The 138,972-nt window shown below is 33.3% G+C and overlaps 9 protein-coding genes across 15 annotated transcripts; 5 read left to right on the top strand and 4 right to left on the bottom strand.

The window, feature by feature from the left end:
* The first annotated feature begins 15,284 nt into the window (after positions 1–15,284).
* On the top strand, positions 15,285–17,274 carry LOC124536910 (glyoxylate reductase/hydroxypyruvate reductase). Its single transcript, XM_047113576.1, has 3 exons — positions 15,285–15,824; positions 15,988–16,249; positions 16,565–17,274. Exons 1-3 carry the CDS (start codon positions 15,673–15,675, stop codon positions 17,198–17,200), a joined length of 1,050 nt encoding a protein of 349 aa, XP_046969532.1. The 5' UTR covers positions 15,285–15,672; the 3' UTR covers positions 17,201–17,274.
* Positions 17,275–17,963: 689 nt separating this feature from the next.
* On the bottom strand, positions 17,964–19,262 carry LOC124536900 (thioredoxin domain-containing protein 15). Its single transcript, XM_047113558.1, has 2 exons — positions 19,084–19,262; positions 17,964–18,844 (listed from the first exon to the last, which is right to left on the bottom strand). The coding sequence occupies exons 1-2, from the start codon at positions 19,133–19,135 to the stop codon at positions 18,021–18,023; spliced, it is 876 nt and encodes a 291-aa protein (XP_046969514.1). The 5' UTR covers positions 19,136–19,262; the 3' UTR covers positions 17,964–18,020.
* Positions 19,263–20,239: 977 nt separating this feature from the next.
* On the top strand, positions 20,240–30,701 carry LOC124536901 (sarcoplasmic calcium-binding protein). Of its 2 annotated transcripts, none has more exons than XM_047113559.1 (4): positions 20,240–20,493; positions 25,233–25,411; positions 26,315–26,548; positions 29,855–30,701. In XM_047113559.1, exons 1-4 carry the CDS (start codon positions 20,442–20,444, stop codon positions 29,975–29,977), a joined length of 588 nt encoding a protein of 195 aa, XP_046969515.1. In that variant the 5' UTR covers positions 20,240–20,441; the 3' UTR covers positions 29,978–30,701. The 2 variants fall into 2 exon arrangements, with proteins under 2 accessions (XP_046969515.1, XP_046969516.1); XM_047113560.1 differs by having other exon boundaries at positions 25,233–25,399.
* A 1,999-nt stretch (positions 30,702–32,700) lies between these two features.
* LOC124536773 (NPC intracellular cholesterol transporter 1) lies at positions 32,701–98,339 on the bottom strand. Of its 6 annotated transcripts, none has more exons than XM_047113365.1 (24): positions 98,031–98,339; positions 79,946–80,065; positions 59,160–59,376; positions 58,350–58,429; positions 57,769–57,981; positions 56,907–57,099; positions 55,552–55,614; positions 54,455–54,649; positions 53,600–53,881; positions 52,761–52,947; positions 51,859–52,024; positions 50,940–51,201; positions 50,079–50,280; positions 49,600–49,800; positions 48,012–48,180; positions 47,080–47,302; positions 46,455–46,592; positions 45,794–46,000; positions 44,960–45,234; positions 44,777–44,872; positions 43,620–43,814; positions 42,436–42,523; positions 39,475–39,554; positions 32,701–34,619 (listed from the first exon to the last, which is right to left on the bottom strand). In XM_047113365.1, the coding sequence occupies exons 1-24, from the start codon at positions 98,112–98,114 to the stop codon at positions 34,614–34,616; spliced, it is 3,942 nt and encodes a 1,313-aa protein (XP_046969321.1). In that variant the 5' UTR covers positions 98,115–98,339; the 3' UTR covers positions 32,701–34,613. The 6 variants fall into 6 exon arrangements, with proteins under 6 accessions (XP_046969321.1, XP_046969319.1, XP_046969323.1 ...); XM_047113367.1 differs by lacking the exon at positions 39,475–39,554 and adding an exon at positions 36,339–36,365 and having other exon boundaries at positions 34,559–34,619; XM_047113364.1 differs by lacking the exon at positions 32,701–34,619 and adding an exon at positions 36,717–37,118.
* Positions 98,340–98,562: 223 nt separating this feature from the next.
* Positions 98,563–99,766, top strand: LOC124536727. Its single transcript, XM_047113298.1, has 2 exons — positions 98,563–98,900; positions 98,971–99,766. Exons 1-2 carry the CDS (start codon positions 98,691–98,693, stop codon positions 99,454–99,456), a joined length of 696 nt encoding a protein of 231 aa, XP_046969254.1. The 5' UTR covers positions 98,563–98,690; the 3' UTR covers positions 99,457–99,766.
* Positions 99,767–100,129: 363 nt separating this feature from the next.
* Positions 100,130–101,244, top strand: LOC124536725 (G patch domain and ankyrin repeat-containing protein 1 homolog). Its single transcript, XM_047113296.1, has one exon. The coding sequence runs from the start codon at positions 100,291–100,293 to the stop codon at positions 101,218–101,220; it is 930 nt and encodes a 309-aa protein (XP_046969252.1). The 5' UTR covers positions 100,130–100,290; the 3' UTR covers positions 101,221–101,244.
* A 435-nt stretch (positions 101,245–101,679) lies between these two features.
* Positions 101,680–103,118, bottom strand: LOC124536726 (congested-like trachea protein). Its single transcript, XM_047113297.1, has one exon. It carries the CDS (start codon positions 102,973–102,975, stop codon positions 102,079–102,081), a length of 897 nt encoding a protein of 298 aa, XP_046969253.1. The 5' UTR covers positions 102,976–103,118; the 3' UTR covers positions 101,680–102,078.
* Positions 103,119–103,388: 270 nt separating this feature from the next.
* LOC124537004 (SWI/SNF-related matrix-associated actin-dependent regulator of chromatin subfamily A-like protein 1) lies at positions 103,389–117,417 on the top strand. The gene is made up of 14 exons (XM_047113708.1): positions 103,389–103,909; positions 104,010–104,125; positions 104,476–104,576; positions 105,291–105,425; positions 105,854–105,959; positions 106,393–106,476; positions 108,557–108,737; positions 109,168–109,318; positions 111,734–111,898; positions 112,691–112,844; positions 113,940–114,071; positions 114,957–115,082; positions 116,248–116,307; positions 116,953–117,417. The coding sequence occupies exons 1-14, from the start codon at positions 103,522–103,524 to the stop codon at positions 117,196–117,198; spliced, it is 2,145 nt and encodes a 714-aa protein (XP_046969664.1). The 5' UTR covers positions 103,389–103,521; the 3' UTR covers positions 117,199–117,417.
* Positions 117,418–118,457: 1,040 nt separating this feature from the next.
* Positions 118,458–120,503, bottom strand: LOC124536993 (serine protease inhibitor dipetalogastin-like). The gene is made up of 2 exons (XM_047113692.1): positions 120,274–120,503; positions 118,458–119,494 (listed from the first exon to the last, which is right to left on the bottom strand). Exons 1-2 carry the CDS (start codon positions 120,287–120,289, stop codon positions 118,860–118,862), a joined length of 651 nt encoding a protein of 216 aa, XP_046969648.1. The 5' UTR covers positions 120,290–120,503; the 3' UTR covers positions 118,458–118,859.
* Positions 120,504–138,972: the final 18,469 nt, after the last annotated feature.

Here is a 138,972-nt window from a genome sequence, read left to right on the forward strand (position 1 = left end):
AAACACCACTGATTCATTTGCTTAATTTGTCTTTATAATTCATCTCGTGCTCAGCGGTGAAGGAAAACATCGTGAGGAAACCTGCATATGACAAATCATAGAAATTCTGCCACATGTGTATTCCACCAACCCGCATTGGAACAGCGTGGTAGAATATGTTCCAAACCTTCTCCTCAAAGGGAGAGGAGGCCTTTAGCCCAGCAGTGGGAATTTACAGGTCTGTCTGTCTGTTTGTTCCGGTTAATCTCTGGAACGGCTGAACCGATTTTGACGGGATTTTCATTTGCAGAAAAAAAAACATTTTTTTGCTAAATTCAAACGCGTACAAGGTCGCCGGCACAGCTAGTCTCAAATAATTTCCATTATAATAGCCTTGTAACTTGGTTTCTAAGCTCGCCTTGTGATTATATCGACATAAAAAACATTGCGCTCGGCTGTGCCTTATACAAGGACGTTTTAATCCCTACCTTGAAAGTCTATCACGTCTAATATAAGCGCTACTGGTTCTTACGGAATACAAATATTTAAAATAACTTATATATTTAGAATAACTGGCATAACTTTAAAGATTATTATTATTATTATTATAACTCTGTAATTGCATTCTTCGTGTCTTTATTTAAAATAAAGTCTATGATAAATTTGATTTTACGATCGGTGACAATTTTTTTTTTTTCGTTTTTTGCAACAATCGTCTGCTATACATATTAAAAAAAATCGTTCCAAATTTGGATTGGAATAAAATCGTAACTGAATCAGTAAGGTTATAAGATAGTGGAATTTTCCCCAGAAAGGCCTACTCTGGCTGTAGTTATGTCAGGCTTAAAATATCTTGTCCTATAATCCTTAAAAGCAAAATAAATTCTGTTAATTAAAAAAAAACTAATGTCAAAAAGGGTTTACACTGTAGGTACATAGTTTTATTGTCATTTGTAATATAAGAGCTGAGATGGCCCAGTGGTTAGAACGCGTGCATCTTAACGGATGATTGCGGGTTCAAACCCAGGCAAGCACCGCTGATTCATGTGCTTAATTTGTCTTTATAATTCATCTCGTGCTCAGCGGTGAAGGAAAACATCGTGAGGAAACCTGCATGTGACAAGTTTCATAGAAATTCTGCCACATGTGTATTCCACCAACCCGCATTGGAACAGCGTGGTGGAATATGTTCCAAAACTTCTCCTCAAAGGGAGAGGAGGCCTTTAGCCCAGCAGTGGGAATTTACAGGCTGTTGTTGTTGTTGTTGTAATATAACAGGAAGATAAACGGAGTTAACTAAGTACATCTATAGATTTTAACATTCTAGTATTATTAAAATATGTTATGACAATACCAAAGAAACATAATAACTAAGCTGTTTTTTGCATGTAATTACACTCATTCGTTCATTTCATTGCTCCATTCTAACTAGAATACAGAAGTAATTAGTTAATTAAAGTCCTACTGACCCATTTTAGGATTACATTCGACATATGTACAGGATATATAATAATAATAATTAGCAACACAGGTGATAGACATTGCAATACCAAATACTCACAATATACAAGACACAATTGCCACTAAACTCAATAAATATAACGAGCTCAGAGATAAAATAGTGAGGATGTGGAGGTTGCAGAACGCAGTAATAGTTCCAATAAGTAGACTTAGTCTTATCAACAGCTTCACCAGTCCTTAAAAACTTTAGATTTGCCTAAGAATACATACATCCAGTTACAGAAAGCTAGCATGCTAAATACTTGCAGAATAGTGAGAAAATTTCTAACCTAAAATACCCCACAAATCCAATCAAATACCCCACTTCGAGACAGACGTAAGTGCACGTGCCTAGACAAAATGACAAATAATAATAAAGCTTTATTTCCCTTATTAGTTGTATATAGCAGTGTCATCGTTTATGTGTTAGAATTTTAGTATGTTGTCTTTTTTTTACTACTACTAGTTGGGTCTATAAGCCGTTATTGTATCTGGACGACAATCTGACAGGATTTAAGAGAAGATAAAAAAGAAAAATCATAATCAAAATACACTTTATTTAAAGTATACTCTTACAAACAAAATTTGAATACTTATCTTTCAAGGTTATTTTTATATTAGGAAGAACCGACACGGACCTCGATACTGTTAGTCTTTTTCAAAAAAAAAAGTAATGTGTAATAATTCTACACAATTATATTTACGTATACTATAAAGCATATCTCCAAACTCTATTTAATTATTTATTTCATTTATTTAGCCCCTGTATCGTAACATACAATTTATGTTTTTTATCATTACATAGCATAAAACAATTCCAATCACCGCCATATGACCATATGTATTCAACGGATTTTGATGCGGTTTGATCTGAGTGATTCGAAACAAAATTTTTATATGTAAGACGTGGAGTAAAAAAACACTGATAGTTTAGACATTCTTTACTTAATTTAATAAATAAATAAATGTAAGACAATATCACATACATTACTCTGATCCCAATGTAAGTAGCTAAAGCACTTATGTTGTGGAAAATCAGAAGTAACGACGGTACCACAAACACCCAGACCCAAGACAACATAGAAAACTAATGATAATCTACATCAGCCGGGAATCGAACCCAGGACCTCGGAGTGGCGTACCCAAGAAAACCGGTGTACACAACACTCGACCACGGATCATTTATTATCAGCATTGCATCGGGTCGCTAGCTTTAAATAAAAGTAAATGCAGTGTTCTGCGGATTTTTATTACGGAATCGAATAAATAACAATAAGATAATCCATACCGCAGTAAGGAAGGAATTACTTTGTGAACTCGAAAGCTTGAAGTTACGTTCATAACTCCCTGAGTTTCACATCTGACACAATCATTAACTCTAATACGGAATAAGAACAGAAGATCTTGAGTATGAAATAACTACTAATCAATCCAGAGACAACTTTATATAGTATTAAAATAATTATCATTAAATATTTATTATTATAACAAAATGTCGTCACGGCACGGCAACATCGTAAAACATCGAAATGGATTAAATTAATGGACAGTAAAGTTAAAATATTGAAAATATTGATCGAGAATAATTACGATCAAAATCAAATCAAATCATAATAAACTTTATTCAAGTGGGCTTTTATATCTTAAATACTTTGAAATCGTCATTTAAAAATTACCGTGAAGCTACCACCGGTTCGGAACGTAGATTCTACCGAGAAGAACCGGCACTACAATCATATTAGTTAATTATATATGTATGTAAAGTATCATAGATTATATTTAAACGAAACCCTACAAACGTATGAATACTACTACAATACGTACAGTATTCAAATGAAATCAAGTGTAAACTTAAAAATAAACTTTAAAATAAAGCGTTTTTAAATCGTCAATATTAAACACAACTATCATTTCCGAAAATAGCCTCTAGCGAGAAGAAACGGCAAGACGTGGAGTAAAGAAACACTGATAGTTTAGACATTCTTTACTTAATTTAATAAATAAATAAATGTAAGACAATATCACATACATTACTCTGATCCCAATGTAAGTAGCCAAAGCACTTGTGTTATGGAAAATCAGAAGTAATGACGGTACCACAAACACCTAGACCCAAGACAACATAGAAAACTAATGGTAATCTACATCGACTCGGCCGGGAATCGAACCGGGGACCCATGAAAACCGGTGTACACGCCACTCGACCACGGAGGTCGTCAAAAGTATATAACTTTTATATGAACAGAAAAGACGGTAGCTCCGATATGCAATTTATTAGTTTTTGTAGAACACGTCTAACGACGGAGATTTCTATTGGAACTGGTTCTAGAATGAAGATAAACTTTAATTAGTAAGAAAAATAACACAATATTTAGCCTATTATTTTTCTTTTTAAAGCAAAAGTGACCTACCGGCCTCCTAAGCTCATCGCGTTTGAACTATTGAACTAATAAAAAAATATATATTTATCTTAAATTATTACAAAGCTCGATCCTGCCCTCTTGGATTATCTTTACTAAATAAATAGTAACATTCCTTATATTACTTATTAATATAATTAAGCATATATATAGTAGTAATAGTAGCCTAATCTTTATATTTTAATTCATTAATCAAGTATACAACATAACAACAACTTCTGCCACAAATGAACCTAAGAACCAAAATCAAAATACAAAGATTATGTTACAATAGATTAGCTTGGTAGGTACCATTTATTACAATTTTGTTCACAAAGAACATGAAAAATAACTGAAACATTAAAAAAAAATAGTTATTATTGTTAACACACTAATCCATTTATTTTTATTACGTTCCTAATTTCAAATTTAAAAAAATTATAATAAGGCTTTCCATTCATTATCAAGTCATTACCAATTACGAGGCTTTATATTTCCTATGCTTGTTTTTACATTCACTTTCGATTGACTACAATGACACAGAACACAATACGATGTAGTTTAGAGATAAATATATTTTTTAGTCTGTGCTTCCTAACTAGGCGTTCGACTTAGTATTATGTAAAATAAATTATAATTCTATTCAGATAATAAGGTAATATTTAGTAACTAGTACTCGCCCGCGAATTCGCTTGCGTTTTACGGTGTTGGTTGTCATATTTCCGATAAAAAGGAGCCTATGTAGGTATTTTCTTGGAGTTCAAGCTTGCTTCATACCAAATTTCATCAAATTTCGTTCAGCGGTTTGAAAAAGCGACAGATAGACAGACAAACCAATCTATCGTGTCTTCTCCATAGCACGTGACATTGACAATAATCTGTGCCTTTTTTGGCACAAATAAAAACCAAACAGTTTTTTTTCATTAATGTCAATGTCATCTATCAAACTTTGACATTTTATGCTCGTGCTCTGCGTTGAGTTTTGTTTTTTTTTTCCTTACAGAATAGCTCTATGAATCTAAGATACATCCATATACATTTAACTGGTATTAGTGTTTACATGAAGCCACACATTTAGGCAATTTTTAATTGTTTTTAAAACATTGTTTAACGTTTTGTAAAACATAATATACCAAAGTAATACAAGGTAATTACAAGTACTAATGGTTTAGCACACACGCTACACAAAATCCTTGGTAAAGACCTTCCAGAGAGTGGAAGCACGCGCCGATGCATTCAGACGCACGCAATGACAAAAAAAGATTTTTTTTTAAATATCGACCTTGATAACCAACTGTAAAGTATAATTTACTTTGCAAATTTGCTCTAAAAAATAAAAACTTAATTTAGAATTATTTTTTAATGACAAGAACCCGATGAATAAGTGTTTGATTACTTATGACTTCGACTAAAATATAATAGTAATATTATTTAATACTCAAGGTATTCTTTCAAAGGATTTAACACTTAAAACGTGGGCTTCACTCAAGCTTTAAAAAGCGGTTATATCATATTAAAATGTGATCGCTAAAGATCATAACATACCTAGATACATATTTGTTTGTATTTTTTTGTAGACTTGCCTACAATATTGTGCTCTGGAAATCAGATAAATGGGAAACAATCGGTCCCATTTAACATGATACTGTTATTGCTCTATGAGGTCTTTTGCCATGTATCTCTTGCAAAAACCGTTAGGTTCTAATTTCTAAATCATTAGTATAAATAGCGCAAAACCTTTTATAAACACATACCACACGTCTTATTGCCTTCACATTCAACCATAATTACGATTCAAGAGGGAAATGTCGCTAGCATTCTTGCCACCATTCCACGCGGTCATAATACATAGGTACAGAAGCTATTGATAATTTTAATTGATTTCGATATAAAACCGGATGCACAAAACTGACATATTTTATGTGTCTATTACTTAGACACTGGAGTCCAAACTCAATTAAACAAAAAATGCTTTAAAACTAGTTTAATCTTGATATTATTGCAATATACATTATTTTGTTGTCATTAGTAGTTAGTAAGTTAATAAAAGAATACAAAAGAAGATCACAGAACATTCGATTTTTAAACATTACTTTTTCTTTTTGATTGTTTTAAAAAAAGTTTTATACATGGTAAAATTTAAATAAAATTAATTTAGATGTTTATATAATATAGATATTATTAAAATAATAATCGTAGGCGCGAACATTATGTTCTTTGTGTTTATAATTCATATCGTATTCCGCGGTAAAGGAAAAAATCGTGATGCATCGTAAGCAGTGCTTGCATAAGGCTGATGAAATTATGACACATAATGCGTGCCAAAATCTTCTCCCCAAAGGAGCAAAAAGCTATTGCCAATTAATGTGCTGTATCCCAGATTAATTATAAACGCATCAACATCGTTGTTAGCTATAATTATAATTGATGGACTTTACATTATCTAATTATATTAGATATAATTAGATCTAAGAAGTATAGAATAAAAAAACAATCCCAATTGTCATTAAAATTAACCAATTCGCTAAGATGCGGGTTACTTAAGTGCTTGTTAACTTACGGCAAAATAACAGATTCTGTTATCAGCGATGCGCATGCGCACCACGTGCACATTCTTGGCAAACGACAATTCGCTATCTAGTTCGTCCTCAACGGTTAACTACTTAACCTACGCATTGAGGTGAAACGGAACGTGAAATGGTGACGTGGGAAGCGGGAAAATGGAATGAAAGCGTTTAATTTGATAATCCACGGATAAATGGCCTGTGTAAATAATGTACCGGTGACACGTACAATGACTTTTTCGGTGTCAACGTAACAATAGTTAAATATTTAGCTGTAGTAGTCACAGTTCGCTGTTATATTATATAGCCTACAGTAAATGTAACAGTAACCTGTACATTTCCCACTGCTGGGCTAAGGCCTCCAATCCCATTAAGGAGATGGTTTGGAACAAATTCCACCAATGTTTCAATGTGGATTTATGGAATGTGTCTACATGTGTATGTAGAAGAATTTCGATGAAATTAGACACATGCATATTTCCTCACGATGTTTTTCTTCACCCCCGAGCACGACATGAATTATAAACACAAATTAAGCATATACATATATAGTATATGCTTAATTGTGATGCTTGTCTGGGTTTGAACCAGAAATCATTTCAGCGTTCTAACCACTGGGCTATCTCCACTCCCATATTGTCTTAATTTCTCTTATTTGATGAAATGGCTTGGAGATCCTTGGACATACCTATCCAATTTTGTCGTATTTCAATACCCAAAAGTTATTATAAGCAAAATAATTATAAAAATCAAGACTTATAGTCGGTGTATTATGCGTGTAGTAGTATTCCAGCCTGTTAAAATCCAGACTATTGATGGAGGAGGCTTGGGCTTTCCGGCGCGCTGTTCCACTATAGGTCGATGGATAAAATGTTACAAATTTTCATCCATTGTATGCCCGTCCTCCTCACTACATTATCTTTTATCAACACGATGACAATCACAAAACAACTATAAAAAACCAGTGATGCCAGTTTGTATTTGAACCTGCAATTCGGATTATCGATTACGACATATTAAGCTATCGACAATAATGACAATGAAATAGACATACTATATATGATCAGGCCTAAGTTATACGTAGATTTCGATTGAAGGTCGCACTTTCAAACCCGTTCAAACGTGATTGGATTTTTCTATTTCTGTTTACAATTCTCGTGATGATTATGCGAAAAAATTGTAACCAATCTTGTGAGCGATTAAGAATGATCTAAACCACAAAAAAAACTTCCTCATAGTTATTTATTTTTCATAAGAAAAATATTCATTTGTTTGATTGCAACTTTGAATTTCATGTTTTTCGAAAATGTGTTAAAACTGTAGCTCATGATACTAAACAGTGACATTTAGCGGCTTTTACTTCGTACATACACTATACACTAGAGCCGAGATCGCCAAGTGGTTCAAACCAAGTCAAGCACCACTGATTATTCATGTGCTTAATTTGTCTTTATAATTCATCTCGTGCTTGGCGGTGAAGGAAAACGTCCCGAGGATACCTGCATGTGTCAAATTTCACAGAAATTTTGCCGCATGTGTATTTATTTAATACCATTGAAGTATTCTATTTTTAAAATATTTTCCACTGCTGTTTTAAAGTATATTTATCCAATGGAGAAACGCAATAAAATATTAGGTGTGTCTGAAATATTTCATTCTATTCACAATGGCCTTAGAACCGGTTCAATGTATGGTACGGCACAAAATTGGTCGTCCATCGTACATTGGACTTTAATAGACCTATTGCAATACTTATTATAGAACTGCAGACTCAGCCAAATCACGAGACCCTGAGTCCCGAGGCAAAGATCACAATATTAAATGCCGGAACTGTCAAACCTGATGGTTAGGGATATTTATTTACATATTTTATCTCCCTATGCAGTTTTGTTGAGTTCTCACTCGTGAAATATTGACAACTAACTCACAGTCACGCCATTTTGATACGAATGTCTTATAAATTTTATTGTTAAAGTCGCTCAACACGTTTTGACATTTATGCGGCGAGTTTCGAGTTTCTTTTTATAGAATAAACCCACTGTTCCTCATTAATTATACTATACGTTAATACTTCTTGCTTTATACCGTCTTATAGGGTATGTGAGCCAGACAAAGACATAATACCTTGGATTGCATAGTTAGCGGCGCAATGACCGTGTAAGGAGAAAGATACATACTTCATCTTGGAGTGCACGTTTTATGGGCACTACCTAGTAGCCAATTTGTTCGTATGTCTTTCCATAATAATAACAGTAGCATTATATAAAAGACTTAAGTATAGTAGTGACTTGACTTGCCTTAATGGCCTATGTCCCCTAGATGGAGCACAGAGCGTCCACAGATGTCCTCTATCGCGATCGGTCTTGAGCTTCACGCTTCACCTCGCTCCACGTCATTCCAATGCTCGTCACCAACACAACGTCACCACTCGTGCCAACACGGTGAGTCGCCAGATTTGACGGGCACGGCCACACTTTCTCCTCCCCAATCCCCAAAATTCCTGTATGTCAAATCAACATTTTCGAAAGTCTCGCCTTCGGTTCGGGTTGCAATTTTAGACATGGTATGATGTAACTCAACTCGCCCACGGGATGAGCATATGTCGAGCTTGCCATGAGCAAATGCTTAAAAAAGTTTTTTTTTTTTCAAGCACATTATAGTACATACTAGTACAATACATCATAGTACATAAATTCAAAACTTGCTGTGTCATCATTATGGATATGATTCCTGTCCAAAGCTTGTTTGGGAATATGATCGGGGTCCCTTCGGAACATGTGGCAGAACATCAAGTATAGTCGTAGTATAGTATAATTAAGTATAGCGTTGTATAGAGCTACAAATGCAATGATCGATTAGCCTTATTCTTTCCTCCACGTCAGTGGTAGGCTCTGTCACACCCACATTTTTCACATATCTCCTCTAGTTTGGTCGGTCACAGGAGGCGGCCTTGCCTCCGTTACTATGTTTAGGACTTTTAAATATACTTTCAAATTTAGAACAACTACTTTTTTACCGAACTCACGAAATAACGTTCGCTATACTACTATTTATACTACTATTGGGAAATACATAAGTACACTTATAATTTTAAATCAATTGCAGTTGTTCACTAGTCTCATAATAAAGTCTACAATTTTGAACAGCGCCTCGTTCACTTTTTTTTATGTTATAGGTTGGTGGACTAGCATATGGGCCTCCTGATGGTAAGTGGTCACCATCACCCATAGACAATGACGCTGTAAGAAATATTAACTATTCCTTACATCGTCCATGTGCCTCTAACCTTGGGAACTAAGATGTTATGTCCCTTGTGCCTGTAGTTACACTGGCTCACTCACCCTTCAAACCAGAACACAACAATACTGAGTACTGTTATTTGGCGGTAGAATAACTGGTGAGTGGGTGGTACCTACCCAGACGGGCTTGCACAAATCTTGCACAAAGCACAAAGAGGACATGGATCTAATTATTACAAATAAAATTACGAAGTAACACCTCCCTGTATACATCGAGTAAAAAAAAACATAATATCAAACCCTACCACCGAGTAAATGTGTACTAAGTTTTATTATATCTATAGTAATATTATAAATGTGAAAGTAACTCTGCCTCTCTGCATATCTGTACCTCTTTTACGACCAAACCGCTGAACCGAATTTGATGAAATTTGGTATGAAGCAAACTTGAACTCTAAGAAAGGCTATAGGCTACTTATTTACCTGACACATGACAACCAACACCGTAAAACGCGAGCGGAAAAAGCTTTAGACATACAAATCATTTCATCAAAAAAAATACATTGGTATAGAGATCATATTATTCAATATAAAATTATAGCCTAAGTTTATCCTTATTACTATTATTATAAACAGATGCAATTAGTAAAAAGCGGTTGTTTTATTATTACAAACAAACACTATTTTAATTTTACATGTATAAGATTAGTTGCAGAATATATTCTTACCACAGACTATTAATTATTTCTGTCAATATAATTAACGTATCAAAATTAAAATCTGGATTAATACAATCGAACAACAAGAAATACAAAGATAGAACACAAAAGAAATGATATCTATCTATCTTTCCCACTCTCACAATTAATTTAGTAACTCTCTCGTCAGACTTATTTAATTTAAGTAACAAAACTAGCTGCAGCTAAGTGTGCAATCATTGTTCATGATACGATATTATGTTTCACGACGCGTGGTAACGTCGTTTGCATTTACCGGAGAAATGTTAATTGTTGCCATATGATATACATTTAATAGCAAATCTCATCAAGAAATTTAAATATTTTTTATTATTTGAGTAAATACTTTTTGCTGCGTAATAACATTTTTTTTTATTTGGCATACCATGACATGTCATTTGCTTTATAGAAACGAAACTTTATAATTATAATATTATTGATATTAATATCTATATTATTTTGTTAAGAACTTATTAAAAAATAATAAAACATATTAGAAATGGACATTTTCTTTTATTCAATAATTAATTATTGCTTCCCTAACTTTTATACAAAACAAACAGACAAATAAATAATAGAACAGCAAAATAAAATATGTTGTATTTTGTTTTAAGGGTGTACTATACAAGTACTAGATTTATATATACATAATATATGAGTATTCAAACGTATTATATATGCAAGAGTTAACTAGATTGATTGCGCCTGATCGCACGTACTACCAGAATTACTCGAACGAAATAATCCGATTTCTCTCGATCGCAGACGAGACGCTAAAATTCCTGCTCCGAAACGGTGTAAATTAAAAAAAAAAATTAAATGCGTTCTTTTCGCGCTTATACAAACATTAATCTTGCATTTCCCGCGTCGACTGTCGCGCTGCTAAATAACATCGCTGCACTTTCGTGTCTGAATTCACTAATTACTCGATAGAAAGTTACAATTTTTTTCACCGAACGATTCGCATCAGCGTCAACGAAATGATTTTTGTGCGTTATTTTAGTCATTATATTTATCTATGTTTAGTTTTTATACTAACAAGATGAAAGTCCGACACTACAGAATACCGTTTGCATTCCTGAGAGCGGACTGGAGTCTGAAAGTGAATAATATACTTTGCTGCAATGAAAGTACGGCGGGCGGTTTATTTTTCTAATTAATATTTTCGTAGCGAAAATAATTACACATTATCAAGTCTACGTAATATATATGACCATTAATTAGCAGCGATTCAAAGTTTTAATTTTTAGATTGTTATTTTTTTTTCATTAGCTAATAATAGAAGTTTTTTATGTAAAACAAATGAGGTTGTTGTTTTTCTAATAGCATGTAATCAAATAGAAAGATACGCTCGCCCATTTTTATTTTTATCTCGAATTAAAAATGTTAATTAATTAAATAATATGATGTTTCTAATGACTAAAAAAATATCCATAAAATCGCTTATACATAAACGAATATAATTTTTTTAGGCATATAATAGAACGCGATCGGCTAGTTAAGTATCAGTTGTTTTTATTTACAGAGTCGTGTTAGACATTCTCGAACAATACTAATGATCACTTGACTACATTTATAATATAATTTAAAGGTTAAAATTCAATTTACAAAAAAATAAAATCATTTTTGATAATGAACTAATCATAGACAATGAGATTTAGTCCTAGACAATTTAGCTACTTTTTTGTAATAAGATATGTTCTTGCAATTGCCATCCGCATTGATTCACTCATTATTTAAATGTTCAGCCACGTTTTTACTTCCCTTCTCTGGAATAGCAAATATACACTAACATAATACCTTCATACAGTTACACTCAAGTAGTAGTGTTCGTTGTCATATGTCGGGCTAAATAGTAGCCTATCCTTGGTCCTTTCTTGTAATTCGAGTTGCTTCATACCAAATTTCATAAAATTCGGTTCAGCAGTTTAGTCGCGAAAGAGCTACAGACAGACAGAGTTACTTTCACATTTATTATACATATTAGTATAGATTTATTCCCTATCCTCACCTGTAGGTTTAGTCTATTTCAATTTAGTTTATTTACTGAACTATGACATTCATTCGTTTTTGTTGGTTCTATAATGAGTTATGGTTTTTATAATATCGGATAATATTTCACCATTCACCAAGATTCATTATGCACCTAACGTCTAAGGAGGTTTTTTTTTTTAATATTTTCAGCTGTTTTATTATAATAATTGTAATGATAAATCTAGGCGTGGAAAAGTATTATTTTCAACCGACTTCCAAAAGGAGGAGGTTATCAATTCGTCTGTATTTTTTTTTTTTTTTTTTTATGTTTGTTACCTCATAACTTTTCACTGGGTGGACCGATTTTGATAATTTTTTTTTTGTTTGAAAGGTAGTGCTTCCCGTGGGGTCCCATTTTTTTTTTATTTTTTTCCGATGATGGTATCCATATGAAAACGACATAAGTCTTAAATTTGCATTATGTATATGCGCGACAAATAGGTGAATAACTGAAAATCACGTTAACCAATTTTGATAATTCTTTTTTTATTATAAAATATATACTTCAAGGGTAATTTGGTGAACGTTTGGTAAGGTTCTGAGCACAGGATCCATGACAAAGTAACGGAACGGACGGGAACGGAACAATTCTGAGGAGAACGTTAGCGATACTCAGTCTAATCTTTTATTTATAGGTTATTTGGATATTTGAGTCACCTTCCGTAATGTGGTTATGTTTATGTAATTATAATAGTCGAATATTATAATCAACTAGCTACCCACCCCGGCTTCGCACGGGTGCAATAATGATACTAAATATACTACAGAATTCGTTTATTTACGACATCACATCGCAAACTTCTAAAATTATCAGTGTTTCTTTACTATATTGTTCATGTATTATACACACAAATCTTCTCCTTGAATCACACTATCTTTTAAAAAAAAACCGCATCAAAATCCGTTGCGTAGATTTAAAGATTTAGGGACAGAGAAAGCGACTTTGTTTTATACTATGTAGTGATGGAACTCCTATACGGCTCGCAATTAGGGTGCGACATGGGGCAGAATTTCTTACTATCTTTAATCAAATTTTGTGTATGTGATGTACGAAATATAGTTGGTCTTTTTCAAAGTTTTTTTGCTGAGGTCGATTACAGCTCTTTCGAGGGATCCTTGTAGTTTACGCCACATGACGTAGTAAATCCGCATTTTCGAAAGTCTATTTTTGCTTTATTCGCAAGTTTCCTTTGAAATTGTCCTCAAAGTAGTTTCTGACTCATATAAACGAAACTCTTAATCTATCCATATTAAGAAAAAATAGTTACTCAACATCAGCTTCACTTAAAATCAAAAAATAAATAAAAATTTTAACAAAAAGAAAAACCGACTTCAAACAAAACAGCATTTTAAAACAAATGAATATGCTCTAAAAAGTAATAAAAATAATTGCGTATTGAACATATTTGTTAGAGTCCTCCTAAGAAAAATGAAATGAAAAATATTAGACTACTTAAAAGTCGATTTACGATTATATAATGTAGTTATAATTATTGCTATATTTGGAGTCGGTGTCAGCCAATCAAACCCTACAGTATATCTTACTTTAACAAATATGTTTTTTTACAAATTACCTTTTACACAATAATATACTGGATCAATCAAGGGGCTCGTATCGCTTCTTTCTTTTGATTGTTGGGGCAAGGGCACCGTGGCTGACACCGGCTCCAAATATAGCAATAACTATAACTACGTTATATAACCGTAAATCGACTTTTAAGTAGTCTTATATTTTTCATTTCATTTTTCTTAGGAGGACTCTAAAAAATATGTTCAATACGCAATTATTTTTATTACTTTTTAGAGCATATTCATTTGTTTTAAAATGCTGTTTTGTTTGAAGTCGGTTTTTCTTTTTGTTAAAATTTTTATTTATAGAATTAGATGATTCTCTTATGGCTCCGGTATTTTTTCCCTTGCACATTTCCATCTCCCTTTGACTTAACAGATTATTATTGGTAAATAAAAATATTATAAAATTTTATATTAATATATAATACTCTAAGTAAAATAATTAATTATTATTTAGAAAAGTTCTATCAGAAATTCAAAGCGCCTGTTACTTACATTTAGCAATAATACATTGGTGACAAATATTGTAAAATAATTCTATTATTACCTACTTTATTGTTTGATCATGTGCTAATTTAGTAATTGTAAGATTTGTAAGTACATACTGTTTTTGTGAATCGTGTAGAGATCCAAAAAAAAAAAATCAAAACAAGATGCAATTTTCATCAGTATTCGAAAAGTTCTGTTTAAAATATATTCCAGTTTCGTATAATATTAAGTTAACAGTTAATAGGAAGACGGTAATCATTATTGAAACATATAGCAAGGAGAAAGAAATATAATAGCAAATAATATCAATTATTTCATTCAACCTAGCGTTTATTTTCGTTCGATCAGAGTTTAATTACTTTTCTATAAATCTTAGTAAGAGTTGATGAGCACTTCCACTAAACATTAATTTAATAGATATTATTTCAAGACATCAATAGATAGTTGATGATAGTTCAGTATTTGCGCCGAAATCGCCAACGGGAACAAAAAATACTTTACACAAAACCTATGAAACGTTGCACAATGTTTTTTGACATATAATATTACTTTAAACTTAAATTGTGTAACACTATAATCAATATATTTTAAAAGCAATATTAATATCAAAGTAATATTTCTCCCTTACAATTCAATAATTTAATTTCTTGATCACCTAAAATCGTGGAATAATGTGACGTTCGTTTATTCGTTTACATTTTACGCAACACGGATTATTCTAGGAATATGTGTCATTTTTCACTTTTGAATCTGTCATATTTTTCTTTGGACAACGAATACTGATAGTGATAAGTTTAAATCAAATAAATACTTGACAAAAGAGTAGTCACTCTCGTTTACCTTAAACATACACACTGACCGCGAGTTCCGAATTTCGACTTATTTTTAATTTGTTTATGTGTACTAGGCTTAAATATTAAGTCTATACTATGTCTACCGTATCATTCATTAAATCAACAAAAGGCAAAGTAATACTTGCTACAGTAGCGGCTTTACATCTGGCAATTTACGTAGCGAAACCATCTTACTTCAAGGGCAATGATGATAAGAAAGGTTACGAAGCACCGCCTAAATATCTGCCATAGAACAGTACGACCTTGGTATACATTTGTACCCGGAAATTATTCGCACACAAAAAGCAAATACATTCAATTGATTCATGATTTATAAAACAGCCGCAGTTTCTGTAGCTAGTCTGCTTCGTAAAGGTTTGTCAAGTAACATCACGAGAAAAATGAGTTCCGGAAGATATAAAGTTTATATCACTCGCTCTGATATGCCTGAATGTGGGGTGGATTTGCTTAAAAAACAGTGAGTGCACCTGTAACTTTATAGAAACAAATATGTTATTTTTAAATTAAAACATAACCTTAAATAATTAATGTTTTATTCTGAAAACATTTCGTTTCTTAAATATTCTAAGAAATATGATTACTTCCAGTAATATCATCATTAATATTTGTTCCATTTGCAGATGTGAAGTTAAAATGTGGAGCAAACCATCACCCGTCCCATTTGATGAGTTTAAGAAGTCAATCTCTGGTGTGAATGCTATATATTGCTCTCTTACTGATAAAATAAACAAAGAGATTCTCGATGCTGCTGGATCAGAGTTAAAAGTTGTGGCAACAATATCTGTTGGTTACGACCACATTGATGTTGCTGAGTGTAAGAAACGGGGTATCAGGATTGGGTACACACCAGATGTATTAACAGACGCCACTGCAGAACTAACAGTAAGTTATCTTGTTATTAAATTATATGCTGAAATAGCAAGCAAATATACTGTATGAATAACTTTAATTTATTTAACAAACCAATAGGATGTGGTCCAATACACACAATAAGAAATTTGTGATGAAAAATACAATTGCAGCTGTTTCAAATAAAGTATTCACTAAATATTCATTTCATCAATTGACTATTACCTATGCAGTTTTATTTTACAGACAACGCATGTTACAAGTTTTATAGAATTTTAACAAAGCAAATATATTCAAATATATCTTTCTCTTTGTGTACTTACTAACCAACAAAAATGAAAATTGCAGATGGCTCTGTTATTGTCCACATCGAGACGTCTTCCAGAAGCACAACATGAAGCTAGAACTGGAGGTTGGGTTTCTTGGGCACCTACATGGATGACAGGACCTGGCCTAGCTGGATCTACTGTTGGCATAGTAGGATTGGGCAGAATAGGCCAAGCTATAGCCAAACGCATTAAGTCATTCAATCCCTCCAAGATTCTCTACTTCAACCGAAGTGAAAAGCAAGAAGCAAAGGAATTTGGTGCTATTAAAGTGAGCTTTGATGAACTTTTAGCTCAAAGTGATTTTGTCATTTGTTCCGCTGCATTAGTACCAGAGACAAAAGAGATCTTCAACAAAAGTGCATTTGAAAAAATGAAACGTACAGCCATTTTTATAAATACAAGTCGAGGTGGCACTGTTGATCAGAATGCTTTGATTGAAGCACTTAAGAACAATACAATAAGAGCAGCTGGCTTAGATGTCACCACTCCAGAACCCTTACCATTAGACAGTCCATTATTTAAACTAAAGAATTGTATTATCTTACCTCATATTGGCAGTGCTACCATAGAAGCTAGGAACACAATGAGTGAATTGAGTGCCAATAACATACTAGCTGCTTTGAATGGTGCTGACATGCCCGCTGAATTAAAGTAACAGTGCTAATTACGGGTCTTGACTAGTATAATATATTTTTTGTGATTTTACCATAATTGTTTGATAATAATATATAATTTTTAAAGTTAATATGTTGTTATTTGCTACAGATTTTAATACTTGTTTGATTGTTGCTTAAAAAATAATTGGTCTATCTATTATAATTTACAGCAAGAATAGTCAATAATATGGAAAGATATCTTGAATTTCCTGAAACATTTGCAGTTTAAAAATAAATATACATATATTTCAAAGAAATCAAATATCTTTAAGATTCCTTTCTTTGGTTGAACTTCATGAGCATATTTTTGCTAAACCAAGATTAATTATATATTAAAGGGATACAGCATTCCCTGTGCCTGTATTTACACCAGCTTACTCACCCTTTAAACTAAGTTACACAACAATATAAGTATAGCCGCTTGGCAATACAAAATATGATAAATTGGTGGGTATCCTAGACAGACTTGCAAGCCATACCAATAATTTAAGTATTCTTTATCTTATTAGGTTTTCTTAGTAGAAGAGCATACAAAAAAAAAATTCATTAGTTCACTCCATCTTAATAATAATTTGCTATGCTCTTATAGGCATGGTTAAACAGAAACAATTATTATTAAAAAAAAATTGATGTTGATCATTTTAACATTTTATCTGCATTTTATCCTATACATATATTTAAACAACATTTAAATTAAATGTACAATACCGAACAACCAATTTAAATGCTTGTAATTAGTTAAATAGTGTAAAAAAAGACAACTTAAACTTAACACCAATAATTTATTTATATATACAAATGCAAAATAAACAAAATCAGTCAGTCATTGTGTTCATGCTGCGCTTCAGACTCCCTCCAGTTATTTTGAATCATTTCAACGATCATTTTCCACCACTTTGACTCCATGAAGTAATAAATGGAACACACAATAATGAAAAACCATGATAGAATTAAAAAATAATCAGTTTCCTTTTCCACAACGCTTGATACAGGTCCCTGAAAATCTTTCGAAGTAACTAGCAAACCCTGAGGGTTTTGTCCTGTTATAGCATGAACAAACTTACTAAATAAGTGGATATTGTACTCTGTACCATTAAATTTACCGACAGGTCGACCATTGTGGAACATTTTCAGTGTTGGCACACCCACAATTCCATATTGTGCATTGATTCCATGGTATTTTAAAGCATCAAGTGCTACCATTTTTATATTTGGATATGATCTAGCTAGCGCATTAAAATGTGGTGCTGCATGAGCACTGAATGGGCAAGCTCTGGCATGAAACAATACTAAAACACAATCCGCTTCAATATCACGGCTAGTTATATCTGGTTTAGCTTGCAGTAGTTTTGCAAGAGAAGTACCATTAATTATTTCTACAGAGGGCTCCACTAACTCACTTTGGTCATACACTATCTCCTTACATTTGACTAGTTTCCGAGTTTCGTTCAATGATTGTGTTTTGTTTTCTACAGATACATTAGCCGAAGTTACGTGATTATAGAAGTTTGTTAATGTTTTATTTACATCTGATACAACATTAGACAATAGTGATTCAGATTCATCCACTGTAGAAAAGTCATCATCTTTTTGTAGGTCTGTTTCTTCATCTATATCGAATTGAGAAGTTAATATAGGATAGCCTGTAAATATAAGTGTTATTTATATATATATATCAATCCATAAAAATAAATTCGTTTAATATTATAAATATACACTCAATGCCTCATATTCGATAGTGTTCGTTTAATTGTATTATACAACTCCATCTAACCTTTATATGTTACATTTAATTAAAGGCTAATTAGCATATATATTTTATTTCAGAATTTAACAATTGTGCAGCATAATTAAAAAACATATATTCTTGTAAAACACTTACCTACTAGCAGAATCGCTACAATTAAGGCTTTGTTTGTAATAGCAAAATTCATGTTTAAATATTTTACAAATAGGTGTATCGTATTAATTCAATTCAATTCATTGTTTTGTAAAAAACATGAGCAAAAACATTCTTGATTCTACTGTTGTCCTTAAGTATTTAGTATTGACGTTAGCGGTTTGACAATGACATTTTACTTTAAAACAGGCTTTTTTTCTTAATTCTATTCAAAGGCAGTCCATTTCACAGCCTCGTCTTTACTTTCTTCATTACCATATGTTTTGTTATTTTTAATGTAATCTTAATAAAAGTCAAATTATAAAAATATAAAAATATTATGTAAATTTATAACATCGTGCAGTTTAGTTTACAGTAGATTATATTTTCGGCCTAAATATATGAGTGGACAATCACTTTGTTAATATAACGGTCATTAAATGTTTATAAAATAAAATGTTTTGAACTAAAGATCTACTAACATCTATAACGTACCCAATCAATAAATATTCGTAATTTTTGGTCAATCCTTACGTGAATGCGCTAAGCTTTAAATAAGAAAACTTTCAATTATTTTGAAATGATTATAATCAGACGACTTGGAGGAACATTTAAACCAAATAATTATTGAAGGAATATTCAAGGAATTTTCTGCAAATGCTAATAGCTTTTCTTCAGTCAAATTAAAATGATTTTTAAGTTTTCTAATGGTTACGCCATGGTTCGGGACCGTCAAAATAAAATTAATTGCAGTTGATCTCGACCTTGCAGTTCTGAGATGCGCTAGCGCAACCAATTAGCCCTGTGTCAAATCGTATCATGACCACGGTTCACTTTATTATTTTTAATTTTAATATATAATTATATTTTTGTCTCATTCTATATGGTTTTAAATTGTCAGCCACAAGCCAGCAAGTCTTTGTGGTAATATGACAAACAGAAGATGGAAGGTAGAAGAAACTGTATACGGAAAGCGGAGGATCGGCGTCATTATAGGGAGAACTGTCTCCAGAATTGGATGCTGATTGATAAGTTGCAGCAGGCAAGTAAACTCTAAAAACAATGAGTATCACCTTGGTCCTGCTATCGATAGATCTCGTTGTCACCCTGTTATCAGCGTGCCAAGCGCACAAGCAAAACCGATAGTCTGCCACTACGATATAGTAGATATATTTAGGGCGTCTATTGGATCCGCACTGTGACGTCGCCCGTCTCGCAATATTGTTTTAATTCGGATTACACGCGACGCGAGCGGCGCTGACAGTCGTGGAGCGTTCCTTGATGTGTTATTTGCATATTGCGCTAATATTCAACTGAAAATATAAACGTATTGTGCCTGATTATTAATCAAAACAGTAACTATGGCATACACCTGGGACAATAGAGTCGCTTTTGTTGTACGTTACCTATATGGTGAGTTAATCATTTCATTTTACTTTGAAAAAATAATAACGATTCTTGAAGTCGGTATAAAATGTTTCATATTTTTTGAATTGTACATCAAGTGATAAACCATATAAATTAATCTTTCATATAAAAAATACATATGTTAGGACTTTCCCACATAATACTTCTCGTTTTATGAGAATGTATAATGTTTTTGAGAATACATATTTCCTTCGCTGAGACTGTGAGACAGCTAATGATAATTTGGGTGATGATTCCTACAGGTATCGTGTAAAACACAGAAATTCTTAACCTCTTTTTTTATGACATTGAATTCTACTTTAAAGTAGACAATTAATATTAAATATTCTTAAAATACTTGGTTATAAATAAACTTACATTTGACTTATTCGGAAAATAACTCTCAATCATAGAGTAAAAATTTTGGTTGTTCAACGAATCTTGGACATCGCTTGGATAAAGCCGCCATTGATGCTGCGTTCAATAGCTCCGCTCGTTGTAGACTGTCGTCCTATTGAATTACGAATGTAAGAAATAAAAGGATTTTAAGCCTCAGACATGATAGGGATATACTTATTCCCGCTATTATAAAAAAAAAGTAATTTTGTTAATTTTTATCCAAAAATTGATCGATTTAATACGATAATAGTAAATATTAAAGAGACAAATAATTATTGTTATTATAATTTGACAGGAAGTTAATACAAATATCGGATACCATTATTTAAGAATCGACATTTCATGGACGCTTGGATTAATCGAGCAAAGTCGAATTATGCGCTTATATAAATAAACAGACACACCCACAGACTATTACAGAGGAAGATTTATTACATCTCAGAAAACCATTACTCAGTTAATTGAGCGATATTATGTTTTTGACATTGGAATAGAACCAAAAAATATTACTTTAAAGATCATTAAAAATATATCTAATTGAAATTAAATTAATAAAGCCGCTGTTTCTTTTCAATTATTAAAGCGTCAAGAATTTTACTTGCCAAGTCTGAAATATCTTAAGAATTTTATTGAGGTATACATTTTGGAAACAATCAAATATTTATTATATTATATTATCATTAAATCTCTCAAGAGAATCAAATATTTAACGCAATAAAATTAAACAATTTAAAACAAAAAAAAATTCAATCAAATATCATTTATGCCGTAGGTCATGGCTAAAATGGCTAAAAATAATGCCTGATTGTTAAATTTCGTTAATTGAAAGTTATTTCTATTGCATACAAGAATAAATTAAAAACAAAATTCATTTTATCTTTTTAATTTTAAAATTTGTTTAGCGTTAACATCATAAATGAGCCCACGTCGGAACCGTTCGTCAAAACAGTTGGCACACGGATGCTTCGAAGCACGGAGACATATCAGCTAATTATTATTTAATAAAGGTCGTATGTAATTATTAATATATAAGTTTCCTGTGGTCATAACACAAAGGAATAGGTTGGCTCAAACGTCCAGGTGGTCAGGTACCTGAAATACTAGGGCCTCACCCTCAAGAGATAGAGAGAAAGAGTTCTTTGCTGGTTTCGTGCGACCGATGACACTTTACGGGAGGCCCTTTTGCTCAGTCAGACTGTCGGTATCTGCAGCTGCGGAACTGAGTTCCAAATAGTGCAGTGGAGATTAGCCATCCGGATATTGCGAAATAACACGAAATTTTACGAGACAGTATAGTTACCTGTTTATTTTTTATTTTTTTATGGAATAGGTTTTGCGGATGAGCATATGGGCCACCTGATGGTAAGTGGTCACCATCACCAATAGACAATGACGCTGTAAGAAATATTAACTATTCCTTACATCGTCAATACCCCACCAACCTTGAACTAAGATGCTATGTCCCTCGTGCCTGTAGTTACACTGGCTTACTCACCCTTCAAACTGGAATACAATAATACTGCGTACTGTTGTTTAGCGGTAGAATATCTGATGAGTGGGTGGTACCTACCCAGATGGGCTTGCACAAAGCCCTACCACCAAGAGAATGTTAATTATTTAAAGTGTGTTTTTCGTCCCTGGATGTCCCTGAATATTAATACATTCGCGATCGCTATCGCATTTGCTTCAAAGGGTACAAATCCCATACGACTCGTTTCTTCCCCCAGTGGTCCAGTTTGACAAAAGAACAAAAATTGTGACTGTATCAGTGTATTGTCGATATCGTAGTTAGGAGCTGGCTTCAAAATAGCCTACCAAGGACCATAGTCTTCAGGGAAAGGCTTTGCAGACCCAAATGTATATAGGCCACGAAGCTTGGGACAAACTCGTATTTCTCTTCGGAAAAAACGGCAAAATTATTATTTGTAAGTTTAATTTCAAAGTAATCGGTGGACAAAATTCAAATCAATGCCACTATTTATTGTCATTATTGTTTATCTCAGATCAAGCAGCGTGTGTTGAAGGAATTTCTCCCAGATTTCTCTCCACATACCCAAATTGATTAAGATTCGAATGTTTTCTTACTATTCTGTTAATTTTCGGTAATACCTGCTACGATGAGTTTACTAAAATTATAATTTCCTTATCAGCATGGTACATAATAATTACTTTCCTATATTTGACATACGAAAATATTAGCAATGTTTATTATAATACTGAATTAATTAATTTAGTTGTATCTTCTCGTGCTTCACATTTTTCGTAACACATTCGGCGAATATCATTATCTAATAAAAATAAATGTGGAATTAATATGAAATAACGAATATAGCTTAAATAACCAGTTATGTATTTCTTACTAATTATTTATCCTAATATTGCCATAATTATAACTTTCTCGCCGTTGGTGATAAATCACTTGTCGTAAGCAATTAAATTGGACTATTGGGCTCCCGCGAAACTTCGCGTTTATTCGAAACTATTTGAGTTTGTCGATGGCATTTTTTTTTAATTTTATGTACGTTTTTTACTCTAACCTGCCCTAAAAAAAATCCATTCTAATATTAAATCTTTATTAAATCCTCTTTATACATATTTATGGGCATATAAGACCTCCAGTCTTATATGCCTATGTGGTTATAACCACTGGGACAAAAATCACCTTACGCTGTTAATATTTATATGCGTTATATATGTGCGTTTTAATTCGTACTTTCAATCTTTATATCCCCTGAAAACTATTTCTTATAAATATATTTCAATGTGCTAGAACATAAATAATATTATATATATTTCATTATTAAATGGACACTGAAGAAATATATCGATAACCCTAACCTTTATATTGAATGAACAAGACGATCTATTTCAGAAACAAATCTTCACATTGGCATTGAGTTCTTGATTGGCTAACACCAATACGCACAGATTATATTAATCACCGTCAGACTCGAAAGAACACTAACCATCATCATTGGCTCGAATATGACTAAATTTTATCCTATTGCTCTTTCTTTCTTTTCCTAAAATTCCGTAAGACATTTTAGTAGATATTTATAGTCATGATATTGACTATATTGATATGAATTTAGAAAACGTGAAAGTACTATAAAAACAAGTAAAATTATTAGCTTATTACTAAAATTTTATCTTAAATCAATAAATATTTCGCGTATTTTTAAAGTATAATTTTGATGTAAATTTATTTCTCTGGAATTTCGAAATGTTCAAATAAATGTATAAAAATAATTATTTTCGTCGTTCTATATGCAAAGTTTTTATCAATTATTAATAAATTAAATTCAGTGTAATTTATTATAACATCAGGGTTTATTAGAAATATTAAGTTATGATGCTTGTTTAACTATTATTTTAATAAGTTATGATTTTCCCAACAGAACTAACGCATAAAATAAAATACAATAAAATAAAAAAAAATCTTAACAATTCTAATAATCAAATCTCATTAGCCGCTCATTAAAATGTATGTTATAATGACTCTATATATTAAAGAAAACTGTCATACTTTAAATAGTGATATATTGATCTACGATTGTCATTCGACAATTTCAAACTCGTTAATAGTTCGTTCAGGTCCAAGCTTACGAAAGGGCTGGGTTTTGGCATAGGTCTTGAGTAATTGCTGGTTAAAATAATCGCTGCCATTGTTTACCAGAGCCGGCCAAGTCGGATTACTTCGGTTGTTGCGACATTGTGTCAGTCAGTGTTTTACAAATACAGACTTCATTGTTGTGCCAGATACGCTAAGGGCTCATGATTTTGTTAAGATCTTCATATCGACTAGCATATGATAAGATGTTTGCAATGATACTTTACTTTATAAATAGTTAACTTTTAGCGAATATGAAGCTATTATTACATAGCTATTATTACGAAGCAATCACTGATCTTATATTTTATAAATGTTTTATTCGACGACCTCCCTGGTCGAGTATTGAGTACATCGGTTTCATGGGTACGCCACTCCGAGATCCCGGGTTCGATTCCCGACCGACTCGATTTAGATTATCATTAGTTTTCTATATTGTCTTGGGGCTGGGTGTTTGTGGTGCCGTCGTTATTTCTGATTTTCCATAACACAAGTGCTTTAGCTACTTACATTGGGATCATAATAATGTATGTGATGTTGTCCAACATTAAAAAAATATACATTTATGTTCAAAACTAAATATTCGGATTCAAACATTAATAAATTATCTAGTTAAACGAATGATAATCTTATTTTCACATTGATATATTGCCAAAAGAAATCTGCCATTTCCAGTATCGAAGCGTTGCCAACATCAGAAAAAATAATAACGATTTAAATTTCGAACTTTTTTCAGACATCGATAATAACGGCTATTTGGACGCGCACGACTTCCAATGCCTCGCTCTGAGGACGTGTGTATTGGAAGGGAAAGGGGACTGCAGCTCGAGTCGCCTGCAGAAGTACCAACATATAATGCTGAGTCTGTGGGAGGAAATAGCCCAGCTCGCGGACTTCGACAAGGTGCCAGACTATGTCGGTTACACTCCACATTACACGCAACGCCTCCCGCGCTGTTGTCGTCGTTGTCTTAGCTTCTGATGGCGAATTGATAAAGCCTAACAAATAAATCTATTATGAATGTGTAGAAATTAATTGGCTTAAATAATTGGATTGCTAGATATTTAATATTAATATGATTCTATATAAAATCCTAATTAACAAATCTATGCATTATTTAATATTTTCAAATACTTAATGCTAAGAAGATAGATTTTATTGCCACTCAAAGACCTGTTGAGTGATCAGAAAAACTTTTTAATTTAATCCAAGTACATTTGTATTGTTAATGAGTTAATTATTAAAACTTATCATATAAATAATTACTCAGTTAATTGAAGATTATCTCCTAAAACATTCTTAATATTGAATATAATCTTCTCTTATCTTCTCATCTCATGTATAACATTTCTTAATAAAAGGTTTTATACGTCGGTACATTAATCAAATTCTTTATCATTTGATGGCTAATTATCGAAACGTTGCTGTAATCACACAATGTTATGGCGCGACTATTCATGCTAAATTATAGAAAAGAATATTAACGACATAACATGCAAGAAAAATATCAGCAATATGTCGATAATACAAAATGGAGACGCACAATCGCGACAGAACAGATCTTATATAGTATTAGTAGCATCTTAAACACAGTTTAATATTTCTAATATACAAATAACACAATATTTACACGATACAAATAGCCTAATTAAAATATGCATGATTAAATATGAAATATTATTAAAAATGCTGAAACAAAAACCCCAACAACTAATTCCACGCACGGAGCACGCATTGTAGCAGGGCACGCTTGCCGCATTATTATTTTTTTTTTTTCAAATATGGCGCCTTTGTCTATGGTCACTGTGTTTTTTACAGGATGGAATAGTAACTACCGATGAATTCAAACAGGCGGTACAAAATAGCTGTATTGGAAAACGTTACGAGGATTTCCCTCAAGCGATGAAAGCTTTCATTGAGACAAATTTCAGGATGATCGATATAAATTCCGACGGAATACTCGGCATCGAGGAATACCGATACGATTGCGTGCAGAGAATGGCTGTCGACGACATCAAAGCTATAGACGAGGCGTACAATTCCTTGTTAAATGTAAGTACCTTTTCATATATTCATAAACCTAGTAAACGCTTATTAGGTCCGTGAACATCAAAAGTATTGTATATATATGAAAATATAATATTTAAAAAAAATTAGTACCGCGTGAATAAGACCTTTTTATTATCTGTGAAAAAATTCTATATTAAGTTAGGTATAGTAGGTTATATTAGCAAGATTATAACATCGTTTCCTTGGTCGTCCTCTACCTCTATAACTAATATTATATATATAATATAATATTAGTTAATTATATATATATATAATATTAGTTATAGAGGTAGAGGACGATCAAGGAAACGATGGATGGATTGTGTAAAAGACGATATGGCTAGAAAAAATGTTACTTGTGAGATGACGTCTGACAGAAAAGTATGGAAGGAGAAGACATGCTGCGCCGACCCCAAATAATATTGGGATAAAGGCAAAAGGATGATGAGTAGGTTACATTAGTATAGATAGTACGCATCAATTCTTTTAATGATAGTTTATACTATTAAAAGATATACGATGATATTACATTTAGATTATTAGCCATATGGTTAAAAGACAACAGATCATGATTCCATTGGGTTCCAGCTCTAGATCATGCTAAAAAAAGGTTCTTTCGTCAAGAAATGCTCAGTAGAAAGCATAGTAGTTGGCTCTGTTAGTGCTTTACTTGAACTCTGTTCGCGCGTTGTGACATTCAATGATTAGATGGAGGCAGAAGCGGGTTTGGTACTCTGACTGCTCTAGACCAATTAAATATCTTGGTTCGTTACTCACTATAACGAAAACTTTCGGTAAATTAAACCTAAAATCTTCGACTACCCTAGACCTAGAGCATCTTTAGCTATTTACAAATCAGCTTCTGGATAGAGAGTACAGTTACCTTACCTTTATATTTGCACAAAATTTGCTTGCTCCCTTGTATCTGTCAAAATCACATTGAAATTGTACATTGAAAAACAAAGAGGGATACATTTTATGTTTATTTGAGACGTAGTGTGGCAAAGAAACGCGACAAAAGGCCCAATATCGACTACACGCGATACCATTTGTGCATTGTGCATTAAAAAGACTTTTTCAAAATGCATCTCATACGGTGTTAACGGGGTTCGAAAGTTTGTATCGAATTTCGACATTTTCGATGTTACAGCTATAGAATATCGGTATTTTACAGTTTTATGATATTATTAAATTATGACAGATGCTTGCGATAATTTTTTAATGCATCGCCTGAGAGAGCAACAGTGAATTGAAATTCGTCATTTTTAAGTCAGAATAATTAATAATTTTAAGTAAAAGTCTAACATTGCAGTGTTTTCGGGTAAGATATACCGTCGACATACGTCTACTAAAAAACAAATATTTATCTAAGAAAGTAGTCTGCTATACTTAGCACAACACTATGTATAATTTAAAACAAAGACGTGAAGAGAAACCAACAAAAGCTATATTCAACAAATCGAAAATAGAATTCATGTACCTATCGTTGTTTTTTTTTCGAAGTCACGGCCATTGCCACACTTGTAATGATCTAGTTACGTGTATCTACGTAACATTACGCGGTTCTCGGAATACCCGGTTGATATTTGGCAAAGTCCTGCGAGGGAATTTATGTCAATGACGAGCAAATGCAATCGCAGCATTACGCTGTCGCTATCGGGTATCGAACTTCATTTTGAGTTAAACAAAACACTGTCGATCTTACTTAACTCTGCCTAGTCATTTATTTAATATTTATAAACTGGTTTTCTACCTGTTATTATTGTTTTGACATTTAAAAGATGAAGTATCGTTTTAAGGAAGGTAAAGAAGGGAAGGGAAAGGAGTTCCCTGAGTGTCATTTATAGGTTTTTTTTCAAAGTATACTTTATTCAAGTGGGCTTTTACAAGCACTTTTGAATCGTCATTTAACAATTAAGTGAAGCTACCACCGGTAGCTTCACTTACACTTCACTTCACTTACTTACACAGCCGGTAAAACCGTAAATAAGGATAGAATATAAATATATACGGTTATACACAAACAGGGTTTGACATTACATATCTCATAATTAGAAAAAGCGTATTTTTTTGGTAATTGTTTTATTTTTATTTTATATGAGTTACTAATTTTGGGTACAAGGCACAGGGCACCAACTTAAGTGGTTAAGTTAATGGGTTTGGAATACGTATGTCTATCGATGAAATCGAAAATACAGTTTATGTTAAGTTAAAATATTTAAAACAAAAAAATATATGATTCCCATGAGGTGCCTTGACATTACGACTGAACCTGTCTACGTTGTATTATCTGTGGATAAATGCGTATTTCATTATTGAATAAAATATTACAAATATATCAACACAATTTTCATATAATAAAATGCAACATTTTAGTGACATCTTCACTGCATTGTATTTTAGTCATATCATATCTTGTAACATTATTTTGGCGATAGACTTTGCTTGACAATATCTCGTTGAATCGATTCTCAAGAAAGATGTTCCGTGAACTATGAGGAAAGTGTTTATGTTGGCGCTCGTCCAGCAGTAATCTCTTGTTAAACTTTTATTATCTTGTTGCATAACTACGTTTCATTTTACCATTTCAATCCGCTAGCTTGTTTACGTTTTAAAGAAAATTTAAATCAAACCCATGTCTAAAAAGATTTTCGATAATAACATACATACCCTTTTATTTTTTATTTATTAGCACTGGATTCCTATTGGGAATTATTTGACAAAAAATCCATCAGACCGTAGACCTTAGCTGCTAGGTCTTGTGAAAAGTTTGTTTGGTGGTGATACAATACTTCAGTTTATTAAGAAACAATAGGCTATTTGACTGGTTTTTAAAATCCATTTCATATTATTTATTAGAAGTTAAGGAATGCAGTAAAAGTAGATTTTTTTTATTTCTAGTACATATTTACCGAAAAATATCATATTAAAAGTTCCATATTTAAATAGCGCGCAAAAACGCTACTTGGACAATATGGCGCTGCAATGGGGCCGGTGACGTCACTTTCTTGTATTTTAATCTTTGGTACATATAGTAGAAAAGCAAGGTTAACAAGAAAGTGACTTCATCATAAGCCCGGTAAATCAGGAGCGTTTTATGTCACGTGACCAACGCTTGAAAAAATGCATTTTTATTGATGGATTTTTGAATAAATTAACCATTATTTTTAACTTTTAAACTCATAATATACACTGATTACAATAATTCATAATTTATTTTTCAATAATTAAACAAGTAAATGGAGTTTAATAGAGCTTAAAAAGTGTCTTTTTTTTAAATTGGTAATACAGGTGTATATTTATTTTCAGGACGACGATCGAAGAAAGGGTGGAATCGCACTATCGAGATACCAAGAACTCTTCGCTCTGTTCCTCAGCGATCAAGGCGACGACTGCCCAGCGAAGTACCTGTTCGGGCCCTTAGAATTATAAGCAAAACTGCGCTATAATACAATTATGAACTGATTTTCAATTTAAATTATACGTAATTTATTTTAATTAATATATAAAATTAAGAATGTAATTCTAGGCCAATATTTAAAAATATTAACAACACCAACTAACAAGTATCTAAAAGGGAAGAATGTTTCCACTTTGTCGTAAGGAGGCGTCGAAAATATTACCTCACATTATATTTCACAAGAACAAACTAAATAGAGCAGTTTACATCATTAAAATCGGGAACTATAAATCCGTTATACGAGACTATAAATGTCATTTGAAATGTTAAATACTAGACAGTTTTATTCTCATAAGACTTACTTATTAGTTAAATCGTTCTTATACAATATTCGAGACGAGTACGAATGCGAAATTCTTAACCAATAATAATCCGGAAACTATTCTATTTATAAAAAAAAACGCATCGTAGAAAGTCCCGCTAATAATACAATATTGCCGCGACGACACGTAGCGTTTAAAAATAGAACATCAATTATAGATGCGTTCTAAATTCCAACATGATAAGAGATAATATCGAATGTACCTATATTTTAATTAAATTAAAAAATACCGACATTTAAAAACGTCATAACTACATTAAGTCCATGATATAAATATATATATTTTAAGTTTAGAATCATTTTAGATCTGACGATGTGTGCAATGTTAAAAAAATCTGACCTTTGCTGTGTTATTAAATTACAAATATTTTATACAAACTTTATAAAAAAAATAATGTCTAAAAATTGTTGATTGTTTTACCTCCAGATTCCGAAATGCTGATCAAAGTCAATTTCACTTATTTAAATTTATTCTGTGATGTGATTGGTGGATTTTACCCATGACGCCATAGGCGTCCAATGAGCTTATATATAGATTATAAGTAAATCTGACTTTGCATACCGTTTCAGAAACTAGAGATTATTGTTATAAAATGGATTGTTGTATCCTAATTGCTGTTACGTTCCTGATGTATATTTTAATCACTTATTTCCAGATATTTAACGTGTAATGTATTGTGACAAATGAAGACTAACGCAGTTTATATTTGTGTTCTTGTAACAAACAACAAACTATGGCATGCTCAAACAAATATATCTAGTCGCTGACATGTTTATTTTTAATGAATCGTTTGTAAATATTTTTTTACGTTAAATATTCTCAAAACAGTTAATAAATATAAAAAAATAAATACTTAATGTTATTTCAATTATTTACCGATGTTTGATGATAGTAGACCAGCTCAATGACAATAATTAAAAATAAATTTTACTCTTTATGTATGTGACCTTATCTTACTTGCATTAAAACCTTTTAGTAATAATTACCCTCTGTTTAACACTAACTTATTAAGGTCCGTATACACTAGGGCATAAAACATGCTGCAGGACATGCTCTTCAACTTTGTGCAATCTGCTCAGGACATATGCCCCGGAACACTTTGTAAGCCACGCTCAAAAATTTGACCAGAACAGATACTTAGTGGAGCTGTAAAAGCGCAATATCATTTTCACACTACAACTAATAAATTGAGCGGTACATTTTGTATACGTCTTGGTGTCAAACGACGTGATAAGGAAGCGCTCAAATATTACAAAACGCATTTTTTGTGGTTTTTGACACCCCCTCCATGTAACGGACCGTAACATTTTCCTGTAAAGATGGATTCCCACGACCCGCTAGGCGACAGGCCTCACCAGGCGCTGCCCCACCTGTGTAGGCCTGTCACGGCCTGTACTGAGCGTTCCCACGGCAGTTGTCGGCCTGTTGACTGACATTCCAATATGAGTAGTGATACGGAACGCTTGGCTGCGTGTGCAGCCGCTGTGGTTTTATTCAGTGGTGAATATTTGATAAGCCAAGCAAAAAGAAAGCAAAAGAAACGACGCTGGTGGGTGTCCTCCTCCTAATTCCGTGATAGGGATAGCTCCATCTGATAAATTAGCTTTTATGCGTGACCACGCATCATGGATATCATTTTTATTTTTATGTTGAGGCGACGAACTATTCCAAAGCGCCGGTTCATTTTCATAAAGAGTTAAAAACTCAAATATCAGCTCGTTTGTCCATCCCATCATGTGCGTGTACTCTCAGGCACGGCCGCAGGTGAAATGAACGATTACAACCGACGCACACGCTCCCGTACAGGCACCGTTGTGCCACGCCGCGCCGCGCCTTTGAACTTACCGACTTCCGATGGATCGAACGGGTTACATCAGGCCACCGCAGGCCACATCAGATGCGACGGTTCCCATGGCCTATCGGTCTGTCCTGGCGCGGTCTGACCTGTGAGAAATCAGGCCGTGGGAAGCCAGCTTAAGTGTTTTGATTATCTACTTTTTATTTAAAAAAAGAAACTGTCACGTGTCGCGTTGCAAGAAAGACACCTCTCCCACCCCCGTAACGCGTTGTAACGTTTTACGAGACACCTCTTCCACCTGAATTGCGTTTCGTAATATTTCAACGCCCCCTAACGACACGGGACACTTACACTCGCTCTAGGAGCACGAGCAAGCAACGTGTCTTGTGTCACGTAATGTTTCGAGCTATGACACAGGACACTGCAACGTTGCGCAACCAAATGTCACGTAGATTCCTTTTTTTTTTTTAGTATTTTATTTGTGCCAAGAGGGACCTAGATTCCTATTCGTCGCTTAAAACCTTCATTCAAAATTGACATTTTGTTTATAAAATAATGTAGGAATAAGAAAATATATTTTCAGATCGTTTATTAAAAACGCTATTACACAGAAATCACGAAAAAACACACAAATGCGCTTTAACATAGCTTAGCGAGTATACAAATTATTTTAAATACAAATCGTATCAGTAAATACTAATATACTTTTATTTACATCAACTTTGGAATAGGGACTTTGATTAAAAATCTTACACTTAGGAAGTAATCGTTTATAAGTAATTGTATTTTCAATAATAAAAAAATATTGTAATAACTTTCAAATCAAATAAAAAATAATCGTGTATGAACACTATTTAACATTTCATTAAACATGTTCATTATTTCGGGGACCCAAGATAACATAAAAAAATATCGTATAATAAATAAATACACCATTCTAAATCAAGGTAAAAGGTTTTAGACAAATTTAGTAATTACATTAGATAAATATTGTAGGTACTATACATACGAAGCTTAATAGGTAAATCTTTCAAATAATTACATTGTCAGTATATATCGATATATTTTTTAGTTTAACTGTATGATATGCTGTTATAATCTATATTTTCTGTCAAATTGACATAAGAAGGCACGAGATAAAACAAAATATTTCCGTTAAATTAAAACATTATCTTTGTTTAAATTGTAAATTAAAATTAAAAATTAGCTAAAATAAATATTATTCTTTAATTCTTACATTAATCATAAATCTTGAAATATTATCGAGAAACATTATATACAGAGATTTTTCGACGATAATTTATCGAAATAAAAATGTTTATAAACATTTCATATGCACTATGTTTACATAATATGATATATAATTTACTACTGCCAATAATCATTAGAAAAAAATATCGAAAATTATCACCATGCTTCTGTTAAAAATTTTCAAAAAACTTTGTACTTGGTCCTTTTCCAAGAAGTTTCGTTTAAAAAGAAACAAATACCAATGACAAATTATAACAATATTATCCTATTGAGGATATAATTTTCATTATAATATAAAACTCAGCTAACATTTATTCTAAGCTTTCGACTTCGTCACTATTTATCACATATATAAATATGTATAACAGTGAATAATACTAATATAATTATTTCGTATATATTACGATACTAATATGAATATCATTACCCCAGATCTCAAGCCTCGACTTTCGCATAGACAAAACTAAAGAGTGCTCACAATGTCATTGCAAAAACCTCTTTAAAAAAAAAGTTTATAAAATCTACTAGAACTTGAAGCAGTTATAAAAAAAAGCATTATTTTTATGAATAATCTTAATTTAGAGTAAAAAAAACTAACTTTACATTTTGGCAAAAATAAAATTTAATATTATTTATTATGTGTTACCGCCACTCGTTTGACATTTAAAATGTCTTAAGTAACCGTTTAATGTATCCAGTGTGGCGGATACACAAGTTAATAATGGGGCAGAAAGGATAGCACTTATTTTTTTATTTTAGTTCACTGTACTTAATGTACGTAATAAATTGGAACGCCGGTTAACCTTTACATATAAAACTCCTACCACATTCTACCGTCGAATCTCTTTATCACTACCACTACATGACGTCACTCACTTTTTTTTTCAAGTCCAATCCTCCACTGAGATTTACTGATATCCATCATTTTACATCACAGTATCAAAATTTAAATAGAAAAAGCTCTCACATAATCAATGAACGGCATTAATATAATTACATTTTTATGGCAATATGTATGTATTTTTATTTCCCTGCGTTTCAACATTTCTCTTATTAACCTAAAATTGCATTTATAAGACAAACTAGGGGTCAGTAAATCCCAGATACCATTACACTACATTTCGTTGGTGAGGTTGAGGCCGCTGCCGGAGGCCTGGGGCTCCACTGGCGTAGAGTTTAGACTGCCGTAGGTGCCGGCGCCTCCCGGGACCACTCGCCAGCGTCCCCGACGGCGGGTTATGCCTATAATATGAATCTTTGTATACACGCTGTGACTGAAAATTGTGTGATACAACAAAAACGGCAACTTTAGCAGCGGACTATGTACACACTAGATAAACACTTATAGCAAGCATGTTCATTGAGATCGTGTTTAAATATTTGAGTCACATATGTTTCAGAACTAAATATTTGCAATATTTATGACCAAACACGGTTTGTTTATTGGATGTTATAAATTGTGTTGGTATTGTTTTTGAGTTTAAAAATCATAAATAACGATGTTTTCTAACTACTGCTGTGCTTAGCCTCAAAATTTAATATAATCTATACTTCTATACTAATATTGTAAATGTGAAAGTAACTTTGTCTGTCTGTATGTCGCTCTTTCACTACATAACATATGACTCGAATTTGATGAAATTTGGTATGAAGTACTTTTTTGCCTAAGATATGACAACCAACCCCTAAAAAGCGAGCGAAGCCGCGAGCCTCCACTAGTTGCGAATATAATTATTATTCTATAGGAACAAATAACAGTAATTTTTTGAGCATTTCTTCGTCTTATATATTTATGTAACAGGAAGTAACTTGTGGACAAACATTTCAACAGTGGTTAAATTGTTATTCATATTATTAGGCACCAAAATGAATATTTCAAAATATATTCCTCCTGAAGTAATGTCCATATTTTTGTCAACTCAGGTTAATAATAAAGCTGTATGACACTTTAACTCCTTCTTTCTAATCTTAAAAAACTAGTCATATAGCATGAATTATGTTTCATGATAATTATTGATAAACATTCATTTTGTGTTTTCACATATTGATTTTTGATATTCTTTGAAAAATATGATCAAATAAATAAATAAATAAATATCTTTATTATTTTAAATTAATTTGGCCAAAGCTCAATAATTAACAAATGATGAACATGAACTGTTAGGTTTGCAACTAAAAATAACTATATTAATTTGTATATTTAAATAAAATTGTCTCTACAAGACTGTTAGTCTAGACTGCTAGATCTGATTTATAGTTTCACACAACTATAACAGTGTGAAAATAATTAGTGTATTTGTCATGATTAATGTACAGATTTGTTGTGTTTATTTTTGTTTTCTCTATATTTCTGTAAAATATTTTGACCACTTGAAATTTAAGTCACTTAAATCTTAACTCACTAAAATTAACGGCCTTACTTATAAACGTTGCTGTGTGGGCGTTAAACACTGATTTATCGCTTTCTCATTCTGTTTCGACTGTTTTGATATACGAAAGAAGAAGACACAACATTGTTTAACAAATCACCCTCTACACAGCGTTTATACGTCAAGCCGTAATTAATTTTAAATTTATTAAATATGATTTTATAGTGAAATACTTACTTTTTCAATCCTCAAAATTTGCAACAGCTGGAATTAACTCTTAATTTTTTTTAAAGCGTTTTAAATTTATAGTTTTGTGTGTCCCTACGTGTAGCCTAATACTAAATATAAGCGTTCATGTACATTTCTAGTACTTTATAATCACAAATTTCTTTTAAATTTTACTACTTTATGGTCAGAAGCATTAACTATACAGAAATGTGTCTTGTTTTATAAACTGTAAGTGTTGCTAGTCTACTGAAGCTTGAACTGCACATAGTATGATTATCTAAAATACGTTATCTTTAATGTTAGGTGATGACAAATGTATGATGTTACGCTAAGTGCTTTTGCTTAAATACAATGAATTCCTTACGTTGCTTTCACTTGCCATGAGTAGATCCTTTTATAAAAAAAGAAAAAAACATTTTTTATAATTTGTACATTGGACCTTGACTTAATTTTTAAATGGTAACACTTAAAGCCGCCATCATTATTAATTTATTAATACTTGTATCACTTAATTTTTACTCCAATAAAGAGGAATGTGAAATTAGTTATACAAATATTTAATAATATTTTATTATTACAAAATGTTATTAACATCTAACAAAAACAAATAATAATTGTTTTAAAATAATGGCGGGTTTAGATGTGTTTTTTGTAAATAAGCGTTCCATGCAATGATATGGCAGCAGCGTAGTGCTCATGCCATGCAAAGGTGCTAGACTAAAAATAAAACGAAAAGAAAATAAAAAAAAAACGTAATTTATTTCTATTACATTAAGTTGTCGGTTATAACATTAAATTAAACCATAACCTTTGGACAATGAAAGCGTTTCCCTCTATTTAAGTACTAACTTTAAGTAGTAAGTAGGAGATTCAGTTCTTAAAAAACATTCGAATCTTTTTACAATTTTTTTTTTTTATATTTGCATATTAATTACGACAATTCGATAACATATTTCATTTGATATCAATACAAATCGTCTATACAATCATATAGGAACATAGAGGGCAATACTAAGAAAATCTCAGGAAATAACATCACATTTGACTAAACTAAAAGAAATCGTAAAATCACCAAAAAAGAGCTACATTACAAACGATATAAATAATTATATTTTCTTAATTTCCTTGGTCTTTAAAGGCGTACCTGCAAAAATACGCGCCTCTTTATATTTCGTTTATGAAGAAAAAAAAAAGAAAGAATTAAACCGACACCATTTTTTAAGAATTAAGTTAATACCTAGCGTTTCCCATTGTTAGTTGAGTAAATAAACACAATAAAAATTTAAAATAAATCGTATTCACGGACAGGACTTTTACAACCAGCGACGGAACTCTCACTTACCTTGTAAACAATTGACGAACAATCATTTAATGCAAATAATACTAATCCGTAATATAATAACTCTCTTTCTAATCACTATCATTGCAAACGCTCCTTTAAAAACAATTGTTCCAATTTTAAATTTTTTTTTTTTAATAATTCCAATCTATAACCTCATGGTATAAATTGCTGATCATAAAAAAGATCGATATCAAAATATAATATAATTTAAAAATATATATATTAAGCATAGACTACACGATCTTTTGCAATGATAATGGTTCAAAAATGACAGCTTATGTTTTAGTGCTGCCTTAAATTATTCAAAGACTATATAGTCACAGAATTAGCATTATTTAAAGGTAACAGAATATGTAATGTAAATTCTAGGCGGCGTATAAAATCGCATCTCACCAACTAAGCATCACTCTATCAGAGGGATCGAATAGTTTGACGTAACTATCGTCAATTTCCAATTTAGAAATTTAATTTCTCCAATCATTAGCCTTTGAGATTATAACTAATGTCTAACTACGTGGCCGATAAAAGAAATCGATATAAAATTTATTTCAAGTACAATCTTCTAAAAATATTTTTTATCTTTATTTTCACCTACAGCTGTTACATTAAATTATACCTATTTAACATTATAGAACGTCACTGGATGTAAAATGTTTTTTTCTCAACATCTATTACTATTACTGGTCACTAATTAAATATTTAAACTCTTTGTTCTGGACTGAACTAAAATTTTTAAATATAAGGAACTTATTGATTACATAAATTAAATTAAAAATAATTTAATATTATTTCAGATACTTCATAATTTAATACTTCCAGATAACTTATAATTTATGAAATACATGAAGCACAGAATATAAATATTAAAAAAAAAAAATAAAGCGTCGAAGCGCAGATAATAAAAATTATGAAAATTATATATGCGTCAACGAAATTAAAGCCTTGTGCAATATTTTATGAAGTATATTATATAACACGATTTAGCTACGTACACATATAATAATATATACTATGTATATTCGAATTGATCCGCGCGTCCCTTTAGGCGTATCGATATAAGTACATCGCGGTCTCAACGACGGGTACACGACGCTACTACGTTCAAATGCGATTGTAGAGACGTAAACGCAGATGTATCGATAAATAACATTATCAAAATAATTAAATTCGAAATATTAGGAATGACTAATGTCAATATACATCTAAACATGAAATACGAAACATGCAAATTTGAAGGAAAATTAATTATTCTACAGGTCCCTTCAACCAACCAGTGGTTAGAACCGAACCCTTTAAGGAACATTGCAATGCGACAAAATCTCTATTACTGTACATCATCTATTTATTATAATTTCAATAAAAATCAACTACATTATGCAGCCGATTGCAAATCTCCTTTACATATAAATGCTAATAATATTATTATCAAGAAAGGGAGTACCAATATCCCGTGTACAAGTTAATGCGACAAATTCAACTTTCTGACATTAAACATTACTCAGAAATACAAATGAAAGTTGCTAAATGTCGCAGAAACACAAGTGACTAAGTTCGACAGCTGTTTGAATCAATTTGCAATATTGCTGTGACACTCAACCAGTTTTGTTTACAAATAAAAAAAATATATCGATAAGTTAGTGATCGAAACGAGATTGAACATTACACGTCACTATTGTTCCATTCAATTTGAGGAAACAAAATTTTAACATTATCACGATAGCGATAGTAGCAAAGCTTATGTTAAAATCTCATTTCTTATAACTTACTCATCACTTCTGCGGTACAAAGATAAACGTGCAAGCTACCTCCCTAACCATCGCATCAATAATCAATCATAAATCAACTGCATAGAGACGATTTTAGATTGAATATCGAAGGAGTGAGCGAGACGCGAAATGAATGGACAATCGGAAACGGAGTTTTAAAACGACAGGGCATTTGACTTAATTCTTCTTTTAAAACATACAATAATACAATAATCGGCAATAGCTCAAAACGGCCGATTATCAAGTTACAATGCAACGATTGTATCGTTATATCTGTTTGTCTGATTCGTGTACAGTCAAAGTCCCCGGACGTGAAGGTCCAGTCTCGTGCGTGCAAGCGTTCACGCGAGTAGCGTGTCAAAGTTATAGTGTCGGTGTGTTGGCGCGCTTACTCGCGTGAGCGACGTCTCGGCGACCGCCTCCTTGCCGCGCAACAGCTGACGCGCCAGCTTCTGCTTGTTGACCGGCGACCCTGCAAGTACACACGTGTCACCTCACTACACGCAACCCCCGCACCCCGCGGGGACCAGCCACGGCTTTGCTTACTAGATTATAACCTCAATAGTTGAACAATGTCATTGAAATCGTCAGAAAGAGTAATTCCAGATATTCTTACCGGTTCTCCACAATAGAATTCCTAACTTTTATAGTAGATTTACATATAACTTCTATATCTTAATAAAATACCGACTCTAAAGTAGTGTATAAATAAAGGATATTTTGATAATTTCTAATAAATCAGCAGCACACCCTCACCACTTATTACGAAGTCCTCCCTATGACCTTGAAAAAAGTTTTCTAATTTTTTGTAGAAACAATAGCTGCTTTTTATAATTCTAGTTATACTTAGTAGCATAGCTATGTAGACGTTGCATTGTTGGGTTATAATCGAGTGGCAAAGGCAACATGATCATTGCCTGAAAACGGTGACCACTTAGTACAAATACAATGCAAATTCATCGGTTTAAACATCTTTTTCAAACGATTTGACAGTTAAGATCTGTTTTACCATCATGATGAAATATGAACTGTAATATAACACCGAAGAGGTTTTATATATATATAGTATTATTTAGTAATAAGTCTAACTATACAAACATCAGATCAAAATCAAAATAAATATAGTTATCTTAAAAACTAACAAAATATAAAGTGCAAAGCAACAATAGACAGAAGCTATATAACATACACATATACTAATTTGCATAAATAATAACCATACTAGGGTGTCACAAAATATATCAAGCTGTATGTAATATTGGGGTTTCACACACTTTTTTTCACAAAGGAATCTATACAACAAATATATAAGTTAAACTGTGTTAACCTACCTTTGTCGAACTTGTATTAATTCTCATAGATTTATCACAAAGTCATTTCTACATGTAGACAATTTTATTTACAGACACAGATACAAAATGTTTTCATTTACCATAGACAAACTCTTTTGTACTATTCTGTGTTATCTTTATATTAGTTTATATTCCATTCGTTTAATTTAAACAATCTGATATTATATAAAATAAAGACGTAACTATCGTTATTCTAGAATATACACGTCAACTGAAATTTATACTTCTTTGTGGCGTTATATAGTTCTATTTTCAAATTTTCAACAGTTGTTTAAAAATTGTTAAAGAAACACAGTTTAGTAGTTTTAAATGAATTTATGTTAATGTTATTTACTATTGAAACTAGATCACGTAGTTTCAATAAGTGTGACGAAACTCTTTACTTTATGAAATTAAATATGCATATAATATAGTTATATATACCTCCTACCTCATTGGTTAGTTAAGCAAACTCTTTGGTTAGATTCTAGAGACATTTAAATCACAAAAAAGACTCGTTACAAGCCACATTATTTTTTTATATAAAAGCATATCTTTACAAATTGTACATACCCTAAGATATACACATATTATCCAATGAAATAAATTTTACATTCATATCAAAATACGTACAATTTATAATTATATGGAACATATATGTTAATTTTCAACTTAATTTAAAAAAGGTCCAATATACAAAGAAGCAAAAATAAAAATGTGCATAAAATCAACTTAAAACTTAAAAAGGTCATGCTTTAACTAGGAAATTACGCAAGTCGAAAGAATACAAAAAAACATAAACAGCAGATGAGCATAATTCTCACAATTTAAAAATATAATTTGTTCACGGTAACCATGACTTTACGGTTTAAACAAAATCCATTCTAGAATAAAATAGCAATTAAATTATAGAATTAGATGACTATTAATAAACATTCTATAAAACTGTATTAATTGAAGTGGAGATGGCCTAGTGGTTAAAATGGGCGCATCTTAATTAATGATTGACGGGTTCAATCCGAGGCAAGCACCTCTGAATTTTCATGTGCTTAATTTGTGTTTATAATTCATCTTGTACTAGGCAGTGAAGGAAAACATCGTGAGGAAACCCAACTAATTTGAACCAAATTCTGCCACATGTGTATCCACTAACACACGTTGGAGCAGCATGGTGGTACATGCTCCAAACCTACTCCTCAGAGCGAGAGGAGGCCTTAGACTAACAGTGAGAAATTAACCGTCTATTTGTTTGTTGTTAAGAATTCTGCTCGCCTGCCCTACAATATTGATGAACAACGTTGCATTTTACGAAGCAATATAAAAAGTATTTTAATCTGTACATAAAGTCAAATGTGTGTACAACTATATGAAACGATAATGTAGTCATTATTCGTATTCGAAAGAGCATATAGGAGTATTTTTCTTTGCATTAATGATAATGAATAAAATATTTCGTATTCAACAGGTCACATGATCATGAATGAACGCAATGTCATGGACAGTTTCAATGAGAACCATTTTCAATTATGTTAATTAAAATTTAACATTTTAATACATTCTATATCTGCTAAAATATCAATATTTTACCGCGTTAGAAATCTTGGCCTATTTTCGAATTAATTTTGTCTAGTTCCACTGTACATTACACAAGGTTCACACAGTTCGATTTTAGTTCACCAACATTGGTTGATAAATAAACTCTGACGGTTCAGTTCAACTATAAATGAGTATTATGAAGTGAGGAATTCGTTACCTTGACAGCAAACTTATGACATTTTGCGCTCACTCGAATTGAATCGATATATCACTATTTTCAAATCGATTTTTGTTCCTTCAAATCGATTAAAAGTTATTATTTGATTTTATTTCACAGACAGTTCATTATAATTATTAACTGACTCTCATCGATCTATATGAACTTGTTATAATCGAATCGAAATTTGGAACCTCTTCTTCCAATAGGTTTTTGTTGAAGCTGTCTACAAGTTGCTATGAAACGGATTTTACATAATATTTACTTACCGATATAACTGAGCATGACGGGCAGGAATATCAGACCGTGAGCCGCGCCGAACAGCACGATGCCCAAGTACATGCGGAAGTAGAACACCTATAAGAGTAACAGCGGTTACATTATATTTTATATGAGAATGGAACAAGTATCTTAATTTTACATTGGGGACTGTGTAGTTCATTCACATTAAACATAAATATTTCAATCCAAATATACGCAACAAATAGTTGCTATAGATAGTGAGTTTTTCTGCACTAAAAACTAGCGATGTGCCGAGTACGGTTTGACTCGAGTCAGACTCGATTCCTGCTTTGGACTCGCTTACTCGAATACCAATTTATTTTGATTCGAGTACACCGGACTCGATTCCGGTACTCGAGTCAGGAAGAATCGATTCGTACTTGCTAAATCGAGTCTAGTATACGAGTTTTGTTAACTCGCTTGTACTCACAAACTGTTTACTTAAGCAATGAAGTGGCGCTGTTCTAACAATACAAACAAGTTTGAACCTGCAACTTTTTGTTTTGATTTGTTTGTTTTCTGTCAGTTAGCAGTTATTTTGTGTCTAAGTACTGACTTACTAAGTGAATTCATTTAATTGTTTTTTAATAGTAGAAGTGAAGTGATTTCTATTAGTTTTTATATAATGGCGCCGAAAAAAACTCGGTAATGAGGGTTGATTCGAGTCCAGCCGGAATTGAAATACTGATTCGAGTCCAGCCGGACTCGAATCCGTATTCGAATACCAAACATAGAATTCGAGTCGAGGGAATCGAGTCATGATTCGAATACCGTATAAACTGACTCGAGTCAACTCGATCCACCAAAACGACGACTCGGCACATCACTACTAAAAACTATTTTGTAGTAGTGTAGCATCACTCGGCCGACAAAAGTCCCGGAACAAAAACTTTGCGTATGACAGCCACACACATGGCACAATACTTTTTCGCTGTTGTACTCAAGTGTACTACATCTATTTAAATTACGATGGATGAGGTAAGCGAATGAGAATCACCTTACAATATATGGTATGTGAATGAGAATCACCTTACAATTAATATCGTAAGGATATATTCTACAAGGTGTTAGTGAGTGGGGCGCACCTGGATATATGTATTCTACAAGGTGTTAGTGAGTGAGGCGTACCTGGATATATGTATTCTACAGGGTGTTAGAGAGTGGGGGTCACCTGGAAGATCTGGCTGTTGGCGGTGCCGAGAACGATGATACCGCCGAACTTGGTGAGCGTGATGCCGGAGAGCACGGACGAGCCCATTGTGGACAGAGCGTGAGACGCGCGCGCCACTCGCCCGCCGCCGCCCGACACGCTGAACGAGTGCACCAGGTGCGAGCAGAACTCTACCGCAATACCCACTGCCATCACCTGCGAGCGACAGGGGTTGTCCATTAATCACATACATATATACATAGCTATACATATAGACATAGCTATTTTATGAGGCTGATTTAAGTACAACATATGATTACTTAAATCATTAAGTATTTCCAATCATTAAACTTGCTTTACACTTCTTAATCCTTCATGAAACTAACAGTTTGTTAAGGGGTTGTCCATTAATCACGTGACGCTTGAAAGGGGGGGAGGGGTTTGATAGAAATCACGAAAATAACACAAAAAGGGGGGGGGGGTGTATAGTAAGATATCTCGTGTAATTATTTTTTCGTCTAATGCGCGATTTTTTAAACAAATAACAAGAATAAAATAAGATTATAGTTTATACCTGTATTTAAATTAAGATAATATTCAGAAAATTTTAAGATTCGTTGTAGGTACTAAAAATACACGTGATGTTGAGAAGGGTGAGGGGGCGGTGGTCTTAAACCTCACTACGTATCACCAATGGGGGAGGGGGGGTTAAAAAATGCTAAAAAAAGATCACGCGATTAATGGACAACCCCTTATGTGTTACTCACCCACTTCAACTTACTCGCCGCTTCTGTCCGGCAGGTTTGTCAACAACAACAACAACAACAGCCTGTAAATTCCCACTGCTGGGCTAAAGGCCTCCTCTCCCTTTGAGGAGAAGGTGTGGAACATATTCCACAACGCTGTTCCAATACGGGTTGGTGATATACACATGTGGCAGAATTTCTATGAAATTTGTCACATGCAAGTTTCATCACGATTTTTTCCTTCACCGCTGAGCACGATGAATTATAAAGACAATGGTTTGTCAATAATATACGTATTTTTGGATCAGTCACGTTTGGTAATATACCAATAAAACTCAATCATATCTAAATATTTATAACTCGTCAGCGCTGTTGTCCCGGTTTCCCTCCCCTGTATCTGTCACTGGGTCCCGAATCTACCGTTCCACTTACCAAATTAACCAGCGACACGGCGTTGAGACTGATACCCCACCAGTACATGAGACCGCCGAGGTTGACTACGATCATCGTGATTGTAATGACGACCACCTGGAAACGGGAAACAAACGATTTACAAACGTTCAAGACTCCTCAACTTTAACTGGCTTCTCGCCATGCGAAGCATTGAAAACTCACCAGAGCGGAGAAGAGGTCGAAGCCCATGAGAATGAAGGTGACGATGAAGATGGAGAGCACGGAGATGCCCATTGACTTGAGCGTGTCGGGCCACATGGTGAGGTACTGCTCGTAGAAGACGTAGAAGACTGAGTATGGGAAGACGTTGACGGTTGAGTTCTTGCCGGCGTCGCGCAGGTTGCGGTTCAGCGTCTCGCTGAGGTTGGCGGCCACCGAGCGCGCCGCGCGCAGCGCCGAGTAGTAGTCCGCGCTCGTCTTCAGCACCGTGTGGTAGCCTGCGCGCAACAACCAACCAATACACCAATCAATACACGAACCGCATGCATACAGATACCCACTAAGCCGCTCATTACACGAACCTCACGCACATGTATCCCTCTGAGCCCCTCCCGTTGATCTAGTGGCTTGATATGAGACCAAAGTTCAAAAGTTATTGAGCATTCTGTGTGTTTTTCAGTACTAAGGCACTACCACCACTACACTCTCGTACCTCGGAAAGCACGTAGAACCGTTGGTCCTGAGCTTGAACTCTTCGTCCTTCGTCCCATCGGATTATTAGAGTGACAGAGTAGAGAGTGCACCTGTATTCGCTCATCACACTAATTGGTCTGTTTCCTGTTAGATTGGACGTCGTAACCGAAATTGTTCGATTCAGTTACGGCGGATCGTCCGCCGTAACCGACCACATTATTCTACTTATATAGCCTTTTAAACTGACTATGAAATCCTATCTATCAAATTTACACTACAGATAGTTTTCTGAGGATATATCGGGGTCATTCTACCACAACCATTTTCATATTTATATGACACAAAATATAAAACATGACATACCCTGGTAGTATGTGGCGCCGATGCGGGTGTGTGTGCGGTTGTTCACATAGTTGACAGCGTGCGAGTATGCCGCGTGGCCGCCCTTAGCGCACGAGAACCCTGGGTTGTCCTGCAGGAAGAAGGGCACGTAGTGCTGGAAGTCGGTCGAGCTGGGCCGCTGTTCCGGGCCCTCCAGCGGGATAGCGCACTTGCGGCACGGCGGAGACGCTACGGGAACGAAACGAAAAAATTATTATCATTTCTTCTACATAGATCAGATCTTCTTGAGTCTTTATTATTATCCACAATATGTATTGAAATTGAATATATTAGTTTGTTATGAAATTATTGTTTTTTTATTAAGAGGAAAATCAAAAAGTATCTTGTATCTATTGTGATGTCAGTGATACTATCAGCGACCTTATACCCAATTATACCCGATTTAATTTAATTTAAATTATCTCTGAAGATTGTTAAATTTAAAATTTGAATTTAAATAAATTTAATAATAATTATTTGCATCTATACTCTAACTGTAAAAAATTGTATGAATTATTTAACATAGGAAATAATTTAGGTTAAAGTAATACAAAAAGTATTAAAATTTTTATGTATTCAATAATGTATGTTTCCAAAATGAATGAATGAATGAATGAATGAATGAATAATTTTGGAGACTTACTCGAGTAATCGTTAGGACAGAAGCTGCTGTTTGAGGGGAAGTACTTGCAGCAGGCTGACGATGCAGCCCAGTCGAAGAAATCGTCCAGCCAAGAGTTCGGCGGCTGAGCGATGTACGTTAAGTTCGGCGTACGGTACGCTGAAATTGAGAATAATTGACTTATTAAAATAACATTATAATAAAAAAATTATATTACGTAACTTCTTAATAGGCTATTTGAGAATGCGAAAAATAAATTGTGAATTATTGTAATCATTGCATATTATGAGTTTAAAAATGGTTATTTACTAACGAAAGTTGAAAATAATACTTAGTTTATTCAAAAATCAATAAATAAAAATGCATATTTTCAAACGTTTGTCACGTGACACAAAACGCTCCTGATTGGCCGGGCTTGTGATGAAGTCACTTTCTTGTAAACTGTGCTTTACTGGGTTCCTTAACTTCTACTAAATAATATAAAATGGATTTTAAAAACTAGTCAAATAGCCTATTTGAAATTGATAAAAAGGATCAACTGAAAATATACATTCACAACATTTTACAATCATGTTACTTAAAGAATGTTATGAGTATATGAGAAAAGTTTTTTATATGATCAATGAAATACACATAATACACTAACCAGAATACAGTTGCATTGCAATACTGTCAGTCCTACAATATCTGGTTCCGCAGACCATGTTCTGTACGTCTCGATCTGAATAATCCAATCCATCCATCACGACGAAGTATACCGGCGGGCCAATATTCAGATACTGGTTCAAATGTTTGAAGTACTTCAGCTGGAAGCTGTCGTGCGGCATGGAGAGTTCCTGGTCGAGGCCTATGTCTATGTGAGGAGCCACCTGAAATAATACAATTATTGTTTACAGCCACACACCTACAAGTGTAATATACTCTGTTTCAAAGACAGCACTGTCAGTTATATTGTTGAGGTAGATTCGAAACGAGATAATTCATGTTATGTTTAGAAAAAAGCTGTCGGAATGAAACCAAGTATGTCAGGTGAAATTCTGCAACGTGTTATTAACAAATCTCATTATATATAGAGTTACGAAGAGAAGAGATATATACAAATGTGTATATCTTAATAAAGGCTTTTTAAAATGAATATGTTTTGTAATCTATTCTAGAAATATATTGATTTCTTAATAATGATGACATACATCGCATTGAACTTTCAGTTACATGAAGTCAGAATGCCAGTCATGTTTTACTAACTACATATATATATACAAACTTCTCCCTAAAAGAGTGGAAAGTGTCAGTGTTAACGGCGCAGATAATACATCACCAGATTATTATATTGATGTCACAGTATTGATTACTGTGATAGATAGCTTAGGAGCAAAAAGCAAATAAATTCGGAAACAGTCAATTTGCTTACTTCGAATTATCTTCAGAAAGAAGGGGAAATTATGAAATGTTAGACTTACGGCCACAGTATTGAACACTGTGATAGATAGCTTAGGAGCAAAATGCAAATAAATTCGGACATAGTCAATTTAACTTCAAATTATCTTTAGAAAGAAGGGAATAAAATGTTAGACTCACCGCGACCGAGGAGCAAAGCCAGGCGAAGAATATGATCATGACGGAGGCGCGAACTTCGCGCTTCATGAGGAAAGGCACGTACACATAGCGAAACAAGTTGAACAGTGCGCCCTCGCCCGCCGCCGCGCCGTCCGCCTTCGTGCCCGTCGCGCAGCACAGCACGTCGAACCTGCGTCGCCCAGTGTTACTCGCACGTTTTTTTTTAATTTTTTACAGTATAGGTCGGATTATGGGTGAGTAAACGTTTTATTTATTTAAGATAAAGTGTTTTATGTTTAATATAAAGGTTATGTGTCGAGATGGCCCAGTGGTTAGAACGCGTGCATCTTAACTGATGATTGCGGGTTCAAACCCAGGCAAGCACCGCTGATTCATGTGCTTAATTTGTCTTTATAATTCATCTCGTTCTCAGCGGTGAAGGAAAACATCGTGAGGAAACCTGCATGTGACAAATTTCATAGAAATTGTGCCACATGTGTATTCCACCAATCCGCATTGGAACAGCGTGGTGGAATATGTTCCAAACCTTCTCATCAAAGGGAGAGGAGGCCTTTAGCCCAGCAGTGGGAATTTACAGGCTGTTACTTTACTTTTTTATAAAGGTTATGACGTAAAACGAAACGACGTAATTCGAGACATACTAGATTGTTTTATATATTTCGTCTTGCCTTGACCTTGAGTCAAGTGATTCTCTATCTTTCCTATGCTGGAAATCGAAACAACTGACTATATGCTTGAGGATTAGTGTTTTTTTTTATGTTATACGTTGGCGGACGAGCATATGAGCCAACTGATGGTAAGTGGTCACCATCACCATTTTCACAACACTTTTAAAAGCATTCCGTTTCTAAAAAATCTAGTGTGCAATTTATTCTTGAGGAATCGCTGACTCTAATATCACAATTTATATTAGTTTTCAGAGTCAGAGGTCAAATACAAAAGATGCAAATGTAATAACCTTAGATATAGATAATAAGCATTGTGTTTAGATAACAAAATTGTGTACATTTTTTTTTCTTGGGTGTTAATAAATTATTATTATTATTACCATCGCCCATAGACAATGACGCTGTAAGAAATATTAACTATCCCTTACATCGTCAATGTACCACCAACCTTGGGAACTAAGATGTTATGTCACTTGTGTCTGTAGTTACACTGGCTCACTCACCCTTCAAACCGGAACACAAAAATACTGAATACTGTTGTTTGGCGGTAGAATAACTGATGAGTGGGTTGTACCTACCCAAACGGGCTTGCACAAAGCCCTACTACCAAGAAACGTGCGAGCGTGTGTGCGAGCGTGTGTGCGAGCGTGTGTGCGAGCGTGTGTGTGTGTGTGTGTGCGTGCGTGTGTGTGCGTGCGTGCGTGTGTGTGCGTGCGTGTGTGTGTGTGCGTGTGTGCGTGTGCGTGTGCCTGTGTGTGTGTGCGTGCGTATGTGTGTGCGTGCGTGTGTGTGTGCGTGTGTGCGTGTGCGTGTGTGTGTGTGTGCGAGCGTGTGTGCGTGTGTGTGTGTGCGTGTGCGTGTGTGTGTGTGCGTGTGCGTGTGTGTGTGTGCGTGTGCGTGTGTGTGTGTGTGTGCGTTACCTGTTGTCGTTCTGTCGTCGCGTGTCGAGCGCCAGCAGCGCAACGAAGCACGTGACCTGCAGCAGGAAGTCGACGAGGAGCGCGGCGCCGGCGTACAGCGCGAACGCGCGCACGGCCGGCATGTCGCTCAGCGCGCCCAGGAAGAAGCACACCGACTCCGACACCGACGTCAGGAACATTGACGGGCCCACCTGACCCAGCCTGCGAAACGAGCGCGTTACACCAAACGATATCGGATAGTAGTTCCCCAGAATTTTCCGGGAAATATTAATTACGTTGTCTTAGATTTTCGCGATTATTACACATTGAAATAAAACTAGTTTTAACGGATTTAAGTCGCGTGTATTAATTATTTTTATCATCCCGACGTTTCGAGCACTTTACAGCTCAGTCAGTCCAAACGGTATCGGGTGATCACGGGAGAGGCCTCCTCTCGTGATCACACGGGAGAGGCTCGGGCCGGAGCTGCAGTCACTCACGTCCTGCCGATGTGCTGAGCCACGGTCTCGTCCGGCCGGCGCGGCTCCCGCTGGCTGGTCTGCACGAGGATGAAGATGTTGTCCACGCCCACGGCGAGAACCAGGAACGGGATCACCTCCACGATGATGAGCGTCGCAGCCACGCCGCAGAACCCGAAGATACCCATGGAGCAGACCACGGACGCCAGCACTATCAGCACACCTGTAACATGATGCGTCGTTGGTAATTTTGTAGACATTTAAAAAAAATATTCATTGTATAGATATTGCCAAAATAAATGGTACACGCCAAAATTAGACATTATGTCCATATGTGTCCATATGTATATAGTATTTTTTTTTTTCAGTGGTAACTATAATTTTCTCTCGTAACAATAACAATATGGGTCATATATGAGATGATAAATGACGAGTTGGCCCAGTGGTTAGAACGCGTGCATCTTAACCGATGATTGCGAATTCAAACCCAGGCAAGCACCGCTGATTCATGTGCTTAATTTGTCTTTATAATTCATCTCGTGCTCAGCGGTGAAGGAAAACATCGTGAGGAAACCTGCATGTGACAAATTTCATAGAAATTCTGCCACATGTGCATTCCACCAACCTGCATTGGAACAGTGTGGTGGAATATGTTCCAAACCTTCTCCTCTAAGGGAGAGGAGGCCTTTAACCCAGCAGTGGGAATTTACAGGCTGTTGTTGTTGTTGGTGTATAGATATATCGTCAAAATAAACAGTACACGCCAAAATTATACATTATTTTCATATGTGTCCATATGTATATACTTTTTTTTTTACTGGTAACTATAATTTTCACTCATAGGAATAAAAATATAGGTCATATATGAAATGAACATCTTACCTCCCAGACCAAGTGTAATCTTGCTGTCAATCAGTAACCTGGAGCATGTGGTAAATCTGCCCAGCGATATGGTGATGTAAGCGAACATGATGAAGTAGGACACGAGGATGGTGGATATGTCTGACTTGGACTCTCGGTCCAGCTCGTCCTCGATCGATCTCTCTGAACTGTAAGCGATGTCCATGTACGAGGGCATTTCGTTTTCAGTGTAGTTTTTCATGAACTTGATATACTCTTCCTCCCATTCGAGAGCTGGCTTCAGCTGTAAATATGGAATATTAGTTTTAAAATTTGAACAAAATGAATAAGATACATTGTTGTTATACTGTATGTAATACTAAATGATGATTATATTATAATAATTGCATAAAGTGTAAAGTTATTTCACCTCATTCGTCTCATCTTTGATTTTAATGTAAAATTTTTATACAGTCAGTCAATCAAAAAAAATCGATAGGTTTTCGAATATAGTACGACAAAAATTAGATGTAGCATCGGAAAATGCAATGGGATGGAAATAAAACCTAAAAAATAGAAATAGCTCCATATCGCGCCATTCGACGCTATTCGTCGCTATAGATTCTCGCGTCAGAGAAAGCAAGTGCATGTAAATCGGACGCGTTAAATTGACGAATATATTAGGTCATATGATATTACAAGTTATTACGTTTGTACAAAGATCATATTCACATGAGAAATAAATATTGATAATTGGGGATAGCGCATATACTCTATTCGGATGCGATCGGTTTTAAGAATTTTGCAGATGCGACAGCTAAGTTGTGTCGTACTATAATAATCTAATTAATTTATTATATAGGTAAATTGCCAAAGGAAAATATAATTGATCTAGAAAGCTCGTTAAACAATATTTTTAGCATCCCCTCTCAATTATTTTCAAATAATAACACGTGTGTACCTTCTCCTTGTCGTGGTGGTTGTTTACGAGGAAGGTGAGGATGAGCGCGGTGGCGCGGTGGAAGCGCGAGGTCTTGGAGAGCGGCTCGGCCGGCGACAGGAAGCCGCCCAGCGCCACGCCCGGCAGCACGGGCCCGCCCCACACCGACAGGCAGCTGTACGGGTTCCTGACATACGACACGGGTCAGTTCTACTGTGTCACGCCGACGAAGCCTTACACGTGACACGCTCTACTTCATCATGGTTACTAAATTTAACATATGATCAGACAGAAGCTCTTTTGATGCTAGAACGACGCACACTCACACTCACACTCACACTCACAGACGCACGCACGCACGCACGCACGCACGCACGCACACACGCACACCGCATTTTTTGCATGTTCTTTTTTCTATTTTATTTAATTGTTATCTTATTAATTTGAATTTTTATAATTAATATTGTATGTTTATGGGAAGAGCGAGTCCTTCTGACACAGGTTTTAAACTTAAAAGAAGGTCTCTGCCTTATGATTGTAACAGAAATTTGAGAACCAATAAACAATTTATTTAAAAAAAAGTAAAGTAAAGTAACAGCCTGTAAATTCCCACTGCTGGGCTAAAGGCCTCCTCTCCCTTTAAGGAGAAGGTTTGGAACATATTCCACCACGCTGTTCCAATGCGGATTGGTGGAATACACATGTGGCAGAATTTGTATGAAATTTGTCACATGCAGGTTTCCTCACGATGTTTTCCTTCACCGCTGAGCACGAGATGAATTATAAAGACAAATTAAGCACATGAATCAGCGATGCTTGCCTGGGTTTGAACCCGAAATCATCGGTTAAGATGCACGCGTTCTAACCACTGGGCCATCTCTGCTCTTAACAATTTATTTATTATTTTATTTATTTCTACTTACTTGGAGCAAGAGAGAACCTTCTCGAGGTATTGGTTGTCCTCCAGGTAGTCGGTGACCTGGTCCGGGTCGTTCTCCCACCAACCCCATATGGATTGCACGGCGCAGTTGTCGGCCGTCACGGGCCCGCTGAAGGGTGACGACATCGGCGCGAAGCAAATGTCCTCGATGCGGCTTGTGTTGCCCAGTGCTGGAAAAATTGGAAAAGGACATTAAAGTCAGGGCTTGGGAATGAGAAGATAGGAATGGACCACTGCTACATTATACTGATGATAATGAGACAGTTTGGTCATAGATAATATAGTGAACAGGCAGTCTTCGACTTAGTAGTTTCGATTTACGTCGCACAATGTTTTTACATTGTGGTAGGGCTTTGTGCAAGCCCGTCTGGGTAGGTACCACCCACTCATCAGTTATTCTACCGCAAAATAACAGTACTCAGTATTGTTGTGTTCCGGTTTGAAGGGTGAGTGAGCCAGTGTAACTACAGGCACAAGGGACATAACATCTTAGTTCCCAAGGTTGGTGGCACATTGACGATGTAAGGTAATATATCTTACAGTGTCATTGTCTATGGGTGATGGTGACCACTTTCCATCAGATGGCCCATATGCTCGTCCGCCAACGTATAACATAAAAAAAAAACACTAATCCTCAAGCATACGTCAGTTGTTTCGATTTCCAGCATAGGAAAGATAGAGAATCACTTGACTCAAGGTCAAGGCAAAAAGAAATATATAAAGCAATCTAGTATGTCTCGAATTACGTCGTTTCGTTTTACGTCATAACCTTTATATTAAACATGAATCACTTTTTCTTAAATACATAAAACGTTTACTCACCCATAATCCTATTTTGTAAATCGAGGACCTTCAAGAGGAAAGTGGAGTTAAACACCGGACCGAACGACATGACGTTACCGTTCGGCGAGTTGTACTCTATGTCGGGCAGGCCCTTCGAGCTGATGATCAACATCTCAGTCCTATAGAAGGGCTCGAAGTGCGAGTCGAAGTACTTCTTCTCGAGACGGGAGCGAGAGTTCGGAGCGGCCCACAGTTCCACCGGATTTGTAGTCACTTGCATGTACCTTATGCCGTGCCCGAGGGCGACGATTACACATAGACCTGAAATAACAAAAAATTTAATGTTGTCTTAAATTTGCGCGATTACACATTGAAATAAAACTAGCTATAACGGATTACAGCATTCGTGGTCACGGGTTTACCCGTAAAGTGCTCGACACGTCGGGATGTTAAAAATAATATACGCGATTCAAATCCATTATAGCTAGTTTTATTTCAACAAAAAAAATAATTAATGAGCTCGTAAAGTATCGTAAATTTTAAAGTATTATTGCATAAGCATTGACTCAACTATTCTTAGTTAATTCGCAATGACAAGTTATTCCAACTAATATTGCCCTAAATTTTAAATTTCATCACTGAAATAATTTCATTTACGTTTATAAGTTAATATCATAATAATATTTAAGGTTGAAAAAAAACAGTAAAAGTATAAACTAATAACTTACATAACCATATGACACAGAGATATAGAGAATCTTCCATAGATAGGATTTACAAGAAAAATATGAAAAGAATGTTCTTATATCATAAAAACCAATAACAATTTAGGTTATGGCACTTCTATTAAAGTGACATTTTGTTGTCAAATAATATTCGTCTTTTAAAACTTACCCAGGAATAGGACAATCCAAGGTTTCGACGCCATTAAACAACCCCACCACTGGAAGAAATCCTCCAATTTTGTCTCAGTCTCCGCGCCGAGTTTCTCAAAGAATGTCGCGTCCTCAGCACCGTCCGGCTGATCTGCTGACCAACCAACTGATGTGGGATTGGTAGCCATTTCCTGGTTGTTCTCTGAAGCAACGCCTGTTTGCAAATATGATAACTTAATATACGATATATATGATTCGTTGAAAAAAACGACAAAAACTCAAAACTCATCCTAGCACGTTATATTCAAACTTACACTGATACATCAAATAATATATCTATGTACATATATTCTATATGAAAAGAAATACTTGAATATTACATATACACTAAAATTTATATCATAATATATCACCATGCAGTTAATATATGCCATAAGGATTTAAGTAAAGGAAATAATAATTACATGCAATTTCAAAATACCATTTGTGTAAAAATTATAATAAGTGCACCACAACACCAAAACCCATTACTTTTTGTCTTTGTATTTAACACTACAAATTAAATGATACCATTTTATGTAAAAATGGTGGTAAAGCATACACAATTAACCAGATAACCAGTAACGATTACGGACATCACCTGCTTGTATGTCTCCTTGTTACAAATAAAATAGCAACCAATGCCCGGGGAAATTTGATATTTCAGAAATATATGTATTGATAAGATACAAGGACCAAGTTGTAATGTCAGCTGTGCTTGTATTGTGGACTCACAGATCCTTCTGCCTGGATCGCAACCCTGGGTTGGTTCACATCTTCTACATCCTCAATGTGCCACCAACCTTAGAAACTAAGATGTCATATCCCATATGCCTGTCGCTATACTAGCTCACTCACCTCACAAACAGGAACACAACAGCATTGCTATTTGGGTGTAGAATATCTGATGAGGGAGTGGCTACCCAGTCGGGTTTGCATAAAGCTCTTCTACCAATAACTGGTTTGAAATACGAATTTAAATACGGATGAGATGTCAAAGTACGGCACAAGTACGGTAGGGATTGCTACTAAGACTTTCTGTTACCGTTATCGTACAGTATGGAGGTATGTACGTACTGGAGCGATGACTGTGCAGCGGACTGGTCTCGGGCCCGCCACGCCGCGCGCCGCCCGCCCAGTCTGCCACCCACACCGCGTTAGAGACCCACCCACACACCCGACACGCAGCACTGGATTGCTTTGCATTCTTTACTGATTAATATACTTTTTGACAGCAATCAAGTACCTTTGCCCATCGAGTCTGTGTCGTTATTATATAATATATAATTAATTCATACTGAACACTAATTGAGGTAATTTAAATTACCTAATAACTATCACCAATACCAAGAAGCTCTGCTCTCTCTGTTTTTTTTATTTAAATACATATGCATTAAATTTTGTAACATGTATTGTAAGAAAATATATATGTAGTTTTCATTCAAGAATTTTTTAGTATTTTTCCAATTAAACCAATTACGGAACTATTGTTCTTAATATAATATCTGTCCTGTCGCACAATTATCCCATTAGTATATTATATATAAAGCAAATAATCTATAATCCATCCATCCATCTATAACCTATTCCAATCAATTGAATAGAAATGAAAAAATTGAATTTATATACATCACCTATGAATTACTAATAGCTCTGCTGTATTATATAAATAGTTCTTGTTTCATATACTTTTATTAATAGTACAAATACTATTTAACACAACAACTTATATCCACTTAAATTTTACTTTCAAAGATAACTGTATCAGCATTCAAAATGGTGTTTTCAATATTATGATTATTAAATATACCGACCAATGAAATCACTTAAATTCAAGGTCAAATTTGTTTATTATTCTTTCCCCTCATTTGATTGGAGCAGGCTATACGGACAAATGGCATGAACGTAGTCGATACTTCTGCGTACATATTACGTAATACGGTACTGATGTATAACAGTGAGTATATTGTAGTACTTCCCTTGTAAGTGCTACCCAAGTTGAAATTACAATAAGAGCGTGATTAGTGTTTTGTTTCAATGTCTACTACAGCATAATAACCATCACCATATAAATTGTACTAATTAATACTGTGTTACGGATTAAAATAACTTTTATGTGTATAACATAAATAAAAGTTATCGGTGTTAATGAACAATAAATAATCTATATATATATATAGATAATACATAAACATTATATGTATGTATTATAACAACATTAAATAAAAAGTCATTTTAGATACATAGATAGGTTTAGAACTTCCAAAGTGTGACTTAAATGTCTATGTCTGTATTGCATATTATCATATGCAGTCATATAAAATTTACAAAGTAAATTATATTATATTTTAATTTCTGGCAGCATTTAATTATTATTTAGTAATTTCTAGTCAATCGTAGTCGTAGTCGTATTCAATGCAGGCGTGACTAACCCACAACGTTCTCTTGCTGGTTGCAGCAGTAGACGCCGCTGAGGAACAGAGTGGTGAAGATGAGGAAGACGATGGCCATGATGACGGCGTACCCGTCGGCGCCGTGGATGCTGAAGGGGCGCGGCGCGGGGGGCGCGGGCGGGGGCGCGGGGCACGACTCCATGCAGTCCAGGCACGAGCAGCCCGGCTGGCCCTGAGGAGTAAGGGTACTGATGGGACAATTGAGGGAAAACGAGCCCTAAGGCAGTCGCATAGATATGCGGAACCTCTAACGTGACAACTTGATAAGCAACATTAACGTATCCTCTCGGAAAATGACTTGGTACCATTTGATGGTTGCATAGATATGCGAAACCTCTGACGTGTCACCTTGATAAGCAACATTATATCCTCTCGGAAAATGACTTGGTACCATCTGATGATCATCACTAGAAAAGCAATCACTCAATGGTCATCTCAAATTACGCGCTTCTTCAGCTACCTGTTACTGACTATCGTCGATTCACGAAATTGCTGAGAGATTGCAGACGAGAAGGAAACATGTACATCAAACACATAAAGCCTATTCTTCGAAGTACCTGACGTAACAATTAAATGACTGATGTGGAACAGTAAAATATTAATTATGTACATTTTTGCAATTCAAATAATCTATAAATAAATAGGGCATAGACAAAACATTTAAGAATCTTTTTCGCCTATTTATGTACAATAATTTTATTTTTTAGTCGGTAGCTATAAACTCCTCCAAATAAAATTTATAAAATTCAATAAAAGTTGAAAAAGGAATGTTCGGATATTTTTGAAGATGGTCTTTTTTCGACAATTGGACATTTGTAAAATAAAACTTTGGAAGACTAACAGGCAAGCCGACGTTACAGGGCATGGTGGATGGGTTGAAAGGCGTGAACCCATCAACTGGTTCATCTCCGCTGATGTAATTAATCTGGAACGGCACAGCCGGCGTGTCCTTGTCGCCCATGTAATCGAACCAGTGCTGTGGAGTACAGAAACTGGAACCGTAGTCGCCGCACATGAGGTCCATGGCGAGCTGGTTTGTAGATGGCATTTGGACCTGGAAATAACAATTAAATTCGTTAAATTAAATATACAGTCAATTCCATTGGCAGGAGGGGTAAAGGGAAATTATCAATTCAATCAATTTGACATTAAATTGATATGTTAGGTAAATCTAGAATATAAATAATAATAATTTGTGGTAATAGGTATTGATTCGCGAAAAAAAAGTTTGAAGAACGTGTGTGTATGCTCCCAAGGTTGGAGTCGCAAGTGTTTAGTTTGTTGTAAGAAATGGTTAATTTGTCTTATAGCGCTTGATGGTCATTGATAACTTATACTGTTAAGGGGTCTATTTGCAGACATTTTGTTTTTGCTGGAAGGCAAATACCACTGAGTATATTTATTTAAAAAATATTTACTTACATTCGCGCATGAACTGTACGTGTTGTTCATGTACGTCGCGCTGAGATGATAACTGATTTCCACTACCCTTTTGTGTGTAGCTGGAATAAAAAACAGACAAGTTAATTGACAATAACAAAAAAGGATGATTTAAAACTCTCATGATCGATGACAAGCCTCGTGGTTTAAACAACAGTATATTAACACTTTCAAGGAAAGAGTCGAGATGGCCCAGTGGTTAGAACGCGTGCATCTTAACCGATGATTGCAGGTTCAAACCCAGGCAAGCACCGCTGATTCATGTGCTTAATTTGCCTTTATAATTCATCTCGTGCTCAGCGGTGAAGGAAAACATCGTGAGGAAACCTGCATGTGACAAATTTCATAGAAATTCTGCCACATGTGTATTCCACCAACCCGAATTGGAACAGCGTGGTGGAATATGTTCCAAAACCTTCTCCTCAAAGGGAGAGGCCTTTAGCCCAGCAGTGGGAATTTACAGGCTGTTGTTGTTGTTGTTGTTGTTGTTGAAGGACATTTATCGTCCACGATACTTCAGACATTTGTGTACTTCACCTGAAAATGTTTATAGGATGGATTTCTTGCAAGAAGTGCTCAAATTGGATGAATTTCTGCTGTATATGTTTGTTAAATATGTGATCATTAGCAAAGTAATAAAAAATCACACATAGAGATCGGACAAACACTATTATATCACAACATTTTCTTTATTAATAAATTACACACACGGCTCGCAAGACTTTAATAGCTATAGACGCAGACAACAGAGCAGAAAAATCTAAAGAATCGAAGGGGATGATGGATACTTACAATTGAATTGTTCTAGTTTGGGCATCAGAAACTCGCTCTGTCTCGGCGAGCAGGTCATCCCGCAAATGTGCTTGTAGAAGTTGTCCAGGCAAGACGGACATCTTGAGAGAATATTCTCTGCTTTTATTATATTGTCGTTTAAGTTCTGCAATTGCTCTCTGTCGCAGCAAGTAAGGCCCTCGGCTGCGAGATCTGGGCAATACTTGTCGATGATCGGCTGTGAAATAGAAAAAAAATCTTATAAATACACATTTGTTGCATGACTAGGTAAGTGTGAATTTCGTTATTAAAATCATTGAACTTTAAGGGCTATCAATATATGGATATGTTCATCAATTCAATCACAAACGTTTAACAGTAATTTGGCACTAAGTAATAATTATATTATTTTCCTTCTATAAGTTATAAGAATAAATAATTTCGTTCCGTTATATTGGTAATCAGGGTGAGGGTGAGGGTAATCTCTGGATGATTTTGAGATAAGCCCCAGGACAAACACTTAAATTCGTGCTCAGCAGAAAATAGAAGGAAATTATCAAGAACCATCTCCAACCTGCTTAGCAGCGTTGTAGGGTAAGCATGAAAATCTTCAAAATTTGGGAGGCCATTGTCCAGTAATAAAAAATTAAAAGACTATTTATTACTTTACGTCGTATATATACATACAATAAAATTCTTAAATACCAGTCTTCAAACAAGCAATATTAAAAGAACAATGTACATAAATAAAAACGAAAAAATATTGGACTTTGTAACTGTTTCAATGTTTTGAAAATAATTATTCACTATCTAATTAAGATTGAATGATTAAAATGAATCATAATAAAAATAAAAAGTGATTCATCAGGCCTAAGACCCTATCACCGATAAAACAGTGGGCTATAAAGGCGAGTCTTGTTTGGGTCTGGGGCGGCTTAATCGTAATGTACATTAATTGACCTGAAGGCTATCAAACAATTTAACACAGATGCCGCTTGTCTTCACTAACAGTGATTATGTTCACGTGACCTCATATTATTCAGTATTCCTTGAACATCAGAATTATCAAATTATGTGACGAAAATTTATCAATATGACCCTTTTTTGTTATTTCGTAATATTTATAAAAAAATTCTGTACTTGTATTTGTACTGATTAATATTAGGGAACAATTTTAATGAAATAATTTGATTTATGTAGCAATGCCACCGCAGCAAAAAAAATGTACGTATATTGTTTGCTTTCCTTATACTACAGACCTTTAACTCCTTTAAAATTTAATAAAAAACAGCTTCGTATACTTTTATATGACTTTTTAAAAGTACTAATATAATTCTGAATTCCAAAGCAATCTGGAACGGAGAATTATGCAAACGGTTAGTGTTATCGATCACAAAGCCAAGGTTATGGCCACGAACCAGACGAGTCGAATATCAGACGTCCTTTTTAGTATTTTTCGGGTTAATTATTATCTACTACTGCTGGTCGCTTGCATTTTAGGGTCTAGTCGTGAGGTGCTTGGGCATAATAAGTAGCGTATGTTTCTTTCGTGGAATTCAAGCTGGCTATAAAACCGGCAAATTCGGTTATTTAACCAGTGGCTTAGGACTCTTGACTTGCCTGCCCACCTCATATTAAGAAGTGATAGCCTTCGATAATGATGCTGTATTAACCTCTACATAATCAAAGCGCCAATAATTTAAGGAACTAAGATGTAACTTCCCTTACACTCTACATCCAATGGCTTACTAACCCTTCCAACCGAAACTCAATAACACAATATTGCTGTTTGAAGATATAGTACCTTAAGAGTGGTACCTACCAGGGCCTAAAGCCAAATAGATTAGGCAAATATTTTGGTCCAATTAGTCAGCTATCAGCTGATAACAATTAAGAATTCGGCACTCGGTCACCATGTTGAACGTCCAGCCACTTATCTAATTATATATTCCTTCTACACATCTGTCAAAATGATAACGAACACCTGTGCTATATCTATATGGCATAATTTCTTCGTAATTATTTTTATCGCTGATAACATTCGTATCTATTTTGAAATATTTCATAATAAAAAAAGTAAACTAAAAAAGAACCGAAGCCATTTATTTAATTACTAAAATATCTGTATTAGTCAGCGGCCTTCACGTTTAACAAGATCATATCAACGTTTTTACGATTCACTTGCTGATATGATAAATATATACTAATATTAAAAATTCGAATGCATCTGTCTGTGTCTCCGCTGTTATGCTTTCGAGACAAAACCATGATAATTTATAGACCTGAACACCAAGGGCAAAGCGTACATTCTCTCAGGCTAGTACATTTCAAATAAAAGTCATAACATACTGGCCTAACACATACGTGCATTATGTAACGATTTGACAGATTAATTGTGATACAGATTATATTATAAGGAGTATATAAAAATTTAAATATAGAAACATATATTGATACGATGTTGAGAGCAGTCAAAGCGCTGACAACTTACGAATGACCACCAAACAGTAATACCTTGTATTGAGATGTTCCGGATAAAGGGTGAGGGAGCTAGATTGACTACAGGCACAGAGAACATGACATCTTACAACTCGAAACGACGATATAGGAAGTAATTTATGCTTCATAAATTGACAGTGCCCATTGGTTAACCTGCCATCTGGCGACCAGAATATTTGTACATGTATCTATATCGCAGAGTCCGATTAAATACTTTGATTGTAATCACTTAGTTTTGAGATTTGATCCTGGATGGCTAGTGAGGTCAATCGCTCTTTTTTCATGTCAGAAAAACAAGGCATGTTAGCTGACAAGACAGATATGAAAGTTGGTGTCGAGGCCTATGAAACATTTCAGCTGTCGATTTGTTGTATTATTTCGTTAATATTTTGACTCCGAAGCAAACAATCTCGATGGTACCCTGTCATACATATATTACACGTATAATAAGGAAAGGGATTTGCAATGAGTCCATTAACTTGTCCGTCGTATCGAGGTTGCATCGGCCTTCGCGTTATGTCTTTTCCTAATGGCCATTACTAGTTATCATGAAATCCAAGACACTTGGTTGTTGCGTTTTCGATTCCGTCACAGTGCGTTTCGACCGTTTTTTTAAGTGTCATGACACGAATAACGCTTTGTGGTTTGATGATTTAATAGTGCCATAACGCGGTTTGTAATGAATTTCTGTCTTTGACTGTCATGTCATGTGCTAAATGCACAACCTTTGAGGACTAAAAATCGAGGACTAGAAATCGAAACAGATTTTTCCTAAAGTTACTGAACCAGTCGTTAAGCAATTCATTAAAACATACTTAATAGAGACCATGATCATAATTTTATATGTTGAAGCGTTGCTCCAAAACTATCTATAGATTATATTCTATACTAATATTATAAATGCGAAATTAAGCAGCGAAGGCAAGCCAGTAAAATAAAATTTACCTATTATTTTTTCATCAATATCCGGAATCCAGGTAAGGTCTGCCTGGTGTATCATGAGTGACATAATGACAAAAGGTCACCTATTGCGTAGCCTAGTAACAAGTTTAAAGCAAGCAAGGGCTGCCAATAACAGAGAGGAAGTAGGAATAGCCGATTTAAGGCAGAAAGGTCGGTGCTAACGGATTTTGATAAAATTTTACATAAGACAATTTTTATATTAGTTCTGACGACCAACCCTTAAAACACGAGAAGAACACGGCTAAACTCGTCGACAAGTAGTATATCACAATAAAAACATCAGTAAAATTCAAAACGAACATCTTCATTATGCATTGATTGTCTAACTTTCCTACGTATGCTGCAAAGCGAAATCAACTTGGAATGGACGGCAATTAGAATACCAGTAGAGCTTTGAATCTAAAGTGACTCCTAAATGACTGTACTATGATATTAAATGGGATGCGGTAGACTAAATATTTTAATTAAATCTAAGTTATTGTTAATGTTGTAGTAACATCGTCAAAAACTATATGATTATTGTTTGTATCGATTTTAGCATTATATTTCTTCCAAGTAGGTACATATCACATTTCATAACTTCAGCAATTAAGCGTGTTGACATATTACTCAATCAATTTATATTTTCATACATATTTTTCAGTCACAACTCTATCCCGATCAAAATTACTTTTTACAGATTCTTTTTCATTAAAAGTACTCTTGACCAATTCTTACATAAGACTGTCTGACTGCAGTTTGGGTATCATAATACGTCTACAGGAAGTCCATCGAGTCTGTCCATTTCCAGATATAAAATTGTCTCCCAACCTTTGTGAGGGTCGTAGGTGGGCCTCACCGATTGCGACACATTACCTGTACCCTCTCAGTCTCCCGAGGGGCGATCGGGATCATTCACGCAATTAAACATGACGACCAAAATAAAACTAACCCTTTATATTTTTAGCACCTTGTCATACAACCGATTTCTATATTTAACGAATTATTAATATACATTAATATACAAAATTAATAAATATTTTTTTTTGTTGGGAGTCTTAACCTTTTATTTGGAAACAATCCATCAATCAAATAGAAACCGGACATTCATGAAAAATCAACACTTGCCATCATTCCACGCGGTCAATATTTATACAGTAACTATTTTTAATTCATATTTGTAAAGACTTCGTGTTAAGGATTCCCATGTAAATAAAAAAAAAGTAATTTTGACTGTAACATAAGATAATATCACTCTATTACAAAGCATGCATAAATGAATAATTATAATACAAATTGCTAATTTAAAATGAATAATAACTCAGAAATTTAAAACCGGAAAATACGTAAACATGTATTCATGATAATTTAATTCCGATTTCCTCGTTCGAGATAAATTACCATCGAAACCATTTTAAGAGGTGAGTTTTTTTATAACTTTAAATCGTTCATTCGATCTCTAAGTCGTTATAATAAGATTCTTTTGTTTCAATATTATACCTGTTTCATATCTAACTAATTTCACATGTCATGGTATGGATTTATTACGCGGAGAAATGAGGACCATTTTGAGAGAAAAGCATGGATATAGAGAAAGGGACGATCAAAGAAACGATGCATGGATTTTGTAAAATACGATATGGCTAGGAATAATATTACTTCTGAGAAGACGTCAGAAAGAATAGTATGGAAGAAAGTATGCTGGGCCAACTCTAACAAAAATTGGAATAAGGGCATCAGGATGGGTGGACCTAAATCTTCTTATCATTGTAAACGAGTCTGAGATAGATTTTTTTTCAGTGGAACTATTCGTTAAAACTTGGTTGAAATTAACCATTGATCAAGACCGCTAAATTTCAGAAAGCTGTATGTGCCACTCGATTTAACAATTTAAAGAATAAACGCAACGCCGTAAGTATTATTGTATTATTATTGTAGCTAAACAAAGCTGTGCTAAAACTATAGATACTGTAAAACAATCATTTCAAAATCACTTTTATAACCGTGATATTGACTTTTCGATTCTATTACTAACTTCGACTAACAAATATTAACCTCAGTTTAATCGTAACTGAGGGTCAATTCTACTTATAAAAACATATTACATTTCGATCCAAATTCAACTGTATCGTTGTATTAGTAGAAAACCCAGTGTTGTTATAATAAGATAACTACAATTATAAATATACCTTGTTAATCTTTACCGAGACTCACCTTTACAAATAAAATATTATTTTTCAATTATTTACGATCACGCATGCACGTGAAACGTTCAAGGGATTCCAGTTCTTATTTTAAAGATGTTATGTACATAATTGATTAATAATCGTGGACAATTTAATCGTTTTATAGTATACAATGTTGCGTATAGCTGACAAATAGATAAATTATATGACAAGATGACGTGTTCAGTGGCGTGACAAAAACGACCAATCCTCGTATAAATGCTGAATACTAAAATGCAATTATTTTATATAATTTCAAAATATTTCATACTAGTTAACGTCCACGGATTCGCTAGCGTTTTATCGCTTCGGTTTTCATGTCAAAAAAGTATGCCTACGTCCTTTCTTGGAGCTCAAATTTGCTTCATAGCAAATTTTATCTTATTCGTTCGAAAGGTTTGGTCGTTAAAGGGCGACAGACAAACAGATAGACAAAGTTAATTTCACGTAATAATATTAGTATAGATTATTGGTTTAAAGAAGATAAAGCAAGTAGATTCATTTATAATACTTTAATATATAACGCTAGTATAATAGCAATTACAATCGGAACACGTATACATATTTAACAGCAGTAAATAAATCGTCCAGCAATGGGTATAATACCTAACATATTACATACATACCAGAGCCATTACTCGTATGCGAACTTTTCAGATAAGATTTCGAAATATTATATATATTATAATTTCTATACCTATTTTGTTTTAAAACGATTTTCTTATCTTTCTACCTATATTACAATCAAATTAGAGTCTTGAGTGCGTATAAAACAGGCGCTCAAACTTTCAACGTTAAAACGGAAACAACACGAACGTCAAAATGTCTTAATAACTATTTAATTGTATTAAAGGTTGAGATAGAACGAAACATCCTGTGTACTTTTAATTATATATTTTAACTGTAATCATATATTTTAACTTTAGTGACGACAATCTCACAGATACGTAGTCTGGATGGTACCTATTGGTGCATCGTGCATGGTCTCAATTCCATGACACATCTAACCTTGTGAGATAAAACCCTGTAAATTTCCCACTGCTGGTAACTAGTAATAGCCTGAAAGTGAAGGGTGAACGTGAAGGTTTCCTAACTGTTTTCCTTCACCGACGAATTCAAGATGTATTGGAAACACAAATTAAGCACATGAAAATTCAGTGGTGCTTGCCTGGTTTGAATCCGCAATCATCGGTTAAGATGTATGAGTACTAACCACTGGCCCATCTCGGCTCTTTTCAGTTGTAAACATTTAATTTATTTATATATAATATTTCATAATGTGTAACACATTACATTTACATCACCATTTTTATGAAACATTCGAAAACATCCGCTATCAATTACGTTTTTTTGATTAAACCAAAATAGTTTTTACATGTAATAGATTTCATATCCCTAAACACCAAAACTATGTATTTTTAATTCACGATACCATGTATGCAGAGATATTTTTATTTGAGCGGAAGTTTGCAATACTAAAAAATGTATATAAGCAAAACGAAAACATTTTATATGTGAATGTAAATTGCAAACGCGGAACTCTGTCATAGACGTGTTGCTAACCTAATGTTTAGGCGAGGTGGCACGGCGCGGCGTGTCACTTATAAATTCAATACTGCAGTGCTATTCTGTAAGAATTCAATTTCGTATCTCACTCGCGAAATGGTGACAATCGACTTACATCGACACGCCATTTTGATTGTTTCCTATACACTCTATAATTATTACCGTCAATGTCACATATCACATTTTGACACTACACGCTCGTTTGTTCTGCGGTGAGATGCGAGTTTCTTATAACAGAATAGCCCCGCAGTACATCATGATTATTTATTTTTTGCGAATGCAATACCATCGACATTCCATCGATACTATTTTTTTATTATGAGATATTGAATGGCTGCTATCCAAATCAACTAATAGACGGTATGTGTTCACCAACATCCATACATAAGCACTGCATTTTAAATACACATGACATTCATCCATTGGCAGAAATATATACCCTAAGCACTAGCTCACCAGACAGCTATACATATATTACTGTTTGGTAGTAGAATAAATACTGAATCGATATCCTAAACAGAAAAGCTTACGAAAATCCTTTATATGTTAATTTTTCCATAAAACCTAAATGTGTATTAATGAAAAGAAAATGTACATTGCTAATAAAATATTTACATTAAGATGATTGACGGTTTTATATCAATTAATATAAATGCTGTAATGGATTACTTTGCATGATAGGAAGTAATAGCTAAGCAATTATGCAATTACTGTCGCTAAATATCGAATGTAGGAGTTTCATTTCAGGCAATTATTATATACGAACCATAGAACAATATACGAGTAACGTCACCACAATGTAGCAACATTGAAATTTAAAAATATCAAACCTTTTTTTATAAATCAAATAAAAAATGATAAACCACAGTAATGATAAAAATTCATTAATCTATTTAATAAATACAGATGACAATGACGTTATCAATGTATGTATCAAATGATCGACAACGAGATTGTCTTACATCGATCCGCACAGATTTTATCTGAAAGATATAATAGGAATCTATTTAAATTATATCCATTAGTACGATGATCGATCAGATCATTTCTTTAGAATAAATAGATTACAGCATCATACGAAACACATTAGAAATTGTTTATTGCATTTCACGTTTGGCATAATTAACAAATATAATCTTAACTTATGAATCTTGTTTAAGGGATGATGAGTTAAAACAACTATCTATCTTCTTCTTTCGAATGACAAATTAGTTATGACAAAAAGAGAGAAATAATAATTCACTCAACGCCCGGAAACAACACTCATAAGTCCATATTCCTGGAACGCCACAAACATATAGTTGTGTTTTTAATCAAACACTGGTGTGTCATGTATTTGTTTTGATTTCACACTAAAGCGATTCCATAAAAACAATTTGTATTAGGAAATCATTAATCACACATTATCATTTAATGTAAACTCCGTGACCAGTGACGTGTCAACGTGATCGACTAAAAGCGTCAAGCTTCGATGATCACCACGAGAACAAAACGTATTTATCAACAATTTTATTGATAAGAAATATTTATCTTATATTAGACTCGGCCACGCTACGAGACGTTGAATTATATTACATGATGTTTAGCTAAATGCCTTCTCAGAAACGTCCTGTGTATGTATATTATTTATATTACTCGACCTCCGTGGTCGAGTGGTGTGTATACCGGTTTTCATGCGTACGCCACTCTGAGGTCCCGGGTTCGATTCCCGGCCGAGTTGATGTAGAAGATTTATTAATTTTCTATGTCGTCTTGGGTCTGGGTGTTGGTGGTACCTTCTGATTTTCCATAACACAAGTGCTTTAGCTACTTACATTGGGATCAAAGTAATGTATGTGATGTTGTCCAATATTTATTTATTTATTTAATATTTATATATCGGTACAAAAGTCATGTCGAAATACTTAAGTTTTTACGTGATACATGTTCAGTAAAAAGCGATATTTTTATAGAAATACTAGCCACGACTTCTTGCGCGTTTGGACTCATTTAAAATTTTATACATAATTCTAAAATAAAAGTAACCTAAGTTACTCCTTATGTGATGGTGCCAATGAAAGTCGCGACAAAATTGATCCAGCCGTTCCAGAGATGCCGGCCAGACGGACAGACAAAAACTTTAAAAACTGTTATTTTGGTAAATGCAGTTATTTTATTATATACAAACAAACTCCCCAATTTATTTTTATTTTATGTACAGATAAAAAAAATTATCATGTCTAAGTATTTATTCATGCGGAGTCAAAGAGATGATAAACACGACTAACAACTTTTAATCAATACTAAAATTAGCAGAGGTAAAATTTGTGTGTTTGTATGTAGGTGGTTTGTCTACGGAACTAATGACCCAATTCTAAAATTCCACTATTAGAAAGCTTCATTATTCCCGAGTGCTACAAAGTATTAATTTTAATTATATCATAATTTTTTTTATTTATTATTTCATATATATGAATAATATATGTATAATATGCTATAATATATTTTAGCAATACATTTAAATATTATTTTTATAAATTTAAAAGGTATATAACTTGATTTATCTTTCGTATTAAATATTATTTATAAATAAAAATCATAGTAGTTTCACATCAAATATGTAATTATATATGCATCGATACAAAAAAATACATACTCCGCAGAGCAATTCAACGTCCAAAAGAAGCAGCAACAAGTTACATTGCGTTGGAATTCTTCATACGACTTTTTTTAATAAATTAATGATTACGTATACTTAAAAATAAAACTTTAAAGGAAAACTCAAATAATACCTAAACCAATGATGCGTAAATCGAAACAAAGATGAAACGGAATATTTTTAATACCGTGAATGGCAAATTAGAATCAATTGTTGCAAGCGCATTGGCAAAAACAGGCAATGCCAACTCTGTGAATTCGAAGATCACTCAACTTTGACGTTTTGCTGTGCCTTTTAAAACAGACATCGCCAAATCTTTCAATTCTACAAAAAAAGGAAGTATTATAACCGCTGATTTCAGCTACAGCTAATATTTCACTGGATTTCTGACTGAACTGATTAATTATTGTTATAGTAAACCCATACGTGTAAAGATTATCTATGTATTTATTTCTGTCTATACATATTTTTTATAATTTAAAAATCGAATCAATAAAACTTTTTGTGGCTGTATATTTTGTAGCCGTATTCTTGTTATCCTTACGCAAAAAAAAAACTTTGCGACGCAATTCGCGCCAATACACATATCATATAAAAACATACATTTCATATCGAGCACTTCATTAAATATAATGGATGCTGTATTATAAAACTGAACACGTCCGTTTCGATGCGTATGCTTCGTAACGTCCTTCACGTTCAAAGGAAAGTCGCCTTTGCATATTGAGTAAGCAATTAGTTCTGTTTAGAGACAAAGACATATATTCAATTTATTCAAAAAATAACTTTTAACTGGCAATTATTAATTAGTTCTATTTTTTAAATTTTATTATATTTCATACCCAAATGCCAATCATATAAATCTATCCACAAGGTCACCTTCAGCTACTCCCTTCAGGATGTTTTTAATTAAGTGGATATACATACTTATAGCTACAGTTGTTTCACAGTTATTTACAACGATTTTATGTATATTCACAATAATATAAATCATCAAAACAAAACAAGAGATAATCATTGTATAGATACGAGGAGAAAAGGTAAACTAAATTCAGATTTCGACTACGACTACTAAGTCAATAAGTAGTTCCTTAATGAAGAACAGCATTCGTTTCTATAAGCCTCCACATTAAAAGTATTTATAATATGAACTTATTAAAAAAAACATTGTAAAATAAGATATACATATTACTCAATACAACTTTTAACTTTTCAGGTATATATAGAAATTTAAAAGTACTGTATTAAAACACTGTAATTATAACGATTTAAAAGTTAACGTAACTGTTATTTCGACACTTCAATAAAGAATATTATTTTTTTGTTATCGTTATATGTACGTTACCCTTACGTAAGTTCCCGTCAAACTTTAAATATTATTGCATACAATAAACCTATCTCATCATCCTCCTGTGCCTTTATCCGAATTTTACTTGGGGTAGGTGCAGCATGTCTTCCTTCCATACTCCTCCGCCGGACGTCATTTCACAAGTAACATTCTTTCTAAAATCCATCTACCTACCTATCTATCTGTTATAATCAAATATCTCAATTACATTTGACAGGACTAACAATCATTTACGAAAGTGCAACTGGCATTGTATTCGTTACGTCAATGCGACTAAACCACAGAAAAGATCGTAAGGAAATTTGATAGTGGATGTCTGGGACCTAAACAAGGTCATGGGCGTATAACCTACATGGCGAGTTAGCCTGTGAGTGCGTACTCAATGTTAATTAGGAGTTTTCGATTTAATTATCACGGAGTTCAATGTTACCGGTTGTGTCATTATCGAATAATAATAATAAATTACAGAATAGAAGAAAATAAAAATTTTAGTGCATTCGAGAAGCATGCTTAGTACATTTGAAAGGAACAGCTTGTATTTGCTAATCTTGCAGCTGTGAACAACACAATCAGATTTATTCAACGTCTTCTATTTAACACAATTTAAAGTTTACATTCTGACTCACAAAAAAATTTTAAAAAGATATTAAATCCGATTGTATGTCGAAGTACCAAAAAGTTTAATTAGGATTTATTTATTTTTACATCGTACATGCTGGCAACATTAGTATGACGTAGTATGACAGCCGAAAAGTCATATTACAGGAAATATCGAAAAGAGAGATATTAAGAACGTGAAGGACTCGATTTATATATCGAATATCATCATATCTGATAACGAGCTGATGCCTAACTATTCGTTATGTAAGGTGTTCCAAAAGAATCGCGAATTTTGTGTTTTCTCAAAAATTTATCTATTCATGAATACCTATTTTGTCCCCTTCAAAGTAATCCCCTTGAGATATTATACACTTGTGCCAACGGTTTTTCCAATCTTCGAAGCACTTCAAATTTTTTTTTATTATTATTTATTATTGCGTAATAATTTTAATATCCACATAAATATAATAGATGTCACATAAAACATATCATATCAAAATAACCATCATATAATTGTCGTGTCATGGTCAAAAACATTAAATAACATTATAATCGCATTATACATAATATAATAGTCAAATAAAATTTAAAAAAAAAACGATTACAATTATCAAAAAATACTGCCATTATGACTGAAAAACCATGAAGGCACAATTTGAATCTATTATTTAGCAATCGGTATTAAATGGGAAATTAAGATACGCTTATATTAATATTTTTTATTAGATAACCATTTTTGAGCCTTGACAGAGCTTTACCCAAACGGTGCAAGATTACAGGCTATATATTATACTATTATGGTTCTATAATTTTTACCTATCAGAAATATCAAACATCATAATTAATATTGCTAATAGGCTAGTTTCTTCTGGACAAATGAATACATCGTGTGACGGCTGAAAAAAAATACTATGTAATTATATATTTTTAAGTTAATAATACTATTGAATTGTCTATATAAGGAACCGTTGCATTTATATTACAGTTGCATGCATGCCATAGTTATCGGAGAAACTATTTTAGTATCATTTTGTAATATAAAAAAATATGAGGGTCCGGAAACTAATACTATGATAACAAACAACAGTACATGACTACATTCCTATGCAATATTTATTTTAAACAGGGATTATATGAGCGATCTTCAACCTTATTTACCAATAATCGTGTACCAATAGTTGGCGCTTTATGCAAGCATATCATCATATATTGTACCGCCAAAAAGCAATATATAAAATATTTACTATTTCTTTGTCTCGGTTTGAGAGTTATCCGGTATATTTGTTTATTACAGGTAAGGAGATGACAACTTAGTTCCATAATTAGAGAATTGCCTATGTAAAGAATGGTTAAAATTTCAAAAGCCGCCATTGTTTATGAGCACCTTGCTTTTCCATCTACTATTCAAATTTAATATAATCCTGTAAAATGAAATTTAAATACACATATAAACCCTTTGTATAAAGTATAGTATGTTTTTAATTTCGTCAGTTATTATATGCATTGAATCATTATCACTTCAATGAGCTTGTATAAGATTTCCATTTACAAACAAAAATGCATTTCTACTTCATTCAATTTATCATTCATAGCGTAATCACGCAGCTGTGACATTGTTTCTTTCATTGTCACTGTTGATAAGTTTAATACAATAACGTATGATACAGTCTATGCTTGAATAACGATTTTTTCAATAAAAGGAATAAAGTTAAACAAACCATCCATATATGTAATCCATGCTATTTGAAAACATATCTGCAGTACAAACAGACTACTTCATTATTATATATGTATTTAATGTTACCGTAGATATCAAAGATAATTCTGGATTTCGACCAATGGTATCAAAGATAATTTAGTACTTCGACCAATGATATGTCGTCAAACCAATGTCAACGTCAACTGCATTGAAATTCAATTGAGAGTTTTCACCCACAACAGATTAAGATAAATAGGCTATTGATCGTTGAATTCTTACGCCTGAAGCTAATCGTAGATGTGAAACTTCAGAACCTTATGATTTCAGGCAGTGGTTTGGTACTTCAGCTGTCAAAATTTGACATAGACAAACTAACATTTTTTTCTTGGAAGCTCAATAAATGTTAAAAGATGTACTTGTATAGGTATGGAAAAACTAGTAGGTATACGGCCGCGGCTTCGCTTGCAGTTTAGGGGATTGGTTGTCATGAATCAGACAAAAAAGGAGACCTTGTCCTTTCTTGGAGTTCAAGTTTGCTTCACACAAAATTCCATCAAATTCGGTTCAGCGGTTTGGTCGTAAAAGAGCAACAGACGTCTATCTGTCTCACTCAGACATGACGTCAGTCGATAGACAGGAGTTGTTTTCACATTTATAATATTAATATAGATGCAATTATTTACTTGATGACTAAAACAAATAATAACATAAAGATCGATCAACTTAATATATTTATTTTAAAAGAAAAATGTGTCAAATGATTATAATAACACATTACGTATCGTATAAGTCATACTACGTTCTAGAAGTTTCTATGGTACAAAAAATACAATACATAATTTCCAACGTCATTATTAAAATATTTCAACGATCCTTAGCAAAACATTTACACTGACGAAATGTTGTAATATTCAGACATGTAAAGGAAGTTCGATACAATTGATAATGTAAAAAAAGCTATTGGAGAACTACACGGTCAATTCAAAATGGCGTATTGCCGCAAACGTCCGTTTAAATACTCGACGTCTGACGTCACGCTCATTCGCAGAGCAATACTCGTTGAAAATAAAACGCAAACTAAAGTATAAACAAGCTGTGTCAAAGCAAACTGGTTTTATTCGGTCGACTTTATAATTAAGATAGTAAATGTCGATAGGAGTTTGATGATAAAAGTTTTAAATTGATTTAACTTTCATTTAAATTAGATTACGTCCGCCTGACCGATCGCGGTCACGCCGGCGGCCATTTTAATTGCCAACGTAATAATATTATATCGTCAGTGAAAAGGAAAAAAACACTAAAGGACCAAAATTGTACTGTTGGAAAATGATATTTAATGCAAAAAATTTAAACTTTATTTCACATAAATACAATTTTGTCGCTTTAGCTTTTCTTCCTCCAGACTGACGTTATAATTTATAATGAAAAACCCTTAATAATGGTAAACCCTGATGGGAAAACTATCCGATTCAAACAGAGTGATCAGTTGTGACACCGACGCTTAATAACATTGCCAACTTTACTTTTACTGCCAATCTGAGATCTAGGCATTAGACCACCGAGGCAGTTATTGTTTATTTATTATAGAGTTTTTAAATGAGCCGTGAGTGAATGGCGTTGAATGAAATATATCGTGCATTACTCGACAAGAATTACATTGTCATAGATTATGAGTTGAATACCCTTAAATAAAATATTACTAGCTTTCATCCGTGACTCCGATTGCATGGAATAAGTACTTTAAATTTCATCCTCGAGTGAGTTGACTTTTATAAAACAAATTGTACACTGTCCTCAGATGTAAAGCTGTATTCCATACTAGAGACCTCAGAAATTGTGAATACTTAGCTACCGAAATTCTTATACCAAGTGAAATTATTCTCATACAAAAACTACCGCTTAAAACTTACTTTACACATATGGCAATAGAAAAACTTTTAGAACAGATAAATTCAGCACAAATTGCACTTAAATTTGACTTTGAAATTCCTCATATCATAACGTCCAAAAAGTATCACTATCAAAAAAATCAGTTTAACAAAAAAATAAAAGGTCAATAATGTCTGATCGAAACGCATCGCAATGATTTAATGTTTCTCATAGACGTCAATAAGAGCGCTTGTGTCGTTGTGTCTCATTCAGTTCAATTAATTTCGTTAAGTGAATATTATTGAAGACAATTATAAAGTCATCGGCGCCATTAACGTTGCTACGAGAAAGATCTGGAGCCAAACATCACGACACAATTACATAATTGTTTATGTGTAGACGTTCGATTATTTTTATTTGCAACAAAAATTATATAGACCAGGAAGTAATACCTGTTGACTTCCAGACAGGATATATTAATTTAAATAATTGTATTAACTAACATGACTTTGTATTTTTTAAATGTTGAAAAAGAGTAACTCCTGAGTTTCTTGCCGGTTCTTCTCGGTAGAATCTACTTTACGAACCGGTGGTAGCTTCACTTAATTGTTAAATGACGATTCAAAAGTGCTTGTAAAAGCCCACTTGAATAAAGTATACTTTGATTATGATTTTGATTTTTGAAATAATGGCACAATATCCAAGTGATTTGGTAAAGGTGCGACTTCAATTCAGGGATCGAACTGAGTAAATGGTCAGTGTCGTTCTTTGCGAACATAATAGCAGAAAAAAAGCAACCCGTAAATAAAAACTTATTACATGATCGTTCGTTTTACACAAACATTCGTAATTACACAATAGCATACGTAACAGATAAAAAAACATTTTTATCTAACATTAAAAACGAGTTATGTTAATACTTATGTTTATGGTAACTAGCGTTGCTTAATCTAAAAAATCTAAAAAAAATTAACCATCAAAAACAATATTTTATAAATAAAAGGAAACCTCTTTGGTTGTGACATCAACGTTGTAAACAATAAACGTGAGGAAGCTTAATGAAGTTCGAACCCTAACATGCCAGATTTAAAGTCTAAATTATAATATACGACCGGTGTTTTACGCATGTACGTTGGCAATGCGCCCACGTACTGTGTAGTAAAATCCAAAACAAAATATAGGGAGTATGAAAATGATTTATTTGGCAAACCGTATACTTGCATTATGAAGTTAGTCTTATCTTGGAAAGAGGAACTAAATCTATAACGTCTCACTTGCATATAATATACGCATTAAAAGCAATCAAAAGTAATCTCTGTCAGAAGCCCTAGATATCCTTAAGAAGGTTAAAATCAAAACAGCCCATTACATTCCTAAACACTCGTGCGTCATTAAGTACTCATTAATAATAAGTAGAATAATATAATGACTAAGTCACACAATAGATTGATACTCCGTTATCTGGCAGCAAGTCTGACTCAACCTTATGTTGGGTGACACAATATTTTGTAGTTTCCTCGTTTATTAAATCATATTTCTATGTAATCGGATTATATGTTTCATTTATTTAGAAAAAAAAAAAAATCGGTAAAACTAATAATGCCATTTTGTTTTTGTATAAAGACAACAGATGACATCCGTTTATTTAAATTAAAATTTCTCTAATAAATATTGAAACGGTGTATTTAAATAATGATATCTAAACTATAAACTACTACCGGTTCCCGAGATCTGGCAAACGAAACTCTGCTATGTTTTTTAGTCAGACTTCATAATCGTACACCATTTTAATAGTAACACCTACATATATATAATATACTAAGATATTACATAGAACGAACGCTACATTCTCAAGGAGTACTATCATCAGAACTCAACAATAACAACTTATTTAAATTTCATTCGAGTATTAAACGTTATTAATTAATTTAATTAAGAGTCGAAATGGCCCAGTGGTTAGAACGCGTGCATCTTAACCGATGATTGCGGGTTCAAACTCAGGCAAGCACCGCTGATTCATGTGCTTAATTTGTCTTTATAATTCATCTCGTGCTCAGCGGTGAAGGAAAACATCGTGAGGAAACCTGCATGTGACAAATTTCATAGAAATTCTGCCACATGTGTATTCCACCAACCCGCATTGGAACAGCGTGGTGGAATATGTTCCAAACCTTCTCCTCAAAGGGAGAAGAGGCCTTTAGCCCAGCAGCGGGAATTTACAGGCTGCTGCTGTGCTAATGCAAAAAACATAATGAGTATGACAATTTTTACTAGTTTAATAATGGGTTTTTAAGCGCAGATTTTATATATGAATTGAAAACGATCTTACACCCTACAAACCCACATATATATTTTTTATAAATTACATAATATAATAAGAAGCATTTATTTTGATAGAACCGTGGCAAGTGTTATATACCAATATTCCAAGTCATGCTATTTCCTAAAGGATATGACGACGGCCATTGCCCCACTTTCTCCGACCCTAAAGTAAGCTCAGGACTACGTCAATATTAAGAATATATTTCTCGAAATAAATAATAATATATCTCCACTCACGATTGAAATAAGTCAAAACAACTACATGTTTAGAATTCCATGAGGTCATTTTGTCCATGTAGTTTCATACACACATGTATATGAAACCAAATCTCTAGTGACGTGTTGTGTATTAGGAAATTTTCATTTATTCTACAATTTGGCAGTTTCTCTATGGATTGTATTATGTGCTGGTTTTTAAGATATATAAACCAGTTTAATTGTGAACACAAAACTCGGACAAAAAGTATAATGTCTTGTTCTCATGAACATGATTGGCAGAGCATGAGATACAATGGATTAGTGAATATTCATATGTGTACTTTGATGATGTATTTTTATGCCTTATTCTGTGGCAGAAAAGCTTTATCGTTTCAGAGGCCCGCTATAATCCATTACACCTGCGCTTATCTCCAAGACTATTACGGTCGTACTTTCTTGGATAAAGTTGGACATTAAAATATTATGTTGAAATAGAATAACAGCAATATAATCGTTTAGAAAAACTTGCAAAACATTAAGACTAAAATATATATGCATTTTATTGTTACAGGTATTTTGTGTCTTTCATTTTCAATCATTGTGATTGTAACCGCATATATTATTTAGTACGTGTTTTTTCACGATCAGGTCGAGTTCCCGATGCTCGCTTTGAAGTAGGCTTCGTTTAACGTCACAATCGCATGCAAATGCTAAATATAGAACTAACAGAAGTAACCTCGCGGTTGACCCACTTTATACCCTGCAAAATCGCCCTTGACGGATTAAAAAAAAAACAGCAAGAAAGGCTAGACAATGACAGCATCATCGGAAGCGAATATTTATCTTTGGATAACTTGAGATATATACGAATATAATATGAATAATGACCCAACTTTTTAGCAAATGAATCCTGATGAAGTGCCCACTACCGCCACAACCATTCCTTTCAACGCCAATGCGGTGTCAAACTTAGAAACTAACCAGTCTCTTGTAATTAAACTGCCTCACTCGTCCTTCGACAGTAAATAAGTAGTAATGCCTAGCAAAATTAGTAATACGTCGCTATTACCTACCCAGGTGGGCTTATAACAGTTTCCACATAAACATATATAATACATTACACTCCAAATTTATAAATAAATAAGGACAATCGGATGCATCGCAAAAATTATAGTATCATTGTAAATGGATATGTTAACTCGCATTGTCAAACCACAATCAACGGTAAGATCTTCAAATACACAGTTACTTTTATGATCATATATATTTAAATATGATGTAAGTACCAACTACCAATATACATAGTTTGAGGGTCATACGTTTAATGCATGTACGTGATCTTCATATTACTATCTGATACCGTTCTTATTTCAATTTGGAGATATCCTTAAAGAATTCTTTGTGTAACAGAAGAAATAAATCACTACATGTACAAAGTGACACCTATACACCCCCCCCCCCACCCCCTACACGTATGATGATACACTCCAAAACTAGCTAAACATTGTCAAATAGTTTTCAGCGAAACGATATGATTCACCTGAATATTTGTATATATAATTCGTAAATACAGACAGACAGACAGGATTCGTGTAAATTGGATAATATATCGACATGATAATTGATAAAAATGTCTAAAACAATGATACAGAATGGAAACTTTAGTTGCGTGCGCCGCATACACCAATACATTTATATGCTTCAATATAAAACTTTTATTTATCCCGCTGAGTTTCTTTCACCGGTTCCTTTCAGGTCCGAGGTGTTAAATTCCGAATCGGTGGTAGATTACTGATTATCAATAAGCAAGTGTACATATATATACACTTCTATTTCAATAAACATTTTTGACTTTGACTATGTAGATACTATATTATTTAAAAGTGAAATAAATTTTACTTTAGTCTAGGGTTATATATAACCTATATTTAAAACGACATGATTCGAATCGATTTCAGGCAATCAGTTATAAAAATGGGGTCAAAGGCTCACTCGCACGATTTAATGTTTTTATTAGGGCTTACACTAAAGACCTTTATGTGTCCTTGAATATTTTTTTCGTGTAAACTCTGTTTTAGATTGGGATCAAGGTTCATTTCTTTAATCAGGTGTAAATGCCAAATTACAAAACTACAATTAGAATATTTTATAGTCTAGTATTAGAAGCAAATGTTAAAAAAATCCAAAATTCCTTTCATAAACTTTCCAATTAATACATATCAGTTTAACAAAAAAACTATGATCAAATAGGTCTTTAAGAGTATTTTTATATTATCAGTTTAATTACTTAAATTTGAAGCTACCAACATATTCCGTATGTTTATAGGATATTGTGAGACGTAGATAAAAAAAAAAACAAGAACTAAAACCTCTTTAGTAGCTTAGTCATTCTAAATAGTCTGTATCACGATGACGGTAACAGAGTCTTAAGGTTTAAGACATCTTGTCTTCGAGTGTAACTTCATCAGAAGATAAAACAATTACTTTCGCAAATTAAACGTTGTATACTGTTAGCGCAGTTAATATGGCTCACATATGCATGCAAATATATATATACATATACATGCAATATATTGCACTATTAATCAATATGGCATCTGAGTCGTGTGTTCGATTTTATTTCACGGACGCTGGAAGTGATTCAGTTCTTTATATTTAAATATTTTCAATACTATTTAATCCTCGCTGATAAACCATTTAAACCTGATTTTTTCATTCCTGTGGGTCTAAACTTGAGGTTCATAGTGTAATCACTATCTCTATAAATAGGCATAATAATCTTCTAATCCGATTTCTGAATCCTCAGAATGGCGCGTTCAAAAAACTGTTCAGCTTTATATAGTAGTAATATGCTAACGAATATTCATTTACCATTATTCGAAAGATAATTAAGATACTTACCCGTGCAGCCTCATCTAAGGGTTTAGCGGGACCATCGTAGTAACAATTCAACGTTTTATCTGTTGCGTTTTTACAAACGCCATACCAGATGCAATGGCCTTCTGCAGACGCGGTTGGAATCTGTAATGAAAAAAATTGTTATTAGGTCATTAGAACGAACATACCTGTACAGTAAAGTTGATGTATTACATCAAGGAACTAATATCTGGACTACTTTTAGTTAACTCCAAATAGCACGGAATGTATGATGGCTTATAAACATTTCAAAATCGCGAATGGAAACAGATTCGCAAACTATACACTATTAGCTGGTCAGCCTTCGTGTTGGAAATAAAATAAAAAGCAAGCAAAAAAGCCGACGTATATTAACAGGACCAAAAAAAATAAGACACTCAAAAACAAGTTATCGATCCAGACGCTGCTGTTCCCAAGGGCATTATTTGGTATGCGTATCTGAAATCGTAAAATTTCGAACCAAGCTTAGCAACAGTCTTGAGAGAAAAAAGAGGTTGGCTTTATTTCTTTCCTTACATTCCTTATATATTAAGTTTGCAAAAGAAAAAAAACATCTACAACGCATACGTATATATTAGAATGCTAAACATTTATTACAAAGCTTTTCTTTCTGGTTCGATATTTTTACCAAACGCCATGGAAACCCATTGACATAGTGAGCAATTCTTATCGATTTAAAATTCAAAGTATTCTCATGTCACTATAGGAATTAATTAATGGTAATTTTTACCCAATGAGGTATAAACATTCGACAACCGATCTATTCGTCCATAGGTACTGTGCTAATGTTACCAAACCGTAGAACAATCATCACGTAATATTTCTAAAGCTACCTGTTCCAATTCCAGAGTAAGAGTTCATTTTCCATACACATTTTAGAGACCTACAACTGTCTTTTAAAAAGTTTTTATGTGTCTGTTGTAGTTTTGGCAGCGTTCGCTTTAAACGCGTCTAGACCGAGATTTTCCCTAAGATTACGTCGGCATATTAACCTATATCTCAAAAAATATGAAAGATATTATTATTCTATATAGCCTATGTCCGAACTGAGAGTGCAAACCAAAATGAGCAAAAGACAGTTCCGTATAAATCGAATAAAAAGTTTTAGTACTTTTATATTCTGAATGTATTCCAAGTTTGAGCATAATTTTTCCCTACTATTAAATTATGTTCGAAGTTAATACGTGATTACGATATACGATTCTAACTCTAAATGTCACCCACATATAAATTAATCTTAAATATAGATTATTAGATTTCCAGACCATTTGTTTCATTACCATAAAGTCAGGCCCATAATCAAATTTTTTCATGGAGAAAATTTCTTTATCTGGTTATATGCTACTCTGTTCATCCGACTGCCATAAGTGTATTACACTGATATATGTAATCCATACACATATGTATATGGTGAATTAAACTATATTTCTCTCATCAAAATAAATTTCCAAAAACTTTATAAAAAGAGCAGGAACACTAGAACATTACTTCCATTCATCACTAACATCAATAAAAATCTAGATTTGAAACATTCAAAAGAAACAATTTCTTTGGTTTTGTTATAACGATTCCGTACTTTTTTAAATTATGAACTTAATATATTCCCAGACAAATTCCGCGCCTTTGATATGCTTTTTTGCTTTCGATGCTTAGATTTTTTTGCAACCAGACAGCATCACAATTAAAATCTGAGAATTTTTTTGTTGATGTCTGTCTGCAAGTAAGTTGTATATTCTATTCTTCGGGTATATTTATTATTGGATCTTCTCCACTATGATTCGCCACTTTAAGTTACAAATTTTCAAGATTCTGTATTAAAAACGTTTTTTTACTCACAAAGTCGATTCAATACGAGAACAATGCTGCATGATAATCTTATACATAAAAAAAAAACACTATCAGTGGGGAAGTTATGCATTGACGTGTTCAGCAGAGTTGAATTCAGCACGTACGTCATTCCGATGTCATGAATGAATCGTTTATACATCATAACCAAATACTGTATCAATTACTTATTCACCGAGACACAGATATCACACGGGTGTTTACAGTTAAGCCATTTCCAACAAAAAAATCGCTAATACCGAATTTTTCAACGAAACATACAACAGACACTCCTAATAATTTACCAAGCAACACAATCATATATTTAATGGTTCATTATCGATCACCCAATACATCGCATGTTCAAATGTACTTGAAGAAAACGAAATACATTTCTACGAAAATTTTCCACTCCTTCTGCCGTCGTAAGTGTACGAATGTCAAATTCAAATCTCGAGCAAATATAAAAGAAACGCAAAAAGATTGAACCGAAAGAACAAAAGATAGTTAAAGCATTATCTTTACGATAAGGTTACGACAAATTAAAACGATAACTTTATAGATCATTGAACGTAATGTTTATTCTAGATAACGTTATCAAAACACGTAGAAATCGAACAATAAAATAAAACAAATACTCGTATTTGATAAGTGCAATTATATCTGAGGCAAAATATTATATTATCGATTTATTTAATATTTATAAAGCCTTTGACCAGGTACCTGAAGGTTTTATCAAATGGTATATCACGCGAGCACATAAAAACGATAAAAATTCCTTATTCTATTATATTAAACATATTCTTACGAAATTAACTGGTAATATAATTTGAATTCTTGCTGCTTGTCGCACAAGATACATGGAATTTGAGACTCTATATTCTAATGAATTTAAAACACATGACGCAATAGATAATGACTTTGAAAACGAAGCAATTCGAGATTCTAAAATTGATATTCAGTAGAATTGATGTAAACAAAATAGCTGATGCATACACAGATGGTATCATTGAATATTTTTCAAAATCAACAAAATGGGGCACTTGACTTAAAAATCATGCGGACCCGTTACATTGACGTTGACAATATTAATGGATATGAAATGAGGGTCCGACCTGATTTAGAAATTTTTGGAAATAGGAATCACGCTCGTGGACTACATAATTTATCTCATACATACTCCTAAATATGCCATTGAAATACATATCCAACTTTCGACAAAGGAAAGAAAATAGCCAATACGTTGTGCCCATCTACGATAAAAAGGCTGGACTCATTTTTTTTTAGAAAAAATAGAACAGTTATGAAAGTATTTATGGTAAAATTTTGTAAAATTTAATTATAACTGTTTCTTACTTTTATTAGCAATGGCCACTTAAAATAATTACGTTAATTATTCATTTAAGTTCGTGCTAGGAGTGGGGACACCAATAGTCCACGGGGTTAGAACCAGGGTCGAACCTGGGACTTTTTACGTTTCACATCAACTTTTTAGATGCAATCACTTTATACCTGCTTATTTCTAGTCGCATTTGAAGGATAAAATTTTCCTATACCAAGTTTTGCGACGGCGTTGTTCAATAATTCATATATTCTGTCAAGCGAACTTCCTGTATCAACTGATACCTGGCACAATAAACAAACGATAACAGTAAAACGAAATATCGCTGGGCGCTAAACTTGTAATCGAGTGGCGGATATGACTTTTTAGAAATATTACAAACGGAGTAAGCATTTTAAAAGCTCAATCTGATATTTAGAGGATTTCAAAAGTATCTTAAGTTAAAATTAGCGCAGCATTTTATTGAGAACATTATTAAAATAAAAAAACGGTTTACATTTTAAATATACGACATTATATCTTCTAGATCCAAGGGATCTTTGCTTAAAATATTTTATATTTGGTTGGATTCATTTGAATATAATTTATTTTTAAGCGTCTGGCGCTTTCCTTTGATATTTCCTATATATGGCGGGTCATTGCTTCTATTTACTTTCAAGTGACTTTGCTATACTTTTTCATATCACTGCGGGATTTCTGATCTAAGATAATCTATAATTCTATACTAATATTATAAATGGGAAAGTAACTCTGTCTGTTTCTGTCGCTCTTCAACTAACAAACCACTGAAATGAATTTAATGACATTTGGTATGAAGCTTACTTGAACTCCGAGGAAAGACATAGACTTCTTTTAACATATGACTAACACCCCACTAAAAGGCGATTGAATCCGAGGGCTACTAATGACTGACTACTAATATTTACTAAAATTTCTCAGATCTAATGCAGTAAATTATTAAAATTTAACAATTTCTCATAAACTAAATCCCATTGCAGAATTTAAAACACGATTCTCATGAATCAGAATAAACTACACATTCATCTGAAATTAATAAGCGAAATCCAAGGGTAAATCTGGTACGAATACAGTTTATTTCAACATACAAATATATTTGATTTTCGATATTTCGTTATTATAGAAAAGCTTTACGTATGAAAAGGCAATGCACACTAGTACTGTTTTAAAATTTGACGTATTACTTGATATTTGTTGGTTTTAGTTGAAAGAAAGATAGAGAATAAATACCGCTGCAGGTTTAAACCGAAGCCTAACAACCTCATATCGATCGAGGCGCGATTTGTGTGTAAACATGTCTGGCTTTGAACGCTAGTAGCCTTGAATAATATATACACAAAAACATTTTTAAATGCCTAGTTGGAAATATAAAGAGACATATTTTGTTATCGATATGCATCTGACATTTAAATAATATAGATCTTCATTGATAACGTCGATTAAACTAAGATTTAATAAACCAATTATTACCTCGAAGTCAATTTTTCATTCCGTCGTAATCAATGTATTTAGACTATAGCATTTATTTTTATTTATTGAGCATTTAAGAACTTCCAAAGTGACTTCCGTCGTAGACTTTAGTGTTAAGGATATCTATCGACCCTTATCTTTAAGGAACTCAAAAACCTATAGTGATGAGAAAGTATCTCACCAGCAAAAGCATTTTCGCTTGTTCAAAATAGGAACTTTCTTTTATGAAATAAATGAAATAGAAAATTGTTTTCTTTCGCCGACGGTCATAAGCATTGGGGTCATAAGAAATTTTAATCCACCAACCTAGGGAACTAAGTTATTTATATTCCTTGGGCCTTGTTTCTGTTGGATTATCAAATGATTTTTATAGACAAAACTTAATCTCTTTTAAAAATATCTTTTACGATAAACGAGTTTTGCAGTAGCAAACAATACTCTGAAGTAAGTATAGGTACTTCAGAGTATTGTCAATTTAACATATTAATTTATTCGGTGCAATAAATTCAAATTGTACTGCGCTCTCTCTATTAAACCCTAACCTCCTATAGTTACACTAGTCATTAGTCATTCGACTTTCCATCTTGATCATAACAATACATAGTATCACTTCTTGGCAGGAGAATATATGATGAATGGGTAGTACCTATCCAGATGGGCTTGCACTAAGGCCTACCACCAAGTAAACTCGTTTTTTTGCAGTGTAATATTAAATACAAAATGTATAGGATAACATCCCAGAAGTTAACTATCTTCAAATTATGTTGCGAACAGATTTTTTTTAAACTTTGGAAATGTGAAGTACAGTTATATTTTTCGGTTTTATCGGACAATAATGACCTTTTTGCTTGATTTTTCCTTTCCCACGTGACATTGGCGAAATAATAAAAACTTGAAATTCTTTAAAAATAACCGTGCCAATTTAATTCATTAAATAAAATAAGAAATCAACCTCCATGGTAAAACGATAATTAAACGTGTTCCAGAACATTCGATAATTATTATTACTGAACTGATAAAAGTAATGATATGTATAACGTATTTACTCATTAGTTAATATATAAAATCAAGTATAGTTTACTTATAATATGTAAACATATAAAATACTTCCGTGTCACATTGATATTGATTGATAACAATTTAAGGAAGTTGATAAGGTAATGTTATAACATATCGATGGCATATATAAGGCAAAGGACATCTTTATGATAAACCTTCATGGTTGTTTAAATGACCTTTGAGTTGTTTTAATGACATTTTTGTATGTCATCCAATCTTCAAGATGGCGGATGAACTAGAATGATGGCGGTACAAAGCATTAACTTACTGTATCAATTTATAATAATGGCATTCTTAGTATTGATTTCTAATAATAAGGTTAACCAGACCAGCGCTATTTTGGACATAATGTATAATGATGAGCAGCAGTTCCAATACGAAAGGAATACTTTAATGTCCTGTACATTGTCAAACGACACTATTTATCACATTGGTGGAACAACAATAAACAGTTGTGATCCACAGTTTGACTCACGTTAGATGGGGTATTTGCTTGCTTCGTACCTAATTGAAACGGTTCAGAGGTTTGACTGAAAAAAAAAATAACAGTCAGACAGAGAGAGTTACTTTCACATTACCAATAACCAAACCAAGAGTATTGATTAATGTATCTGAATTGTGCATCTATATAGACTCCTAGCGTGCCACACTTTCCTATAATCAAGCCCGAGGTCAGAGACAGCTTTTATCTGGTACACGAAAGCAAACCATCAATTTCAATTTTCAAGGCATCTCTCCTAAAGAAAAATTCTCTCGTAAAGATAAATCGAATGTATCTATTTTATTGACACTGCTGACAATGATTGGTTCAAAAGAAAGGAGTAATTTTCTTAGTCTTTTTTATGGTATAGGTTGGCGGACGACCATATAGGCCACCTGATGGTACGTGGTCACCATCACCCATAGACAATGACGATGTAAGAAATATTAACAATTCCTTACATCGTCAATGTTCCACCAACCTTGGGAACTAAGATGTTATTTCCCTTGGGCCTGTAGTTACACTGGCTCACTCACCCTTCAAACCGAAACACGACAATACTGAGTACCGTTATTTGGCGGTAGAATAACTGATGAGTGGGTGGTAACCTACCCAGACGGGCTTGTACAGAGTCCTACCACCAAGTAGTCCATAGACAATAGTTTTTTTTTAATAGCAACGGAAACATCCCTGTTAATAAACTTGTTAATATGGATAAACAAAGAGAAACTAAGATATCTTAATAAAGAACTAAGATGCAGGTCAAGTGAAAGCATTAATTTATTTATTTATTTATTTATTAAGATCCTCCAGGAGTAAATACATTAACACAATATTAGTAACAATAACAACATAAAGCTTAAAACTAAATGCATTACCTATAAAGGAGAATACCTCATGCAATGTGGATATAAAAGGAGCTTACACGATAAAAATATGTACATTTACAAGTTTAAAAATATTATGCTAATTGAAAAGTTACAAAAAAAAAAATATACTTAACAAAAAGATTTGCAAAAAAAAAAGAGATTTAAAAAAAAAAAATGATAACGAAACAATAACAATCAAATGGCTAATAATTCTAACATTTTCTTACGGAACTTAGATAAAGAGTCACCAAATGGATCAAGGGAGGCACTGTGCTCGTTTAAGATTTTACAAAAACGTGCCACAGGTGAGTTACTTCCTAAGACGGTTTTACGAAAAGGTCTTACTAATGGCGCTATCGGTTTTCGTGGGTATCTAGCAGGAACATTTAAATTTATTCTAGAAACTAGAAAAGAATTATCATATAAACTATTTAGAGATTTGTATAAAAACGTTAAATCTAGCATGTCACGCCGTTGACTTAAGGAAATAATTTTGAAGTACTTTAGTCTGTCATTGTAGGTAGGAAGTAATTTGGCTTTACCTAAAGAAAATGTAAGATGGTAAAGAAAACGTTTTTGAATTCTCTCTAGTCTTAAACTGTGAGTTGCGTAATGTGGCCTCCACACAACACTTGCATATTCCAAAATGCTCCTGACAAAACTGTTGAACAATATGATCTTAGTTTTTGGATTTCGAAACAGTTTACCGTTTCTGATAACGAAACCCAACATTTTAGATGCCCTGCTAATTATGTTGTCCATATGTGATATAAAAGTTAATTTTTTATCAAAGACCACCCCAAGATCCCTAATCGTATCTACGGATTTGATATGATTGCCAGCTATATTATAATGCGTACTAATCTCATTATAATTTCTAGTGAAAGATATCCATGAACATTTATCTGGGTTGAGTTTCATACCATTATTTTGACACCAGTTGTACAATTGTGTTAAATCATCTTGTAAAAGGATTGTATCATTTGAATTCCCAATGATTTTAAGAAGTTTTACATCATCAGCGTACAAATATGGGGTAGAATATTTAAGAGAACTAGTTAGGTCGTTTATGAATATATTGAATAATAACGGGCCTAAGTGTGAGCCCTGTGGAACTCCAGATATTACTTTGCGTTTACTAGATTGAAAACCGCTGGCAACAACATAAAAATGTCTGCTAGTAAGATAAGACTCAAGTAATCCTAACAGTGACCCTGTGAGACCACAAACGGACAGTTTTAAAATAAGAGCAGAAAATGGCACAAGGTCAAAAGCCTTACTTAGGTCAGTATAAATAACATCTACTCTTTTATTTCTATCGACAGATTCAAATAAAATTTCTGAGAAATTCACTAAGTTCGTACATGTAGACCGTCCAGCAACAAAGCCATACTGATGATTACTGAACAAGCATCTAACATGGTTGTAAATATATGGGTAAATTAATGACTCAAACACTTTTCCAAATATCGAGAGAATTGAAATGGGCCTGTAGTTTTTCACATTATTTTTCTCACCACTTTTGAAAATGGGAACTACTTTTGCAGTCTTCCATTTCGAAGGAAATATCCCCAATCGTAGCGAAGTGTTGAATATAATTGTGAGGGGCAGAGCAAGATTTGATGAGCATTTTACTATGTAAATTGGGGGAATGTTGTCAGGTCCAGAACCTTTATTGCTATTCAAACACTTTAATTTTTCTAGAACGTAATCTCTCGATAACCTCTTCAAACGACGTTATATACAAAACTAATATTTATCATTGTCTTCTTTCACACTTATCCGTTATAAAGCTTTTAATAATAAAATAAAACTTTCATTATTTTTTATCTATATTTTGTCGATTCGTATTCTACTTGGTGATAGCCCGTCTGGCTAGATGTCTACTCATCATATTCTACCGCCAAAGAGTAATACTTACTGCTATGTTCCGGTTTGTGAGCCAGTATAACAGGCACAAGGCACATAACATCTTAGTTCCCAAGTTTAGTGGCGCATTGGCAATATAAGAAATGTTTAATATTTCTTAAATCGCTAATAACTATGGATGGTAATGTGTCAAATATTCCCAACGGTGACCATCAGAACAGTTTACTAAAAAATGAAGTAACTGATAAGTGACAGTCTGGGTGTATAGCACAACAGATTATTCTACCGTTAAAAGAGTAACATATTACGTATCGTGTGTGCCACGGTTTTGTTTTTAAATGACGCGTGAGCCAGTCTAATTAGTCTAATTAAAGGTACCATAACGTCTGAGATTACATGCCATTATCTTTCGAGCTTTTAAAATGACAACATATAATCAGATTACCCAATTGCTCGTACCACTTCTCAACGATTTAAAAATGTTCAGAAACGATGGTTCACTATGGACTAGGTAACTGTCGATAAAGTTGCTACAATTTGGTGCAACTCCTCTGAGAACATAAATAATTCGAATTAAATATGTTTGAATGTGAAAATAGAACAGCCATAGTTGTATCGACAAAAACGCTTCGCACTAGATGCTGGTAGAGATTTAGAAATCCTCGGTATTACAGAACAATGCAACGGATATACAAGAGCTAGGCACATTCAGCTCCACGTGCGTAATGTGCTCGCTTTGCCAACATGCGTTGTAATGAGCTTCCAAAACATTAATACCATGATATTGACATATCATGTTTCAATCTATAATTAAATATTCAAAACAACATCTAAAATTAATACAAATTATAATGTAATGACAGAGTTATACAAGCATGAATTTTATTTTGCAAATTAACTAAGGCCTTGCATCGCCTACTTCAATTGTTTTTGTTAACAACTTTCCAATAGAATAAGCATACCCCTATTTTGATTCTCTGTCAAAAGGAATAGTTTTCAACGATGTATATTACATTTGGAGCGGGCATCATGCTCGTAATATAAGACTGAAAAGGTTATAATATTTTAATCATTCACAAAGACAAAGGAGACACGACAGTTCTGTTCTTTATGATCTCAGGATAACGAAAAATCTGACAAATACGAATATGTCACTTAAATGGCTTAAAAATTGGAGTTAACATGAACCTATTGACCTTCTACATGAATTAACTGCTTTTGCTTATAACTCGAAAAACGAGAAACTCGAAATAGTTCGACCCTGATTACGAATATTAAAAGGTTTTAATAGCAGTTTGTCACACGAGAAAAGTAGAAACATGCCGTTTTTACTTCACAAAAGGCAATTGCAGTATCCACTGTAACATTCGGAAGTCGCATGGCATCCCGTATCACACGTTATAGATCGATATAATCAAATTATGGCATTTTGAATTTGGAAGTACCTTGAACAAAGTATGAATTAACAATGATAAAGAATGATGATCAACCTTCAAAGCATTTCATACTCAATGACTTCAGAAATAACGTACATTTTCGATTGTTATTTATGATCAAGTACTCGTAGGGTGTAAATCAGGTCTTTCCAGTTCAAGAATGAGTCATGATATCACTCCTGTATATATGCTACCTTTTTACTAGGAAGTACTGCATCACTATTTTGGTACAATTTCTTGGATATATGTTAGTAAATGTTGCCAAGATATTGTAGGAAATTTTGTTTTTCAGTACAAATTAAGGATTACATATAATTATAATACCTATATGTGTTTTATTTCGGTGCGTATTTTAATCCCTTTTTAAATTTTCATTAGTTTGATATTATGGCATAGTTTTTGTTCTTCTAATAAATACAAAACGTGATTTAGATATTAAATTGCCTTTGAGATTAGATAAGTGAAATTACTACGCAACATATTTCTGTTGTTTACTCAGATTTGTTTTTTTTTTTGTTTTTGCTTATAAACGTCTTTATTTGTGGCAACGTTTCGTATGTTTCTCCAAGTTTTGAGGTGGCTGCAAGGTTAACCGTGAGCTGGCAAGGTCGTGCCTGACACTTTACCATGCATTAATATTGCATTATTAAATAATTTACATATATTTTAATATTCAAGAAAAAAATACTTTCAACAATTTGGTTAGTGTATCGATCTTTCAAAAGTGAACATACAGAATTATTTAATCAAAGCCAATGGTGTGTCTACCATCAGTTATGAAGATCGTATTGAAAATAATCTTAAGGATTCTTGCTTTAGATTTTTTCCAATTTATGTATGTAAATAGGAAAGAAAAAAGTGTTACATATGGACCAGCTGAGCAATATAGGCCTCACCTGTATTTTGAATCAGGTGTACCAGAAATTAATATTGAACAGAGATTAAGATTTTTTAATTCATTATTACTTGTTATTGTATTATTAGCCCAACTATACTCTATCCACTAGAAAATCTCGGCTCTTAAAGTACTTTAAATTACCAAATATCGACTCCATGAAGACAAGACTTCTCTGACACTAAATTTAACAATCACTATCTTAGTTTCCTAACAGGGTCTAAAACTCAAGACTAGTTTTCACTGCTGTAAGGCTCAGTACCTATATTATCATCCACTAAAGCAAAAATCGAAAACAAACTTCTAAAATGCTCAACAGCTAACAAGAACTGTATGACACCAAATTGAAAATTCCTTATATCATTGAAAATATACATGAGGATGTAAAGAAATCTTATAGGAAATTGCTGATGCAACTGATTTCAATTCAGATCTTCGATTATCCATTGATACTAGATAACAAGACAGAAGTTATAAATTATAATAAAATGTGTCAATATTTTATATAAACTTAACATGAACGCATCATAATTCATAATTCTCCATATACCTACTTGACTTCGAACAAAAAAATAATAATTCTCACACTCCAATCAATCATTGAAAGTATAAACATCACATACAATCCGAGAATATGTTTTATTATACACTTATGGCACTGGACGATGTTAATGAACTAAGAACAAAGTACGTGCAAGACAATTTAGAATAAAGAATGTATTTTTAATATGCACCAAAAATATATTTACTCTATGCTTTCGCGTTCAACGAAAAAAAGGATGACTCTTGTATATTTTTTAGCTTTATTGTAAAATAATAACTTTTTAAATTACTACAAATTCAAGGCCAGTACGTATCTATTCATCATCTTCATAAACGGTTCTATGATGTTAGATAATTACGGCTTTTTGGGAAGTAATGGCCGGCTGTGGCGGTGAAGCGTCCGCTGCGCAGTTACATCAACTAAACCTATCCATTTATATATTCTGCAATAGATGAATTTCGCAGAATCGTTGATGTTTGCATTTAGGATAATTCGAATTTCAAACGAAATGTTTTTAATTTTGGAAGTCGCTGATAGCTGTACTTAAATAATACACAACAAACAAAGGCAATGGGTACATGTGACTTAATGATTAATACTAATAGCACCTTTAAAAGCAAAAGTTACCAATGGTGTTTATTGAACTGTCGGGTACATTGACTTTGGACTTATTGACTATTTCATTAGCTAGAATTAAATGAGCGAGCTTACGACGTCAGCGTGATCTATTTTAATCCAATTTACGAAGTAATCAATCATTGACATTACAATTTACTAAGTAAAAACCTTAAAGTTGCTTCTAGTTTAATTTGATTGCATCAAATATGTATTAAAATGTACATCACAAAACCCTTTAATACATAGTTTTAAATGAACTTCCGTTGAGTCATGCTTTTCGATCAAATTCAATAACGTTATCAAGACAAAACGAAATGTTATGCATTCGAACTAATTTTAGGTCGAGGAAAATAATTATAAAGTATGTTCATAATTATGCATGATATATCAGTTACAGACCTTGAGAGATGCAGTACAATTAATATGACAGTACAATTAATATGACAAACGAGTCACTGTTAGTGGCTCGTTTGTCTGGTGGCTAGTTTACAAGACTGAAAATCCATGGTATTGTGTTGAAATTTCCAGTAAAAAAAAATTGTTTATTCGGTCAATAAATTCTCTGAACCTAATTTTTAAGTTAGTGTTTACACATAATTTAGTGTAATTAGTGTGTTTTAGTCTCATGTGCTCAGTACTGGATTTACTAGGGCCTCTCAGGGTGCCCAGAATGGAACATTTTCAGGGGAGGAAAAATTTGGATTTAAAAAAGTTCATTATATATTTAAAAATATTAACTGTACTGCACTTTTTGTACATACATTTAATATATTTCCTGGCATGATTTAGAGTTATGTTATGAGTATTTTTTTAATTGTATTCTGAAAGGTTATTTAACGCATATTTTCATAGTGGGACCGGATTTTTAAAACCCAGTAGCGGCGCAGCGGTTACATTTTGTACTACCCACAACTGAACTTATATCGAATATTCCTTCTCATTGGACTATGTAATCTTAATAAGAAAAGATAATTATATTTTATTTGCTACTCTTGTTAAAATACGAGTCGGACGCAACGTACCAAAAAAAATATAATTAAAAGTAACAATACAACTTGAAAGTACTTGCAATAATTACAAATGACTACTCAAATGTAAACTAAACATACTGTATGCACGGATAATAATAAAAATGACAATATTTTTTACAAATCTGCGCGTCAAAATGAAATCATCGTATGCGCTTGCTGACGTCACTACATATCAAATATTATTCTGTATAGCGCCTATGTATAATCGTATACAAGCTTGTTTATATTAGTGGGAATTGAGAATGATCGTGAGAGTCGAGGTGGCCGTGGTTAGAACGCGTGTATCTTAACCGATGATTGCGGGTTCAAACCCAGGCAAGCACCGCTGAATCATGTGATAATTTGTCTTTATAATTCATCTCGTACTGAAAGAAAACATCGTGAGGAAACCTGCATGTGACAAATTTAATAGAAATTCTGCCACATGTGTATTCCATCAACCCGCATTGGAACAGCGTTGTGGAATATGTTCCAAGACTTCTCCTCTAAGGGAGAGGAATTTACAGGCTGTTGTTGTTGAGAATGATCGAGTTTTTTCTCGACTTATATCGTCGAAGACAAAAAAAATTCCATGAACATGTAGGTATAATTAAGATTATAATTACCACTAACAACGCATTATCATGTAACATACCACCGGTAATCGATTTTATTGAACTATTGTTTTGTTTTCTATAGCTTGAACATCATTCCTTAATCTTCGCAATGATCTTAGACATGACAAATTCATTTTTTAAACATAATCTCATGACCATACTGTCTAATTAATTTCTTTATAGCACAAAGAACTGTCAAGTGACTGCATCATTCAGCTTTTGTACCAATAAGAACATAAATACTGGTATCTTTATAAACCTCGATAGCATTGACAGTGACATAAATATTAACGATTTTTTGTATCCTCCAATACGCCAGCTATCTTGGTATATACGATTTTTATGTTAAATGTGCCTGTAGTTACATTGACTCAACAACAACAACAGCCTGTAAATTCCCACTGCTGGGCTAAAGGCCTCCTCTCCCTTTGAGGAGAAAATTTGGAACATATTCCACCACGCTGTTCCAATGCGGGTTGGTGGAGACACTGACTCACTACAACCGAAACACATAATCATCATTACATAGAATAAACAAGTCGCTTACCGCTGTCTATCTCTATGCGTGCATAGATCTTTAAAAGTACGCAACAGATTTTGATAAGGTTTTTTTTAATAGATAGAGTGATTCGAGAGGAAGGTTTGTGTATATAATACTTGAACAATATAGCAAATAAACGATAATTTTAGATGTTTCTAATGTGATGTCGTCAATAAACAAATTCTGTAGCACATTTCGTATCAGCATTGCCTCGTGCGAAGAAGGGGCGGGTCGCTATCGCTAATAATTAATAAGTATAACTATTGGGCAGTAGAGTAGACTAGAGTATGTGATACGTCATATTATGTAGCTGTGATTAGTTAATAGAAGCTTTGCGGTAATCCAAGGCCTAAAAGCATGCGATTGGCCGTTTTGGCGAGTACTTCCTGAAGAAGTTCAAGAACGTGTGACACTTGCTTTCAGGGTTATCTGTGCTCTGGTAATGGGATATTGATTCTGACATCTATATACGTGAGTCCTGTCATGCATGAGCATTACTTTGCATAACAATGATTTTCCCCAAGTCTTTCGATTCTCTCAGCGCAAATAAAATTAAAAAATATATAATAATAGTTTAATGAATTGCCAACAAAATCGTGGGAATATTAATACAAAACTATGTACATACATGTTTTTAGTATTTAATAATAAAATTATTTTTATAACAATGGTTGCAAGTATTATATGATCCTAATAATTCAAGAGATAATAATTGTTTTAATTTACATACAAACAAATATACATTAGGTCCATAATTGTCAAAAATAATTAATTATTCAAAAACAGACCAAACCTCCTTATTGTAATAGCAGTATAATGTTTAGTCTTTTATTTATAACTTATTTCTAGTTTCAAGTTTTATTTAAGCATGCAACATTTTATCTCATGCAATATTAAAGCACATAAATTTCGCATAATATTTTTTACGCTTAACTAAAAATCGGTGAGGTGTGAATGGCAATGGATAGCTGCTCGTTGTATAGTTTCCAGTTTCAACTTACATTATATCAACATATATATAACATGAGTAGATATTAATAGCATTAATGAGCAAACAGATTATATTCACATAAATAAAAACATTAACAGATGATACATTTTGCATTGCTATTCCCAATATTAATAGTATTATATATAAATATAATTGGATATAAACATTCAATAGTTAATTGATATAGTAATTCAGAACAGACACAAATTAAGACACCTTTTAATAATAAAATATTTCTAATGTAAATAGTATAAAACAGAAGTACTAAACTTTCTTATTGACTGTCGAAATTCCACCACCGGTTAGGAATATGGACTAACTTGAACTGACGAAAGAAACATGTTATCATCTATGAAGTTATTAATATAATAATAATAACATAATCTGTGTTATCTGGGTGCTTATAAAAGAATAATAATCAAGCTATAAATACAAGCCCCTATACAACCGCCTCAGCAATTGGATATAATTCATCAATTTATAAACATCAATTAATTCTCATCAATCATGATTACACTGATTGACATTTATTGCCTTTATATCATGTTACTTAAACAATATCCCAGTTACCATATCGATTTACCCCACATTATATATACTTATGAGGTTCAAGTAATGTGAGAAACCCTAAAGAGCCACAGAAAAAAAAATGTAATGAAAGATAAATATAACTAAAGAGTATTTATTGGACTTAAAAAAAATAAAAATTATTTATTCTTCACTTTTAATTAAGTATAGGCCAGGGAACTATAACTTTTTTTGGTCAGTACAACAATGAATTGCAATTGCATATATATTCACTATAGATACATATATATATAGTAATTTATAACCCATAATGAGTGTAAATACATAATGAACATTAGCAAAAATTATATAGTCTAAAACAGCTCCCTTTAGATCACAAAATATTTTAGATAGTAATTATTTGTTTAGAGTATAACTTTTATCATAGGATTACAGTTTTATTTGTTATCAGAACAAATTAAATAATCTTATACATACATTTAATAATCTTATATATAAGATTATTAAATTTGTATATTGTATATCTATCATTTTTAAGTAATAATCGATAAAGAAAAACCATAACTTAATCATGCTTTAAGAATGAAAGTTAATAATTATATTTATTTTATAAAAACATATTTTTATACTCCAATATTGAGGTAATGTTTAATGTAACAAATTCCAATTGATGAATCACTACAAAAAGTATGTATTATCTAAATACCATAGATAAGAATGCATTGTGTAAAACTTATTATGCATTTTTCACTGAATTCAATTAAATGTTTTTAAATAGAACACAATGCTATTTAATATTTGTATATTATTGAGATAAAAATATTGGTGACCAAGATGTAGATTTCTCCTCTAACAGATTTACAGCACAATATTTATGATATAAGGTTATCCCTACTTCTATAGAATACTGATAGAACCCATCATGGAAACTGATAGAACAAGGAACCTTTGATGGAATGGATTAGATTGAACATGACAGTCTTTTAAGTTAACCACAAGACAACAAACAAAAGAACAAAAGTAACTTGATAGTTTAATTGACAAAGAAGTATACTATTATGCCTTCAGTGCAATAATCTGTGCTATCCCAGCACAAATAAAATACCACCAAAAAAGTATAAGCGTTACATATCTCAATAAATAATTCTGTTATACCTATCAATTTTAGTAACATTAAGTGTATGTTTAGTTTTGAGTCCATAAAAAGTATTATTGAAACAATTTTTTTCAAAAATGGTGTCTCGTAATTACTGTTACATATCCTACACAGATATGGTCACTAATTACGAAAATTAATAAAGAATATCACTCGTTGGATATAAAACTGTATTATATACCGTCCTTTGTTTATACTTATCTTTATAATGTAATTACATTATAAATGTCATATTATAAAGACAAGTTAGTCTCATATGTATTTCAGATTTCACTATATTTTATTTAATCTTTTTACTAAAAGGCTTGTTAACAAAAATATTCTGTTTAAAAATTGTAAACTATTGATTAAGATAAGCATAGATTTTGTTATCAGTTACAGTATGATTGAAAAACAATAGTTTTCGAAGTAAGACTGTAGCTAATGGTTCTTAGAATATGAGTATATCAGTCCTATTTTATCATACGTATATTGTTGTTCGCATTTTTAAATTATGGAAAATTTATTATTTTTAATAATTATTTGTATTTCTTGAATCACGTTATCCGTCTCTTAAATGAGGAGGCATTAAATAATAAAAAAATAAGTATTACCAATTTTATGATCTCATTTCCTCATCAATGCGCAATCGCCTTGAGTACATATACTATGTATTTAATTTGCAAGGTGAATGTTGGTAAGTGTATAAATCGAATAAAGAAACATAATTAGAAGTAAATCTAGTTATTAGACATTAATGGTGAAAAAGTATTTCTAGAAAGCTTATTGGTGCGGAACAATAAAATGTAATCATAGTACTTACGTATTCCGCTATGTGTATAAGAAGCAGATATCCGAAGAAGGTTGATAGAAACCTTCGCAAAAACATTTCACCGACGCCAAACATAGTCAAGTCAAACTTCACAACTATAAATTTAAATGTATAAAGTCGTCATGCCTTAATTACACACCACAAAAACTAACAAGACGATGGAGTCGACACAAATTTTAAAAAATTGTGATCACAGTTAGCACAAGAGTATTTTATATCCTCCATTCATCGACTGACTGATCTAATACGTAGTGGTATATTCATTGGTGATTGGACTGAACTCGATAAACCACAGAGTACAAAGAGTTTTCGTCATGACGAAACGTCATGAAAAATTCCATTATACTAATTCCTTAAAAATTAAAAAAGAACAGATTTACTAAGTTCCCCCTAAATATACATTATAAATGTATGTTTTAAAGTTAAATATCAAAAATATATCTAAATTATTATGTATTATACTACTAAGTTTTTTTTAAGCGAGTGTTTACTGAAACTGGTAATATCGAAGAGCAAATGTCGTTGTCAAAAGTCTAACTTATGTCATAACTTAATAAAACAAACCAGAATAATCAAAGATAATTTTGAATTAAAGTTGAAAGTTGTTTTAAAGGTATATAGTTGGCATTTAAACGTATATATTTGTACATTATGGAAGGCCGTAAAAGGCAAAGATGTGTTTATGTCACGGCCCGTCAGAAAAAAAAGCTCATCGAACTGATGTCAAAACATCCAGAATTAATATCATGCAAAGTAACTCAAGATTTTAACTATAAAGATTCACAGAAACTATGGCAAAATATAGCAAACGAATGCAATGCAATGCCCGGAGCGAGAAAAACTTGGAGGCAGTGGAGAAAAGTGCGGACCTTCAATTGACATTATAAACCAAAGTTATTGATGTGAACTTACTCATTATTTGTTCTTTCAGACTTGGCATGACATTCGCTCCAAAATTAAGAAAAAGCAAGCTGAACCGAATGGGGAGTTGCCAATTTCTACAATTATGCTGTCTGCTGCAGAACAAGATGCTTTAGGCATCAAAATGTCTTCCTCTACTGAGGATTACCAAGAATCAACAGAGTTTGTGCCCCTTAGTGACAATCAAAATGACAATTTTAATGATGAACTATCCACAGCTTCCATAAGTGAGCCAGAATCACCCCCTGAACCCAAAGTTTTTAATATAACAGAACAAAAATCTACAAAATTAAAGCTTAAAGGGTCAAAGCATAGTTCTAAACACTCAAATAATTGTTTTTTAAATTGTGATCTAATAACTGTCCAAGAGCAAAGAAAAATACAGATTAAAGAAGACTATTTAAATTTTAAAAAAGATTACTTGAGACAAAAATTAAAACTACTAAAGGAACAAACGGAAGCTCTTAAAAGTATAGCCAAGGAATTATCAAATTAATTTAAGTCAATTCAAACTCACTTGCCCTTAGATCTCTATTTGTGGTATTTTATTTTTACTAATTCAAAACAATATTGTACGATAAAAATAATATTTAAAGGTTGGGACTAAACCAGATACAAAAACTTTTGTAAACTTTTGTTAGGAATCAAGTCTACAATTTTTAAAAAAACCTGTTCGGTAAATACAACATTCTTTCATTATGTTGTATTATAATTTTGTATGAATAGCAATAAATACACAATAAGAATCCAGTACAATCCCTGTATATTAATTCAAGAAATGCCTGATTATTATTAGATATGTTAAATGACATTGTTAATGTGTTTATTCTTAATTGTAACTTATATTTCATGAAATATATCATGTTTAATACTGTTATATTATTTGCAAACAAACTGAATAAAAATGTAAATTAGTAACAGACAAAGTTATATTTTTGCATCTCAACATTGTTCCATTTTTTTATAATCATGTACATGTATAAAATACGTAAGATAAATTAAACGTCATGTTTATCTCTAAACTATTTTAAGCAAATAGTTTGTATCACTTTATTTATACTTAATAAAAATGAATTGTGAAAGCCTATCAATTTTGATTTTAATTCAGGATCAATAATAAACACCTATCTATTGTACTATGTATTGATTGTAATAAGCAATCTGTGACATTTTGTTATCTGTTACATATTTATTGTCAATATGATTTGACGTATAACTTGACATAATGATAAAATAACAATATTTACGCGTTCTCTATCTTTGAATTGTTGTATTTATTATAGTAACTGATAAGAATAGCAGCATTATATTTTAATTATTACTTTTTGTCATGTACCACAAGGAATACTTTAATTTTGTGCGTCCCACGTCCGAAGAAACTGCTACATCTACATTTTTTGCTACTTCATTAAACGGAGAAACAGCAAGAAAACTATATTTAGAAGAAGTGGGTAGCTGTCATAATTCACAAAACTTGATATCCACTGCTAATCAATCCGAATGTAAGATAAAACGTAAGAGTAAAGCTGATGGAATTGAGTTATCTAATCTACAATTGTTCCATTGTGTGCAAAATAATGATGTTGATAAACTACGACAGTTTCTAGATACATATCCCGATAAGATAAATACGTTAGATGAGTTTGGGTGGAGTTTGCTCATGATAGCATGTCAGGCCAACTCCATAGAAACAGTTGAAGAGCTTCTTAAACGTAAAATAGACACAACAGTTAGAGACAAAGCGGGTAGATCAGCCCAAAGCTTAGTAATAAGAAACAAAAATGTCACACTTGCTGATATACTTTTAAAACACAGTCGACAAATAAGCTTACATGATAAAAAGATAAAAGACACAAAGTCAAATAGTAATGGATTAAATGAAAACTATGTTTGTGAAATTTGTGACAATAAAGTATTTGAAAATAAAATGGAACACTTATCTTCTACAATACACAATATAAATGCCAGTAAAGGGAAAAAAATCCCGACAAAATATGTTATACCTGAATCTAATAAGGGTTATCAAATTATGTTAAAAGGAGGTTGGGATAAAGAAGAAGGGTTAGGTCCAGATGGTACTGGAAGAAAATATCCCATAAGAGGTATCCAAAAAAAGGACAAAAAGGGCCTTGGACATAAATTAAAAAAAAAGCAGACCCCTACCACGGAATCTGTAAGAGAATTTAACAAAAAAATGGCCTTTAGGGAGCATGACAAACACAAAAGAATGGAAATTAATTTCAGAAGAGAATTTTATTAAATATACAAATTAGCAAATTTTTTATCTCAAGGTTTTTTTTTAACTTTCACTTTTAACACAATTCCAGCATTTTTTCTAGACTTATAAGTATATTATGAATTAGTAGTTGGAAAGTAAAGATACTTAAGAATTTAGGCAGACTATTAAAAATTAAATGCCATGGTTTTTATTATTATTTCAACACATTTAATTTTAATAGCATAATCTGTTTTTTACATGCAAATCTTAAGCTTATAAAAAAGAACACATACACATATTAACCTGATACACTACTCCACTTTTTTAATTATGAAAGATGAGATGTCTATAGATGTCAGCAAAGGCAAAAAAATCTTACATTTAACATTTCAATGTAATAATAACTGAGTACTTTTTTTTAAGTTGAAGCTTAGTCAATTAAATAAGGACATTTTGTTGTTATTCTGTTAACAGGAAAATAAATAAAAAAACAAACATTCCTCAAAGGCAGTATATATATTATCCTCTATAAAAAAGGTAACATCCATTCACATGTCTTATAAAAATATATAAATTTCTATGTACTTAACCTCAGGAAGCAGAAAATAATATAAAAAAACTTTAAGGCATCAAAATGTGGAGTAAAAAATTATTTTGGCAATATAATTGTGGATGTACAGCTTTTTGTGAACATAATCAAAATGTCATGTAAATAGATTATTTAGCAAATAACTAAATACATCCAACCAAGTATTATAGTAAGCTGAATTACACTTATTTGTAATTACAGTTATATAATAACAGTTTTAAAGTTTTATTTATACTTAATAGGGAACTTACTACTATTCTATAATACAATTTGATACATTCGTCATAATTTACAATAATCATTGCTTGTCATCAAAGATTGGGGGCTACCCAGTTGAGGAAATTCACAGCCAATTCAAATCCAACAAAGCAAGCAGCATTCGCTGGGAATGCTCTGATCATGACAGGAGTCACACCTTTATATAATGCTGTGGGTCCTTCTCTCTCCATAAGCTGTTTAAAAACATCCCTCATTCCATTAGGATATGTTCCTTCAGGAGCTGTCTGTAGTCTACTCTTTAAAACATCAGCAGGCATGCCTACCAGCCAGTTAGCTATACCTGCACATCCTCCAGCAACAATTGTAGCTACCATTTTCATTTTTGCATTGGCATCTTGTGGAACAAGTACTTCCTTCACCCACTCGTAGGTCATAAAGTACATGCCACTGGCAGGCACATCTCTTAAGATAGTTGCAACGCTGCCCTTGTAGATACTCCTTATACCACCTTCTGCATATAACTGTCTGGCACAGTCAAGCATGCCACTATATTTCTGTGGTACATTTCCTCCTTGCTGGATTTGAAGTAAACATTTGATACGTTCACCAGGTGCCATTATGGATGTAGTGAAAATACCAGAAAAAGCACCCGCGGCAAACAATTCCGGTTTAGTGAGAACCTGATTTTCATCTGACTTAATTAATTTTTTACCCAGTCCAAAGCCAAAGAAACTTATCGCGAAAATAGGGGCAACTCCTGTTAAGGGTGCTGACATTCCTTTATAGAGGCCGCGGAAACCTTCTTTTTGTATAGTTTTTTTAAAACAATCCCAAGTTCCACCATACAGAGCTGTTTCCCCTGGTTTTGGTAAGGGCATAGTCTGTAATCTTACTTTAATTGTGTCCATAGGATGTCCTGCTAAGACAGTGCATACCCCGCCAAATCCCCCACTAAGAAAATATTTGATGGGGCTACTGTTTTCCGACATTTTTTATTTCTTATAAATAATAAAAAAGAGAAAGGCCACAAGTTGTACAACTGCACTTGTACAGGTGTCGAGTTTTTTAATTTAAAATAAAATGTCAAAGTCCAACTCTGCAATCTACTATCAACCAACCAATTTATTTGTCAAGCAAACAGGTTAGCCAACATTCATTTTATTTCTTCCTATTCTAGGCTTAATGACAACAACCCCTTAAACATTACTTTCGGAATCGCTTTTGAATTTTATGAAACTATTATTATTCTATCTAAATATCCAAACTCAAGAATAAAATCAAAGACAAAAGTAAACAAGTGTTACCTGGCAGATGTCCACGAATAAGTTATTCTTTTTAATATCTTTTTTACATGCAATATTCTAGTTATCTGTGGCTATGCACTTTTTCAAATTTAAATTGTTGTACCTACCTAGTGACTGGTTACGAGTGGTTACATAGAGACAGTTGACACTAATTGACAAGTATGTGATGTTTATTATGAAAATTAAATAAACATCTTTTAATATAAAAAAGTTTTCATATATCAATAAAATATGGCATGTACCAAAGAAGAAATTGAAAGGAAACGCTTAGCTGCCTTACAGAAAAGACAAGAAAAACTTATTAATCAACAATGTGTACAAAATAATTTTAATAAACAAAATCCTTCTAATACATTTTCGCCCATAAAATCATTTGGTGCTGGATCTGTGAAACCTAGTGCTGGACCTGTGAAACCTAGTGCTGGGTCGCATATAGGATTTCATCCTTACGGTAAACCGGAGAGTAGCAAGAGATTCACTGAAAATGCCTTCATTCCCAGTACAAAGGTTGTCACTGGAACTGTTTATTTGATTTCTGAAGATCGGTTTGAGGTTAATCCGTCAGAGTTTAGCGCCCCGCTCATCAATATCTTCAAGACAATACCTTCTAAGACTTATGGTAAGAGACATAACTGTTATTAGTGCAATTATTTTTGTATGTAATTTTAAGTTGACACTAATATAGATTTTGTTTTATACAGTAAGATGTTTGTTCGCAGATATAAATTCGAAGTTATGGAATTTTTCTATAAAAGATTATCAAGAGTTGATGATGAAAGTTTCACCATTAGCACCACATGTGGTCCTTGGACCTTTGCCTTCATATGTATTAAAGGTTTATATAAAGAGCTTTACATAATTAAAATAAATTCTCCATTAGAAATTGCACCTTAACAAACTGTTAGTTTCATGAAGGATTAAGATGTGCAAAGCAAGTTTATCGATCGGAAATACTTAATGATTTAAATAATCATATGTTATATTTATACTCATAAAATAAGCTATGTCTATAATAATATGTATATTTTTAAATTAAATTTATATGTGATAAAAAAATATAAAAATATAATGTTGCTGTACTTAATAGTCAAAAGGATTTACACATATCTTATAAAATTGATCTACCTTCTTGCAATATATTTATGATACTGGGTTATGAACACTAATTTGTTTATATGTTCACAGATACTCAATGAACCAATAATAGATCCGAACACTGTGGATTTGTCGCCAATAGAAAAGACACTTAGGAATAAATTACTGCCATTCCAGGAGGATGGAGTTCGGTATGACTTTTGCTTTAAATTTAGGATTATTACTATTAAAACAATGTAATGTAATAAACAAATACTTGGCTATAGGACTTAGTACAAGTTTTTGTAGGTACAACCCCACCCACCATATACATTATGAAGCAGCAGTATGTAGTGCTGTTGTGTTTAGTACATAAAAAGTAAGGTAAATAGTAAGGGTGAGTTAGTCAGTGTAATTACAGGCACAAGGGTCCTAACAGCTTAGCTTCCAAGCACATTGTATAATGTATACCTCAAAATTATGTAGAATCATTAGAAGAGTATGTGAGGATAGGGTTGATGAAAATCTGTCAATATCTAAGAAATGACGCATATAATCGTAAGTTATAGTTATGACAACTGTGCAGAAAGTAGCAACTTACGTGCTGCTACGTTTTGCATCAGAACTGAGCCATGGTGCTTAAAAATCACTTGTGCGCGCTCTAATAGATCAACGTAAATCGTCGTAACTGAGGACACGACTATATTCGCCGGTAGTTAAAATATGATGAAACTATTAGTTAGTTAAACTTTCAGTATTCTAAGAAGTATGAAAATTTGGTTTTCATGGATGTACAGTATATATATTTTATTATAGTAACAAAATCTCATTTTTGCTTAAAATTATGTTACGATTGCTTCGATTTTGTACATTATATTCAGGCCAGAACAATAAGTCAAACCAATTAACATTAATACAATATTTAGGTTCGGTATTGCCAGACAAGGGCGATGCATGATAGCAGACGACATGGGGCTCGGGAAGACATATCAAGCTCTTGCTATCGCTAGTTACTACAGACACAACTGGCCTCTGCTCATTGTTACAACGTCTTCAATGAGGTAAGTACACTAATCACATTTTTCTTACACTTGAAAATGATTTGCAAAAATAGTTTTGTACAAGTGCTGTAATACTTATTACACTCTCGACACTATGACGAATGTCAACGCTTCTCCCAAACACTCACACTTTTCCGAGCGTTCTAGATATTTTACTAATATTACGTATTCCACATACCGACCGGTACGGTCCGTACCGGTATTTTAAATTAACATGATTATTTTATTATTAAAGTTATTAAATTATTGGTGAAGATCTCGTTTTTAATAACTGTAATGATAAAAATAACCATGTTGTTTTAAATCTTATATATTTATTGAAGTGTCTCACAATTAATACATTTACAAATATCATATATATGTAACTTACAATAATGTTGAATGTACAAGGAAGGAGTATTCATGAATTGTAAAAAAATTGTTCACAGAGAAACATGGCAGAATACAATTCATGAGTTGTTACCGTCCGTGCCCATGATGAACATCATGACACTTACAAGTAGCAAGGACAGTCAATTCGTCGCGGATAGACAGGTATTATTAATTATTCATAACATATGTACTATATGATAGGGATGAGTCTAGATGGCCCAGTGGTTAGAACGCGTGCATCTTAACCGATGATTGCAGGTTCAAACCCAGGCAAGCACCGCTGATTCATGTGCTTTATTTGTCTTTATAATTCATCTCGTGCTCAACGGTGCAGGAAAACATCGCGAGGAAACCTGCATGTGAGAAATTTCATAGAAATTCTGCCACATGTGTTTTCCACCAACCCGCATTGGAACAGTGTGGTGGAATATGTTCCAAACCTTCTCCTCTATGGGAGAGGAGGCCTTTAGCCCAGCAGTGGGAATTTAGAGGCTGTTGTTGTTGTTGATGTATCAAATCAATATAAAGTAGTAAGGTGGTGTGTGAATAGGTCTATATTTAAAAAAAAGTACATAGATTATGTTATTTTTTTCAGACGGAAATTGTCATTGTTAGTTACAAAATAGCAGGCATGCATACAGAACTGCTGAAGGATAAGAAATTTGGAATGATTATTATTGTAAGTGTTTTTGAATTAAGTATATATAGCTTTTTTCTCATATTTTTTTTTTATCTTATACTATATGTAATTATATTTTTAAGTTATAGTTTATTATTTAGGCAGGCAATATAGAGAATATTGCCCGCCTAAGTAAAAAATCGAAATGATTAAACTTGTCCGGCTTGTCAGGTGGAGATTGTCCCCCATAGGTCCCCCATAGCGAGATTGTCCCCCATAGGACTAACTTCAAATTCCCTTAAATAAGACTAAAATTGCTTGAATTAAAATCTCCTATAGTTTTTACTATACAAACAGAGAGAAAGTTCCAAAAATAAGCGTAATAGTAAGGTAGCCCAGCATGCTAAATCGGGATTTACTCGAGCGTCCAAGAGACCTATTGGACTGCGAAGCTCAGATAATAAGAAAAAAAATATGTCATATAGTATACACAATTCTATCGGTGGAGGGAGTTGCTATAAATTTTCAAAAATGTAAAAAAAAAATAGTTACATGGATATACTCGAGCGCGTCAGATATTGATAGCGTCCATGTCTTAAGTATTTTAGAAAACATATGTATGTTAATCTGACTGTTTACATGAGGTCGTACGTAAGGGCTAAAAATGAAAAAAGAAAAAATTTGATCGAGCGCGTCAGATTTTCAAAAGGGGTGTTAAGTGAACCTAAAAATCTTCTGTAATAATCTGACGATTTAGATGTGACCCAAACTCGCGGCCATTATTTGAATGTGCAAAAAAATATCGCCATTTTGAAATTCTCGAGCTCGTCAGATTAAGATATATATGGTTCATTTATGTACCCTATACGTGTTGTTTCATAATCTGACGATTATCTATAGGAATTGGCCTAATTTGACAATGGAAAGATTTTTTTTTTAATTTTTTAATATATTTTTACTTAACAAATTGAAGAAGTGAAAAAATAGCATGCAAATAAATGTATATATTCTTTGAAGTATAAAGCTTTTATTTATGAGAAAATAAGTATGAAAAATATCATTTTTTTTGCGAATTTTTTGAGAAACTTCTTGAGAACTTGAGAAATTTTGCCGCTGTTGTGAGTACTGAAAATCTCGCGGTACTTTTATTGCTGTAAATAATTTGTAGCACTGTGCGTGGTATTCTTCATTTAATGAAGATTCTTTTGTAATTCTCCGATTCTCGTATGTTGTACGGGATTTTCGGAGAACCGGTTTACTCCGACGATATTCTAATATATTTATACATTTTTGCAATGTATCTAACGTAAAATTCACAGCTTTTTGTAAATTAGTTTCACCACAAAACACAGACTTTAAATTTATTATTAGTCATAGTAATTTATTTTTTCAATTTTAATTACATAATAAACATCATCAATCGCAAAACAATTTCAGACGTTATAAATACGGCATCACGTAGTTGCACGCATTAAACTTTATCGATTGTTTTTCCTTACTTCGGCTTATGGAAATCGTCAGATTATATGTTTTTCGTGAACGTTGAATTATTTCCTTCAAATTAAAAAAAAAATTAGCCACGCTCGAGAAAGTCACGATGACGTTTTTTTTACAAGTACCCCACCTACTTTTTATCGTCAATCGAAAATTGTCAGATTAGTGGAATATACACTTTTTACGTCAGATTAAGATAACTTACAAGATAGGGTATCTTTATCTGACGCGCTCGAGAATTTCAGATGATTAATTTTTTTTTTACTAATATGATCCTTTATCTTCGACGCACGGCCCCATATACAGGGCTTATACTTGGTGGAGGTATTTAATGGGGTACAAGTTACCTGCCTGTATAGTAATCTGTCGCGCTTGAGTAAATCTCAAAATCCCCTCTTGGGCTCCCCTACTATAAACAAGTTTTTTTTTTCATATTTTTTATAAATTTTTATTTGAATAGTGTTTCTTTGTTTATTAAAATAATAAACAAAGAAACACTATTCAAATAAATACTCTTTGGTAAATTTCGTTTAAAAAAAATTTCCATAAATAAATTAACCTCCTTAAAACCGCCCCCTGTGTGTCTCGTGCACATTTCGGAAATCGTTAAGTTGGCAGCACTGACCGGCCGGTGTCGGTGTTGCAGGACGAGTCTCACAACCTGAAGTCCCACAAGGCGCAGTGCACGCGCGCGCTGTCCCGCGTGTCGGCGGGCTGCGCGCGCGCCGTGCTGCTGAGTGGCACGCCGGCGCTCAGCCGCCCCGCCGAGCTGTACACGCAGCTCGCCCTCATCGCGCCCAAGCTGCTAGGCTCCTTCACCGACTACGGTCAGTCCTTGGAGTATTGCAAGCTGGTCTACATAGGTGCACCCTACCACCAGTCAGTAATGTGTAGTATTGACGTGCTCTCGGGATTAGTGCAAACCGGTCCACGCAATATGTAGTATTGACTCTGGTTTCGAGGTGCTCAGTTAGTTTTCAAGCGCGTCGGATATGTAAGGAGTAGTTACGATGTCCTTCCTTGCGAACTTTAAACTTTACCATACCATTTATAAATATCGATCTTATATGACTGGAAAGAACATGCGATCAGTAATTATCAAAATTATCTAAAAGTTTGCGATTATGTAAAGTAATAGAACATTTTGTAATATCGAGTAGAAAAAAATAGACCGGCTATAATTAGTGTTTTGGCAGCAATTATTCATTATAAAACAAATAAAGAAAATAAGTAACGCTCTAAGGAAATTCGTTTTAGGCAAGCGGTACTGCGGCGGGAAGCAGACGAATTTCGGCTGGGACATGACGGGCCAGTCCAACTTGACCGAGCTGCAAATCATACTGCAGAAGAGATTCCTTATACGAAGAACTAAAGAAAAAGTTCTAACAGAACTCGAGAAGAAAACAAGGTACCCCGTTTTGTATTTCTCGGTTTTCTTTTGTTATTATTTAAAATAAGTTGTCGTGAACGGCTTTGCTATTTATTTCTAATATCGTCGGGTATGTTAACACGTTCAGTGCCAGCGACACGCCTAGCGTGTTCATGCGAATTTCTATAACCACGCCGCGAACACGCTAGGCGTGTTCTAAGAATTTCAGTGATATCTTAAAAACTAGGCTAAATTATTCATTCAAACTAATTGTGTGCAATCTTCAAGCGATAAGCTACTGAGTTTTTAAGTGGTCCGTTAAAAATAATATATTTTTTTTATTTTACAAAAAAATGTCTTTCGTAATGCCGGCGACACGCTAGGCTTGTTCACTTATTAAGGATAATCATAGATTGTCAAACTGAACTTTTCAACAAACCACATTTTATTTATGGCTTATTACCAATTTGTTGAAAATTGAACTAATTTTGTTATTGTTATCTCAAATTTGCGGAACTTTGTTACATTTTTTTTTTGTACAAATATCTATTATTATAAAAATTTATACACCTTTGTAGTATAAATAAAAATTTTAACAAAAAGAAAAACCGACTTCAAACAAAACACTATTTTAAAACAAATTAATATGCACGAAAAAGTAATAAAAATAATTGCGTATTCAACATATTTTTTAGAGTCTTCCTAAGTTAAATGAAATGAAAAATATTAGACTACTTAAAAGTCGATTTACGATTATATAATGTAGTTATAGTTATTGAATCGAATTGATAACCTCCTCCTTTTGGAAGTCGGTTGAAAACTATATAAGCCGTAATTCTGCCATTCCTATTTAATGACAAAGTTTATACTAAATTGTCTTACTTTGTGTTATGTTGATACTGATTATGTATTACAAGTACCTATATGTTAGTTCGATTAATCATTAACTACCACATACATACACCAAATATATAAAATTAAACACTAAATAAGGCTGATTTACCTTAAAATGTAAACTCATGTCAACTTCAAATTCGTGTTACAAGAATTGAAGTAATGAAACAATAAAACGAGTTTAGCTTACAAGAAGCTATTGATTATTTTTTAATTATTTGTTTATTAATTATTACTTATTTAATTGTTCTTTATTATTATATCAAGACATGTGCACCGAATCGATATCCTATAACCTTTGAACATTTCTAGCAACTAATAAGAAAGTGAACGAAACAAGTGAGATAAAAATTGATTTTAGAAATTAATAAGTATGTATTTGAGAAAACAAAAAAAGAAGGTGGATTTTTATGGACACTTTATGAAGCGAAATTTAAACTCTGTTTTAATTTGTATTGAAAGTTCTATTTTATTTTATTTGATTATACCTTGCTACTTTCAAACTGACCCGCGTCCTTTGCAGGGATACAACAGTAGATAACAGGTAACAGTATATATCATGAACAATTTTTTTATTGAAATACGAACTAAATCATAACGCGATAAAAAGTATATATCAAATTCGACACCAATATAAATATGATATGTGGGAATTTATTAAAAAGTTTTACAACCACTGATTACATTATGATGTTTACTTACCATAAAAGCGGTTTTTTGTCATAATTCCAGGATAAAACACTGACAACATTATTCTAAACACCTTAATTATTGCATAACACAAGAAATATTAACTAACAAAGACCGTTTTAACAAAAAAATTATCATTTTTTTGATCCTGTGCCAGTGGACACGCTACGCTTGTCCATACAAATTATCTAGCGATGCCGGGGACACGCTTAGCGTGTTCGCGGCATTATGTATGGCGGCATCGCTATGAGCATAGGAAAAATTTAGGTGGCAGTGAACGTGTTAATATCGGAAATATTAGGCATAAAAAAGTAGTCTATTTCCTCCCTCAAGGAGCTAAATGATAGAGGAAGTGGTTCTATGTATGTAATTAAGAGCACAACAGGGAGAGAGTTTATTTTTGCATTTATACTAAGGGCAAATAACTATGCATAACCTTTTTTATTTATAACACGTCATAGTAAAAACGTATACGTATATTGATGCAGAGTCGGATTTAAAGGTGTGGAGGCCCCGGGGCCACAAAGCAGTGAGGGCCCTAGACAAACAGAAGCGTGAACACCCTAATAATTTTATTATTATGAATTAATTTTTTTTTTATTTCAATCAGTAAGCTATGAATTGTTTCGTATTTGTATCGGTAACTTTTAAAATATTAAATAGTAACATTATTATAATTTGACTATATCTCAGTATTTGTTAACTTGCTGAAAACTGTGGCCCCCTCTCATGTGGAGGCCCCAGGGCAGTTGCCCCGGTTGCCCTCCGCTAAATCCGGCCCTGTATTGATGGACAGACAGCAAAACAAATATATTTGAAGGATTCAGAAACGTAAAGAGAACAAACATATAAATGCTGGTTTTTATCCAGGGAATCAGTGCTACTGGACCAATCACTGCTCCAGTTCACGAATGAGGAGGCGCAGGGGCTGTCTCAGATGGCGAAGGCCTACGAGAACACAAGGTCGTCGGACAAGCACGCAGCCTTGATCACTTACTTCAGCAAATCGGCTGAAGTCAAAATCCCTGCCATATGGTATTATCAATATTATTAACTATATTAAACACTATTTCATCTCTTTCTTTCAATATTGATTTGACATTTGAAAGAAAGAGGCAGTATTATTTCACTAACCACCGCTAAAAATATTTTATTATATATATAAAAAGTTAATAGTGAAACAGTACAATTATAAGTAATAGTAAAACTATAAGTTAATAGAGTAATAGTAATAAAACAGTAATTTACTGTATACAAGATGACCTGCGGTTTTATGTAGCCTATATATAGCATACGAACCTCAATGTTACCCTCTCAAGGGATGAGAAAGGTCTTTCACCGGAACTATCTCCATAACAAAATTTCATCTAAATCGGTTTAACATTTTAAGTGTGAAGGTTACTTTCGCATTTATAATTTCGTACAAAAAAAAATAGACTATAAGTGTATTACGACCAAAGTAAGAACAATTGACAACTACTGACTGAACATACAATAGATTATTCTATTGTATGTTCAGAATGAAATCAGAACTCGTAAAATAATACTTAGCTTGTTACAAAACAACAAAAAGTAGCATCATCTCAATAATGCAAAAGTTTAAGAGTAAAAAAGTAGCGTTATGCTACTGTCATCTCCACTCCCAAATACAAGCTTTAAGTGAAATTTGAGAGGTTAATAGGAATATTAGGAATTCGTTATGAGCATTATTATTATTATAAACTCCTAAAAAAAGATCTTGGGACAAATAACAAAACAAAATCTTTTTTTTTTTTAAATATGTATTTGCAGTTGAATAAGTCTTATGAAATGTTTTCAACTGTACAGCAAGTACATCAAGCAGTTGCTGAAGGAGACAGCCAGCAAGTTCCTCGTGTTCGCTCACCACCGGAACATGATCGACGCCATCTGCTACACCCTGGACGAGGCGAGCACCCACTACATATGCATCGTGGGCTCCACACCTTCCCACACCCGAGCCGTACGTACCGCGCGAATTGTTAAATATTAATATAATACTATATACTATTATATATGTCGGCGCGGAGCCACGAATTTAAGAAAAACACGTGTCCAGAAATGATTTATTTTAATAATTTAAAACTGTTTCATTGTTAAATGAATAATTTTTAGTGAATTTTGAAATGTTAAATTACTCTGAAATATTTTAATGTTTGTAAACAACTGTTATCTTGAGTGAATAAGTCTACCCACCTATTTTTGTTATAAAAGATCAAGCGCCCGCCGGTATCGACAGGCTTGGTCGAGCCGTCGGAGCGATCGGACCGTCTCATATTGGAATAAATCAGAGATGATTATTTCCTGACTTTTATTTCATACCACCGAAGATGGTTAAAGATCGAAACTCTGACACTCGTGACGTCAGCTATGCTGACGTCATGTTTTTTAAAAACGGGCTCGGGCATGCCTTCTCCGTTATATATTATTGTTACGGAAATGTGCATCATTTTTTTCTGTATGTTTTTCAAGAAAAGAAACACCGAAATCTTTTTAGACGGTCTAGCCAAAAAAAAGAAGTTTATACCAATATACATAAGAGTTATGCGAAAAGATGCTGCGCGTTTCGGATAGTCTTAGGTTGCGTTTTGACGTTAAATTGACTAATGACGTCACAAACGTTATTTTCATGTTTCTATAAAAAATGTTTAATAATCTGTATATAAATTACATGGAAAAAGGTTTCCTTCTCAAGGGTAAACACCCTATATTGTAAAAAGTAAAGTAAAGTAAAGTAACAGCCTGTAAATTTCCCACTGCTGAGATAAGGCCTCCTCTTCCATTAAGGAGAGAGATTGGAACATATTCCACCACGCTGTTCCAACGCGGGTTGGTGGAATGCACATGTGACAGAATTTCGATGAAATTAGACACATGCAGGTTTCCCCACGATGTTTTCCTTCACCGCCGAGCACGAGATGAATTATAAACACAATTAAGCACATATACATAGTGGTGCTATATAACCCGCAAACATCGGTTAAGATGCACGCGTTCTAACCACTGGGCCATCTCAGCTCATATATTGTATCGTCACCTAACCCCCCCCCCCTTCCAGGAGCTGGTGGAAACGTTCCAGCACGTGGCGTCGTGCCGCTGCGCCGTGCTGTCGGTGACGGCGGCGGGCTCGGGCCTCACGCTCACCAGGGCCGACCTGGTGCTGTTCGCAGAGCTTCACTGGAACCCCGGGGTAACGCTTTGTTACTTGTAGTTCATGAATGAACATGCGATTTTATTTTACGACCAATGTGCCTTAGATGAGTGTAGATTTGTATGGAATTAAAACAGCGCTGTCTAGTGACAGAAATTGGAATTACAATTAGTTAACGAGATCACATTTCAGAAACGCAATCGAAAGTGACAAAGCTATCACTCGTGTTTGGTTGTTTCCAGTATATTTCAAGAGCGGGCATTCTTTAAAATAAACTCGGAAAAACTGCCATGTTTTGATGCTAAATGCTCGTCATTTAAAAGAAATATACATTTCATAAACATTGCTTAGATTATGTTAAAAGTCAGATTTTAATATCAATTTCATATATTAATTTACATTTTAATTAACCTAATATGATAAAACCTTCTACATATGAATCCACCAACCCGCATTAGAGTAGCGTCATGTAAAATAATAATATGTGGCTCCTAACTTGCTCTTCAAAGGGAGAGATCAGCCCAGCTGTGAGAATTCACAGGCTACCATTATAATATATGCTCTGTTAGCCTAAGCATTTCATATTTACTTGGTGGTAGGGCTTTGTGCAAGCCCGTCTGGGTAGGTACCACCCACTCATCAGTTATTCGACCGCCAAATAACAATACTCGGTATTGTTGTGTTCCGGTCTGAAGGGTGAGTGAGCCAGTGTAACTACAGGCACAAGGGACATAACATCTTAGTTTCCAAGGTCGGTGGCGCATTGACGATTTCAGGAATACTTAATTATTCTTACAGCGTCAATGTCTATGGGCGATGGTGACCACTTACCATCAGGTGGCCCATATGCTCGTCCGCCAACCTATACCATAAAAAAAAATATATTTAGTGACATATTATCGAACGGTATTACCATGTGCGCAGATCCTGACGCAGGCGGAGTCTCGCGCGCACCGCCTGGGCCGCTCGGGCGGCGTGTGCGTGCGCTACCTGCTGGCGCGCGGCACGGCCGACGACTTCATGTGGCCCATGCTGCAGGGCAAGCTCGACGTTAGTGCCCCGCCCACACACTAATATCACTAGCATTATTCTCCTTGCAATAGGCTATTTGACTTGTTTTTAAAATCCATTTTATCCATCTAACTAAATAATTTAGTTAACACGTGTTTTCATGCGATGGCCGAGTCAATATATATATATAAAATATTAAAGATTTTTTAACGTTGAGATGCGTCACTATAAGATGCTGTCAATTATTACGTAACTTAATGCTTTGAGTACTGAGATTCCAGACACAATTGATTTTCAATTGTTAAGGATCACGATCGTTGTCTTAGGGAGTGGACGTATTAAGACAGGAAGTCGCTTAAGTATTACATGGATAAGACTTGGTATTACATGGATCTCACAACTTTTTAACGTAGAACAACTGAGTTGCGAGACTTGGTTTTTTTGACAAGTATTGTTTTTGATGGGATATTATTTACTAGAGGTTAGAGAACCCAGTAAATTTGTTTTTTTTTTTTTTTAATTCTGATACATATTTGCTGAAAAATGTCTAATTAAAAATTCATTATTTAAAAAGTGCTCGAAAACGTCACTTGCCTGTATTGTAATATGTGGCACGTATAATCCACATACAGTAGGCAAACGTGGTTAACAAACAAGTGACGTCATCATAAACCGGACCAATCAGAAGCGTTTCGTGTCACGTGACAAACGTTTGAAAAAAGTGCATTTTTATTTATGAATTTTCGAATAAATTAATTATTATTTTCAACTTTCATTACTAAATAACTATTTTTAAAATCATAATATATACTGTTGAAATAAACAAGCAACATCTGCGTCAAGTCACACAACTTCCCTTTAAAAAAAAGGGCGGGAGATTCGTAGTTGACACATTGAGAATTGCAATTATAATTACGGTGTAATGTGATTATTGATGGTTATTTGTGTTGTAGACTACATGTTTTTCTATTGTGGTAGATTGATTGTTATTTTAAATTAAAGATAATTGTTTTAGAGGTTACCCTACTTCTGGTTCTAAAAATACTGATTACAATAATTGACACTATATTTTTCGCATTGCTTATTATCCCTTCAGCTTTAACCCTCAGAGTCACAGCTTAAGTTACAGAAGGATAATGATTTGATGCTAAAATTTCATATGCAATATGAATATAACTAATAACATTACGTGTCATTGTTTCAGGTTTTAAACAACGTAGGTCTCAGCGGCGAAACCTTCGAGAACAATACCCTGACTCGTCAGGTAATATACCATATATTTCTCTTACGGCTTAGAACTGTACTAGGCGTAATTCGGAAACAACAATTTCCTTGCTATTCATTAATATATATATAGTAAATAAATACAAATACAATACATACTAAAGATTTATTAAAAATGTGCATATTAAAATATTTATTTAATATTTAATATTCACATTTATTTAATATATATAATGAGTTATTTCTCAGCCAAATGGATGAGATATTTGTAGCATGATTAAAAAAAATTAAGGAAATATTTACTAGATTCAAAAATTGATCACACAGGATATATAGGATGTAGACTTCCACTAACAACGGATAAAACGAAACTCCTAAGGGGCTAAAACGGGGTTGGCAGCTTATATTTAATAAATACCAATTTCGAATTGAAACAGTATGAATGTTTACAAATAACGAGTTTAGGCTTTCAAGTTTCAACAAACTTTACATGGTAGAAAGGCTGTGTGCAAGCCCGTTAGGGTAGGTACCACCCATTCATCAGATGTTCTGCCTCTAAATAGCAGTACTTCGAAGTATGAGTGAGCCAGTGTAAATTTCAGGCACAAGAGTCGATTTAAAGAATGGTTATATTTGTCTATAAGCGATGGTGACCACTTACAAAAAACCTTTTTTTAATTCACAGGAAAGTAAAAATAGTATGACACAGTATCTGTCGCCGAAGAGCAACTACATAAATAGAAATGATTTCATTCCTGGAACGAATATTAGAAAATTTCCACTGCCGTCTGAGTCTTCTAGCAGTCAACATACAAGTGAGGAAGAAAACACGCAGACAAACATGCAGACAAACATGCAAGATAGTTGTGAAATGGATTCCTTTATGGAGCACGACGATGATGACGACCTGCTTGCGGACTTGGATTTATGAGACAGCGCCTTTTTCATTTTTTATAATCTGTTACAAATGTCAACGTTATAAATTAATAATCTGTTACCGAAATAATCTGATTCGCTATTTATTGATGATATTAATTGCAGTCGTTTGTTATACAGCAGCTATTAAGGATAGAAAATTAGTAATAATTTAAATGAAAACTTAGATACATTGATTAATGTCCGTCCCCTGAAAGAATGTGTTCCTCTAGGGAACTTTTAGGGCGTTATTTCATGATTTTTAAATGATGTTACTTTGAAATGGTAAGGAATATACATATTAATATATAATTGCAAACGAATAATAACATTGAAAATTTCTATTTAAAATGTCAACTTATAAATATGTATCAATAATTAAAAATAATAATAATAATTCTCTTTTTTACATACTGGCAACACTACTAGTAAACACTATATTTTTGGCGTGTGTTAGTAGCAGTTTCCCAGAATAGAATGCTAATAGTAGGGGGTGACTCCGCCGTTGAAGGAAAATCCAGACGGCGTGACATTTTTCTATTTATTAGTCGCTATATATTTATCCTTTTAAGTTTAAACATTCGGAACTTGTATAAAGTACTATGAACAAGTAGTCGCCCTTTGCTGACCTTGTAGGGGTTCAGCTTGTTTCGTATCAAATAAAAAAAAAAAGACGGTTCAACAACTTGGGCAGACCGACAGACCTGCTTTCATATTTGTAATGTTAGTATAGATTAATATAATTTTGTGTTAGGTTTATCGCCTGTTATATGCGTACGTGACTATCGTCATCTTGGTCGTACGGGTGGCGGGATATCCCTCAATCGCAATGACGATAGTTCCCGCGTTTTAGGACCTACATCGAAACCAGAAGCCGTGGTCTTTTTTGCATTCTCTCTGTATATATTTATTAATAAGAGGTTCATTTTATCGATTTTCATTAAAAATCCAATCTCTTATCTCTCAATCTTCTAATCTCTTATCTTTAAACTTAGAATTAAATAAGTAGCATATCTTCCTTTTGTAAATTATAGGTATATTGTAAAATAAAAAGCCTATGTTGATACTCATTAACTTATTTGTTTTTTATTTTACTTTTTGGGTAAAGGTTTTTTTGTAATAAGTAGCGATAATTTATATTCCATTTCTTATGTATATTTTTAATTTTCTCATGCACTAAGGAAAAACACTTGTCAATAAAAATTGCCAGTTTGAAATTTATTATTTTTAATTTAAATAAATAATAATAATTTAACATTGTTTTTTTTTTCTCTCTTAACATTTAAACAAAACAAAATAACATGACTATATTTGTATAGTTAAATAATTTTGGCACTCAATATATAAATAATAATATTTTAACGTAATAGTTGTGTACAGATTCAATACTATTCAGGTTATCGAAAAGGTAACATTAGAACAATAATAAATTTTATTAAATATCTACATAACGTTGTACGAAGGTAATAATTATTATATGAAGCAACCAGGGATATTAAAATACATTAATATTGAATAAACTTCGTGTCGTAGTCGTGATGTCATTTTAGCAGCTTTTGTTGCTTAGACTCTACATCGGCTTTGGAAATTGAAATTTCATAAAATTGTCAGTTAAAACCTTTTTGCACTTTATCGTCTAATTTGGTCCTAATCTAGTTAGTAATAAGGTTGAGTGTCCTACGAGTCACAGGGCCCGTCCTTGACGACGGTCAAGTGCGTCCCCGAGCACTGCATGAGGCACACGTTGTTGAATGTGACGCCGTTGGAAGCGCACACCGGGGCCAAGTTCCTCGTGCACGCACACGACGTGTTATCAGCGCGTTCCTCGACTTTGACCTCGTTGGTGCAGCGGCCGACATGGTCGATGTGTAAGTCCTCGTTCTGGTCCCGGGCGCAGTTCAACATGCACGGATTACTGTACGTGTTGCCGTCCGTACCACACACGGGTTTCCTCTCCCTCGTGCACGTGCATGGGAGCAGTTTCGGCTCTGCGGACTTACATTCGCCCGTGTAAGCGACTTTCACGTCGGCCCTCTCGCATTCCAACGAGCACTTGTTGGGATATGTCACACCGTTCGTCCCGCACATCGGCTGGTATTCGTATGTGCAGAAGCATGTGGGTGGTTCAACCTCGCACTGCCCGCGCCTCTCGACCTTGAGGTCTTGGTCGTCGAGACGCTTGCAGTTGAGCATGCATTCGTTGCTGTATGTGTTTCCGTCGGAACCGCAAACCGGTTTGTGTTCCCTTGTGCACACGCACGGCGGCAGCGCTGATGTCACGGACAAGTAAGTGCCGATCAGAAGTAAAACGCCTAGAAAAAATAATTGAAAATAATATCATCCTCTATTTAGCTTAAAAATTAAACTATTTTTTTTCCTATTATACATTCAGTTATAACGTAGGTACCTATTTATAATTCTTATAAAGTCGCATTTATAGAAATTACGTATCTATCTAAAATTTATAAAATTTAGTTAAATTGTAGGATTAATACTTATTATTAATAATTAAATTAATGAGTAATAAACTAAAACAAAACGTAGAGCTACATAATAAAAAATAACACTTATTTCATTTATTATTTGTAAAATCATAAAAACTATTTGAAATGGTGTTTCATGGTGAAAATTATCATAACAGAAGCGTTATTAACACATACATGTGAAATGCATTGTTGCACGTGGACACGCAATATTTTATCTCGTTTCTATTTTAATTAGAGATTTGATCCGCTGTAATTAATTGATCGCTTAGAAGGTTACAGTATCGACGAATGTAATAAATTGAATTGAATAAATAAATGTTTCTGTTCGCTAATGTTTAAAAACTAATGGATTTTAATTGTATGAAAATTGAATAACTATTGTTAGTTATGAAAAATTGTTAGAAAAAAAATACAAACGATTTTCGCGTAGTTATTAGCATCTGTTTAAACAAATTTAAGACGATTAGAAATTGAAAAACAAATGAATGATTATTAAATATTCATAAAATGATTTTTATTGTTATTATAATAACAGTCTTTTGTACATATATTATTGTAATATATGTATAATACTTAAAATCAAAAGATATAATCGTACTACTTACCGAACTGGTAAAACATTTTCACAATTTTTATTGTATTAAAAGTAAATAAGAAATCAAAATATTATGTACAACACACAGTACAAGATTGCGTCTTCGCTCTTGAACGAGTTGTATACTGAATGATAAATGCCATAAAACGACTCCTTTATATATAAAGTAATATTTTCCCAACGAAGGTTCTCCCGTCGATGTGATTTCCCAAGCATGCGTCAACACAAACAAACGGTGTTTCCTGCGAATCGGTTCGAGTATTTATTTATATCGTACCACTACTTAGAAGTGCAAGTCAAAAATAATATTTTCTATGAATATACGACTTTAATTGAAATCTATAATTCCTTATTTACGTATTCGTCAATATAATTTTATATGTGAATTTACCGACACTTCTTAGTTTTATGATAATTTTAAATGATTATTTGGATAATGCATTATATACCTTCTCGACGTCGACGCGAGCCGGCCGGCTTCAGAACAGGTACCTAACCATATAACCTTTCCTCATCCAGATGCCACAGTCAAGGGCCTAGTGAAATCCTCTGCTCTATTATATCATAAAGTTTGCCTTATATTCCATTTCAATGAGTTAATTTATACACCTACGTATAACATTTGAATTTCATTAATACTATTATAAATATTACCTGCGTCTAGTTTTTGAGTGCCATAGACAAATAAAAATATAACGTTGGTATAGAAGGACTTTTTTACCAACCAATACTTTATACTTACATAATCACAATAGTCTATAGCGGTCAATAGGTCATTTGTGTTATGTTTCGTACTTCCTCATAATATTCTCGAGTGTGTTCGATAATCACAAATATTGTGATCGTATTTGTAAATATCGAGGTCGATAAAACCTTGACAGATACAGTATTACATGATACGGTTATTCTCTGTTCTTTGGGGTAATTTTAATTTGTGATTCATTATCGTTGATACGTGGTATTTAAAAGTATTACATAATTATGAATTTTAATCAATATAAATAAAAATTTTAACAAAAAGAAAAACCAACTTCAAACAAAACAATATTTTAAAACAAATGAATATGCACGAAAAAGTAATAAAAATAATTGCGTATTCAACATATTTTTAGAGTCTTCCTAAGTTAAATGAAATGAAAAATATTAGACTACTTAAAAGTCGATTAACGATTATATCATGTAGTTATAGTTATTGGTATATTTGGAGCCGGTGTCAGCCACGGTGCCCTTGCCCCAACAATCAAAAGAAGGAAGCGATACGAGCCCCTTGATTGATCCAGTATATTATTGTGTAAAAGGTAATTTGTAAAAAACATATTTGTTAAAGTATTCTCGTATTGTTTTTTGATAGATATACTGTAGGGTTTTATTGGCTTTTAAAAAAAATATCAAAATCGGTCCACCCAGTGAAAAGTTATGAGGTAACAAACATAAAAAAAAAAAAAAAAATACAGACGAATTGATAACCTCCTCCTTTTGGAAGTCGGTTGACAATATTTAATGACAACTAAAATTCCTTAAAAATGTGCTGATTGTCAATATAAACAATATTAATTAAATTATTCTTGTTATAATGTCTCATTTTCAATTTTTGGTGACATACAGACATACTAATAGTGCAAATGTATTACCTACATTAATATTTAAAAAGTAAGCATATTGACATAACATGGACCAATTTCGCAGCCATTTGTAAGTTTTTATGTAATGTAAAGATATGTTAATAAGGTAACAGATTTTGAAAGACTACAAAAATAATCGTAATTAAATTCTTTGAAAATGGTTCTAGGTATATCCGTACACATAAATTACGAAAAACCAAGCGAAAACAAATTGTTTAATCATTTCAAAGCAGTCAATAAAAAAGAGTTTAAGGTTATCAGTAAATGAAAAAATCACAACAATGGAAATAAAAACAATTCGTATATAACATATTAAGAGCTATTCTATTTTTTTTTAATCATTCATTAAAAGTGTTTGTTGAATTATTTTTATGATTTAGATCGTGCAAATTAACCTCCTAATGATAAGTAGCCATTTGCTGCCCATTGAAAATGGCGCTGTAAGATGAATTAAATTGGGAATATGTTACGTCCTTTGTGCCTGTAGTGAAATTTAGTATTCCTGCTTCGCGATAGCATATCTGATGAGTAGGTGTTACTTAGCCATAATGGCTGAAATCATACCACCAAAAAATAAAAATAAATAAATTAATAATTAATTTTTTACTGAAATTAATTTACAGACAGATTTAATTTTACTTAAAAAATCAGAGTCTTGTAATTATACTATTTATATAAAAAAAAATAATAGTTAAAAAATAAGAAAAAATATAAGTTTTCTGGACATTTCATAGTTGTGTTGTTTTACGGCAAAATTAGGTGTAAGTAATGCTATAGATATTAATACTGATTTCATTCGTCCCGTCGGATAAAAGGAAGAGAATACAGCATCTCTCTTTGCGCATTAAATTTTGCACACAATCACATCCTGTAAGTGGCCACCCTTGAGATCGACCGCCGTTGCCGGTCGGTAAGGAAGACATCATCGTAGTTATTTTAACGAATATAAAGTAGAATTATGGAATTCTTATAATAATAACAAGAAGAGAATAATTACGCCTATCATTTCAATAGCCTAAATTATGTTATATAAAATTACCGAAGTGACTATAACCTCTGAAACACACACCAACTTCTGTTGTAATTTTTAGAGAAATGGTTTACAAGGGTTTTTTATGAATAATAATAAACCTACTCCCTTGTAAATAATTTCAATAATATACTTGTGTTATGCAAAAAACGTTATTATCAGAATAAAGCTGATTTATCTTTACTCTTGAAATATTAACCTTCAAAATGTAGAATTGAAGATATTTCCAATTTAAGGATAATTGACTGCAAATACAATTGGAGGAAAATTGATAGTTTTTATTATTATCTATTGATCTATTTCATTGATTTGTTGCTTTAATATAATGTAGAGTAGGGATGTGATACATATGTAATTTCGATTCTGAATATAAATATATCACGTATAATAATAATAAAAAAAATGACAGAATTTCCTGAATTTCACCTTCGGACATCTCGTCGTAACTCGAAGTTTCACCCGCATCACCTCGATGTCCGAAAATCCACAACAGCGCGATTTCTTAGACATTTTCTGCCTCGCACAACCACTTTGCGGAACCAGCTTACGCCGGCGGTTTTTCCGAACCGATACGACATGGGAACCTTCGAAAAAAGAGCGTACTCCTTTTTGAAAGGCCGGCAACGCACCTGCAAGCCCCCTGGTGTTGCAGATGTCCATGGGCGGTGGTAGTCACATTCCATCAGGTGAGCGTCCTGCTCGTTTGTCACCTATCACATAAAAAAAAAACATATTTTGGCTGGCTTCAGATAATTTTACGAATAATATTTCGGAGTATCCGATTGTTTTTAATAGTTTCAGATACGGATATTTTAATTATCTACATATTCATTGGTAAGCTTTTATTTGGTTTTAAATGTAATCACAGAAAAAGATGAATAGCTTCAAAATACAATTAGCTACTCTAATTATTACACTATGTAAAAACAAAATTATGAAAAAAATAAAATCAATTTATCAGTTTCGATTGGACTTCCAGGTAAGAAGTGGGTATTATTATATTTATATATTATTGAATGAAATAAGGATTCCATAAATTCCTAGAACGAATAGTCACTCGCTGTGTTACCTAAATCGACAATTGTGAATAGTATATTTGTGTTATATTTTTCGCGTATACATGTTCGTTAAAGGACAAAAAATAGAGGTTTTTCCTTTTTAGAAAATTGCACAGTTAAACGTAGCTGTAAATTATAATATCTTGTAGACCGCGTCACTTAAAAACTCATTATATGAAGTCAATAAATACAGATCCGTTAAAAAACAATGTTTTCAGCAGAGACAGTTGAGTCGATAAAACCCATTCAGATATGATATGATATGATTCAGAACCGGGCAAGGCCTACTTAGTTTTCACCTAGGCACTTCATTGATACCTGTATGTCGTCTGTGATTTCGTACTTGGTGGGACAGATAATGTAATAAAAAAAGATACGTGTCGCGTGTCAAATAAAAAATAATAATAAGTATAGTAGATACTTTTTAATTTGACGTTTTAATAAAAAACGAAAAAAAAGAATAATTTTAAATTTGACATACGAATTTTAATCTTGCTTGAAAACGGAAGGTAATAAATAATTGTAACAAAAACTATCGTTAATTATTAAAAGTATTGTAATTTTATAATATGGGCATTTATTTAAATTTCGATCCTTTTTAATCGTCATTTTAAAGGAATAAATTAAATTTATTGCACGGATCATCAGATTTTTTCAACATCCACAGCAGTTAAATAATCTTTAAACTTTCTTATCAGCATGTGTTTCCCAGCGCTACGAAATTCACGGATAAATGATAACAATGAAATATAAATATAATTTACTATAAATACTTATAGTAAATTACGAGTATATTTACATTAACTGTAAATTTGAGAGGAATTATTTGTTGAAGCAAATATTCCGTATTTTAACAATTTTAAAATCGATAATATTTTACAAAAAATAAGGTTGAGGTTATTTATCATTTTAAAGCAAGGGAGTCTCTTGTCTCTTCGTACTGCGAATCACTTTACAGCAATATTATGTTCTCAGTAAAACAGAACATGCGATAACCATTGCGTAAACACTAGAAGTGAAGATAAACATAAAATCAAGGTTTGTACAGGTTATAGGTACATTATTTCTATAATAAAATACAACAAATAGACATTTTCAACTTAATCAATCAGTAAATTTAGGTCACATTATAAAAAGCGTTCGTTCCCACAAATAAGTGTTTACAAAAAAACTATAAATGCCGCATCCATTCAAAACTTCGATACATATTTGTGAATTCATTGATGTAGGTATTTAAAAATAAATAATTATATCGAATATTTATCAATATCTGCAAACAAGTTGCATATTTGTGTTGTAATAGTAAGCTATTAATGAATCATAAATGATAACTATTTCTTAAAAGAAAAACAATGCGTTAATAGATGTTTATCGTATCTTATCTTATTATTACGGTTAAGTTTGCATTTATTACATATTTGTTATTTGTGCCGACACAATCGTTAACTTTGTTTTATAAAAAAAGGGGACAAGTGCGAGTTGAACTCGCGTGAAGAGGGTGCCGTACGATGTTACCTATCATGTTTTTTTAAATCTGACCCAAATTTGTTTGTGGTAACTAAAATATGTTCTCCCACACATTCCACCTGCAAATGTAAGTTGGTACTCACAATATTGAGTGATTTACCATGTTATTTTAATATCATGGACTTCTTATTGGTTTTCCTATAACCTATAAGGAGAAAACTAATTTCTGAATTTTTTTCAAAATTTTAGGTTCAGTAGTTTTGGAGATAAGGGGGGGGGAATGGTCAATTTTCGTCTATTTTCTTGAATAACTTGGAAACTATTTATTTTAAAATTACAAAAAAAATACATTTAAGATCTTCTCAACAAGACCTTTAATTTGATATGCCACATGATGCAGTTTACAGAATTTTTTTTTTAATTTTCCCCTTTCCCCCCAAAAATGACCCCCCATATACAGATTTCATCTACTCACGTCACACCTCTGTATTTGGGTTACAGGAATTGATATGTGTACCAAGTTTCAACTTAATCGGTCTAATAGATTCGGAGATAATTGACTGTAAGCGACGGACGGACAGACACACGAGTGATCCTATAAGGGTTCCGTTTTTGTATTCAGACGTACGGAACCCTAAAAAGAACTACAAATCAAAGATCTCTTACTACACAGCACATTTCGCTAATTAAATATAAAATTTACTTAAGTATTTTTTACGTATATTTTTATTATTATTCAAACCTCTGTTTTCGATCCTACGGGGTCAATTATATATATGAACTTTAGAAAGAGTATATAAAAGGAAAATTAATGGAAATAATTTGCATTAGAATAAATCTTATTACAACTATTAATAACCATTTTCCAATGAATTTCTGAATGCTGATTATTTTGATTGGTCTTAGTAGTTATAGAGGGTTGGAGGGGGGCGCCGTCAGTCATTTTCAGCTGGTAAATCCCGGACATTTCTGACATCACTGAGGTCTTACGTTTGGAAAACATAACGACAGTTGGGGGCCTCGTGCGTCATTTCCGAAAAGACGTAGGATTGAACTCTCTTATTACACTATCGACCTAGTTGGGATAACCTACCCGAGGGAATGTGGGAGTTTACATTTTACATCTTGCAAACTCTTAGGAAATTGTGTAGTTCTTTCAAACACTTATTTTTAAACGAAAGCAATGTCTCCTGACTAGTCTGTTGGATTTAAGTTAACAGTCATACATGTTATGTTTTGTTTACAAAGGTAAACTGCGATAAAATAACATTCCGTCTTTTAATGCTTTAAAATAATTTCCACTTAGAAAACATGTTTAAGGTTGCGACACAAACACGCCTTCAACTTACTAGCATGGCTATACTTGCCATGATTGGGAATTTGACCAGTATTTTAGCAGCCATGCAGGGTCAGCGACATAAACATATTATATACATGTTTTTTAAACTGCCTAATTAATTTAATGGCATCGCAAGAAATTACAAATCATATAGACACAGAAACACACACACACAAATGCGACAAATGCGACATTACAAGCACACATGGACATAGTAAATTTTAATTTATTGTGAATTCTAAGCTAAGCGATCATCTTAATAAAAATTGCATCTTGTAGATTTTCCTCATTCTTAAGTAAACTCCATAATTTATCATCATGATTAAAATATGACGGCTTTGTGATCATTTTATATAAATAAATCATCTTAACTAATGTTATGTATGTATAATCTACTTAATCTCAATTAAATTCTCCTGAATGTTTTGATATAAATATAACTTATCATCATCATCATCATCTCAGCTGTAGGACCATCTCGCGGGGGACGCCCTACGCTGCGCTTGCCGGTACGTGGTCTCCACTCGAGAACTTTTTAACTTAACTTATCCCCTAATTTTATTTGTACCATAACATTTTCTTTATTTACAAATTGCCGTCCGCAGTTGGGCCAGTCGCTAGTTAGAGTATACAAAGAATCATCATCCATCCTGCCGTTAATTTCATGTAGGTAACAATCTAATCGATGTTCCGAGAAACAGTAAGTTTATACAAATATTGATGTTGCTTTTTAAATATTTGTTTATCTGTTTCTATTGTAATACGTCAATTAGATCGAGATACTCAATTCATATTATTAAATTTTAATAATTTAAATTTTCATGACGTCATACAAATTAGTAAATAGAATAAGTTAATTTTGGCAACGTGCGCAAGAGAATCATATGTTCAAAGTGCCTCTTTAATCAAATATTATAAATGGAGACTAATTAGCTCCGTTTAAATAATAAAAATCGCCCGGATGCAAGCATTGTTCTGTCGATCACTCCTGCAGATTATAAATATTTCATCTGTCAAATTTCCACGATCGGCGAGGACCAATGTGCGATGTCCATGTTTTTTGTAACCCCTCTCGGTCAAGGCGAGATGGGTTACAAAAAACATGGAAAGAACGCGTGCATCTTAACCGATGATTGTGGGTTTAAATCCAGGCAAGCACCACTGAATATTCGTACTCAGCGGTGAAGGAAAACATCGTGAGAAAACCTGCATGTGTCAAATTTCTTCGAAATTCTGCCACATCTGTATTTCACCAACATTTGAACAGTGTGGTGGAATATGTTCCAAAACTTTCTCCTCAAAGGGAGAGATGGCCCTAGCCCAGCAGTGGGAAATTTGCAGGCTGTTGTTGTTGTTGATACTATCATATATAAGTACTGAAAGATAGGTATAGCAAATAACATATAACATATTCACTGGCTTTGAAGTGTCTGAACTTAAAAATATGTAGAAGGTCTAAAAAATTAATTTAATATTATTTAAATTAAATTTAAAATAAAATCATGTCATGTTAAAAAAATATGCATAACGCCATTTTGAATTTCTTAGCGCATGTTTTAAATATATTTTGAAATAGCTTAGATATTTGAAAAGCTATTAACTTTACTAATCTTATCTAAACAATTAAGCATAAAACGATCGTAACCGGCGGGAAAACACGTCGTAAACCTGAGCTCACGTTATTATATTCAAATAATATTTATAACAATTATTTGTTTTGCACACATTACGACGAGGTTGGTCTCAAGTAAAACTGCTTGGGTGAGATTTACACTGCAACGCTATTTGTGTTCTCTATTTAAATAAATACGAGAAAACTCAACAGATTTTCTGTATATTTATAAGAATGGTAATATTATCGGTTGAACGGATTAAGAAATTAAGCGCTGCACTGCCAAATATAAGAGGATATTGAAACCTTGTCCAAGTAAACGAACTTGGTCCGACCTACAAGGCGCGTCCATATTTTAAAAATAAATACTTTATTGGTCCCTGGAGCAGTTTTAGCGAATTTGAGTTAAGCTTTGTCAATACTTTTTCTATTGCCTGCCAAAGTCCACATGAGATGAATCATGAACACCAGGTACATGAAAACTCAGTATGAGCTTGGGTTTAAACTTGCAATCTTTGGCTGAGATTGACGCATCCTATCATGGTCAATTTTGCATTTTGCTATTTACGTTTTGGTCATAAACGTGACGCAAAGAAGAGACTATTTGTTGTATTAATGGTACAATTAAAACGATGATGTTTCTTTCAAATTTATATTAATATTTATTTCATATCATTACACCCGTGTTATAGAATACATTAAAAGTACCCGATCTTGTAACACAACTTTAAATATAATAACGTTTCACGCTTGTGTCCGAGACTAATTATTCTATTGAGCGCCACCTTGGGAGTTGAGATGTTATGTCCCTTGTGTTTGCAGTTACACTGGCTCACTCAACCTTCAAACCGGAACACAACAATCGTTTTCACACAAAGCCCTAGAAATAAGTTATGATGGTTTTTTTTTGTATAGCGACTCGCTATACAAAATAGTCATGCTGTTAAATTGTTTGATCACGTGAATATGAACCATTGAATTTGACTCAATTGAACTTAATTCAAAAAACGAATAGCCTATAATAACAACCAAAGGAAAATGACAAGCCGATTGGCCATAGTCTAATAACGATGCGTTAAGTAATTTTCAGGTGATTAACGCACGAAACGGAAATATATATATAGTCCTATATGTATATATATACTATATATTATATTACAAAGCAAGTTGGAACTCCCAGGAAGGACAAACACTACTTTTATGCCTAACACTAGACGACAAACCCCAAAATAACAAGCAAGCAATATTTTTTCGTGTGAATCGGATGGAAATTGGCTACGAGCATATCCACTACCACTGGACCAGCTAGCTGGTTTTTGGCACAGCAGGATCTACAGATACAGACTTTTAATACAATTCTCTATATATTGGTTAGTTCCTTCATCGTAGGTTAGAATTCCCATTTTTTATAACCATAAGCATTGTTTTTATAACAGTTTCATCAAAAGCAGACCAGTAGTTTTCTTGTGACCATCGAAGCAACAGATAATTTACGATTTTATTTATTTTATTATTATTAACTGACGTCATAGGCTAATCTGGGTAAAAATCAAAATCAAAATAAACTTTATTCAAGTGGGCACTTACACTTGCACTTTACAAGCACTTTTGAATCGTCATTTAACAATGAAGTGAAGCTACCACGGTCCACCGGTTCGGAAAGTAGATTCTACCGAGAAGAACCGGCAAGAAACTCAGTAGTTATTCTTTTTCAACATTAAAAAAAGTCATATTAAAACGATTCCTGCTACCTATATATATAGGTAGCAGGAATGAACGATATTCGAGTCGAGATCGAGATTCATATTTGACTACAGTCATGTTAGACTAGGGTGGGTCTATGCTCGACGGCCCTAAGGAGGTCAGCAGCCGGGATGGCTTCGTGCTGCCGTACGCAACAGTTAGCAGTGCCGAGATCACCTTCACCCCCTGAGGAGTGTCCGTCGAGCCACGAGCGAATGCGTTATATTGACACGATCCTGGTACCTTGCCGGAGGTTTCCACTACGTCAAAGAAAGAAAAATAAAACAAAAAAGGGTTGGTCTACGCTGGAGGATCTGCAGTAAAAATCAATAGGTAGTTTTATTTGGAACTAAATAGAAAATTGAATACATATTATATATGAAGGAGTAGCAATAACAAAAACAAAATCTTTAGATTCCAAGATAGAGAGAGGTTATAACAATTTCTTTAATTGTAAAGAAACTTCGATCATCCGGATTCATAGCTTCTCACTCGCTCACTTAATTCTTTAAATTGTATATCTGAACATTAATAACTTGAAAGTTCTTACTGTGCATTAATCTCTTATCACAGTCACACTTTGAAACAAACCAATAGGCCGTGAGTTACCCTAATGAGTGAATAGCATGCGATTTCACAAGCAAGCTCTTTTATTAAACACACTATTAAGAGTATATCTATGTATAGTTAATGTCGCATCGCACATCAATTAAAAATACATACCGGTCGTATTTAGTGTAAGGTTTTACAAAATTGCTGTATCATTCGAAATTGACATTATTACTAATAAATAAAAAGTGCATTCCATGCGTAACTTCAGGGATACTTAATGTGAATCCGACCTATGCCACAATATTATTTAATTCCTATAACTTGCATTCTGTCAATCATATTTTACGTCATTTGTTTTTATATAGAACGACTATGTTTTATTTGATACTTGCGGTTAAAAAGAAAAACCCATCTACACTATTGTATGGCGCAGTTACAGACCATAAAAAATATTGTAACTTCCAATAAGCGTAAACGACTATAGAATGTCCTTAAAAATGATGTAATTAGTGTTTGTATCGTGCTGTGAATGTTTTTTTTTATACCTAAGATTGATAAATGACAGCCGCCTGCATGAATCAGATGAAATTTTGGCACAAGCACAATGTCTCTCAACTCGTATTGTAGCAGCAAAAACATATCTTACCGATAATTTTGAGTTCAAACCCGGGAAGCACCCCTGAAGTTTCAGGTCCTTACTTTGTATATCTATCGTGATCGGCGGGAACAAGGCCGTTTTTAACCTATTAGAGGCCCTTTTTATTTCTTTTTGTCGCTGGAAGAACGCTTTACGCGCTTACCCCACGTGATGGAATGTGGGGGGGTGTGTGGGACTCCCCGTTTTCCTGGACGCCGAGTGCGCCCAGGTCCACCGGGTTTACCCACTAAAAAACCAGCGGTACCCTCTCCGTCTTTCGGCGGACGCCACGGGATCGCTTACGCATGCTGACGATCGGCCCGCCTATGCGGGCCTCCAACACTCCACAGGGGATTCCCGGGGTAACATATTGGAGGCCCTGGGGGCCTGGGTACATTAGGATAATGGGGCTCCTATGACTTTGACAGAACATTATTTTGTTAGAATGGACAAAGAAACTTTCATTGTTCTTCAACTTGCATAAAAATTTAGTTTTGTTGAAATACCTAGTTGTTGACTATGGTAATAAGTCTTTATAGTATCTGAATGAATCGGAAAAGTCAGAATCTTTATTGTATCGTTAGCAGGGCCCTGGGCACTTGCCCGAAGTTCCCACTGGGAAAGAGGGGTCTGGGCGGAAAGGCGGCAGATAATAATAATAGTTGAATAATCTCTTGGTCATCGAGTTGTTGAACCTCAATTACCCAAGTTCAACTGATGTTTGTCTGAAGTCTGCTAGTACATAGCATTTAGATTATTTTTTAAGTAAACATTATATTATCAGTTCTATTTCATTGAGATAATTGCGGGATTTTCCTATCATTTGAACTACGGTGCGCTTGCGCGTTCATCAACAACAATCGATCTTTCCTGAGACAAATAAATAATGATGGCTCTCTTGATTCAATCGTAATTTAGCTATTAATCTATTGCGCCTCGGCATTATGTCGTGGAACATTCAGTAATGAGTCGCAGACCATGGTCACTAATAATTGAAAATATTATACACTAAGTCTAAGTAGATACTTAAAAACCGGATTCCCCCTATCTCATGTATCTATCTATTAAATATATCATTATAAATTTGCATAAGTAGTGCTTGACGAATCAGATGTACGTATAAGTCACTTGAAATAAAAATATTTTTATTTGACTTCATTTGTCAGATATACTAATTATTTTTGAAAATTGAATAAGATTTATTTATTTCTCTTTATTTATGTATTTCTCTTTATTTATTTATTTCTGTACAATTGTTTTTAAACAGTTTAGTGCAAATGCACTGTGTAAACGATTATAATTGGCTACATTTTATTGGATTATATCAAACACAGCTTATTAATTGATTAACTTTGATTAAAATTTTTGTTTTAAATTAAAATTATATTTGTATATTTCAATGGCTTTAATAACAGGTATAGGATAACAGCCCAGAATACATATCATTCGTTTCGTATCTTGCACAGCAACTTTGCAAAATTTCAACTTAATCAGATGAATCGTTTAATAACGCATATAGCCTGAACAAAGGCGTAAAATTGTAACTTAAAAAATTCCAAAAGCTTTAAAAACATGAGATGAAAAATGTGTTAATTAACAAAGTATACAAAACTGAGCGAATTTAATTGGTATATCAATATATTATATAAAGTCTGCATATAGTAGGAATACATAGAGAATAAAGAATCCTACAATAATTTAGAAAATTTCACAGAAGGACATGTTAATTGATTTCACACCTAAATCGATTTAAGTCTTGAACTAATTGATTAACCACTTAACAAATTATAAAACTGTTTATACAAAATAAACAAACGATTGCTATTAAAATAAACATTTACATTTAATGAAAGAATGCTGTAAAAGTTGCATAAATAACATTCAACACATTAATTGAACATTAATTGAAATTGAATAACCTTGTTTTCTGAACTATGTATAACCTTTCTTAGTAGTATGTTTGTTTCCTTACACGATTAATTTAATTTAAATATATAATATAATAGTTACAATATAAAGTTAATTTAAATAAATAACCAAGTACCTATTACAAAAAAGTAGAATATACTTTATTTAATAATGATTTAATTTTATATATGTTTTTTTTAAATATTTAGGTACCTACCCTGTTTTATTGAAAAATAAGTCTCGAAAGGGTCAATTTAAATGTAAAGCTGACGATGAATCGAAGTATAATTTCTCTCGAGACAATACGGCGAAACACACTTGAATTACTCATTATAACTAAACAGTAATAGGTAAGTAACAGTTTGTAATCAATCCAGTGAATCAAACTTCTGGGGAAATACCTACCTCTTGTTAAGGATATGCGGAACTTATCGGTTTCATTGTTTCTCACAAAATTTCCTGTTTAATAGATAACATTGACCCAATAATCGCAAATCATTTTAAGATATCTTATTAGCTCCTAGCTTCTTTTAAAAATCCTTACGTATGGTCTAAAATTTGACCATCATCAGCAAAGAAAACCCTAACGCACGGCGACCGAATGTTTTGCCTCTTCTATCCTTTGGATTAAGAAAGGCCTGCATGTCGAAATAACTTAGCGATGTTCTCGGCATTGAACCAAACTAAATGAAAGAATATTAGCAAACACTTTAACAAAGGACATTGCTTGTTATAAAATTAAGTAAATGTTATTGTAAAACTTTTTACTTTATACTACTATTTTGTATAAAATATATTGAAGAAGTTCTTTATATAAAACCTTCTCGCCTGGGGAAAATAATGAAATAAATAAAAAATACTTGACAATTAATGTAAACAAGTTACAATCTCTCGAGAGGAAAATACGTCGTTTTCGTAATTGTGTCAGTGTAATTGCGAAAACTTTGAAGGGCTTCTTATATTTATTTACAAAACACTCATATCGAAGAATTCACTTCAGACACAAGGGTCACCTGAGAGATTTAACACAGATGACGAGCGCATTATTGAAAACAAATAAGATACCTTACTTATTTATTCATAAAAATCAACAACGAAAACGATATTTTTTAATTTATATAATGGAATTTGATTTTTAATATTTAAATTTAGAATTCCTATTCAGTCTGACAGTAAATCTCACTTATATGGTAGCACAGGTCTGCGACAAAAATGCTATCTGGATGTTTGCAACTGATTTCTATGTATTTAAGTGTTCTGAAATCTATAAAAATATTTAAAAAATTCCATTTTATAATTTTCTTTTGCAAAACGCAAAATAATATTATAAAATTGGTGTTTTTGGGTTAACTTAATCATAAATAAAAGGTACAATTTTATTTTGATTACTGTTTTTTAATGTATGCAAGCCGTTATTGTCATTACTTTAGTAAGTATAAAGTATGGGCCTCTTGTTCGGATAACAATCTGACATGGCCGTAGGCAGAGGGGCGTTTTAGGGGGGTCAAACAAGAGCAAGGGGGAGGCATTGGCGGCCAGATTGGACATAGCGAAGGCTTTCGATTGCGTATGACGCAAAGAAAATATTTCGAAGCTCCCTTCCTACGGGCTTCCCGGGAAATTATGCAATTAGATCACCAGCTTTTTGGCAGATTAGAGTCGTAAATTATGGTGCATGCTCTGATATAAAATTCGTCAATGCTGGTGTTCCACAAGTCTGCGTTCTATCATCCACTCTGTTTTTTTGCATTTCAATGACTTGTTGCAAATCTGTAACATACTATGCAGACGAGAGCACCTTAGATACCTCATACACTGGCCGGGCTAATATTTGTCCAGAAAACGTCGAAGAAATACAGAAAAAATTGTGTCTGAAATCGTGTCTTCATTAAACAAAGTCTCGGACTGGGGGCGGCTAAACTTAGTCCACTTTAACCCTAAAAAGTCGAAATTTGCGCGTTAACCGCTAAAAAATTACTTTCTGTCGTATCTCCACGATTTTAGAACTGAATACTTGGCGTGGATATTTCTAGCCTCGTTCAGTTCCACAGTCAAATGTAACGCAAAGCCTAATTGGCATAAAAAAAGCTCGATGTGCTCAGCAAGGCAAGACAGTATTCCACGTCGGACCATCGCAAATTCTGCCCCACATGGAATACTGTCGAATCGAAATGGCCCAGTGGCTAGAACTCGTGCATCTTAACCGATGATTGCGGGTTCAAACCCAGGCAAGCACCGCTGATTCATGTGCTTTATTTGTCTTTATAATTCATCTCGTGCTCAGCGGTGCAGGAAAACATCGTGAGGAAACCTGCATGTGACAAATTTCATAGAAATTCAGCCACATGTGCATTCCACCAACCCGCATTGGAACAGTGTGGTGGAATATGTTCCAAACCTTCTCCTCTAAGGGAGAGGAGGCCTTTAGCCCAGCAGTGGGAATTTACAGGCTGTTGTTGTTGTTGTATGGAATACTGCTCACACTCTTGTGTGGGTGCTCCTCAGTACCAGGTCCATCCTTTTGACCCTTCCGATCAAGTCCTTTCCGACCTGCTTGATCCTTTCGTTTTGCTTAGAGATGTTGGATCACTCTGCATCTTCTACCGATTTTTTCACGAGGAATGTTTGCATTAATCCCGCCTGCTGATTTTCACCTTCGGACATCTCTTCAAAAATTAAAGTGCACCACCTTGATATCCGATAATCCACAACAGCGCGTTTTTTAAGTCATTTTGCGCGATTTTCAACACATTTTCTGACTCGCACAACCATTCTATGGAAACAGCTTTCGCCGGCAATTTTTCTGAACCGATACGACTTCGGAACCTGAAAAAAAGAGCATATTCCTTCCTTTAGGCCGGCCACTGCACCTGCAAGCTCCCCGGTGTTGAAGATGTCTATAGGCCGTTTTAATCACTTACCATCAGGTGAATATATTATATACAAAACAAAAAAAGTCGTCGGTTGTCTTTTAAATAAATTTCTATAAATTATGTAAAATTTTGATATATTTATGCTCATTTTATAATAAACCTGGTACTTTTTATTTCTGGAGCTCGAATACTATATATACTATAATGTACTCAAAGTAGTCTCACTGGAAAAAGATATGTGTTTAGAGTTTACTAATGAATATATTTTAGATAAAAAAATAAGTTTGGCTACGAAATTATAAATGAAAAATAATAATTTCGTCTTTTATCTATTATTTTAAGATGATAAATTGTTTGACAGAGATACCCACATTGTCAGAAAACGTGACAATCTGTTTGAAAACCGAACAGTACTTTGTGTCTGAATTCAAATTTCAGCAAAGATAAAAATGTTTATGTTATTTGTTAAGAGTATCTGATTAGCAACTTGGAGTTAGGAGGTGACATTTTCTTATACTTCCGTCTATGAAAAGCAGGTAGAGGCGTGCTGGATTACGACGGATTGTCCTATTTATCCTCTATAAATTCCCTATCAAAAGGGAATAGAGCGTTCGCCTGTATTTGTATACATATATAAACACTACAATATCTCTTAAGCCGTAATTCGGTCTGGAGAACCGGTTAGGTGATTGCTGTATGAATCGATATACAAGCATCCTTCTCTCTCTGTTAACCTGTCGTAGTCTTACATACGTGGTTCATGATAATGCAGCTTGTTGACTGGCTTGTTAATGAGGCTGCAAGTCGAATCACCTGCTTGTGAAGTAATTTTAGAGGACTCTTGAGTATAATTGGTGAACATAGTCCTGAATCAAAATGAAATTTTTCAATATATTTTTCATCTTTATTTATGAAGACTTGACAGAATGTTGATTATAACATAAATGAGAAATTGAAAGTAAAAGTTGAACCTTCATTACCATTTAATTTAGTCAATATTTATGTAATCAAAAATTTATTTTGACAATTATTATAGGTATTCTTGACGTAACGTAATGATCTCATTGCAATAACAATGTAGGTAAAGAACCGATTCAGGAATATATAGGTAATGTAATATAGTCTTACCATGCATTACGGGTACGCATGTGACTACAAATTGCAAATAATTTATGCGTGTGGAACAAAACAACGCGTGCCGATAAAAAAAAACAATAGAAACGACCAGTACAGTTAAGTACCGGAGATGTTCATGTTTATTGCTAACACTTGAACATCCAGGTCGGTAATTGTTTATTTTTATTAACCTTTAGATTATCAAACGGAAGCTAAATAGATTAAACCTTTAGCTAAGATATAAAACACAAGCAAGAATGTCGCAGTGAAAGTTATTCGCCATTAGTGTGTCGACGTTAGTAGAAAAAATATCAAATGGATTACAGAGTCGGTAAGATATTTTTATATAACCGTTTTAGTGCATTTATTTCTCTAATTATTATTTGTCTATGTCTTTAATTGGATTAACTGGATTATTAAGGTTAATTTAACGCAGTAAGGTGTCAACCATTTTTATATTATGGATTTAAAGATCATCAGGAAATTATAAGAACTACTAATAATTACCTAATAACTAAATTTTGTAACTTTATAACACTTTCATTTTATTTTCTGATGCACCTCAATCGATTGACATATTATAACGAAATGTTGAAATTTATTCTTCTACCTGTATTGTTAGCTTCAATTTCTAACTGAATTAACTTTTATCTGCCTTATTTCCTATTGAATAGGTGAATAACGGTCATTACTTAGCTCTATTGAGTATTACCGATAAATATTTAAAAGGTTTCACGCCACCTGTACCCTTTTGGAATGGAAAATTAAAAAATAATCTCATCCCACGAATTGCGATGATTTATATCAATCGACAAATTTCATCGCGATTAATGCGCATCAATGAAGCTTCTATTTTATTTTACCAAGAATATTTTGCCGAAGATTTTTTTCGTGTTGTATGCTGATGTTAAATGATAAGGAATAAATCTGTTGTTAGAAATATGGAAATCTTTTTCTAGTCTATATAATGAGATAATCGCAGATGGTAGTATTTCAAAAACAAACTAGAAATCTAGGAACAGCTTTCAGGCTCAAAAATTTGCCTCGCAACGTGCAATAGGGGAAATTATAGCTCTGGCTTGACTTTATCGGAAAAACTTCTTGAGAAAATACTACAAGAACTAACGACATTAAATATGAATTTACACATGTATCAGTAGAACATGGCATCTTGTTACTCAATACTCCGTAATAATTTTAGTATTTTTTATAAATATGTATATATTTTTTTCTTTTTAGTTGCCTTCCTGGCCGTCATGCTGACGTCGTGTGTCTGTTTACCAGACACTAGCAAGTCGTGGGTTTCCATGTGTCCCTGCCCAAGAATATACTTACCTCTGTGTGCATCGGACGGAAAGAGTTACAAAAATTTGTGTCAATTCGAATGCCACGCAAAGTACTTCAAGCAATACTTTAACAAAGATCTTTTTGTAATAAAGGAAGGTTTATGCGAAACATTAAAAGTATAGGTTTGTTTAAGGTAATATTTTAGTTTTTCTTGACGATAACTATTAAATCATCATTAATTATTATGTATTTACGTTATATGTACCATGTATTTACATTATATTTCAACTTAATTGGTAGTTTTCGTTTAAATTGATTTGCATTCAAATAGACTATAACGGTTTTAAAATTATGTACCCTATCATAGAAAATACTATTATTTAAATAATTTTTTTGTCTTAGTCGTAAAACTAATTGTTATAAAATCGTATTGAATGTACTGATATATAAAGAAGACAAGACACT

The sequence above is a fragment of the Vanessa cardui genome, chromosome 17 (genome assembly GCF_905220365.1).
Source record: "Vanessa cardui chromosome 17, ilVanCard2.1, whole genome shotgun sequence".
NCBI lineage: Eukaryota > Metazoa > Arthropoda > Insecta > Lepidoptera > Nymphalidae > Vanessa > Vanessa cardui.

Excerpts from the sequence above, each read along its gene's own strand:
- LOC124536910 (XM_047113576.1), top strand. The coding sequence starts at position 15,673 with ATGATTTATAAAACAGCCGCAGTTTCTGTAGCTAGTCTGCTTCGTAAA. Across the intron at positions 15,825-15,987 it reads GTGGATTTGCTTAAAAAACA|ATGTGAAGTTAAAATGTGGA; the intron begins GTGAGTGCACCT and ends TTCCATTTGCAG. Across the intron at positions 16,250-16,564 it reads ACGCCACTGCAGAACTAACA|ATGGCTCTGTTATTGTCCAC; the intron begins GTAAGTTATCTT and ends TGAAAATTGCAG.
- LOC124536900 (XM_047113558.1), bottom strand. The coding sequence starts at position 19,135 with ATGAATTTTGCTATTACAAACAAAGCCTTAATTGTAGCGATTCTGCTA. Across the intron at positions 18,845-19,083 it reads TGTAGCGATTCTGCTAGTAG|GCTATCCTATATTAACTTCT; the intron begins GTAAGTGTTTTA and ends TTATATTTACAG.
- LOC124536901 (XM_047113559.1), top strand. The coding sequence starts at position 20,442 with ATGGCATACACCTGGGACAATAGAGTCGCTTTTGTTGTACGTTACCTA. Across the intron at positions 25,412-26,314 it reads TCGACAAGGTGCCAGACTAT|GATGGAATAGTAACTACCGA; the intron begins GTCGGTTACACT and ends TGTTTTTTACAG. Across the intron at positions 26,549-29,854 it reads CGTACAATTCCTTGTTAAAT|GACGACGATCGAAGAAAGGG; the intron begins GTAAGTACCTTT and ends ATTTATTTTCAG.
- LOC124536773 (XM_047113362.1), bottom strand. The coding sequence starts at position 98,114 with ATGTTTGGCGTCGGTGAAATGTTTTTGCGAAGGTTTCTATCAACCTTC. Across the intron at positions 57,100-57,768 it reads CCTGTAACGTCGGCTTGCCT|GGCCAGCCGGGCTGCTCGTG; the intron begins GTTAGTCTTCCA and ends CTTACTCCTCAG. Across the intron at positions 50,281-50,939 it reads GATTACACTTGGTCTGGGAG|GTGTGCTGATAGTGCTGGCG; the intron begins GTAAGATGTTCA and ends ATCATGTTACAG.
- LOC124536727 (XM_047113298.1), top strand. The coding sequence starts at position 98,691 with ATGGAAGGCCGTAAAAGGCAAAGATGTGTTTATGTCACGGCCCGTCAG. Across the intron at positions 98,901-98,970 it reads CTTGGAGGCAGTGGAGAAAA|ACTTGGCATGACATTCGCTC; the intron begins GTGCGGACCTTC and ends TTGTTCTTTCAG.
- LOC124536725 (XM_047113296.1), top strand. The coding sequence starts at position 100,291 with ATGTACCACAAGGAATACTTTAATTTTGTGCGTCCCACGTCCGAAGAA.
- LOC124536726 (XM_047113297.1), bottom strand. The coding sequence starts at position 102,975 with ATGTCGGAAAACAGTAGCCCCATCAAATATTTTCTTAGTGGGGGATTT.
- LOC124537004 (XM_047113708.1), top strand. The coding sequence starts at position 103,522 with ATGGCATGTACCAAAGAAGAAATTGAAAGGAAACGCTTAGCTGCCTTA. Across the intron at positions 105,960-106,392 it reads AATTCGTCGCGGATAGACAG|ACGGAAATTGTCATTGTTAG; the intron begins GTATTATTAATT and ends TATTTTTTTCAG. Across the intron at positions 115,083-116,247 it reads TGCTGCAGGGCAAGCTCGAC|GTTTTAAACAACGTAGGTCT; the intron begins GTTAGTGCCCCG and ends TCATTGTTTCAG.